Raw genomic sequence first — 124,523 nt, 5'->3', positions numbered from 1 at the left:
CGTAACTCACTCGGCTCAGTCCACTCAGCCCACCACACTGCTCTCACTACACCCTCTTCCCTCGCTCGACTCCTCTGCTCCACCCACTCCACCCACTACACTGCTCTACTACACCTCTTCCCTTGCTCGACTCACTCTTGCTCGTGTCACTCAGCCCCACTACACTGCTCACCACACCCTCTTCCCTCGGCTCGACTCACTCCGCTCCACCCACTCCACCCACTCACACTACTCTCACTCACACCCTCTTCCCTTGCTCAGACTCACTCCGCTCCAGTCACTCCACCCACTACACTACTCTCATTACACCCTCTTCCCTTGCTCGACTCACTCCGCTCCACCCACTCCACCCACTACGCTACTCTCACTACACCCTCTTCCCTCGCTCGACTCACTCTGCTCGTGTCACTCAACCCACTACACTACTCTCACCACACCCTCTTCCCTCGATCGACTCACTCCGCTCCACCCACTCCGCCCACTACACTACTCTCACTACACCCTCTTCCCTTGCTCGACTCACTCCGCTCCAGTCACTCCACCCACTACACTACTCTCACTACACCCTCTTCCCTCACTCGACTCACTCCGCTCTAGTCACTACCCAACTATGCTACTCTCACTAGACACTCTTCCTTCACACCACCCACTCCTCTCAAGTCAACTCCACTCCACTTCTCTCACTCACTCACTCATTCCCCAACCCATCCACGCCCTCTCTCATTTCACTTGCACCGCCAACTCCTCTCCACTCACGCTCTTGTTCAATCCATTCAGTTGGCAACTGCCATTCCAAGGATTATTCAAAGTACTTTCCATGGTCTTAAATTATGTTGGTGGCCATTTTCTTGAATGTTTTTGATGTAGTTAGTTAATGCAAACATGGTACATTGATTATGTCTTTCTGTTTTCTTCACGGTACAACACCACACCACACTTTGTACGAAGCAGTGAAAGAAGCATGTCATTTTCTGATTGAGAAATTCAAGAACTTGAATTACAATCATCTCAACAATGAAAGTTCAGAAATGGAGTCCATCCCAAGTGTTTGTGACTGTATTGAGTTTTGATACAGATGGGCAGAAGGGCAGGAAGGCTTATGTTAATATCTAACTTTGTAACTGGAAAAGTGTAAATGGAGGAATGACTGAAAAAATGACTTTTAAAGCTTTGCAGATGCCATATCTTCATTATATTTCAAAGTTACCATGTGCAGATTTACATGTAAGAAATGGAAATACACTAAGCTGAAATTCTTAATTTTTAACTATTATTATTAATCACATGCATTTGACCAGAAATGGGATAATGCCTTTAAAACCTACAGTTTATGGAATTTCAAGTAAACTATTAATGTACTGGGTCTATAATACAAATGTTTAGAGATTTTTAACTATTATTATTAATCCCGTGCCTTTGACCAGAAGTGGGATAATGCCTGAAAAAACCTACAGTTTATGGAATTTCCTGAAGCTGTCTGGGCTGATGATATAGATTAGCATTACAAACCTCTGAACAAATTATGAATGTACTACGTCAATAATTCTATTTTACAGAGATTTTTAACTATTATTATTAATCCCGTGCCTTTGACCAGAAGTGGGATAATGCCTTTAAAACCTACAGTTTATGGAATTTCAATAAGTTATCTTGGCTGATGATAGGAAATAGCATTCCAAACCTACAAGTAAATTATTAATGTACTGGGTCATTAATTCAAATTTTCAGAGATTTTTAACTATTATTAGTTATTATATGCATTTGACCAGAAGTGGGATAATGCCTTTAAAACCTACAGTTTATGGAATTTCCAGAAGCTGTCTTGGCTGATGATAGGAAATAGCATTCCGAACCTACAAGTAAATTATTTATGTACTGGGTCATTAATTCAAATTTTCAGAGATTTTTAACTATTATTAGTTATTATATGCATTTGACCAGAAGTGGGATAATGCCTTAAAAACCTACAGTTTATGGAATTTCAAAAAGTTGTTATGGCTGATGATAGGAAATAGCATTCCAAACCTACAAGTACATTATTAATGTACTAGGTCTATAATTCAAATTTTCAGAGATTTTTAACTATTATTTGTTATCACATGCCTTTGACCAGAAGTGGGATAATGCCTTTAAAACCTACAGTTTATGGAATTTCCAGAAGCTGTCTGGGCTGATGATATAGATAAGCATTTCAAACCTCTAAACAAATTATGAATGTACCAGGTCTATAATTCTATTTTACAGAGATTTTTAACTATTATTATTAATCACGTGCCTTTGACCAGAAGTGGGATAATGCCTTTAAAACCTACAGTTTATGGAATTTCAACAAGTTATTATCTTGGCCGATGATAGTAAATTGCATTTCAAACCTACAAGTAAGTTATGAATGAACTGGGTCAATAATTCAAATTTTCAGAGATTTTTAACTATCATTAGTTATCATATGCATTTGACCAGAAGTAGGATAATGCCTTTAAAACCTACAGTTTATAGAATTTTAAGAAGTTTTCTTGGCTGATGATAGGAAATAGCATTCCAAACCTACAAGTAAATTATTAATGTACTAGGTCAATAATTCAAATTTTCAGAGATTTTTAACTATTATTAGTTATCATATGCATTTGACCAGAAGTGGGATAAAACCTTTAAAACCTACAGTTTATGGAATTTCTAGAAGCTGTCTTGGCTGATGATAGGAAATAGCATTTCAAACATCCAAATAAACTATTAATGTACTGGGTCAATAATTCAAATTTTCAGAGATTTTTAACTATTATTAGTTATCATATGCATTTGACCAGAAGTGGGATAAAACCTTTAAAACCTACAGTTTATGGAATTTCCAGAAACTGTCAGGGCTGATGATATAGATAAGCATTTCAAACCTCTGAGCAAAATATGAATGTACTAGGTCTATAATTCTATTTTACAGAGATTTTTAACTATTATTATTAATCACGTGCCTTTGACCAGAAGTGGGATAATGCCTTTAAAACCTACAGTTTATGGAATTTCAACAAGTTATTATCTTGGCCGATGATAGTAAATTGCATTTCAAACCTACAAGTAAGTTATGAATGAACTGGGTCAATAATTCAAATTTTCAGAGATTTTTAACTATCATTAGTTATCATATGCATTTGACCAGAAGTAGGATAATGCCTTTAAAACCTACAGTTTATGGAATTTTAAGAAGTTTTCTTGGCTGATGATAGGAAATAGCATTCCAAACCTACAATTAATTATTAATGTACTAGGTCTATAATTCAAATTTTCAGAGATTTTTAACTATTATTTGTTATCACATGCCTTTGACCAGAAGTGGGATAATGCCTTAAAAACCTACAGTTTATGGAATTTCAAAAAGTTGTTATGGCTGATGATAGGAAATAGCATTCCAAACCTACAAGTACATTATTAATGTACTAGGTCTATAATTCAAATTTTCAGAGATTTTTAACTATTATTAGTTATCATATGCATTTGACCAGAAGTGGGATAATGCCTTTAAAACCTACAGTTTATGGAATTTCCAGAAGCTGTCTGGGCTGATGATATAGATAAGCATTTCAAACCTCTGAACAAATTATGAATGTACCAGGTCTATAATTCTATTTTACAGAGATTTTTAACTATTATTATTAATCACGTGCCTTTGACCAGAAGTGGGATAATGCCTTTAAAACCTACAGTTTATGGAATTTCAACAAGTTATTATCTTGGCCGATGATAGTAAATTGCATTTCAAACCTACAAGTAAGTTATGAATGAACTGGGTCAATAATTCAAATTTTCAGAGATTTTTAACTATCATTAGTTATCATATGCATTTGACCAGAAGTAGGATAATGCCTTTAAAACCTACAGTTTATGGAATTTCTAGAAGCTGTCTTGGCTGATGATAGGAAATAGCATTTCAAACCTCCAAATAAACTATTAATGTACTGGGTCAATAATTCAAATTTTCAGAGATTTTTAACTATTATTAGTTATCATATGCATTTGACCAGAAGTGGGATAAAACCTTTAAAACCTACAGTTTATGGAATTTCCAGGAACTGTCTTGGCTGATGATATAGATAAGCATTTCAAACCTCTGAGCAAAATATGAATGTACTAGGTCTATAATTCTATTTTACAGAGATTTTTAACTATTATTAGTTATCACGTGCCTTTGACCAGAAGTGGGATAATGCCTTTAAAACCTACAGTTTATGGAATTTCAACAAGTAAACTATTAATGTACTGGGTCAATTATACAAATTTTCAGAGATTTTTAACTATTATTAGTTATCATATGCATTTGACCAGAAGTGGGATAATGCCTTTAAAACCTACAGTTTATGGAATTTCCAGAAGCTGTCTTGGCTGATGATATAGATAAGCATTTCAAACCTCTGAGCAAATTATTAATGTACTAGGTCTATAATTCAAATTTTCAGAGATTTTTAACTCTTATTATTAATCAAGTGCCTTTGAGCAGAAGTGGGATAATGTCTTTTAAACCTACAGTTTATACAATTTCAAAATGGTATCTGGGCTGATGATATTGAATAACATTTCAAACCTGTGAGCAAATTATGAATGTACTGGGTCAATAGTTCTTATTTTCAGAGACTTTTAACTGTTATCATGAATGACATGCCCTTTGCCCGAAGTGGGATAAAGCCTTTAAAACTTACAGTTTATGTAATTTCAAGATTTCCTCTGAGCTTATAGTGGTAAATAACAATTCCAACTTGTCAGCAAATTCTGAATGAAATAATAGTATAGCATTAATAATGAAATAGATATAATGATACTCACATGTCCTTAACCAAGTGTGGGAATATGCCTTAAAAATCTACAGTTGGATGTATTGTATGAGAAGGGTTGATTGTTAGCACACTATTAATGTATTAGTGATTTGCATGTAGTAACCTTTAGTATTTTGAGGGAAACAGTGATTGTGCAATGTTTGATTTGTGTCTAAACTGTGTGCTGTCCGTGATGCCCTTGAAGGGTGATAATTATTTGACTCAAGCTGAATGGGTGTGAGTGTGTAAACTGTTAGGTTCATGTTATATCTATCTGGTAAAGTTATTATGGCGTTCTTATTACTTGTTGTGACAATATCTGCTTGAGTAAAGTTGAAAATTACAGTTATCGAATCTAAAGATTCCTCATGGCTGTTGATAGTATTTAGTCATAAGTGAAACTTGTGAAACAGAGTCTACATGCAACAGGTCAATATTGCCAATGTTTAGAGATTTTTATAACTATTTTATACTATTCATATGCCCTTAATTAGATAAAGGAAAACAACTTTAAAATCTGACGATAGTAGATCATATTTCAGACATGTAGAAAGCAGACTATGAAAGCAAATAGGCCATTAATTAGTACAACTTTAAGAAAGTTAACTTGATTTACTCCTGGTATGCGTTTGACCAGGAGAGGGATAATGTCTCCTAAGTCTAATACTAACAGAATAATCTGACATTTAAAAATTGTGGGCTGAATCTTGAACAGGACAATATCTCTTATTTTCAGAGAATCTGTACAATATTAGTATAATACATACAGATTCAACCAGAAGAGGGATAACACCATAAAATTACAATCAATGGAATCTTCTGATTTCATTTTGGCTGCTCATAGCAAATCACACTTCATATTTATGAGCACACTGGGCTGATCTACAGTACTTATTTTAAGAGATTTGTTTAATAGTATTACTTGTATTCCCTCAACCAAATGTGTTTGAAGTGGAACAAGTTTAAAATCTATATTTTAATGGAATTTATTATTTTCTTTTGGGTTCTTATACTTCATACTTATGGGCAAAATCTAAAAGCAGTGGGGCAATATTGCATGTTTTAATTTCCTTGACTACATTTATCACACAAATTCCCTAATCCAAAGCTGGCATAAATTGTTTTTGCTTGTTTGTTGTTTGTTGCTACACAATATTCTAGCTACATGATATCTGTAAATAACTGAGTTTGTACCAGACAATCCAGTTATTGAGATCATAAGCAGCCACACATGCAATCATATAGACTTGATTCTAAACAATGACTAAGTCATTGAGCCTGACAACCATATCCACATCAGCTAGCATTGGTTTCTGGGGAAAATTACACACAAGAAAGTAAATATGAAGGCATCATCTACCTTGACAGTTTTATCTCAGTAACAATATGTCATCAAAGAAGCTTCAGCTGCTTGGCCTTCTAACACAATGAGCAGATGACCCTTTCAAGCAAATTGTGAAGGGGGGACAACTCTAACCGCTAATTAGTTCAGCAAATATAATGTTATTGATGACAATGCATGGAATAACAAGTTCAAGCTGCTATGAAGGGCTCAGTGAATTTCCCATTTATATCAAGCTGACCAGGAAGGGGATTTTCAAAGGAACATTAAAGAAACATTTTTGGATAATTTCTACACCATCATTTTTCTTCAAAGTTATAACTATAGCCTTCTGAGATGGGGCACAAATTCTCCCACCTTTTTCATTCTGAAGTAATTATGCCTTGTATGTCTGGTGTCTGTTACAAACAGTTTCCATGTACACAATAATGATGAAAGCTATAAATGATCATTACTGGCAAATCTTATATGCTAATAGCAGTAATATTAACATAACATTACTTGGAGGCTAAACATGTTATAAAAATAGGGAGCCACTAACTGCTTAGGGGGCCATGTGAACATTTGGGGATGAGAACTTTAACTGGACCATTCACTCAGCATTATCAGCATAGTATTATGTGTGATGGCGTGTTACTGAATACACCCTACCATTATAAATAATAGATCACCACTCTTTTTACAGTGTCATGAATGTGTACATGAACCTGTATATTTTTCGAGTATTTCATAAGAAATATTCTCTGAAAAGTATGACCAAGCAACATACCAATCTCTTATATACTCTCACAAATGGCATAACACAAATAACTTAAATCCCCAAAACAAACTTGAATTGTTATACATACATACCCATCAAGAATGGATGTAACATCATTAAAAAATAATTATGACATAATTTAATTTTCTTTTATTCCCCGTTCTTTTTTAAAAGAAACTATTTACTGTATTATTACATAAAACACTGTGCAAAAATGGCCAGGCTTGCCGATATTTAGATACAACTTACTATATTTTTACACATATTAGCATAATTATTAAACTATAAAATCAAAATCCAATACCATTCACATCATATATTTTCTGGTTCTATTTGTGGGCATAAACATATATTGTTAAAAGGAATAATTAGCTATATTTTAAAATATCATTAGATATTGCAAGAAAGTCATATTTCAAGTTGAGCAGTAACCATTTCTGGGAATGAATGAATCATTATGAATAAAAAATGAATGAAAAACACCTGACACCTAAATTCAGCATCCACAACCAGGAACATTAATTGGTCGCTCACTTATTTTTGAGCTAGTAGAGTAATTACAGTAAAGCGCATGAAAATGAATTCTATTTCGTTTCAGTTTCACGTTTCTACATTTTCTGCGCTGCTATATTTAGCTATTATGGCGGACATCGACTATGGAGCGCTGCCATTGGCATTTTTGGCAATCGGTAGTTAAAATAAAGGACACGAGTTGTGCAGCTGATTTTGATCTTAATAATTGTTTGTCGGTTAAATACATAGTTGACAGTAAGACGTATAATTCTCCATCTTAGTTTTCCCAGTTCTGGTCGTATCCCAGTTCTAGTCGCAACACACCGCCAGATGTTAACGGTGAACGCGCTGCGAATGTTGTGAAGCATGTGCACGTGAGTGTGTGGGATGCACGAGCAGTGTATCCGTGCTCTACATCCTATGTAACGGTTCTGTCTACTACAGACAGACAACACGTACTTATAATAGATCGTCCATACAAGTAAACTGTGAGCTTCCTCCGATGATAACGAGTCCCAGTGTACCAACTTGATTTTTATGCATACTATGATTTTGCTTGCTTGGTTCTTCATTTCATTAAAATGCACATACGAATACACATTTGTTTGCATCTCTGACTCAGGTGTAATCTTGAATACGAGTGGACGTTGCTTAGCACAGCATTGACTACATACATAATACGTTGTGTAGTATATGTGCAACATATACAGTATTGCAGTATGCATATTACAGTAAGGGTTGGACAGAAGGGCAAATAATATCGGTCTGTGACTGTGATACAGACTGGGACAAGGTATCGAAAACCAACAATTTGGACAACACACCATTGTTTGGGTCTTTTAATTGTAAATATGATTCAAATAGCTTAACTAGATTTCGATATCCTCTAATGTACATTTGGTTGAAACTGGAAAATATACATACGCTCAATCACAAGTGTCTCCAGGTCACGGCGAATCATTGGTGTAGGGGCTCGTATTGCAATTCTCGTGCTTTGCATGTGTTGTTGACGCGGCATGGACGCCTTGTAACATCACTATTTGATTATGATTCACAAACACATGCTCTTGATATGGTCGGAATCCTGCCACGGATTAGCAGATATTTATCATGAAAACAGGTTTTTATGTAGGTGGCTTGAAACTTGCTTTTACAAAGGCCAATAGATTCGATCACAATACTTTTCGTTTTACAACTTCTTTTCTCTTAACATGCTGACCTCAAAACTGATTTAAATTATTCTAATCGCTGATTAAAGAGTAAGACAATAAATAGTATGCCAAATTATCGTTACCATGACAACCCTGTGATATTTCACCTTATGTAAGAGAGTAATAAATACGATGCTAGGTATGGCAGTACTACTGCAGCTGATAGTGTCTGTCGTAAATTTTAATAAGTTGCTTCAACGCTATCACTAATCACTGGGTATGTATACAATTATATGTGTGATGGAGGAGATCTTGCGTCGCTAGTTTTCTCAATAATCTGAATACATGTATGTAGCGTGAAACCGGCAGATACCTATAGAAGAAAGTGTTTGCCCTACCTGTAACAACGATGTCCCTTGTATATAGAAGGGATATAATATGGGGATGAATGGCATGTACTTTTATCTTGGCCCGTTTATGAAGATAAATACTGCGATCTTTCACAATAATCTCTCTGGCTATCAGATTGAGGGTACTTTTTAAACATAACTGGTATTTCAATTATTGTATTTATACAGTAACATTCTTCAAACGTTCTCCACATACGTCCGTCAGATACATCGCGCACTACCCCTTTCTCTTTTGATCTCTCAAGCGACTGTTACAAGTTCGGAGAATCCTGGTCAAAGTTGAAACGTCTTAAGACTATTCCCTACTATTCTGTAACATGCACATTGTACCTAAAATGGGTAGAGCTTCCGTTCGGGGGAATATCAGAAGGACAGCGATACACTTGTCTCCAATGTTGTAGAAGACACTCCACTTACTTAGGAAAACAATAACCCAATGAGATATTGCATTCATGTCGGATTCAATTTATTAGGCCCCTATCAGATGTGAACTTGAACATGCAAGGTCTGCGTCTATGTTAGACTAAAGGTCTACGAGTTGTTTAGCAGCACTGGGGCGTAATAGTCATATAGGCCTGCTCCAAACAACGGAATATATATCTTTTGAGAAGGACTTCTCCGACGGGTAAAGGTACAGCAATGCAACATTACGAAAAATCGTTTGTTTCACTATTTTTCATTTCATGTCTCACAGAATATATAATTTGATGGGCGAGAGTTTTTAATATCGTTCTAACTTAGTCGAATTAAGTCAAAATGAGCTGAAATTTGTGTCATGATGCTTATAAACATACACTCATTCATTTACAACCTCCAAAACATGAATTCTGAGCGAAATTAAACATTCTCGCCCCATGGACCAACATATTTTTCGCCCATGGGCGAGATTTTTTAATATCGCTCTAAGTTAGTCGAATTAAGTTAAAATGAGTTGAATTTTGCGTCATGATGCTTATAAACATACGCTCATTCATTTACAACTCCAAAACATGAATTCTCAGCAAGCTTAAACATTCTCGCCCGTGGGCCGGCCCATGGGCGAGCGAGTTTAAATCTAAAGTTTTCGCAAATTTTTTTTTTCATTTTTTCATCCTTGGCATATATTCATAACAACTGCATGTTTAATTTGGTCAAATCACTTGTCAAAAAGTACCCACAGTGCGGAGAGTTTCTGGACTTTTGTGAGTCCAGAAATAAATTGTGACGTGTTAATGACATTTGTAATACTGTTAACACAGCGATGGCTAACAGGTGGCAAAGTCTTGCCGCCATCAGTAACATTTGAAACAAATACAAAATATTCATTTAATGTTTGAGCTTTATCCAAATCTGTAAAAACTGAAGGTATCCCAGAATCATCAGTGACAAGAAGGGGAGTGGGCCCCGATGAAGTACTAACCACCTGATTGAGTAGACTGAGGTGATAAATAGTTATCAAAATTAGAATAAAAGTTTCCCTTAGCTATTCTTTTCAGATTATTTACTTTATTCCTTTGCTTTTTGTATTTAAATAGCTCAGAAGTATTCAGAGATCGAAATGCTTTTTTAGACGTTCTCATTTCTTTTAAGTATGTTACGAGGGGTGTTGAAAAAGTAGTCAAACTAACTATATTCTCGATGTCCAATGTTTGAAAAGAAGCTTCCATTTTATTTTGAAGGAATCATTAGCAAAGTCATATCCAAAATTTCATGTGGGTAATGTGGTTAACGAGATATTAGACATCACAACATTGGGGTATTATGTTTCTTGCAAATTTGCAGAAAATGGAAAACGATCTCCCATTTGGTATCTAGTAATAGTAATAGTCCGCTTATATGGCGCTCACATCCAGGCACATTGCCTGCTCACGGCGCTACGTACATTACTATCCCCGATCATAGGACACTATCGTAGTTTCCGATACTTTTTCAACTCCCTGGGGACTGTACAGCCATGCTGCATATTAGGCGCAATGAACTAAACACTCACATTGCCAGCACATACTCACGGGTACCCATTTTACAGCTGGGTGAACTGAGACAGTGTAGATCTAAGTATCTTGTCCAAGGATACTACGCAAATGTGCCCATCTCGGGAACCGAACCTCGGTGCCTCCTCGAAACAGGGCCTTCAGCGTGATAGGCAGACGCCTTACAACTGCACTATTGCTCTATCTCTTGGATAATGGTATACCCTCAGATAGTATCATATAAAATATGTTCAGCATAGTATTGGATGACTTCCCGTCATCATCAACATTCAAAGATTTGGATTGCTTGATTTACATTTAGACGGGGACTGTTTTTTTTAGGACACCCTCACGTTAAATTTTCAAAAACATTGTGTCCAAATATACAACATATTGAGAGCTGACACTTGTGTGACCATTCAGTATTTAGTTTGAACCCTTGACACTATGTATGAATAAGTGAAAACTTTAGGATGAGTTATATCCTTATGATGACGTCAACTGAAAGGGGGTGGGTACTGTCTCCAAAACAAGCCCTTTCAGTAAACATGAAGGGGGAGTCACTTGAACAAGCGATTATAGTTTAAAATTGCTTTTTTGTGCAGTTTAATATCTATGTTTGACTTTTACCAACATACAACATGTTTTTTGCATATTGTGTTTCAATTGGTGTAGGGGGATTCCTGCCAATACACCTTGATATAAAATTGGATCAAAATCTATTAATTCTTTCCTAAGTTCGCGGCTACCAAGCTTGGCATGTGCAAAACTGTTACACCTTCGCTGTGACCTTTAAAATGACCTCAAGGTCACTAAATTCAAGTGGTGTCGGTAAATCTTATCAATAATCTTGGTACCAAATTTGAACAAAATCCATCATTTCTTTCTCGAGTTCTTTCAGTAAACCGAACGGGGAATCATTTGACCAAGCGATTGTAGTTTCAAATTGCCTTTTTGTGCAGTTTAATATCTAAGTTTGATTCTAGCCGACCTCTACCAATCTCAAACATACAAAAATGTTTCTTGCATATTTTGTTTCTTGAAGTTTAATTTGTGATGCATTTCATTGCTAGTCAGCTAGGCTATTCCATTTGTCCGAACCACAACATACGGAGAGAGATCATTTAGCGGACCGGGTGCTGTACTCTGGAATTGATTACCTGAAAATGTCAGAAAACGGAAAATATCAACAGTTTCCGATCTTGTCGCAAAACCATCCTCTTCAAACGAGCATTCGACTAAGCGCACATGAGCAGGATATGCAGCGCTATACAAATGTCTAATTTGATTTGATATACCCGTTAGAAACCCACCCCCACCCCACCCCACTTTATATTTATACATATCAAAACCTTAAAAGATATTTGCGAAAAGACATGATACAGAGGACAGAAAGAGATTTTATATCGATTATATATCAGGACGAATATCATTTTCGTCATTTGGCTCAGATTTGACAGTTCTTTCTTGGGTTATCGCGCTAACAATCTTTATATTGGCAAAACCCTCAGATTTTTGCTGTGACCTTGAAAATTATCTCAAGGTCACTCCATTTCACTTGTGTCGGTGAATCTCGCAATATACCTTGGTACCAAATTTGAACAAAATCCATCATTTCTTTCTTGAGTTATCGCCCTAACAAGTTTATTTGATGAATGAAATGCAACGAAAAACAAACACCCGCGTATTTACGAGTGATTAAAACTGTTATTACAATTTACGTAAATATTTATTACATTTTACCGCAACGAAAATTATTACAATTTACGTCAATTTTTATTACAATTTGCGTATTACAATTTACGTCAATTTCTTATTACAATTTACGTTTTTATTACAATTTACGTAGTAACAGGCTTTCATTTTTGCATCCAAAATTCGGCGAACAGCAGCAAATTCAAAATCACTAAAAATGTTTATGTCTTTGTCGTTTTGTCTTAGGAATTTACTAAATTGAGCTAAGAATTTTATTGATGGTGTTCCCATGATATTCCTCCCCTTTCTGATTCTTGACTTCCGTTATAAAGGAAACTAGATGTCGACAGAAATCATCATCACTGAGATTCAGGAGACACCGTCCCAGACCACCACTGACACCTTTCCTTTCCTGATACCATGCATTAAAAACCCGTACAGCCCAGTGTCTTTTCTTTTCCGTATGTTTATTTTTAGCCAACCTTTCCAAATTGGTGATTTCCTCAACAGTTAGAGGTGTGCCGAATCGGGACTCAGATTCTTTATTTAAGATCTTTTCAGGAAGGTGTTCTTGCGCTTTTTCAAAGTTTTGTGTTGCACGTAATACTTCTTCATCCGAAGAATTATTTTGCTCAAAGTCATCTTCCACTCACACAACAAAGTCTATATTAGAAATTTCACTTTCAAGAAGATGTTCAAAGTCTGAGTTAATGTCACTTTCCGTAAATGCATTTTGCAAAAACCTGCTCTGCGTCAAAAATAAGTTATCATCACTATCATCAGTCATTGCTACCTTCGTACCTTTCACCGTGCAGTCACTCGTGCGTATGGATGAAAAGTATGGTTTGTGAGTTTTATATAGCGTCAATAGGAATTTACACGTCAACATTTCGAAGCGTGAAGCAATATGCACGTGCTTTTACGGCGCTTATTATACTGAAACCAGTTGCGATATTCCGAATGGCGAAACCGGTTAAGAATTTAGGTTTAAGTAGAATAGACTCCTCAGACGCGTCAATAGTTGACCACGAAGTTAATACATAGTCTTACTGGCAGCGAGTGTATGTACCCCTACATCGAGTTAACGCTCGAGCCGTGTGTGTCTAGTATGGAGTATCATTCACAGATAGTCTTACTGGCAGCGAGTGTATGTACCCCTACATCAAGTTAACGCTCGAGCCGTGTATGTCTAGTACATGGAGTATCATTCACAGACAGTCTTACTGGCAGCGAGTGCATGTACCCCTACATCGAGTTAACGCTCGAGCCGTATATGTCTAGTACATGGAGTATCATTCATATACAGTCTTACTGGCAGCGAGTGCATGTACCCCTACATCGAGTTAACGCTCGAGCCGTGTATGTCTAGTACATGTAGTATCATTCATATACAGTCTTACTTGCAGCGAGTGTATGTACCCCTACATCGAGTTAACGCTCGAGCCGTGTATGTCTAGTGCATGAAGTATCATTCACAGGCAGTCTTACTGGCAGCGAGTGTATGTACCCCTACATCGAGTTAACGCTCGAGCCGTGTATGCCTAGTACATGGAGTATCATTCATATAAAGTCTTACTGGCAGCGAGTGTATGTACCCCTACATCGAGTTAAAGCTCGAGCTCTGTATGTCTGTCTAGTACATAGAGTAACGAAAAACCAATTAAATTTTATCTTATAATATATAATACACAAACACAGGATGAGGCTGTACCCAGTCGTAGAAGAAGTAGCAAAAACAATGGAAACCGTAGACGGGTTTCGTTTGAGACAGTTATGCGACATAAAACGTCAACAAGAACAAGATCGAGACATACGGACAGCATTATGTATGAAATACCATAAAGCTTTCAATTTCGTGGATGGGACTGATACCACCCTTATGGCAACCAGCATGGGATTAGGAGCAGTAGGTGTCGGTTTGTTGACCACCATCGTAGCCGCACCCATAGTGCTGGGCATTTAATAACAGCTGGGGTGTCAGGGCTGGTGGGGTTGGTGTTTAAGTTTGCATCCCGTAGATTACAAAGCATTAAGCATTGAAACACGACGAAATTAGAATTCTAGCCGAAGCAAAGTTAAACACCATAGACGACCGTATTTCCACCGCACTCACTGACAGTAAAATCTCAGAGGAAGAATTTCGTTTGGTCCTCTCTGAACTCGCAAAATATCACAGAATGAAACAAGAGATTCGGTCCAAGTCTCGTAAAAGCACTGCCATCAGTGAAGACGAGAAAAAAAAGTACATAGAACAAGGGATACAACAAGCCCAACAAGCTTTCTTTACGAAAACCAAAGAAATCATAGGATATTCACATTAAATTGTTTCGCTGAGATCAACATAATATAGTTTATTGATGTGAAAATTCATTGCTAGGACAAACAACACTTACCTCCATGTTGAGTGATCACAATAGTGCACGTGACCAGGAACTGTTGGCTTGAGCCATAGGCCACGCGACCAGGAAAGTGCCGATTCGCGGTCATAGTGACCTGGAAGTTGGCTGGGGATTCAAAAGTGGTGTGCACTCTAGCGGAGAGAGATAAGGGCCTGACAAGGGTTTATTCATGAAATAAAGCTTTACAGAGTCTTTTGTCAGAAGTGATCTCATACACTCGCTGCAAGTAAGACTGTATATGAATGATAATCCATGTACTAGACAAACACGGCTCGAGCGTTAACTCGATGTAGGGGTACATACACTCGCTGCAAGTAAGAGTGCCTGTGAATGATACTCCATGTACTAGACATACACGGCTCGAGCGTTAACACGATGTAGGGGTACATACACTCGCTGACAGTAAGACTGTATATGAATGATACTCCATGTACTAGACATACACGGCTCGAGCGTTAACACGATGTAGGGGTGCATATACTCGCTGCAAGTAAGAGTGCCTGTGAATGATACTCCATGTACTAGACAAACACGGCTCGAGCGTTAACTCGATGTAGGGGTACATACACTCGCTGCCAGTAAGACTATCTGTGAATGATACTCCATGTACAAGACACACATGGCTCGAGCGTAAACTCGATGTAGGGGTACATACACTCGCTGCCAGTAAGAGTGCCTGTGAATGATACTCCATGTACTAGACATACACGGCTCGAGCGTTAACACGATGTAGGGGTGCATATACTCTCTGCCAGTAAGACTGTATAAGAATAATACTCCATGTACTAGGCAAATACACAGCTCGTCCGTAAACACGATGTAGGGGTACATACACTCGCTGCCAGAAAGAGAGTATCTTAAGGATACTCCATGGGCAAGAGATACACGGCTTGAGCGTTAACTAAATGGAGGGTTACATACGCTCGCTTCCAATAAGACTGCCTGTGAATGATACTCCAAGTACTAGACAGACATACACGGCTCGAGCGTTAACTCGATGTAGGGGTACATACACTTGCTGCCAGTAAGACTATCTGAGAATGATACTCCATGTACTAGACAGACGTACACGGCTCGAGCATTAACTCGATATAGGGAAACATACACTCGCTGGCAGTAAGACTATCTGAGAATGATACTCCATATACTAGACAGACATACACAGCTCGAGCGTTAAGTCGATGTAGGGGTACATACACTCGATGCCGTTAAAACTGTATATGAATGATACTCAATATACGAGACATACACGGCTCGAGCGTTAACTCGATGTAGGGGTACATACACTCGCTGCCAGTAAGACTGCCTGTGAATGATACTCCATGTACTAGACACACATGGCTCGAGTGTTAAGTTGATGTAGGGGTACATACACTCGCTGCCAGTAAGACTATCTGTGAATGTTACTCCATGTACTAGACATACACGGCTCGAGCGTTAACTCGATGTAGGGGTACATACACTCGCTGCCAGTAAGACTGTATAAGAATGATACTCCATGTACTAGACAAACACGGCTCGAGCGTTAACTCGATGTAGGGGTACATACACTCGCTGCCAGTAAGACTGTATAAGAATGATACTCCATGTACTAAACATACACGTCTGTTTGTTCGTTAGCCACTAGTTTGTTTTGATCTAACTTCCTTACACATTTTTGAATAAACAAGTATGGAAACGTAATACTCTTTTAGTTGTGACTTTAATGGATTTAAATTGGGAAAACCTGTCAGGAATCATTAACACAGAACCTGCAGACAACAAATACTATCCATGCAAAGAGACCAATTATAAAACACAACGCAAAGCATATTACTTCAGTAGCCAGCTGACACTTGTCACACATCTGCATCGTTCTGCTGTCACTGGGCGTCTCTTTCACATCTTTCAAGCGCTAAGCGCCTATTACAAAGGGATTTAATGTGTGCCAGAAACGTTAAATGTGAGTAAAAGATTAGACCCAAGAACTTGACCTCCTTAACAACTTTGATGGGAGAGCCATTTAAAGATAGTTCTGGGTCTTTATGCGGTTTATATTTACGGCAGAAATGAATACAATTAGTTTTCTATTTAGAAAATAATTCAAAGCCGTTTTCAAGACACCATTTTTTTTTTTTTTAAACACAACTGCAATTGCCGTTCAATAGTATGCAGTTTTTTACCGCGACAAGAAATATTAAAATCATCCACAAAAAGAGTCATTTAGAACCTTTGATAAACTGTTGATCTTGATACTATTGCTACAGCTTGGAGATTAGTTTTGAGTGTAACAGGGCTGTGTATAAGATCCTGCCCCACAAGGATAGAAGATCCTCACGAGGTCCGTTCACCCGGAGGAGAAAAAACAATATTGGGCTTTAAACTGACGTAAGGTAAAATTGCGTGTCTATATATGTTTCCTGCAGACAAAATGCCGATGGAGTTAATCTGGACTAATGGCTGTATTTCATCGAAATTAGTCTGTAGTCCTTTACAGTTCCACTGCACGATGTTTTTGGAAAAAGCTATCTTTTCGGTGGGTAAATAGGGGATCTACCCCTCACTGTTTTCGAGGGCAAAAAGCAATGTGCCCTGGGATGCAAGTGGCATGTTGTGTTTTACTGTTTTGTTACAGTGGTATGCTGTGTTTTACTGTTTTGTTACAGTGGTATGTTGTGAATGTTGTGTTTTACTGTTTTGTTACGGTGGTATGTTGTGAATGTTGTGTTTTACTGTTTTGTTACAGTGGTATGTTGTGAATGTTGTGTTTTACTGTTTTGTTACTGTGGTATGTTTTGAATGTTATGTTTTACTGTTTTGTTACAGTGGTATGTTGTGAATGTTGTGTTTTACTGTTTTGCTACAGTGGTATGTTGTGAATGTTGTGTTTTACTGTTTTGTGATATTTGTATGTTGTGAATGTTATGTTTTAATGCTCTATTCATAGTATCAATAAGTCGCCGTGAACCATATGAAATGAACTTATCCAAACCCTAATTACACGTACTATCTGTATATACTGACTCTCAAGGAATAAATAATTGAATGGTGAAATTAAATTTAATTAAACGAAAAACCGTAGTATTTTAAGAGAAGCAAACATGACGAAAAATTGATTTATTTTTATTGATGATAACTATGGTTGCTTGACGTTATCGATCATAAGTGTTGCAATAACTCTCTCCACGTGTATATATCCGAAACACGAACGTACGGAACAACGAAAGGGGTATTACTAAGATACCCATTGTTTATCTCAAGTTCGTGAGTAGAAGGTAAACCACCATAACAGGAAATGATAATGATTCCACTTCTTACATATAAAGCTGTGGATGTCTGATATATCTTGTTCTGGCATTGTTGGTATGGTCATGCATCTCTGCATGTACCTTTCACTTAATCAACTGTATACTGTCCTTATGTTTGTAATATGTAATTTCAGCTTCTCATACCAACACTGTCGCCCGTGTCACAAAGCGTCAACATGTCCTGGAGTATCAACCAGTCCTTTACGGATTTTAATATATATTCTACAACATACCATAAGGAGAAACTCAAGCCAACTGACTCCACTGTCCAGTTCATTGTGAGGGGAAATGAACTTCTGTCTACAAGTATCAACACACATACAGAGAACGGGACGAGGATTCAGCTAAGTCTCAATACATCCCTGGAAGGAAGGACGCTGGTCAGTTGACGTGCAGGATGCCGGTGTATACACCCCAGGCACGCATTACAGTGACGAGTCTCTTGAGATGCGGACTCAGCTTCTTATTGTACTCAGTAAGTGTACAGGAAATCTGAGCACGATTAGTTTCCCAGTAGCCTAGTGGTTAAAGCGTTCGCTCGTCAGGGCAAAGGTTCGATTCCCCACATGGGTACAATGTGTGGAGCCCATTTCTGGTGTCCCCCGCCGTGATATTGCTGGAATATTGCTAAAAGCGGCGTAGAACCCAACTCACTCACTCACTTTTACACGGATGTCGTTGCGGGGACTGATTACGATAGCGATGAGCGCTACCATAAAGTTTTATCCTCATTTATCATGTTATAGAATCCAGATGTAAAACACTTGTTGGCTGGGGAAGGGCAAAGAGTGCCACTAATCCATTAATCTATCTTCATTTAAAGTTTGGCTAAATATTTCCTACAATCGCCAGCTGCTGACGGAATGCTGTAAATCCAGCTAGGGTCTATGCAGGTAGCAAAGGCACTATAAGGCACTATAAGTCCCTACTATGGTGTCCTACCTTCATTTGTTGGCGATCTATTGCCCGTTTTTATGTTGTATTGTCATCTATAGTTAAACTGTTTTAGATTTAATTACTAGTTTTAAATTCGTCTCTGTGATAATCGAGTTATTTTACTTTCCTTCGTAGACTGGTTTTTATAATTTACTATTACTTACTATGTATACCAATTAATTGTTCTCGTCACGATATGGCTGAAATATTGCCGAGGTGACGTTAAATAATAACTCACTCAGTCACTCACTCTGATACGAGTTAAATGTTTTGTGACATGGAGAACTTGGTCCACACTTTTAAGAATAATGGTTGGTGTCAGCGAAGTGAAAATGTTGTGTTGAACAAGTAACCTAAGAGAAGGTGTAGAATGTTGGATCCTTTAAATGATATCTTACTCTAGCTTGCCATCCTATTTCAATGAAATATGTCACTATCATGCGGGAAATAATGACAAATAGAAATTTAGCAAATGTTGATATGTAAACAGTTTGTCCGTAGGGTGGTGTGCAGACATTTATATACCACTCCACGCTTTCCATCAAGACAACGGATGAGAAACTGCAATATTCTGAAACGTTCACGATAAAACAGTTATCAGAGTTGTTAATTCCATTAGTAATATATAATACTATTAATATATAAAATAGGAGATATGACACAACCTTGTAGAGAACCAAAAAGACGAAAGGGTACACTGTGATATTTTATGGTCTGTTTACAAAGAAATGAACCATTGGTATAATATGGTTACGAACCAAATCAGAAGACTTGACCATCTAACAACACGGTCCATCAAGTCGTCCCGCATGACCAGCAAGGTTGCTCGGGGCGAGTATTCTAACCTTTGGAAGACGACAACATCACAGTTACTAGATATCGTATAGCTAAACAATGACAAGGTATACTTTATGACAGAAAAATACATCACATTCTTTGTCCTTTTCAGATGGACCAGACACGTTGCTGTTTAGCGGTAACCAAGATGCATCAGAAGGTGACCCACTAAAAGTGAGATGTTCTGCTGACTGTAACCCTGCCTGCACTGTAACCTGGTGGAACACATCCAGACAGACGGTGATTACAGGACAGGGGGAGGCTGTGTTGTCTATACCAGCTGTAGACGTATCTGTGTCTGGACTGTACACGTGTCACGTCAACAACACACATGGGAGTGCATCACGACACCTGACTCAACGTCAACGTAAGTGAGTGGGTGAGTTTAGTTTCACGCCGCACTCAGCAATATTCCAGCTATATGGCGGCGGTCTGTAAATAATCGAGTCTGGACCAGACAATCCAGTGATCAACAGCATGAGCATCGCTGTGCGCAATTGGGATACGATGACATGTGTCAACCAAGTCAGCGAGCCTGACCGCCTGATCCCGTTAGTCGCCTTTTACGACAAGCATGGGTTACTGAAGATCAATTCTAGCCCGCATCTTCACGGGTCGGATATTCAACGTAAGATTGTATTGTAATTATGCTACATAACCTGGAAACATCAAACTACACACAATGCATCAGTCTAGGTGCCCTGGCAATACAGGCAACTTTAGAAGTATCATGGTTTCTGATTGAGAGTTCGTAAAAAGCTTTCTTGAGGATGTCAACTATTCCTTTAATAACGGATTTGCAATGTATAAAAGATGTTTTTATAATGCATGACCATGAATGGAATAGTATTCTATTTCTTTACTGGTATCGTTGGTAGCAACCCATACCTATCCATTCAAAGTCCTCATACATATCCTGACGACATAAGGCAACAAAAAGACTAAATTAGATGCCAGGGATGCCATACATTTTCCAATTTCCTAAAACTAAACTTACCCACGAAGACACCTGCTGAAAAAAAACTGAGCGAAAGCTTTAACCATTAGCCTACCGCTCCGTTAAACCAACTCTTTGGGATGTGGCAGTGGGAGCCGCACTAAACCATAGCTCATTGCAATCCAAAAGCCAGCTTGCCAATGTTCCTTTTGAGTTCATCTGCATCATTTTTCTAGATGGTTTCGAACCTAGACCCCCCACCGTCGGCGTCGCTGTCCCTGTAGCCGTTGTCTCCTCTGTCCTGATCATCATCATCACTGCTGTCGGTGTGATATGTGTTTGTAAAAGAGTGAAGAAAGGTATTATAAAAATGAATAATAAATATGTTATAATGTATACTGTAGTTCATTTCAGTTTATTTCTTTTCAAAATTGATGGTAATATTTTATGACTAATATTATTGCTTCGATGTTGATGCTGTCGAAGATTTACATTTGCTGCATAATTGGGTTTCGTTTACCTTTCAGGAGATCGTCAGCACAGGTACGTACACTGTTGGTATATGAAGCTTGTGTAAAGCCCATTGCTGTTTTACCATTGCTGCGTTCGATCCCCGACCGCGTCACACCAAAAGACGTTAAAATATGGTACTTGTTGGTCCCTGCCTGGCGCTCGGCATTAATGGGTACATCAAGGACTGGTCGGCCCTGAGTCACTAAAATGAGTGGGGTATTCATGCTTCACTGCGACATGGTATCTCAGTGGGCTAGCACTATAAAACCAGCTGTAGTCTGGGCTAGTAAAGGCAGCCGCACATACACATACACACGCATGCACGTCGTCATATGAGCAAAATATTCTCAAGTACGACGTTACATCCAATTTCACCTCACCTTTACTATAGCTGGAATATTGCTGAAAGCGACCTAAAACCATACTGACTGTTCCTACTATGGTCTGTAGTATGGCATCTGTATCTGCAGTAGGTAAAGCGATGATTCATGAATTAAGTGACTTAGATATTACAGTTAAAATATATTAATCTGGGCCCACTTGCACAAAGCGATCTTAGCGCTACGACTATCTTAAGCCTATTTTGGAGAATAGGAGTTACAATCATTGTAGCGCTAAGATCGCTTTGTGCAAGTGGGCCCAGGACTCAGTCAGCTGTTATTGAACGTTATCTACGTTTCAGATCTGGTGTACGAAGTATGGAGGACAATGAAAGTCATATTCAGCTTCAACCCCGTCGTAAGTGTATGAGGCAACTGGAAATCCATGAAAACTAAAACGTTTCAGTTTCAGTATACGAGATTGGTACAGTATCACTGTCATTTGATATCACGAAAATACCATGCATGTAATGTGAGGAATTAGAAAGGAGCCATGTGAACTGCATGGGTACAGGTCCATACACCTCTCACTTGAGTGGGCCTGTGAAGATCCGGGTTAGAATTGATCTTCAACAACCCATGCTTGTCGTAAGAGGCGACTAACGGGATCGGGTTCTCAGGATCGCTTGCATGGTTGACACTTGTTATCGGTTTCCAGTTGCGCAGATCGATGTTCATGCTGTTGATCACTGCATTATGTGGTCCAGACTCGATTATTTACAGACCGCCGTCATATAGCTGGAATATTGCTGGAGTCCGGCGTTAAACAGCCAACAAAACAATCCACACTCGAATGATTTACTTCCCGAACAGAATATATGGAGTTTTCTCTGCCCTTTCTGCAAACATGACTGATGGTCTTCGTATTTCATGCTGTAAATACGACAACTCACGAAATAGGAAGCAGGATGAAACATTCATAGTCTGTTCAGTTTCAACACTTACTCGTTATTCTCATACGTTTCTTTGTCTGTGTTTTCTTGTCTATTCTATTTCAGAAAGACATTCTGCTGGGTAATTATCGTTTCATATCATTGGCATGTAATATATTTATTGCGAATAATTGTAGTTCGATTTAGAATTCGTACCAATGATAACTGTAACGTTTCACTGTCAGTGCATTTCCTCATCAGTGGAAGATCAGGATGAAATTCGGGAATGTTTTCATGTACATTTTAAGAAATAGCAAGTACAACATAACCTTCTTAAGTGTATTATAGTTTATTACCCACGTGGTCAGCGTATGGGTAGTTGCATACTAATCTCGTACGTCACACGAGTGTCGTATCGCGTTGACCTGTGTCGTAACGACTTGACCTGAGATTCTAACGATTCGATTGGATAACCGATGACCTCTCAATTAGGTCATATTCTGACGTAACTATTTTTTCATTCATAACAAACACGTGAATTCATTCATTCTACAACTTCAATGCATTGTGGGAATGTAAACATTGCGAACGTTGCCGTGTCGGTGTTTAATTGTGAGTCGAACTGAGACATTATATCCGTCGAAAAACATAAACGCAATGTTTCCACCAGTGATGTTAGCCGAATGAAGCAACTGGAAACCAAGAAACGAGGTGCTACGGAGTAGTTTACTGTAGAAGGCTGTACGAAGCGATGACAACTGACATGCATCGTGCCGTCGGTTACCAAGGCAGTGACGTCATTACGGGGTGACGTCATGCAAATATTATACTACAGTACAAACTCTTCCGCAACCTCTTTATGAAACCGGTTTCGGTTTGAAACCAAAAACATAACAAAAATACGCTATTTTGTCAATTTAATGCATGCAAGACGTGGGTAATAAATAAAATACCACACTATGTCTCATTACATACGAATTATACGAAACTCGTGACCTTCCTGTGTTATCTGACCTCGCTTTCGCTCGGTCAGATACCATAGTAAGGACACTCGTTTCGTATAATTCGTATGTAATGAGACCTCGTGTAGTATTCTCTATATACCTTATTGTTAAGCATTGATACTCCATTCGTAACTACTCGTTCCTTTCTGTCACCTGAAAGAAGACTCGTACCCCTCTCGTAGCCATTTTACTGAACTTGACTCTGTCCGAGCGCAACAGCGCAGAGAGAAAGAAATAGTCAAGGTTGTGTTTAACATGCTTAAATACTTTATAATGTTAAAATATCCTGGCTATTAAAATTCAGGAAACGTAGGAGGACTATGCAATAATTAAAATATACTTGAAGTGTCTGGGGAAAAAGTATGCAAACCAAAATGAAAATGATTTCAGCTAACTAGTTTGACCCAATTTCTTCTCTACATACGCGTATCCTGATTGGCAGAGGGAATATTTCTCCCGGACATGGCTACGAGAGGTTACGGAAAGGGACGAGTTATTACGAATGGCAGATACTCCAGATATAGTCATAGTTTAACATCCATTACGTACATCACGATCCAGGAAATGTTTCCACACCAATAACCTGAACTAAAATTAATTCTAAAGTCTGAATTTCAGCGTGGTGGTTAATATCCGTGAGGTGGAAACAGATGGGAGCTATGAGGAAATAGACGGTGAGTTGTCATGTGGCAATAAGGACTGACTGACTGAGTTTGGTGTTACGCCGCTTTTAGCAATATTCCAGCTACCTCACGGCGGGGGGACACCAGAAATGGGCTTCACAAATTGTACCCATGTGGGGATTCGAACCCGGGTCTTCGGCGTGACGAGCCAACGCTTTAACCACTGGGCTACCCCACCGCCCCTGGCAATAAGGAAATGATAACCAAACAATACATAATTGTAATATAGTCTTTGCGTATAAATAATAAATTAACTTTCGAGCTGGTCAAAAAACGTCTTTAAATCTGTATTGACTGCAAACCTACGACACTGAAGCTCGTCTTTCACCCTTCAAGAACTCATAAACTAAATGTTCTCACAATAGCAAAACGTACTTGTACATGTACAGATGCAGTTCTCATTGTTAATAACCCACATAAGATCCGGATGAAAAGTGGTCTTCAGTAACCCATGCTTGTCGTAAGAGGCAATTAAAGGTTTCGGTGGTGAGGCTTGCTGACTTGGTTGACACATGTCATTGTATCTCAATTGAATAGATCGATGCTCATGATGTTGATCACCGGATTGCCTGGTCCAGACTCGATTATTTACAGACCACCAATTACATATAGCTGGGATATTGCTGAGTGCGGCGTTAAACAGCAACCAACTAATCATCTTCATAAACAGAGTATATTTGTCTCCAGTACCACTTGGCAACGTAGACGACATCGTCCCTGTTGTTGCAGCTTACTCCATCATCCTCACTGCTGTCTCAGTTGTAGTTGCAGCAGTTGCCGTCCTTGTCTGCAAGGATGCACGACGTATGTACTGATATCTCCCTTATTGAAGTTGTACTTATAAAACCTGACTGTGTGGCATGTGATGTTCCATATGTAGTCAGATGAACAACGGAAAACATAATGAACATGCACTCACAAACATGAACAAGGAAGTTGGCGGTTAAGTGTAACCGTCAGACTGGTCCTGCCGTGATATTGCTGGAATATTGCTAAAAGCGGTGTAAAACTAAACTCAGTCAGTCAGACTGGTCTAGTGATGATGATTTTGAAATTTTACGTGCGGTTCCCGTCATGATGCGTATTTCACGCACGTGAGTGAACAAAATAACTTAGGGTGAGTGAGTGTAGTTTTACGCCGCTTTTAGGAATATTCCAGCTTCAGCAGAAATGGACTTCGACGTGACGAGTGAACGCTTTAACCACTAGCTAACCCCACCGCCTACAAATAACTTAGACCATTTAAATAGTTGACGAGATTCACCAAACAGTTACTCTATCAGGAGTGGTATGCTACACATATCGGCGAAATCAAACTGCATTGGTGTTGTGAAAATCATTGCTTGTAACACGACATGTAGCGTTACCATTACCTTAAACAATTATACAATGACAAATTATAGTTTTGTTTTAGAAATATCACATTTATATATATTTTGATATATCTTTTGAGTTGATAGTTTGCTAATTGATAATGTTTAATTACAGATGGTCATACCGTGAGGTATGTATATAATCGTTATAATGAAAACCATTTCAATAAGTTTCTTTAAAACATAATTTATTCAAAGGACGTAATTGTTTCATGATATGTCACAGTGCATCGAAATCCAATCTCTTTTACACGTTTCCAGCATCCAGCAAACGGTGATTTCCCATTTTTGGCAGTCTGTTGTGCACTGGACCATGCAGGTGTTGTATCTCACTGCCAAAATTGGGACAACTGGTGAGACCAATTAAGATCAATTAGGCCTCGTAATGAGAAGGCGTTTCAAAGTCATTTAGCAGGTATGGCAGCGATATATGACTGTGTGGGACGCTTCCTTTACCTTTCATGCTACAAAACATTGATATCCTGCTGTCTGTAGCGTAGTGTTTGATTGTCGCGCGACAAACATCCCACGAAGAAGGCCGGACCACTGATCCTTGCCGTCATCGCCGCGGTGTTGTTTACATTAATTAATGCGCGTTCCCTTTGGCGCAACACAAAAGAGCTTTAAATGATGTTTGTAACATTCTTGTTCTTCCAAACACGGAATATCAATGATAAATATCGGACTTTATTCTGTATGTGTTTTTGATTTGTTTAAGTTTGAACGAGGAACTACTTTGTGCTGCTGATAACTGTAGTGATAGAGAATACGAATCAGCTGACGACTTTTGTAAAGGAGGCAATTGTGACATGAAAATATAATAAATATAATATAAATATGATAAATAGACTACTTCATGCTGTTAATGTGATAAAGAGACGATTTCAGGATGTTTGTCAAACCTGAAGTGAAGATATGGCTTTCTGACTTCAGTCGATGAGGTATCCATCGTATTTGAAAAAATGCATGAAACACATTGTAGTCACTATTTGTCATCCTGAGCAACATTGTGATGCATATGGAATTCGGTAAATGTGTTTTTATGTAACCATTTGTATCATGCTTGTTTTCTCAGCAAATGCGGTACATACCTAACTGTGGTAGGAGATAGACTATCAAGTGACGCAAATGATCATGAGTCTCCTTATGCGGCCATCAACAACGAAGATATGTTTTCCCTACACGATTATGAGAGGCTTCTAAGGGAACAGTTCCAAATCTACACGTCTCTCCACCCTTCAGCCTCCTCTACACAGCACCCTAGCACCAGATGCAGCCTTATGTGAGTGAACAGTTCCACATCTACACGTCACTCCATCTTTAGACCCTCGACCGCCTCCGTGGTGTAGTGGTTAGAGCGTCCGCCCGGAGAGCGGAAGGTCGCGGGTTCGATCCCCGACCGCGTCATACCAAAAGATGTTAAAATATGGTACTTGTTGGTCCGTGCCAGGCGCTCGGCATTAATGGGTACAACAAGGACTGGTCGGCTCGGAGTCAGTATAATGTGTCTGAGTGGGGTATTCATGCTTCACTGCGGCATGGTATCTCAGTGGGCTAGCACTATAAAACCAGCTTCAGTCTGGGCTAGTACAAGCAGCCGCACATACACATACACACGCATGCACGTCGTCATATGAGCGAAATATTCTCAAGCACGACGTTAAACCCAATTTCACCTCACGTGAGTCACCTTTAGCCCCTCCTTTAGAGAACCACAGTACAAATCCCACCTTTATGTGAGAGAACATATCTAAACGTCCCTCCATCCTCCATCTTCATACACAGACAAACACAATACTGTGTGAAAGGACAACCAAAGTGAAACGTTTACCCCGGTGTGCGACTGTACACCGCACCTAGTACAGTGGTTTTAATCTACATCACGTGATTAAAATAAAGTGATATGTGATTACATATGCAGTGTTGTTGTTTTTCATTCAAAACAAGAAAGGAAACATAAGAATATTATTAGCTCTTACGTCAGCCAAAAAGACAAAATGCGACAACACCCTACCCCCACCATACCCCATCCCCCTCACACACCCACAGACACACAAGCGCGGGCGCGCACGCACACACACACGCAGCACAAACACTCACATACAAAGCGAACAGGAATTTCAATTTTAACATAGAACACTTGTAAACAAAGTCGTCTTTATTTCAAATTAATTTCTACAAGCTGTTACAAAGCATTGGTGGAGGCAAACACCTTAATACATTAAATCTGAGTTAAATTATCCTTGAATAACAAACGAAAAGGGAGCTGAAAAGAAAACGTAAAGCAAACACTGAATTAGTTACAATTATATTGTATCTTTATCGTTATTTTGTCAGGAATCATTCCGTGTCATTTCATTCCTTCTAAACAGAATAATCTCAATCCAATCTCAAATTCCGAATGTCCCATGTGTCATGTCTGTTTGGAGTTTAAAAAATGTTGGCTTCGAAACTGAATACCTAATGCAGATGCATTTGATAAATCCTGGCCATAAAATGATAGATGAAATCTCACAGTTGTTATTTGGAAAACGAAAGAAAAGTAAGAATAACCACTTTAAAACGAGCCTAACATCTATTCTACTAAGCCATTGTAAACACATGGTAAACATTCAGATAAATTAAACAATGCAAAGAGTGGAAATATCTAAAACTTTTGAAAACACAATTTTCACGTTGCTCTTAATATTAATGCTTTTTTTTAATGTATGGTGTATGGCAAACAATGTAAACTGTATGTTAATAATCATTATGTCATCAAATGTAACGTCACAATACAGGTAGATTTCTTTTGATAAACATGCAAATGAAAATCACACAAGGAATGTTAACTGTCTCTATTCAAGTTTCCCATTAAATCATTTCTTAATTAAATTGCGTTTTCATAGTGTTCCAGATTATATATAATGCAAACAGACAACACACACTGTAACACCACAGGAAAGCATTTACATCAATATACTAAAAAACAAACAAAATTTGTATTTGATTGGACTTATAATAAATGCCAAATATCGTGGGCAGTCGTCAAGAGCATCTTGTAACTAATACTTTTGTTGGTTTTGTATATATGTTACAACAGACAACAACAAACCATTATGGACTAGACAGACAGACATTTTACATCAATAATGCAGGCCATTGGCCCATAATACAAACAAAATGCAAATATAAATGTAGTGTTTGACCTGATCAATCGCATTCCGTTTTGGGTTATATGGTTTTGCGTCAACCCAATTTGCATACAACTGGACATGCGCAGTCTGTACGCGGAAACTGTTTTGAAAATAAAAAGGTCTACACGTGATCCGGAGAAGCAGCAAGCAACCCGCCTCGTGTTTTGAGTGTTTCATTGGTGCTATTGGGAGTCAGCTTAAATGCGAACTGGAGACAGACAATTGCACACAGTACAATAAATAATACATACATGCTGAATACAGGGTGAAGAATGAAATTCAAGATTAATTGTTTCATAATGGTGGGTTTACTTCTTAATTTTAACACAGTGGAGAGGAATGTACTTAATGTTTTCATATATTTAATGTTAATACAAGTAATTTAATGCACAAAGGTTTCAATTGTTGGAGGATGAGTCTGATGGCATGTGAAACACTTCTTTCTTATTTCAGAATATTTAGTAGGACATGGAACTCGTCTTCAGCATAGTTTAGACCAACTATGGTTAAGACCAGTGGCAGTAGAGGCAGAGACGTTGATCATAAGGTGTATTTGTGTGGCGCCCGGTTTCCACTGCAAGTCTAAAGAAGTTACAGCGGAACATGGTTTTGACATTCCGTAGATATGGTAGGAGGTCACAGGACAAGTAGTGTTCCACATTAAGTAAAGATTTAAATTGTGAATAATATTTACATTTTGATGAAGAGTCAAGTGAGGAGCGCCAGTATTGAAGGAAGCAGTCATAAAATCTCAGTTTGAAGGTATATATTGTAACACCCTTGGGGTGCACGTGGGAAAACAAATAACACAAGGAGACGATGAAGTAGAGAGCAAATTTTGCCGTGATATATGCGAACTTTGTTTTAATTTTGTTTCAATGGCAAGAATGTAGATGGGATTTTGTTAGCGATGCAATAAAATAAATGATGCCAATAAATATCACACACTGCTCGGCCTATATATTTATATATCTAATGACGAGGCTCAGTCTCCAAGGAAATAACTTCTTTCAGTGGCATTTTAGAAGTTGGGAAGTACAATATAGAACAAACTTTATGGATAACAACTTCTTTTTATTCGTGAGTGCGACGTTTCGATACAGATTCTTGTACCGTTGTCAAGCATAATGGGACATGAAGAAGGGGGAAGTGTATATATACTGGATGTAACAATGTAACAAAGAAAACAACATAATTAACATAATTGGCTAGGCAGAAGGCCTGGAAGATAAAGCACTGGATACTGCACCCTTCAAACCCACGTGTTGGTATCGCAAAGTGGATGATACCTTCGTCATCCTCCAACCTCAGCAAGATCCGAATAAAAAGAAGTTGTTATCCATAAAGTTTGTTCTATATCCAAGGAAATAGTTATTTTGTTATTTCAACTCAAATATCTTGCAGAAATGTTACTGAGTATGTAATATAGTTATTAAATTGATTGTAATTTGTCTTAAAATATATACCTAGAAGCAGTTATGATGATAAATCTAAGTCAGTAGAGGTGCCAGGTAAAAACTAGAGCAGGAGCCTTTAATCAGACCGAAAGTCTTATTGTATCTAAATCGAGTGACCCGAGTGAATCGAATCCGAATGCGAATCCAAATCGAGTGTCAGGCCTTGACCAGTGATCGTATTTATAGGCATCATCAGGAGGTCATGTGACCTTTCTCAACCAATCAGAACACAGGTTTGATGGCTTGCATACAAGAAACACTGCATAGGCAGTGTCATTTCTAACACAAGTAAGTGACTACTAATTGTCCTTATGTTAAATAAAGTGTCCGAAAAGATCAACCATGATGGACAAGTGAGATTTGTGTAAACATGTGATATAACAAGAATAAGGACAACGATCATATTCAGGCCAAGTGGCGGGACGACAACTTTGGCCCAGTGTAGCATCAATATGCCCTGTATCCAGGAATTGATGTTGTCCTATGTGTCCTTTAACAATTCGGACACGAACAAGTTTGCTAAAATATTTGGTAAATGCAAACAGAGAAAACGGACAGCAGACTGTCAATTAGTGCCTAGAATGATTGTCGGCAACAAATGTCAAAACACGAAACAACTGTCATATTGCAGGTACATATGTAGGAAATACAGGTGGTTATACATTGTCCTCTATATCGTAAAGCAATGCATTTCTACCAAAGAATGCAGGAAAATACCAGATAATGAACATATATAGTGTATAACGCATCTGTTGCTGCTAAAAAAGGGGTATCACTGTAATTGGGGGTAAATTGTTCAACACACCCTCCACCAGTACTAGTACGGTGGGATAGTGACATTGATTCATAATCTCAACCGCTACTCGGTGGGATAGTGACATTGATTCATAATCTCAACTGCTACTCGGTGGGATAGTGACATTTATCCATAATCTCAACCGCTACTCGGTGGGATAGTGACATTGATTCATAATCTCAACCGCTACTCGGTGGGATAGTGACATTGATTCATAATCTCAACTGCTATTCGGTGGGATAGTGACATTGATTCATAATCTCAACCGCTACTCGGTGGGATAGTGAGATTTATCCATAATCTCAATCGCTACTCGGTGGGATAGTGACATTTATCCATAAGCCCAACCGCTACTCGGTGGGATAGGGACATTGATTCCCAATCTCAACCACTACTCTGTGGGATAGGACATTTGCCTATCATTCTGACCGCTCCTCGGAAGGGATTTGGGCTCTGCTATCACCGATCTCTACAAGAGGGGACAATAGCGACACGTATCTGAGATACTACACAGTGAGGGGACCGTTCTGTGCGTTGACTTTTCATCATGGCTGCTAAAGTAGTACACGTGAACTTTGTGAACCCCACAGAGTTAAAACATATTGGGCTCTCCAGAGACCAGGTAGATAGGCTCATGTCAATCAGGAGCCAGGGATATAACATCACCAGGGAAGAGGTGGAGAATATGGAGGAGTTGCGTATGGACGAGGATGCCATGTCATTACTCTCATTTACACTCAATGGGGCATTGAAGGGAGTGGCCCCACCGCCGAACGATCATGGGGAAAGCCACGAGGTGGCCAGTGCGCTCAATATCGAGGGATCGACTCAGGGTTGCGACTCCGGAAGCGACAATGACACCCCGAGGAAGGCCAGACAGGGGCTGACGGTCCCGGACGGGGCACGGGAGTACCAATGGATGAGCTCAGGCAGTGGATGAGCCAGATGATGCTCACCCTGGAGGGAATAAGCCAAAAGAGTGCTGCTAGAAATGAGGAGAGTGCGCAAAAAATGATACGGGCCCTAGAAGGAGTGGGCCAAAAGAGTGCTGCTAGAAATGAGGAGAGTGCGCAGAAAATGATACGGGCCCTAGAGGGAGTGAACCAGAAGAGTGCGGCTAGAAGTGAGAGGAGTGCACAAGGAATGATCCAGTCTCTGGAAGAAGTACACCAGAGGAGTGCCGCTCGAAACGAGGATAATGCCTTAAAAATATTGTGGACAGTGGCCGAGATGGACAAAAAATCCGAAGACATGTTGGATAGGGTGTTAGGTCGAATGGACAGCTTCGGGATGCCGGTCATGACACCGGAAGGACACCTTAGGGGTTGGCCATATGACACGGCCTCACATAGTGCTCCCATGGAGGTGAGAGAGGACATGTTTATGAGAGATAATATGCCATTTGGGGGACACCGAGAGTTGAAGCTGGAGCCAATAACACCCATTCGAGTGGAGGATGGTCACTGGGGAGTGACAACCACTCCAGATCGAGATAAAGCAACACCACTTGATGTCCGCCCGAAGAGTGGTGCGGGACATACTAATGTGCAGCGCTATGAGATGGGCAACGTTAGCGAGATGGTGGATGAGAAGAATGCCAAGAGGTCAGCTGCTTCTACACCTCCGGCAGGGACACCGGAGCCAGAGGCGGGTCTGCCCCACCGGGAGATGAAACAGGAGCAGACGCCCCGGAAAGGGGAGCACGGGGAAATGACAGGTTCCGCGCAAAACCCCAGACGGCAGGAGCCCCAGCCTGTAAGGGGACGAGAACCACAGGAGGAGAGAGATCAAGGTCCACCTAGGGGTAGACGGAACCAAGGCCCAAGGGCCAACGACCATACAGGACCTCGCGTTGTCACATCCCTGGTTAGCTACGATGGGAAGGAGGCGTGGGCGCCATTCAAGCTCAAGTTCAAGAAGCTGGCAGACAGAGAGGGATGGACGGATGAGGACAAACTCTTCCAGTTATGTTTTTGCATGCGTGGGGAAGCGAGTTCCTTCTTTACCACGTGTCAAATGAGGGACCTGTTCATGTCATATGAGCAAATGATGAAGAAATTCCAAAAGAGGTTTGGCATCGTGGAACCTGCGCAGGCGGCAAGAATGCGTTTTCCGTCCTTGAAACAGGAGCCAGGGGAGACACTAGAGGCCTGGGCTAAACGTTTGGTGGCAACCTCGTCACGAGCATATCCAGGTCTGCCAGAGGACTTCGTGGAGCAGGAGACCATAACAAGGTTTTGCATGGGCTGTGAGAACCGGGACGCCGGGAACCTAGTTTACAATCTGAAACCCGCTTCCCTGGAAAGGGCCATGGATGCAGTGAGGCACTACCAGCACAACTCGCACTTGCAATATAGTAGGCCACGGCGGGAGTTGCGGGCAGTGACGGTGATGGATACCGAGGAGCAACCGAGGGAAGTGCGAGCCTCCTCGAAGACAGAGGCGAACCCAATAAGCAATTCACCCGCAGTCACCGATCTGGCGAGAAGGGTGACCCTGATCGAGACTGACCTAGGAACAGTACAGAAAGAGGTCAAAGGTATCAGGTCGGAGATGACACAACTAGTACGTTCAGTGCAAGAACTCACCGAAACGGTAAAGAAGTTGGGAAACATGAGGTCGAGGTCCCGCTCACCCAGCCCAGGGAGGTTGTCGGGCTGTTTTCATTGTGGAGACCTCAACCATGTCAAGGCAGCCTGCCCGAAACTGGCAGGCAATGCACCTACAGCTAAGAGTGTCTCCTTTGCGATGGGATCCACAGAGAAGCCTTTAAACAGCCAAGGGACGGGTTTGTAGACCCGCATGCTCGTCCCCTGTTTGCTAAAGAGACTATCGAGGGTCTACCGCCATGGCCGCCAGATAACCCAAATGATATAGACTGTCGGGAGAGTACAGTGTCAGCGACTGTGCCTCACAATAACTCTGGGTTAGATATTCAGGGTTCGCCGCATTTGCTGCCAGATAACAGCATAGACTGTCGGGTGGGCGCAGTGTTGGAGACTGCGCCTCACAACAACTCTGGACTAGATAACCAGGGTTTGCCGCCATGGCCACCAGACGGCAGAGACCAGAGTAGCACTAACGAGAGTGCTACATGGCCAGGTGGTGGGGAAGACGGAGAGATGGATAGAGAGACGGGATTGCCCATTGTAACCATTAATGCTCTGGATGAAGGAACCTCATACTTGATACCGGTGACCTTCCAAGGAACAGAGACCCAGGCGGTAGTGGATACAGCGGCTCAGAACACTATTGTGTCTGATATCTTCTTTGAGCAACTGTGTGATAAGTTGCCCCTATCCAGACCGGTGATAGTGAACAATGCAGGTCGAGATATGAGAATGAAGGGGTGGATAACAGCGTGGCCCGTATTCGAATTAATGGAGTGACATACCGACAAGAAGTGTTGGTAGCCCCGATAAATGACCAACTTATCCTGGGCCTGGACTTTATAGACAGACATTGTACCAATATCAATGTGCAGCAAAGAACCATCACCATCGGCGGATGTGAGGTTCCCATGACATTGAAGCTCAAGAAGTCTGGGGTATGCAAGGTGACAGTAGCTCAAACACTGTCGCTAGCACCTCACACTGCCACCCGAGTATCCTGCTGTATCGGATGGAACTTAAACCAATACTTAGTAGAGCCAGTGCAGGGAGTGCAGCGATATGCTCTTATGTCGAGGACTTTACACAAGGGACAAGAGTCCCCAGTGGTGTGTCTGGTGAACACGGCCGACCACACAGTGAAGTTGCACAAGGGACAACACATCGGCAATGCGTCCGAGGTAGAAGTAGTAGACCCCGTCCGAGGGAGGAGCGAGGCCGCTGGGAACCCTGAATGCAGGGCGTCTTCCACTGAGGGGGTGGGAGAAGACGATCTGGAGACTCAAGTTCCTGACCACCTGAAGGGACTATTCACCAGGTCGAAACGTGAACTAGGACCAGCAGACCAAAATGAACTGGCTAAGTTATTAGTCGAATTTCAGGATGTCTTCGCATCTGTTAAATGTCGCTTTTTTGTTGTTGTGTTATGTGTATTTCTATACTAAATGTGTTTATGATGACAATGATATAAAACATTAGGAAATAGATAATGTAGTCCACAGAATTTTTACTTACCACTTGTTGTATCACTTGATTGAGCCAGCATATTGCACATAGATCAAAATTGTTGTAAAAAACTGACTTCTTTTACTGGTGATTCTGAGAGGCGTCTCTCGTACGCGTAACGGATCTATGAGGAAGGTTTGTTTGTCTGTGACGAGCAGTGGGAGGAAAGCAGACATGTTTCAACGCGATGGCACACCTATGTGCGTTCGTGTACATGAAAAGGTATATACACGAGGCAAATCTCCATTGAATGAGCTTTCAGAATATATTAAAATCATATTTCTGTGAAATTGGCACATAGGTCAAACTTGTCGTCAAAAACTGACTACTTTTGCTCGTGATTCTGAGAGGCGTCTCTCGTACGCGTAACGGATCGATGAGGAAGGTTTGTTTGTCTGTGACGAGCAGTGGGAGGAAAGTAGACATGTTTCAACACGATGGCACACCTATGTGCGTTCGTGTACATGAAAAGGTATATACACGAGGCAAATCTCCATTGAATGAGCTTTCAGAATATATTAAAATCATATTTTTGTGAAATTGGCACATAGGTCAAACTTGTCGTCAAAAACTGACTACTTTTGCTCGTGATTCTGAGAGGCGTCTCTCGTACGCGTAATGGATCGATGAGGAAGGTTTGTTTGTCTATGACGAGCAGTGGGAGGAAAGTAGACATGTTTCAACGCGATGGCACACCTATGTGCGTTCGTGTACATGAAAAGGTATTTACACGAGGCAAATCTCCATTGGATGAGCTTTCAGAATATATTAAAATCATATTTCTGTGAAATTGGCACATAGGTCAAACTTGTCGTCAAAAACTGACTACTTTTGCTCGTGATTCTGAGAGGCGTCTCTCGTACGCGTAACGGATCGATGAGGAAGGTTTGTTTGTCTATGACGAGCAGTGGGAGGAAAGTAGACATGTTTCAACGCGATGGCACACCTATGTGCGATCGTGTACATGAAAAACTATTTACACGAGATAAATCTCCATTGAACGAGCTTTCAGAAAATATTAAAATCACGTTTCTGTGAAATTGGCACATGGGTGAAAATTGTCAAGAACCGACCAATATAACAGCAAACTAAAAACTTACGCCTCCCAAGGAATTCAATCTCTCGTTGTAGCTCTACTCTACTGCTTATACTCGCGGGTCTCAGCTGGGAGATTGCTCTCGCATTCTTGGATGATGCCGTGGTAACTGGCCTGGCTGTTCCGGACCATTTCCAGAACCTACGTGCAGTTCTGCAGCGGTTCCGGAAATACAATTTGAAGCTGAAGCCCAGAAAATGTGAGCTGTTTCAACGGGAGATTGAATTCCTTGGGAGGGTAGTCAGCGGCGAGGGGATCCGCGTGAACCCAACTAGCCTGGGACCGGTAGAGAACTGGCCCAGACCAACCACTACACGCGAGGTGGAAAGGTTCCTGGGTTTTGCCAACTACCACCGGGGTTTTATCAAAGTCTACGCCAAGACGGCAGCACCCTTGTACGCTATTACGGGGAAAAAAACATATGAGTGGGTAGAGGAGCTGGAGCAAGGTTTCCTGGACTTGAAGCAGGCGTTGTTGACAACACCGGTGTTAGGCATGCCGAACAAGGAGGACTTGTTCGTCTTGGACACAGATGCCTCAGACGTGGCCATCGGGGCCGAACTCCTGCAGATACAAAAAGGTCGGGAGCGAGTGATCAGCTACGGCAGCTTCGCCTTGACTCCAGAACAACGGCGGTACTGCACAACCCGCAAGGAGCTATTGGCAGTGGTACGTTTCACAAGGCAGTACCGTCACTATCTTCTAGGGAAACATTTCCGGGTACGAACGGACCATAACAGCTTAAGATGGCTAATGAATTTCAGGGCACCTGAAGGGCAGCTTGCTCGCTGGTTAGAGGAACTGAGCCAATACGACTTAAGGGTGGAGCACCGTCCAGGAGCCAAACACCAGAATGCGGACGGCTTGTCCCGGTTGGCCGATGAAGTGGAGTGTGACAACTACCGGCGATTCGTGGAGCTCCAGGAACTCCCATGTGGGGGGTGCCGATACTGCCAGAAGGCACACCAACAGTGGGGACAGTTCCATGAAGAGGTAGACTATGTGATCCCATTGGCGGGCCGACCTAGGATGGTCAGGGCTTTGACAGTGGTGGAAGAGAGCAACCACCGGACAGAGGTCCCCACCGGGGAGGATGCCGGTGGAGAGGGCGGGAGTCGGACAGAGAATCAGGCGCATACCCTTGAAGTGTGTAGGTCTGAGACAACCTTCTCAGTAAGGACTCTCACAGTACCAGAGTGCCCACAGAAGGGGGACAGGGACTCTTGGGACGGCTCCCTGACTGCACTGAAGGTCGCTCAAGAGGAGGATAGCGATCTCAGACACCTGCGTAGATGGGTGGACGGGGGTGAAGTACCATCAGACTCAGAACTATATTTGTCTAGCCTCGCCGCCAAGTCCTATTGGGTGGATAGGGAACTATTCGAACGAAACGAGGATGGGGTACTGGTGAGGAAGGGAATTCCAGCAGTGAATGACACTGAAAAACTGCTGATACCCAAGACTCTACAGCAAATGGTGCTATATCAAATGCATGATATCCCATCAAGCGGACACCTGGGAGTGACTAAGACTAAGGAGAGAATAAAGGAGAGGTACCATTGGTACCGATGCGGGCAAGACACCAGGGACTACGTGTCAGAATGCTCCGCTTGCAACCAGAATAAGAAACCATCACGGAAGGCCCGGTCAAGGATGACCCCATTCCATGCGGGAGCCCCAATGGAGAGGGTGCACCTGGACTTTATTGGCCCACTGCCCACAAGCAGACCAGTTCACCAAATCGGTGGAGTGTGTGCCTCTCCCGAGCCAAAAGGCAGAAGTGACAGCAAGGGCAGCGGTGAATGAATTCTTTGCACGGTTTGGGTTTCCACTTCAAATCCATACGGACCAAGACAGGAATTTCGAGATTGTTCCATGAAATCTGCCAGCTGTTGCAGATAACAAAGACGAGGACGACCCCCTACCGTCCCTCTTCGAATGGACAGGTAGAGAGATTCAACCGGACACTGATGCAGATGATCCGCTGTTATATATCCAAGTCTCAAACCATGTGGGATGAATACTTGCCCCAGCTGGCGGGAGCCATGAGGTCCGCAGTGAACCGCCATACTGGCTACACGGCCAACCGCCTGATGCTCGGCCGGGAAGTAAATGTTCCAGCTGACTTGATGTTCGGGGGGCCGGAAACTTCCCCGCAAGAGGGTGACACCAGTGAGTACGTGGCTGGGCTTCGAGCAGCAATGGAGAGTGCTCATGCAGCAGCTCGGAATAATCTGCAAACGTCAGTAGAAAGGATGAAGAGGGATTACGATCTGCGTGCTCGGTCTCAGAGTTTGGACCAAGGACAACCTGTGTATGTGTTAGACTTAGGGGCTACACCCGGGCGGTGCAAAAAGCTGTGCCCCGTGTGGAAGGGACCTTACCTTATTGAGAAAAAGCTCTCTTCTACCCTGTTTGTGGTGGCGGGGCAGCGGAGAAAGTTCACGGCCCATCATGACCGGATGAAGTTGTGCCGGGATCGGGTTGTGCCTCGCTGGATGGAGAGAAGGAAGAAACGGGAGGAGGTCCCCGCTCTAGAGGGGGAGTGGGATCTCACGACACAGGCGGAGGACGGGGAGGAAACCGGGCCCGCCTACTGCCACTGTCGCCAGCTGGATGACGGAGGTTTCATGATTGCCTGTGATGACTGCGATGAGTGGTTCCATGGAGCTTGTGTAGGAGTGACAGAGACCATGGCGGAGGCCATGGACGAATACCACTGTCCCATCTGCGGATCAGGAGCAGTGGGACCCTTGGGTGGTGCAGAGGCGTTTTGATCTTTCGGGGTGGTTAGAGGTGAGAGGTGGGGATTGACAATCGTATCAGAGGTTGGTTTTTGGTTTACAGGAATCCGCATCAGACTCAACCAACATGGATCGTGAAAGGCCAGAGAGGAAGGTTTTGGAGTGGCGGGAGAGGCCTACTCCTGGTGCAGACATTAGGGAATGCTTGTCGGGCGGAACCAACGAACCGCGCCGAGGACGGGAGGAGAGAGGTAGAGAGAGAGGTGGAGAGCAGAGAGGTGGAGAGAAGAGAGGTGGAGAGGAGAGAGGTGGAGGTGAGACAGGAGCGCCCTACGCGAAGTAGACAACGGAGTTATGGGGAGCGGGTGGTGGTCCGGCCCACTGTGGAGGGGATGCCGGTGCAGGTCGTCATCAGACCCCGGAGGAGATCGCCACCATGCCGGAGGAGAGAGGTACCACCACCGAAGAGGCCGAGTTCAACAGTGACCAGACCAGGCCTTCCTCAGGGAGGACCCTGGGGGCCTAAAAGGACAAAGAAGGAGGAGGAGAGATACCCCGTGGTGTGGGACTACTTGGGGCGACCAGGGGCCGGAAGGGGACGGTTCCTGGAGCAGACCAGAGACAGGAGGGGCCCCCATCCAGGACCAAGGGGGGTCTTGGAGTCGACACCCGCGGTGGTGTCGAGGGGTGAGCCCAGGAGGTGGAGGGGTCGAGGATCCCGTTGTTCCGTAGAGGGGTGTGGGACAGTGACCCATAAACTGCAGGACCATGCCTTTTTTGCATACCTACCTCGCTATTTCCGGGCTGGGTACCCCCAGGATAACCCTCCCGAACGAGATGTGCTGGACAAATTAGTGACGGCCCTACGGCAGCTGGCGTCCTGGATTCTGGGTCCGGGCGCAACCCTGGAGGGGTTACACGAGTTTTGTAATCGGAACATTCAATTGTCCCCGGACTGCTCTCTCCAAGAGAACTCAATAGCTGGACTGAGGCATTTGTGTACGGCCCAGGGATGGCGCATCCCAACCAAATTCAGCCTGTGGCCCCTGAATTCCCCGGCGTGCCTGAAGCAATGGAGGGTGCTGCTTCATCTCCTGAATTTTGTGCCTCAGGACAAGAGGAGGGAGTTTCGCTTGTTCCTGGTTGCAGCGCCCCAACATACCCGCTGGACTGCGCGGGTCAAGGCTCCCCAGGAATGGGACCGGGAACTGATGGATGTGGGACAAGCGGAGGCTATGTGGTTGCCGGAGGACGAGGAGGTCCGAGTAGGGGAAGAAGATGAGTCCGCGGACATGGGGGCCGCTGGAGGAAGCCAGGAAGTGGAGACATTATGGGAGGAGGAGCTTGCCGCTGAGGGGTTGGTAGAAGAAGGCACGCTCCAGGGTCCAGGGGGTCTCGATCATCTGTTCGACGCCCACTTCCACCTGGACCGGACATGGGCGGGCACGTTTGGGAGAGCGCCCCAGGGGACCACTCCCGAACTATTGGCATCCGCACCAGAGGTGAGTCACCCATTTGGAGAGCTGCCCGTCTGGGGGGTTGAAGTATACTGCGACCCCCCTACGTATCCTCAGCGAATCAACAATGACCCAAGATACATCACCGCGGTCGGAATCCACACAAAGAAGGCTGCAAGCTTAACGGACAAAGTGTTCCGTCAGATTCTTGGTTTTTGGAAAGACGCCCGATGCCTAGTGGGGGAGGTCGGGTTGGATCACTCATTCGCGGCGTGGGAGTGGAGAGCCCAGGAATCCGCCCTGAAGGAGCTACTACCCCATGTCCCAGCCGGGCGGGTGGTAATATTGCACGTGAGGGGACCCACGGGAGATGAGGAGGCGGGGGCAACCCACGCCCAGGCAATACAAATCTTGAAGGGGATCTTACCTTCACAACAGCCGGTGCACGTGCACTGTTTCGCGGGTGGAGAGGAAACAGTGCAAGAATGGTTGAAGGCATTCCCCCGGGCCTACTTTGGCTTCACTGGCCGGGTGCAAGGGTTCAAGTCAGACCAAGTGGCTGGTCTGAGAGCAGTGCCGGGTGACCGGCTGCTGTTGGAAACGGACTCCCCATACATGCCACCGAAGGGGTATCGAGTCAACTCCCCGGCACTGCTGTGCCTGATTGGGGACATGGTGGCTGGGAAGAGGGGGATGAGTACTGAGGAGCTGCTTGTGGCTACAACCGCGAACGCAGCTCCGTTGTTTGCCATGTAGAGGGGCAGAGAGCCCACCCCACGGGGGAGTGGGGTAGGTAGGAGAATGATGAGGTGAGAGGTTTCACCCTAAGGAGGGGATGAAGGGGGAAATCAAGTGTGAAGAACTATGGGTTCCTCCCCAATGGGAAGGTAGGACAGGGGGCATGTGAAGAGCTGTGTGCCATATTCCATAGGAGGTGGAGCCCGGGTATATTGTGCAAGGGACAGTTGGTCCCACCCTAACGCAGGGGTGGGTTGGGGATAAGGATGTGATGAACTGTTGGTTCCACCCAAAAGGGCGGGTTCGATTCCGAGGAGGGAGCTGGGGATCACCCGCTCATGTGAACAATATGATAAAGGCACGGACCCTTGAACCTGGGGAAACAGGAAGTGGTTTCTCCGGGTGGACATTCATAAGGAGACCCCCCCAAGGGGAAAAGTTAACACGGGGGGGTGTGATGGCGTTGTTCCGCGGGAAGGAGCCTATAAAACAGGGAGGGATGTGGTGATCGGAGCTGTCAACCGGAAGTTGGAGGACCCGACGGAAACTGCCGGAGACAGCCGATCGCCACAGCGAGTTCGTGGAAGCCATCTTGTAAGTATGCATTGCCTGTTTCAGGGGTCTACCTAAAACCGTAGATTTGGGCGTTAATACTTGCAGGGTGCGAGCTACGGCTTACTCCACGGTGATCTAATAACGTAGTGTACACGGTGATCACTACAGTATATTCCACATTTCATTCTACAGTAACATGTCATTGAAAAGCATTAAATGAAATAGTTCCTCACTTATTGGGCACAGACAAAACATGATTAATGCACACACTGAACCTTAAACCAGTAAACACAAAACACAGCTCCCATTATACACCCAAGGAATATATAGATTCCTCTGTTACACTGTTGCAAACATATTGCATCATAATCCTGAAAGCTGCATGCACAGAAAACATCAACAAGACTAAATCTAAGACTAGTTGTACGTGCGTGTGCAGAGAAGACGCAATGCTATATTGTGGGATCATGTGGGAAGATCTGTGACTTCCATTTACCTCTGCAGGAAGATGACTACAAAATGAATGACTTTGATGATTTGAGTATGCGAGGTATCATAATGTTTGTATATTGAGGTTGACACCCGTACTGATGATTGTTATATACAGACTAGATAGGAGATGAGGAGCCTTGTGGTTTAGGCGTGAGATCGTAGATTCCTAATGCTGGTATAATATGTCAAGGGTATTGCTTGAAAACACACGCACGCACGCACGCACGCACGCACACACACACACACACACTGTATAATTTAGCCATACAAGTTGAAATACAAAGACCATTAGCCACATTTGCTGCTTGTCAAACTGTAGGTTGGTCTAATTAAGAAAAAAATAAGCAAACTCAGAAGTGGCAGTCAACACCAACACGAAAGTCCGCAGGTTCTCAAAAGTGAAGTTAAACTTGACCCTTGAAGATCTGGTGTAGAACTGGTACTTCAGCAACCCATGCTGGTTGTATGAGGCGACCGACGGGATCGGGCATCCGTCTTTGAAAGGCATTTAGAAGTTATACACATAAAAGACGCCGTCGTGTTGACATCCCTCAATTTTCACCTTTGTGTGAGATGGATGATGACAAGATGCTTGGTCAGTCGTGTCAGGGTCAAACACAGACATTATTAACCGGCGAATCCATGGAGTTTCCATGTTCATCACTGATGATCGAACACAATAAGGAAATGTCAGCGTAAGCGATGAAAGTCCAGAAGGTCAAACATGATGCCAGTGTTTCTGAAAACATGCTTCGTGCAACCTCTCATCTCTACTAATGAGGAAAAACCTATAGACATTGCGAAACTCTTATTGAAATCAACATACTTGATAACGCATATATTGGACCAATGCACCCTGTTACTCAGGGTGATAAACATTAGATTTGAACTGTTGAACTCCCAATTCACTAATGATCTGGGGAAATTTTAGACTGAACTACTTTGTATAAGCCAACTTTGGTGATGACTTTGATCTAATCAAAGCGACAAAACTCTGTCCTTATTAACAAGGGTCGACTGTACGACTATAGCATGAGCGCATGTGTGTATGAATCACTAGTAACATATAGAGATGACACCGGGTGTGTCCTGACCCCCGGTGACACCGGTCACAAACACATGCAAAGGCATATATCATTTGTTCACCTGAAAAAAGAAACCCATTGGAACGTAAATTAAACTAGGAATAGGGAATAACATAGGACATTCTTAGGTTTTTAGGATTCTTGTCAGTGATATGTTGACGCTCTTCGAAAAATCGCAGAATGAGCATGCTCGGAGCTGTAAGAAAATTGGTCAACAAAACTGGGAAAGTGTTCTATTTGGAAAGTTGAAGTTAGCCCTCTTGTCACACAGTCTTGTGGAAATTGCACTCTGAATCTTTATGGATAGGGTTAAACATGAAACAGATGAGGCGGTCTCACTGGATTCCTGTACTTCTTCTTCAGGTGGATCAGCAGAAGGGAATATCTGATGACTTTTGAAGGAAAGCATAGATCATAGATATACCTGAAGCTCAATCTAAACTTCTCAGATACCTTCTTTTGACTTTGCCAGCCGAGCAGAGCTTCTTGTATATGTGCATAAAGGAAAGGGTCTTCACAAAGTGGAGCAAGTTGGTGTCCATAACGTTGCATGCAATTGCCGAAGCGCACATAATTGTTTTCAAAATCTGGTCACCAGAGGTTGTTTTAGGCAGGTTACAACCTCAATCAACAGTGACACGACTGAAGGTCTCCATAAATAGCTAGCTTGTATCGCCGTCAAAGACGTGATTGTTTAGTTCCCCATACTGCCTGACACGTTTCAATTTGAAACATCCGGACGAAAACCAGGACAAAAGAAATTGTGTAAAATCGTATTACCAGTTTTGTTACACACATGGCACAGAAAGGTAAAAAAAATAATAGACCAAATGGATAACAAAACATTTCCTTCAACATTACGGCTGTCTATCAGCTTCCAATGTGGTCTAGTTGTTAGGATTCCCGGATTTCATCCAACACAAAAAAATCCATTTTCTTAAGACATCTTTGCAGAAAGCAGACTGATTCCAGGTACATCATGAGCATGCGTTCATGAATCACTATAAAATAGTGATGATACCAGGTGTTCGCCAAAAGATAAGCATATGCTGCCCCACAGGTGGCACCAGTCACAAACACATGCAAAGGCAAGTTATGTGCTAGAAGCACATGGAAACATACAGTAAATGTCAAATTAGGGCATCATTGATGTGTCAAGCTACAAATATAACACCTGGGTTTTCAGAGAGCATTACCCAAAAAGGTAGGACGCCCCCTTACAGTAAAGACTGGTGTGCCCATGTGTCTATCAGAACAGTAATTGTAATTTCTTGTCACAGCAAAGTGACTAGGAATTTCTTTAGGGGAACTATTTCTGCTTTTCATTTATAATTCAATATAAACTATATTATAACTCCGGGCGGATGCTCAAACCACTACACCACGGAGACGGTCCCCAGCACGTCGTCCCGGACAAATAGGACTGATAGGGTGGTAAGACTCGGTAAGTTGTCGTCATTTTTACCGAATAATGCTTTACTCCGAGCCAGGGTTTAGTGTGTTACAGTCGTGTAAACATGATATAAAAGAGACGAGCCTCTATAGAAGCAAGAAACAAACCTTGTAGATACACAGAATCCTCACTGATAAAAGGACCTTTCACTCAGAAATTGAAAATTGGTTTATAAACTGAGCCCATAAGAGCAGAAGAAGACTAAACAGAACGTCAATGGGTAACACAATGTACTTTTGAAGAACGGGTCGGCAAGACGAGAGGCAGTGGTATTATTGGGAAATACTAAAATAACTAATGTGACCCATGTACTCTGATACATTAACCTGGAAATACTGACGTAATTAGAAAGTCATGCACTCATCAGAAATACACATTACAGAGGCATTACATTATTGGACATGATAAACCATGCAATTCCACATGCTAATCGCATCAGGGAAACATCTACAGGAACCATCCTTTCAAAAATTTATAATGCAGACAAATTCAAATATCTATTTAGCCTCCTTTCTTCAGATTCAGCTTCTCATACCTTTGTCAGGTATTGCCTGATGTCATTGGTATGCCTGCTTCAGTGGGAACTCCTCCTTCTGGTGACCTGATGACAAGCAAACAAATAACCATTGTAGTTCATTATTTCATGTTTGTTATTTTCAGAATAATCTTACCAGGGTAATCGTAGCTGTATAGGCTTGACTTGCAAGTATTGTCTAAAGAAAACAGTTTGTCTCGTCAAAGAGGTTCTGTATCCTGTTTTATAGGGAATGTTTTTCAAACAAAGTTGCGTATTTCTTCAGAAAATTGTGTCAAAAGCAATGTCAGTTTACACGGGGATAACCCTCACGAACCTACACTGAATTACGCGGAAGACAGTTATTAGTGGATTACCTATTTATGAGTTTCCTTTTTCTCCATAATCCAAACACTCCAAGTAGTCCAATAGCTACTACGCAAGGTATAAGAACTCCCAACACAATAGCTAAGGTATTATCATCCTCTGCAATAAATGAAAAACAAAACAGTTACCTAAAATCAGGTCACATTTAAGATTTTTAGAAGACAAAATCCCCTTTATCCTTGGTTATACAATCACCAAATATCGTACATGTATGTATACAGGTAAAACGTCTATAGTCACAAAGCGTGTGGGCAAACTTCTTTGATGGGCATTTTAGAAGTTGAGTTGATGAAGCATGATCACAATTTTTATGGATAGACACTTTCTTTTATTCTGTGGAGGCGACGTTTCGACATAGGTTCTAATGTCATTGTCAAGCAAAATTGCCATCATTCTCCGTGTCGGTAGAATTGATATTATAGGAGAATCAGCTGTCCAGTGCAATATTATATGCTTTGTCTGGTTTTGTCCAATGTTGTATGTAGTTTGGTCATGTGAACAAGCAAAATTTAAACATATTTCCATGGAAGAGAACAGTTCATGTAAATGTCTTTGGTGGGTGGTGTTTGATAGTCACGATGTGTCTGAGACAAATTATAACTGTACACAAAGTCATAGAGCATACATAGATGTGGAGGGAAGCTTACCTGCCGGTGTGGGCTTGGGTGTTGTCGTTCCTTCACCTGAAACATAAAGGGAAAATCAGTAAGAGTCAGTATATCACATTATGCAAAATACATTATCATTTGTTAGAATTTACCAGACAAACCACGGCAGAAACAATATGGAGAAAAGATGAATGACATTTTGGATCGTAACCATGTTCAATCTGAGATACAAACACCACAATCTTTGGATATTTCCATGACTAAATAGCAGAATTGTGCATGGTTAGTTACTGAGCCTTAAACAATTCAACCACCGTTCAAAACAAATTTGATATCAAACTGATAGTTCAGTATAGTTATGTGACCGTTTATGAAACATCGTTCAATTACTTACAATTTATAGATGTCACGTACCTGGTCTGGAGGTCGAGGTGCTATGTGTGTTACAATCTGAAAAATGAATATGAAAAACATGACATTTCTCAAAATATGACTCAATTTGAGAGTCGAAATGACGTATACATGAAAGACTACTTGTGAATAAACTGTGAGCAGCCATTACGTTTTGACATTTACGCATCAAACATATAACTCAACGATTCACTTTCTGTTGCAGTACCGTAAGTGAGACAATATCACGTGCAAAATACTAAAATCTAAAAGCAAAATATCCAGGAGCATATCTCACCTTATGTCATGCTGTCGTATCTGGCAAATATCTTTCATCAGCAATCATGCATATTTTATGACATAGCTTGTGGCTAAATGTAACAGAAATGACTTTGAAGGTATTCATCTTAATTAAGTATTCATTCACATGCTTGCGGGGGCCATTATTGGGAAACGCATGTCTCACTTCCTGGGACATGCACGATACGGTTAGACGTAAATGTCCACGCACATTTTACCATTTCCGTTATGGTACTTGACAAGGTTTAGTCACAGTCGTGTGGCCACGGACTAGGTGATTTAGATTATGGTGCTTGACAAGGTTTAGTTACAATCGTGTTGCAACGAAATGGGGGATTTCGATTATTGTTCTTGACAAGGCTTACAAGCGTTTGGTACGAATTTTGGGATTTTGAATATGGTGCTTGACAAGGTTTAGTTTGGGGTATTTGGGGTATTGTTTAAAAATAGATATGCACACACGTATGACGAATGGAAATAGAAATGCAACTCATCACACAAAAGATGACATTTCTTTGTTACTTCCTGGAACGTTAGTAATGTTTTGTTCCAAGCATTCCCAGACAAAATGCAGATTAGTGAAATGAATAACAGAATTAGCCTTGTTATCTGCACATAAGACAGGCAGAGTTCAGTCTATCAAACACAGGGTCATCTTACATTTTTAGGGTTGTTTTGGGGATTTTAGAGAAACAATAAACAAAAAAATGAAGTTATTAAGAGGGAAAAGCGGATCTATTGACGTATTGATCTATTAATTGATGTATTTTTTCCTTCTGTTCATTTATTAATGACTTTCTTGTCTACTTATCTCATGCTATTAGTTTACGTGACTTAGAATACAGTTATCTAGTTTTCACGCTGCCCATTTGCCCATCCACCTATTCAAATATTTATATATACATTCACCAAGTTGATGTACATGCATATCCCTCTACTTAACTACCCAACTATTACGACCCGAAACATCACTTTTGCTAAATAACAGTATATTTCAACCATATAGCTAAAGATCTAAATACTTACACATGTATCTAGTTTTATTTTTTGTTGAATTACAAGTCTTCTGCTACTAATGAAATCCTACATTTCCAACATTTCATTTCCTTTACTTTTCACCGCAATGTGAATAAAATATGATGAAAATGTTGGGGGTGGGGGTTCTATATGTTTCCTTTTTAAACCTTTAAGAAAACCTTCGTTGGTGGGAAAATGGATGATGATACACAGAGCATATTCCATGTGTCAAATGAAATAAGGTGTATCTGTCATCGGGTGATGTGAAAATATGACGTTCTTCTGTCACGAGAAATTCACAAAACAATGAAACATTCTATTTTTATACTTTTACAACTTTGCTTAATTAGATTATTACGCTGAGATAGTTATCTACGTTATCCCTACTGTAAACTAAAACTATTCACTTCTTTGTTCATCCACACAGATAAAACACGGTTCGGTATTCGAAAATGAAATATAAATCGTGACAACACATATCGGTATCAGTTTCTATCTAATTCGTATTGCAATTAATACTTATGACTGACTGACTGAGTTTGGTTTTACGCCGCTTTTAGGAATATTCCAGCAACATCACGGCGGGGGACACCAGAAATGGGCTTCACACATTGTGCCCATGTGGGGATTCGAACCCGGGTCTTCGGCGTCACGAGCAAACGCTTTAACCACTAGGCTACCCCACCGCCCCTAATACTTATGATGATAAACATCAAACAATCATTACACTGAAGCATTGCTGATCATCAAACTTTGGACACATAACTTGTGACGAAATGTCTATGTTTTGCTACTCAGAATGTGTCTGATTTCATGTTAGGATCTAAAATCTACTAGGGAACCTCACTGTTCAAATTTTTTCAGGATATTCAAGTCAAAGCATTAACACAAACTACATGATCTATGTCAATACATTCAGGAGTGGTGCAGGTTCGTTCATACGAGGAGCTCCAGACTATCACAATACGTATATGTTTTCCTAAAGTCCTAAATGATAAAACTATGAAAAAGAAACAACACATAGAGCCAACATAACTACTTTACTTTTCCAAAATGATTTAAGTTTGGCATGGTTTGATCGAAAAATCGGTGATCTCTAGGTATCTTCAAACGGATAAAAACGGTGTTTACGAACCTTGACGTATATCGCTTGAACCTTCACCTAAATAGTAGTATCTAGTAGTAAAGTGTGCACTTCCCATGTTCACAGGTGCATAAGGATTGTACAGGCATATTTGTCAATTGTTTAACAACATCCGTTACTTAAATATCGCTTAATGTTGAAATCATCTAGAAGTTCCAAGATAATGATAGGGCTTTCCTTACAGGAAGAGTGTATACTAAACGCCAAAAGAAACGTTGCCCTCCTTCCTAAGGTACCTATCTTCAGCTGGCGTTGTGACGTATGGACGTCCACTGCTTGGTTTGTCTACGGTGACCCCAGTCTCTCTGTAGCGCTGAATCAGTCTTATAACCCTGATACAATGGCGTTGGCAACAGCATTGTATGTCGACCCCATCTGCACCATCCCAATGGCTCTTTCCCTCTCTTCAGCTGTTGGCATATCGTGGCATATTTCTTGTACTTGTGTATCATACCATGTATTCTAGGCTCTCTTCATACCCTATAGAATCATTCTACATGTGAAATGGAGGCAAATACTGCTTCAATATTGGTGCGTTTTGGCGATTGATATTGCTATGTGTAAACAGAAAATGGAAAAATGTTACTTTGCAAACAAAAAATTTAACAAAGATAATTTTAGATGTTCCCAAACATTTTTTCACAATATCAAAAACACGTTTTACTTGTTTTTATTAATGCAAATCAGTAGAAAATGTTTTAAAAGACTGAAATCACAGGAATGATTATTTTACAATTTTTCACACTCTACAACAGTTGTTTCTTATTTTAATAGTTGAAAAATGGCGACTTTAAATGGTTTATCATTGTCCCAAAGCAGAATTTTATGTCAACCTTTCTCACTGTTATTGTTTTTTTTCGGCATGATAATATAGGTCAATTGAACTCTTCTGAAAAAGATGCATTTCACCTAAATATGAAACATTTGAGAATTTTTTTTCGTGATTTGCATAAAGCTGTTTTATTAAGCTTCCTTGTAAACCAATACCTTATAAGATATCTTTGATAGTTTTTCAGTAATTCATAAAGGTAGGAGGGTAACGTTTCTTTTGGCGTTTAGTGTATTTGTGTTACAGATCGGATGCTTTCAGTACTGAATAAACTATGTTGACGTATGATTGCCTTTTCGAAGCTGTTCGCAAGTAGCATTATGTTCATTTCAAGTGTTATGGCAGTCTGCCGAGTATATCTACAGGTAGAAGTGACAAAACCCTTTCCACATCCATAAGAAACAGTGTTACAGCTACACGATATGGTTTGTAAACAATCGAGTCTGGACCAGAAGTTCTAGTGGTTGAACCATACGATAGGATGACTGAGCACGTGTTAATGAATCAGTATGTCAGGTTTTCATGAACAGATGAGCGTATCCTGCCCAAAATGGGGCATATGTAAAGCCCTACATCCATCACTGTTTAGACGACAGCACCATACTATCTGTATTGCCAACTTGTATATTTGTATTTCATATCAGCATCATCTACACTCCAAGCACCCACTACTTAATCGATCGACAGATCTACTCAACCATTCTTCCCTAACAAGGTTAATATGATTCAAGCTATTTGATTCACCACTTTTGTAATCTGTCATATTATATCCGTTAAGTAATATCAATATCAATGAAAGATGTGAGATTCACAAAATTATCTGCGTTCCCAAAATTGTACCGAAGAAGCTAAAATACCATCAGTTACACAAGCACTGTTTAAACCTATAAAGGTAAAAACCTTTCTTTTTTTTTTGTATTTTCAATTCAGAATATGTATGCTTAGAAATGAGGATGTATATAAAACCTAGAGTTTTTTTAGGTTCCTTTTTTCAACTTCAGGTTCTGCAAGTGCCAGTGTGAGTATGGTTTTATGCCACTTTTAGCAATATTCCAGCAATATCACGACAGGGATCACCAGAAATGGGCTTCACACATTCTGCCCATCTGGGGAATCGAACCCAGCTCTTCGTCGTGACGAGCGAACGCTTTAACCTCTAGGCTACCTCACAGCCCCGCAAGGGCCAGAGGAATAGTACCGAAGATTAAGTAATGAAAAGGGAAATAATATCATACACAACGAAATCAGAATATATTCCAGTAGTATAGAGGATAGCGGTTTCAGCTCAGTCCTCCTAAAGCAATATTGTCATGAATTGAAGGCCCTACAAAGTATGAAAATATTGTAGAATGATGAGAACCATCAATCGATGTTCATAGTTTAAAAGTGTATAATTTTTTTTCCCTTTTAGAGAAAACATATTGTAAGAAGTATAACGAAAATGAATCAGGAAGAAAAATTGATGTATCAGGACATACCAAGACAGTGGCTTCAAGATATTGATGAAGCAATGCATGATTTACCAGCATCGTTTATTCAGAAAATATCAGGGAGAGTAGGAGAATCAATAGGAATATTTGGTTGGAGTAAGCGAGAAGGTAAAAGCGGAGGGGTTATTTGGGCAAATAACAGTCTGGAGAGAGCGTTAGGAGAGAATTCTCACTACGCTGTAACACTACCATTTGCAAAACAGACAATTAAGTGTGTAGTAAGAGACGAAGGCGATTCAAATGCTGGTTTTGAAATTCATGTGGGACCAGCTACGACATTCCGGAATAACAAATGCAGACTAATAGCTTACTGTCCAACCACATTGACGGTCTTGCCTAACATCATAAGACCATCAGATTACGATTTTGAGTGAGGTACGACTTGTAATTCCTCTCACACGAGTCCTCGGCCTGGCCCGTCTTTGAGATAATACAGATTGGGTTCCTTGTCATTGATATTAACTCAGTCGATGTTGTACGTTTTCATCAACCATATTGGATCCATAGCACGTTTTCTACTATCTCCCTCGTGTTCACCCGTCTGGTACAAATACCTAACAATGACAGAGTCTGGTAATTTTTCTCTTTTGTGCCTGGCGCAGATGATCCGACAGTGATAGATTTCATTTTGATGGTTTCGACGTTTTTCTTGCATACGAGTCAAGTGACTTCGTTGTTGATGGCCGACACAACTCGAGGCAAATGTACAACCCGTTCTGTAAATCGTTTCTCGGGGGTGATCATATCCTGTGCATAATGATAGCTGAACAGTCGCTTGGCTAAGGTGCGGTTGAATCTCTCGACTAAAGGCTTGACTGCAATGAGCTCCCGCCATGGCTCGTTTAACCCGTACTTTGTGCTTAGCCAGTAGCTGCGACACAGCTCCCATAAACTCTCATCTGGGATCGACCTGCAGCTCGGCAGGCAAGGTTATGTGACTGCACTGGTATATGCGTTTGGGTGCTTTGGTGACTTAGGTCGAATCTTTCTTTGTCAACGCTTTGGCTTCTTCATAGAAACTGGCAACATCCACGACTGTCAGTGCATACTTGTACGTTTTACGTCGTGCTTGATATGTTTTTTCACCAAGTATTTTTTCACGCCTTTCACCTTTCTGATTTTGTCATTGTTTGCTTTCTTGATCGAATACATTTTAGGCCTCAACTCAACGTATTCAGCGATCGTCATGCCAGCATGCGGTAGATGTGTTTCTCCATGTCCTCATACACGTCCTCGGTATGAATTTCCATCAGCAGCGAATCCGTGTCCGTGTACAGCACCTTGCATTGATCGCCGTACTGCGTTTTGACTTCGTTGTAATAAAAGTCGTACATCAAGTGTTTGGATAAGTCCAGGATGCTCATCCCCACGTAAACAGGCCGGTTGAATTTGATGTGGCTTTTGTTCATGTGCAGTGCCACCAAGTCGCCAGAGAATATCTTGTTTCAGTTGAATGCCGGGGTGGCTATCAGTTTCCTGAGGTTTTCTTCCTCGTGAACTCAGACTTACTTCAGGTCGAGTCGTTTAGCAAATTTTCCATAGTCTTGCCAAACACCAAGTTGTTCATGAGTTTGTAGAGATTTTTTTCGAAATTGCTGCTGGCTAGTTTTCGTAAATCCGTGTTCATTCGGATGTACGGCTCCATCCACGGACTTTGATTGAATTGTAGCGCTCGGTGAATTTTTTTCAGCTTCATTCCCCACGACATGTACAGCTGCAGGTTTCTGTAGTGCACGATGTACTTTTTCTTATCCATCAAGTTGCGCACGAGTTTCTTTATCTTGGCCAGTTTACTTTTGTCTAGCAAGTCTCGTTGGTAGTCGGACATCCAGTCTTGATTCATCGCAACCTCTCGGGAGCCAGTGTCCAGCTGTTGTGTGGCCAATGTAACTCTGCAAGATAGTCCCAGTCCACTTCGCGTATGTAGCCAACGTTCGAATCCGGAGCGATGCTCGGTCAAAAAGTTTCAATTGCACGCTGGTCTTTTTCAACAAGGCATCCCAGGAGAGACCGGGACTGGTGTAATACCAGACAGGATCCAAGTCGTATTGTTTCAAGCTGTTTTTTCTGAATATTTCGAAGACGTCAGCGAGCAGCAGCAGTTTTCAAGTAGAGATCGTGGTAATCGCCTAAAGTCATGCAGACCAGTTTTTCCCACACGTAGAGTGCATGCGAGTTATCGCCCTCCCCGATACCCGAGTCGGTCAAGTGGGTGTAAAAGCCGTCCATGGGAGGTAATCGCATTTGGTCAAATCTGGACCAGTCGTCCATGTACACGTACGGATGAACGACTTTCCTCAGTAACAGAGGCCGAGTCGACACGTCAGTGTATCAATTGTTTATATGGAAGGCGTCGGGGTCATTCGCTTTCACTAGATTGTCTAGCGACCACAGCAAAAACCAAAAACTATCTATGAATTTTCTCCATATTGTTCGGAATGGAATTTATGTTGCCTTCCATTTTTTAGATGGCTTGCATAATGAGGTGAGAATCGTATTCGCCAAGGTTGTGCAACACAGGCCTGACCTCATTTTGCTTTCACCTTATCAAAACAAATTTAGGGTTGACTGCACATCACATAAATTCTGTTATACTTTTAGAAAAGTAGACTCTTCCACTGAGATTCAGGGCATTCAGAGCAACTTGACGCCTCAAAGCTTGGGCATAGTGAGAAAAAAAAAAGCCTCGAACTGAGCTGCCAGGGAAGATCTCACTCACAGCACTGATGACAGCCGATTCGAAGTCTGTCTGGTTCACATCTGGGGAGAGTTCTACACTAGTTCTTGCACTAACAGTGTCCTTCAGCAATCTAAATAACCTAACATAAGTCTGCTTGGTCTTGTTTGGGAGCAGTGAAAATGCCACAGGGTACATCCTGCCATCCACCAGACAATGAACGATGTGATCTTCATTCTCAACAGGAGGATGTGTGTGCAGACTAATGGAGGTGACGTGGTCGCCGATGGTGCTACATCTTCCATTGCTGCCAGGAATGACACACTTCCAGTGAACTGCAAGTTGACGCTTGACGTTCAGTTTGTGTCGGTATCCAGCACGGAGTACTTGTTTACCGCCTCTCTGTGAAGTAACAAACTCAGTTCTCTTAAGATTTGCCATTTTGACGCTGAGTGTGAAACTTGCAGAGGTTTATATACGACATTGCAAAAACAGAATAAGATGAGATGAGCATCTTATGTTAATACAATCAAAACATGTATGGTTTATCAAAGAAAGAACAATAAGCAGATAAGCAATGTAAGTAGATGAGTAAGTCGGTAGACAATGTACAAGATCTATTTGTTTAATGTTAACAGCCAGTTGGGTAATACCTATTATTATGATAGGGGTGGTAGAACTGGCCATTATAATCACTGTAGGCGAAATGAGGTGTAGGCAATATGAGGGCAAGCCGCAACACCACGGGGATGAGTATGATTTTGGGATTGATTCTCAGTTTCAAGTTGCGCGCATTGCGTGGGGCACTCTTTAACGGCTGTTGACGGACAGTGTTCTCTCACTGAATCGCTGTTAAGCTGTTGTTTGCACACCTGGCAATGAGTAGCCTTCTTATGAGCTCTCAAGTCGTGTCATGTCATGTCATGCGCATGGGGATGATTCTATATAAATTTTTCCTGATGATTCTTTCTTTGTGTTGCATGCAAATGAGAAACTTCTCGGCTGCATCTGGACCTTGGTAGATCACTGGAGGATTCGTTTTCCCGTCGTATCGGACCACCATGTAACTGTTGCGTATTCTATTGGTGTAGATAACGTAGGGCCCGGCATTTGTTTCTTGTGGTTGACGAATTTTAAGATGTTGTTGTCTTCCTTGGGCATGTCACCCTCTGCCCCACGCCTAAGCAGTCCTCTGCGTGACGGTTTTTATGCTGCCAACTGCCCACATGGATCCCATGTGCGTCAATCGTTCCAACGATTCCTGTATTTTTGGCAGCGACAAGTCAATGGTTGAATTGACCAAGGAGTCGGGTTGGAGTACGACTTCCTGCTTGCTTAAGAAATAAGGCTCGATGTGCTTGGTGCCACCGTCTGCTGCTTATCGAGCAACATTTTCACCGTCAGCTGGTACTGATCTTGCTGGCTATCAGCGGCTTAACGCCATTGATATCGATGTTCGAGTCGATGACCATCTGCCTGCCTCGCAGATACTGACCTATGCCATGCTCCGTGAGCACGAATCTCAGTTCGACCGGCTTGCTGTCTTCCAGCAATGCGATCAGCTTGGCTTTACAAAGCTTGGAGTAACCCTGCAGCCCAAGCTCACTCGCTTCGTTTTTCAATCGTTTCACAGTTAAGGGTTTGATGAATTTAATGTCGAGTAGCTCAAAGAGTTCCTCATGCGAGAATAGCCTGTCAATCCACGCTCATTGGCTATGGCTTTCAACTCTCTGACGGGAGTAGTCATGGTTGCTGTATTCACAAGTTAAAACGAATGTCTAACAGTTTGTTATGTCTTCAAGTGAAAACAAATGTCTAACAGTTCAACTTGCTGTATTCACAGTTTGCTATGTCTTCAAGTGAAATGAATGTCTAACAGTTCGTAGAACTGTTGTATGTATACATATGAAAAACCTGTTTATGAAAATTATTAAAATCTAAATATTTTAGATATTTAAATACTTACCTTACCATAGGTCTTATGCATATTACCTCAAGCACTGCTTAAAAGAGATCAGACAGTCGTTGATTCAAAAATCACTTTTACTGACCAGGTCTGAAGAACCCAGAGAGGGGAGGAGCATCCAGCGTTGGGGAGTTACCACCCTATGGTACGGTAAGTCTCTAAATATCTCAAATATTTAGATTTTAATAAATTTTTATGGATTCGACAGTAGGATGGTGGTGTCGAGCTCTACAGGACCATACCAAGTCAAAAGCAAGACCACATGTCAAGAGCAACCAGGAGAACTAACTGAATCGGCAGGCTGACGTAGGAGGCGCCTGTAACAAGAAACACATAGTAACCCAAGGACACCCAAGGTGTAAGTTATCCTTAAGACCAAAAGGGTAAGGAGAAGTAGTTACCTAATGGGCGGTAGGTCGGGTGAGTTGCTGAGCAACCACCAGAGGACCAAAGGATTGAAGACCTTCAACATCCTCGACGGCCAAATCCCGCAGGTAGTGGCTAGCGAAGACAGTAGAGGCCTTCTAGAAGCATCCCTCCATGATGGCTGGCACCGTGCAATTCCTATGGAGAGCCATGGTGGACGTCAGGGTCCTAATCTTGTGTGGGTTATTTGCTGTAGGATGAGGTAGACCCTGTGCAACATAGGTGGCCAGGATGGTCGTACGTAACCAGAACGCAATAGTATTTCTATTAACTTCACCTTTAGCCATAGAGGAAATGGGGATAAACAGTCTCTTGCGAGAGTGCGTCTTGGATGATGATTGGGCAATATACATCTTAAGAGCCCTCACAGGACAAATCAGCTCTTCCTCAGCGTCGTGGGGTCCTAGAATGAAAGACAAAGGAGGAACAGAAAACATTATGTCCGGTGGTCCTGGTAGCTGATTCTTAGCCACAAAATCCCAAAGGAGTCCCAGATGAACAGGACCATGCCGCGACTGTTCAAAATGGACCCTGGTGACATCCAATGCGTGGATCTCACTGACCCTAGCCGCCGTAGCCAGGCCCAAGAGAAAAACTGTCTTCCTGGAGAGATTCTCAAATGAGTCCAGGGGCTCGTAAGGCGGACCTCTCAGATGCCGGAGAACGATGTTAAGGTCCAAAGCAGGAGGACGAAACTTTGCCTTCTGGTCCTCCAGATTGAAAGCTTTAAGTAAGGCGATGAGTTCCGGCACCTTGGAAATCTTTTTGTCACACTTGACTGCCAACACAGAGTTAAGAGAAGACAAATGCGTTCCTATAGTGTTACCCTTGAGACGCAGGGACTTCCAAAGGAAAAGAAGGAACTCTGCTATAAACTGAGTTTAGGCCCTTGGCCTTCAGCGCCCGTTGCAGATGATCCAACCGAACAGATGAAATGGAGTCGGATCGGGATGCAGCTGTCGACTGTGCTGATGTCTGCGCAGATGAGGCCACTCTGGCAACTGTAGTTGATTTCTTCCGGCGAGACGGCGCGGATCCGGGAACCAAGTTCTGGTTGGCCACCAAGGCGCAACCAAAAGCAGACGAATCGTCACTGTCTGCTTGACCTTTGCTAACACTGCTGGCTGCAGAACTGGTGGTGGAAAGGCATATGCATCCAGACCCTCCCATGACAAGCACATGGCGTCGGCTGCCCATGTCGCAGGATCTGGAATTGGAGACACGTACAACGGCTGCTGTTTGTTGAACTTGGTTGCAAACAGGTCGATCACAGGGCGACCGTGACTGTGGCGTAGAAGGTGAATGCTTCTGGTTGTAGCATCCACTCTGTTGGCGATAGCTGGCCTGGCCTTGAGAGAGCGTCTGCTAGGACGTTCTTGCACCCTGGGATGTGCCGGGCTCTGGCTCTGATGCCATTGTTGTGCAGGAGATTGGCCAACAGAAAGGTCTGCTCTAACAACCATTTGGACCTGGTTGTTCCCTGGTTGCGAATCAACCACACCACCTTAGAATTGTCCGACGCTATCAGGAGCCTGGTGTTCCGCAGCAGAGGAATCCATTGTCGAACCGCTAGAATGACTGCTTGGAGCTCCATGTTGTTGATATGCCACCCTAGTTCGGCGTCGGACCACAGCCCCGAGGTGGTCTGGTCGCTGAGGTGTGCACCCCAACCCTGAAGAGACGCGTCTACGAAAAGTTTGTGATCGTGAACAAACTCTGTCAAGGAGACTCCTACGCAGACGTTCGACTCTACAGTCCACCAGCGGACATAAGCGTGGAGATGCAGAGGCAGGAGGAATCTCGACTGAAGATCGTCTGCCTGGATGTAAGGCAAGAGGAAGCGCTGTAACAGCCTGAGCATCAGACGACCTCTGAGCGTCAAGTCCTGGGCTGAGGTGAGGAGACCTAAGAGGGACTGCCACTCCCTGAGCGTGAGTGGCTGGGACAGACCCCGGCTGGCGAAACTGACAACTTCTCCAGCGATCCTGCGGAACCCTGACAAGGTCGCAGTGAGTCAGGAATAAGCCTCCTATGAACGTCAGTTCTTGGGACGGCTCCAGGTGCGACTTGTCCATGTTGATAATCCATCCCAGTTGCTCCAGAAGGTGCACGGCGAAAGTCATCTGTCTGCGAAGCAACTCAGGATTGAGGTGGTTCATGAGACAGTCATCTATATAAGGGTTGAAATCGATGCCCCTGAGATGGAGGAACCGGGTGATCGGCAAGGTAATCCGAGTAAAAAGCCACGGGGACGTTGAAATTCCAAACGGAAGCACTTTCCACTGGTAATGGGAACCGTTGAAAAAGAACCTCAGGTACTTCCTGTGACGATGGTAAATAGGCACATGCAAGTAAGCATCCTGGAGGTCAAGGCTGGCCAGCCAGGTCCCGGGCGCAAGCTTGTCACGAAGCTGTTCCAGGGATATGATCCGGAAATGAGGTGGCTCCCTTCTTCAGCGACCTGAGTAGGGGTGCCTCCCCCTACCACTGCCGGGCGTCGAAGGGGGCTCCCGCAGACAATCTTGTTGCCGGCGCTGAAAATCGTGGTCGGACTTGCAACGGCCACGTCGTCTGCCAGAGGCACTCTCGACCGAATCTCTTCTGGGGACGTAACGGCGCTTCCCTCTACCCCTCGTAGCCGACCTGCCACGAAAGGCTGAACTTAACGCTTCAAACGTACATAAGGACACCTCAGTATTCGTAAGCTCCGCGTGTTCCTTATAGACTTCGGGAATTCTATCATCAAGTAAGAAGCGAGACACAAAAGGGGCTGTCAGGAGTTTCCTTTTAAACTCTTCCTGCCAGGAGCAAGGCTCGAGGAAAACCTGTTCGCCGAACAACAGTCGTCATGGCCAACGCCGTCCTGAGGTGTGCCAGCAAATCATGAAGCACCTTACCCTGCCATTGGAACAGGGTGGTATGGTGTTCAATCCTCGACGCATTGTCTTCAGTAAGATCCCAAGCTGCAGCCAAAGTCGCTGAGGCCAACGCCGAAACAAGCCTTACATCTTGGAATCCTGTACACGATAAGACGACTGTGGAGAACCCGATAAATGTTTGAGAGATTCATTATGAGCCGTGCCTCCATCAGCAAATTCAAGCTATGCTATCTTATAGTCTCCTTTCCGTGACTTAGGAGCCTTTAAAGTAGTATTGAGAGACAGCTTCGCAAAATCGGCATCTAAAGAAGCCACAGCGTCGCCACCATCGGGTGAGGCGGGAGGAGTAACTCGGGAGAAGACCTAATAGCTCTCGGGTTGTCTCCTGAAGAGGGAGAAGGACACTCCAGCAGTCTATCGGCAATCCAGTCAAACAGGGAGGATAGGGGGAGGTAAGTACCCCCATCTCCTTCCTCTGGTGATGTCTCCTCATTATAGTCGGGAGAGAAATAATGCTCATCATTGTCGTCCCAAGACACGGCCGGAGCATTATACTGTTGGCCAAAGACAGCAGATGTCGGGTGCTCGGATGACACCTGAGAATCAGTAACTGCCGGAGAACATGGTCGTCGTGGCGAGCGGCAAACAGGAGGAGACCTAGAACGGGACCGATGATAGCGCCTCCCACAAGTCGGCGACCTTGAACGCCTATCCCTATCGTTGGAACGTCTGGGAGAGCGACACCTGGAATCGGATTGACGACCGCGATGACTAGAATCAGAGCTAAGACGAGGGCTGCTGGACCGACTGCGGTGACGAGCAGACCTAGAGCGAGATTGCCTAGAACGCCGGGAACGCTCAGCCTCCTGGCGTCTGGAATGCTCTTCCACTAACTGACACTGTAAATCTTCCTCTCTAGACATCGTAGAGACAGGTGCCTTCTTAGGGATATGGTAGTCTACCAGCGGTGTCGGCGTTGGTGTCGGCATCGGCACTGGCATCGGCGCTGGTTGAGGTAGCAGCCCAGCCATGTCAGAGCTAAGTGCTGCAGCCGTCGGCCCTGGGAGTGCACTAGGCGTAGGGGCAGCGCTAGGTAACAAGGGAGTAGGCGTTGGCACGGCCTGGCACGGCGCTGGCTTGGGCTTCCACTGCTGCCGGCAAGAGGAGCGTCCTCAGAAGCTTCTGTACCTCCGGATGAGATAAAGCATCTGCCCGAGACAAATCAACAAAGGCGCCAGACGGTTGTTGGGCTTCAGGCGTCAACAGACGCGGCGCAGGGGTAGGCGTCTGTTCTGTTGAAGGAGAGGAGCGTCCGGCGTCCGAGGAGGAGGAGATCGGGACCCCACCAAAGAACCAGGTGACGACATCTTCCTCTTGCCTTGCGACAACGGGTTCTTCTTGGCTGCGATATAGGCCTTGAAATCGGCAACAGACAATGGAGTACAAAAATGACAGCGCTGGGCAAGGGAACAGACAACAGTGGTGCAGTCCGGACACCAAGGGTGGGGATCCTTGGCAGATTTCTGCACCTTGCAGATGCTACAAACCTGCCGGGTCATGCACAAAGCTGTAACACACGAAAAAGTTGAAACATAACAAAACGTAAACACACAGCGAAAAAAAAACCTGCAGGTAAAATGGAAAAAAAACCAACAGCAAGAATGGGCAAGCCCAAGCAGGCGAGACAGTAGAGAAACAACCAAGATGGCTGCCCCCACTGAGCCGAGAAGCGTGTGAAACAAGCACAAAATTAGGCAATAATATCAACCCACACAACACCAAGCATGAACATTATGATGAAAGAGACATAGGAGAATACAATACATCAAACATGCCAAGTGTAGAGACACTCACAGCGTGAGAACACACCCCACACCAAAGTGAGAAACATGAGGCAGCTAGGTAGGTGAAGTTTTACTTTAATTATATTCTTCACCCTCACAGAGAAGAATAATAAGACATAAAAAACACACCACCAAAAAGCAATCAATAACTTAATATCTGAAAGAAACAGTACGTAACAAGCTAGCGAAAACAAACGTCTGACATGTAGCACGCTTAAAGAAAAGTGATTTTTGGATAGACCGCGCTTGCACGGGAGGGGAGATCACGTCACTTCCGTGCCTATACACTCGTCGATACTTGAGGCAGCCATTCTAGAGAATAGCAAACCAACGACTGTCTGATCTCTTTTAAGTGGAGCTTGAGGTAACATGCATAAGACCTATGGTAAGGTAAGTTAAAAATTTAATTAATTCTATTTTTATTTTGCGGAACTGTCGGCATTTGTGCATGTAATCTTTTTACTTGTCGTATATGAGTTTGAACCTGAAGACATCGCCGCCGTGGGCCTTGCACAAGCGATTAGGTGCACCTCTTCTACCACATGCGGCGTGGAACATTATCGATAACCCTTACGATCCTTCGCGGGGAATTTATGATTCCCATGAATAAAGACTTTCAACTTCACGGTGTGAACCACAGTCTCAGTAAACTGTACACATATTTCTATCAATCCCAAAACGTTTAAAATCGCTTATGTGGGTGGTAGGTACGTGCCCGGATACCACACGCTTATGGGCCCTACGACGAATGATCAAATTCACCTTTTGTACATCAAACTAACTGAACCTGGAGTGGCCACCGCGTGGATGAAAATTATATTGAAAACGTCAAAAGGGTTGGGGTAACATACGGTTGGGGTAACTAGGCTTTACTCGCATCGTCGACGCATACTGGCCAAATGGTAATAGTGGCACCTTCACCGGCCTGGCCGCCAACTGTTTGATCGCTCCTGGCACGTGCAGTCGTAGTCATCAAAAACCAGTTGTACATCGATCGCACGACGGCACTCGTGGTCGGCAGGATCGCTGTCAGACTGTCTCATTTGGTTAAAAATTCCTTAGTGGCAACATACAACATGCCTGCCATGGCGACGACGAACGCCCACAGGTTTCGACCAAGCCAAGTGGCCGTTTTTGACAGCAAGCCCAGCAGCCACGAGACGATGCTGCCTAGGATGCCCGTGAATACTTTGGTGGCTTTGCCGGCTTGTTTCGCGAGTGTTTCCCCAAGAGATTTCAGATGGTTTTTTTATCCAGTCTCTGATATCGTCAGTAGGGCGGCTTGGTGGTGGTGGTGGTGTGCCGCTGCCAGTCAGGGAGACGACTTAGGCCGATATAATAAAGCTGAGCGCCGTCAGAATGCTGGCGATGGTGATCCCTTGTTCAGGGCTTCATCTAGATTTTTAAGGTCCCATGGGGGAAAACTCGAAACCGGGTAAGAAATTGTCCCAGTATGTGGCCAATATCATTTTGACGTCATACGATGCTTCTTGTGCTTGTTGCGGCACGTTTTTCAAATCGTCTCAATTCAGATCGTCTCTGCCATGGCACTGAGCTTGGTGCTTCCTGTTTGCAGATCTTTGTTGACCTTCAGTGGAAGTTTGGGTCATGCGCCGGCGTAATCCGGAGGCTTACACCGTGTTTTCCGACCAAAGTCGGCAGAGTGAGTAGTTTTCTCGTGCGGGCCTTCATGAGATTGATCCCCGGATTGCATGTCCAGCCACAGCACGTTCTTGTTGTTTACGTATTCCCCAAACGAAACGTCAGCAAGAACAAGATCCTTAATGACCACATTGATTACGGCGCGCGCTTGATCGCCGGCAGTTTTCTTCCAGCATCACGGCGTTGAGTCGGCCAGTGTAAAAGTATATCCCAAGCGCCACAAAGTCAAATCACATCCGTTCGGACAAATGTCTTGACATTTCATGGTATTGTGTTTGCTTATGGTTCTCCAGAGGTCATTGTCGTTGATGCCGAGCACCTCGTTTCCGCTGATTTCAATCATGGTTTTCTTGACGATGGCTCGACCGATGTTCTTTTGTCGTTCTTGGACTCCAAGGTGATGTTTAAAGCCAGTCGAGCCTGGGGACTATGACAGGTTGGGGAATCGAACCTGCAGCGTTTGGTTTTGATAGATTGTGCTCAAATTGTTACTGATCATCATGAATTGACGAATGGCTTTGACTCCGAGCAGAGCCCTCAATCTTCAGAAAGGATCTAGTTTTTGTCTGTTTTACGATATTGTTATATACGTATAAAAATTGCATGTTAACTATAAATATATATGGGCTGAAGGCGGCGACAATATCGGATTGGACAATTTAACCACCACCACAACCACCACCCCATTGCTCGATGATGATGACAAAGCAGACACCGTTCATGTGCGACACCATAAGACACGAACTCTTAAAGCAGACCATGAACGATTATTATTATGCGTCAAATGTCAGCTGTAGGTGAAAAGCAATCATGGGGTCGATCTCATGAACGCCCACACGAGAAAACCTCTCACTCTGTCTACTCGTCATCAACTTCGTCCCCAAAGAATTAAACCTACAACATCACACCGGCGACGCACGACTTCCACTGAAGGTCACCAAAGATCTGCAAACAGCAAGTACTGAACTCGGTGCCACGGCAAGCGTGTTCAATCTAGACGACCTGAAAGATGTGCCAAAACACGTACAAGAAGCGTCGGACAAAATACAAAAAATAATGGCCATGTACTTGGAAAAAACCCTCACCCAGTTTTGAATTTCCTATCAGGGAACTTAAAGCTCTAGACGAGGCCTGGAAAACCATATGCGGAGAACTCGTGAACAACATGGCCAAAGTGAACCGCATAGCTCTCGAGAAAAGAAAACTCACTGAAACACAGGACAAATACGAGGTTGACATGATCACCAAAGATTGTGCGACCTGGAGGACCAGAAATCATGCCAACTGGAAGTGGCTTCCACCAACACTTCGATCGCAAATCAGATGAATGCTGGAAACCATTGACAGAGTCTTAGACGAAGACACCACGGTAACCAACAGAATCCGAATTCTGTTCTGAGAACAAGGGATCACCATTGCCAGCATTGCCACCAGTGGCGGCACTTGTCTTCATCATACCGACCTTAGTCATCTCCCTGACAGGCAGTGGCACGCCACCACCACTGTCAAGCTGCCCTACTGACAATGTCAGAGTCCGGATAAAATAACATCTAAATTTTTTCAGAAGCACTCACAAAATTATAGGAATAGGTGTTCAGTTTACCGAGACCGTGGTTCACACTGGGAAGGCGAAAGCCTTTATTCGTGGAAATCATAAATTCCCCGCAAATACATTCGTATGTGCAGGATCGTAAGTGTTATCGATCATACTCTACGCCGCATCTTGAAACAGTGTGACCGCCTTACTCAGTTTGTCCGTTCCATAGTCGAGTGTTACACCTGATCCAGTTGTCCCACACCATAGGGCAGGTGTTGCCTATTGTTGACGAAGAGCTTGTTGTTGGTGTCGGCTATGTTAGTCCATTAAAGAGAACGATCTGGAGTCGACCCAACATATTGTCAATCACGTGCAGCAGTTGAACAGGCTTGCCGCTCTTTTTTTTGGGGGGGGGGGGGGGAGTGTGCTTGCTCAACAACAAATCTTCAAACCTCTGGGAGCCGAACTCAAACTGAACGATTGCATCGGCACGGTCATGCTATCAAACAATGCGAAAGACAACTTCAGACTCGGCCGACGTCTGGCCAGAACGCTCGGGTTGACATCAAATGAAATACCACCACAAACCACCGTGACGGGCATGAATGTGACGGGCATGAATGTGACGGGCATCAATTAAATATTAATTTCTAACTTATATTATATAGGATGGGTTTGTATCCTGCCATGGACGAAGCAGTGAAAACACTCGAATCCATGGACGATTTTGTTTGTGACAAATAACCGACATCAAACACCAACTGGAAACATGATACACAGGGCACACCGCACAAAAAAGAACACAGAGCTGTGAATGCTGTTGATGGCGTGGACACAGCGCTCGTAGCAGCCAGCATGGGACTCCGGGCATCTGGGGTTGGCTTATTATCGACTATTATTGCCACACCCATCGCACTTGGGTTAGAAACAGCAGCTGGGGTATCGGGTTCGCGGGAGTAGCTCTTAAATTCATTTCACATCAGCTGCAACATATAGCATTGAAGCACGACGAGATTAGGGTTTTAGCTGAAGCCAAGTTGAACACAATCAAGGATCACATATCAACAGCACTCGCAGACAGCAAGATCACGGAGGAAGATTTCCGTTTGGTGTTAGCAAAACTCGCCAAATACCAAAGAATGAAACAAGAATTCGAACCAAGTCCCCAAGACGAGTGACATTGGCGAACAGGAGAAAAAAAGCTCATAGAGCAGGGCAGACAAAAAGCCTGTCAAGCATTCTATTCCAAAGCCAAAGAGATCATAGGAGAATAACGCTGAACTGTTTCCTCGATGTCAATTTGGATTCTGCGTGATATGAACATTGAATGATGGTACAATATTTTCATACTTTGTAGGACCTTCAATTCCTGAAAATATTTCTTGAGGACGACTCAGCTGAAACCGCTATCCTCTATACTACTATTCCAGTTCGATGATTAAAATGCATAAGTATATAGAACACCTCAGAGTATTTGCCCTGAAATGGAGTATCTTTATGTACAGTGTGGAGGTTATTATACCAGTAATACCGTTTGTTTTCTGTTGATAGATATACAGGCATATAAGTTGAAATCATGTCCAAAGATTATTTTGTTTATTATATTATAACGCAAAAACATTACATTGTTTCAGACTATCACAAAGTTTCAATCAGTTGTATTATCCAGCGTTGTGTTTCCCTTACAAATATGTTCTCTGCCTTTTCATTAATACGTTCATATTCTGAGAAAAAAGTGTAAGTGTTTTATTCATGTTTCCGTTATACCAGCTATATCAAAAGATCAAAAACAATTAAGGCACTTAACCCCAGTCAATTTGGGTGACATCACAGAATTGTTCTGAAACATAAATTTCCCATATCTGTCACAATGCGCATTTGTGTAATCCTCTTTATCAGGGCATTCATCATATGATGATGCGTCGTATAATCACCATACAACATCGACCTCAGTTGTCATTCTGATCTCAGTCACTTGCCAGTGTCAGCACACCTTGTCCTGTCGTCTTTCCTCACACATTGTCTTCCCTTTAATCTTGTACAAGTGGGTAGTAAAATCTGCTATTGGTTTTAGTACGTGGTGTATACTCATCTGGTCTCTCGTGATTGTCAGATCATTGTCTATCCCAACTCAGTGCTGTTTAAGTATACCACTCAGACATTTGAGTGAGTGAGTGAGTGAATATGGTTTTATGCCTCTTTTAGAAATATACCAGCAATATCACGGTGGTAACACAAAAAATGGGCTTCACATATTGTACCCATGTGGGAAATCGAACCTTCGGCATGACGAGCGAACGCTTTATTCACTAAGCTACCCCACCGCCCCTCAGACATTTGAGGATCAGGTTCCGATCATATCACAAATTTGTGAAATAATTTAATACTAAATTATTCCGGTTGACCATGAATGGGTAGCCCTAATAGGACCTCAGTTCAGGATGAATGGACAGACGCATGTAACCATGAGCACGCTATGCACAAAGCGCTTTAAAACCTATGTGTGGATGTGTCGTGATGGAATCCTTGCACATCACTATAACAGCACATCAACATTGTCTACTGCAATGGACGTATGCCCCTTCAACGTTAAAGGGGCGGTGGGGTAGCCTAGTGGTTAAAGCGTTGGCTCGTCACGCCGAAGACCCGGGTTCGAATCCCCACATGGGTACAATGAGTGAAGCCCATTTCTGGTGTCCCCCGCCGTGATATTGCTGGAATATTGCTAAAAGCGGCGTAAAACCAAACTCAGTCAGTCAGTCAGTCAACGTTAAAGATAATACTTTTTAGGGATCATTTCTATAGTATGCATTGCCACGACTTCAGATAAAACTGACAGTCGACAAACCACAAGGACGACCAAATTATGAAGATGCATAGGCATGTTTGAAACTTGGTCAACATCTTTAGTGTCAAAGTGTGATCAGCAGGTAGAGCATGGAATCCATACCTGGCGTTTGGATCAGCATCCCATTGACACACAGGTAGTCACTAGCTTTCCAGTACACCATAGAATGACAGTGATTTGTCATGACTGCAGATACACGACACTTCTCCTTGACTGCCCCTTCAGTCAGATATGACTATGGAACGCCAATGGCGTTCACCTTTCTCCTCAGACAGTACATTGTCTCTATGAGGCTGGTCAACAGTCCACTGAATCTCAATGAACCAGTGTCACAGGCAGGAACGTTTGGATTGAGCTGAAGATCACGTCATTTGGAGAGACCAGGAATGGGTCCCAGTACCTTTCACTAGTGAATCGCAATATTGTCTGGATTTCACAGATCTTGAGCGGGTGTGGCAAAGACGAGTATAAGATCAGAATTTCAGCTTAGACACCTATGGTTTGGACGCACACTCGTGAGGGACCATTAGGGCTGGAAGAAGCGATCTCTGTTTGGGGCATGGCGGTGTGCTACAGGGATGACCCTCTGGATGTATACGTGAGACAATATTTTGGTGCAATCCAATTTGACCTCCTCCCCAAACAATGACGCACAGTTTCAGTGTCTCAGGGTAGGTGATGCCTACTAAGAACAGGAGACAAGTGTCCGTACATGGAGTGCATCGTACCGAACACATGGGGATCGCCCATTGCTGATCGCCGGCTCACGATGCATTGTCTATCAACAAACTCTATAGGAAATCACCAATGCTAAGGAATTTGTTTTTGCCATGTTTTACCATTTCAATTGTTTCATACCCTTTCATTTTGACGGGTGCTGTGGCTCATTATTTCTAACATGTTGGCATTGTATGGCGTATAACAACAGACATGTTCATTAAATTGTCTTTGGCTATTTCACTAACTGTTCACGCTTTGTGCTCGTCACTGGGGCAAATGTCCCTTGATATGCCATTGTCTCTCCCAGTGTCACTTTCGTTAACTCGCCACTTTTAATTAGAAGTTCTACAACAGATTCTCTGCGCTCTTTCAATATCTCCTGTCACAAGTTTAGCATTTGGTTGACAATCAGAGAAACCAGACAAGCGACATCTTGGCCATCACTCTATCACTTCACACAAAATGGGATAGAATGACATGCATTGAGGGTCGGTGGGGAAGCCTAGTGGTTAAAGCGTTGGATTGTCACGCCGAAGACCCGGGTTCGATTCCCCACATGGGCACAATGTGTGAAGCCCATTTCTGGTGTCGCCCGCCGTGATATTGCTGGAATATTGCTAAAGCGGCGTAAAACTATAAATATAAATACAATTATATTCAAACACATGCATAAACTAAACTGAAAGTTTGATAGTGACGGTTACCTTAATATTTGACAAGAACTTAACAAGAAAATATAGTTTTCTTACAATTTTAACTTTACATCCTGATTTTAAGTGAGCAAAGATAATTGTCAGCAATGTATTTTGCACTGACATTTTGACAAAAGTAATAACGATAGGTTATTGTTGCATTTGCGTGCTGCAGAAAATCTTCTCCTTATATGTAAGACAAAATAATTTCAAGAATTATGTGATTTGATACAATCAAAACCAACACAAAGTAATGAAACAAAGACAATGAATCTCAAGAGCACACACTGGTCGTATCAGGGCAGTCTTTATCGAGTGAAATGTATGGTTCATGTAGTCCGGTTCGGTGACTTCATACTCTGTTAATTCAATCAATCAGTTCAACATAAATTTGTGATTATTTAATTTACCTTTAACGTTTAACGTCCCTTTCTTCTCCACGCGGACATTGGTGCTTCGCAAGTTCACAATACACTTGTAATCCCCGTTGTCTTCACTATTCACATTTGTTAGACTGAATCCAATTTTGTCTTCCTCTAACAGCACAAAACGGGATTTGTAACTGCCGTTGATACTGAGGGAGTCCTATAGAGAGAAGAAAGTTATCTCACCAGGTGAAGACACCAGAATTAGTCACACTAGGAAATACTTGGTCTGACTTAGCAACAGTCAGTCAGTCAGATGATGATAATTAACATTTACAGGTGCCAACTTTGTATCGATTGTTATCGAATTAAGAGGTCTTGACAATGCAGTATAAACAGTGTGGGGTTCACGCATAAATGATAATGCAACTCGGAAGGTATATGCTTATGAGAAAACGAAACTTACACTGTAAGAAGATGAATTCAGTAGACGCGTATTGCAGAGCCGTAATTTTTCCGTAAAGGAATAGCCACTGGAAATCTTGTGGAAGCACATATGACAAGCATATACAAACTGTCTGACTCAGTTTTAGGCAAAGGCCTACACAGCCAATAACGACAGTGTGAATGGGTTTTAGTGGTTCAGCTGGTATTTTCTGGTTTGGTTTGCCAACCACTTGGCTTACATGACAGGGTTTGCCAAATTCAGCCACATCATGACGCAAATTAGGGACAAAATGTTGTCACAAGTTCTGTTCAGGCCCAAATTTCCTGCCAAAGGAGTTTCATGTGACAAACTCAAAAATGTTGTGGAAGAACAGTCTGATGAACAACCCTCCATTCATTATCAGCAGGCACACCTGTCACCCTCCATTTCCCCATCAAAACACTATCCTTGAAATAATAGCAAACTGGAACCTTGTCAGCATCTACTAGAGAAACTGTCCTGTTAGCAAGAACTTTGATTTCCTAATCTTCTCAGTGTAACTTAACTAACTGCTATTTGTCCAGAATTGGTTCCTCAACAGCCAATTTGTCAGAATTTGGAGTAGCTAAACAACCCTGCCAAATCATTCCCAATAAGTAAGTCCACACCTTTGTTTTGGAAGAGTTTCTACAAATTGTTGTAAAACCATATAAAACCCTTCACAAAACCTCAGAATATTTTTTGTTGCTGCCCTTACGTTGATAAGATATTATGTAATCGAGTTTGAAACTGGGTGCCAGAATTATCAACCACAACCATTGTGAGGTCAGCTGCTTCTATACCACCAATAGAATAAAACATTCCAGACGTAAAATAATAATTTAGTGCCTTTGAGTATGTAATGCGTTTCGCACACTCCTGGGAATTACAAATAGATACTCTATCTACCTGCTTCAACTGCTTCACACTATTGATAACTCAATGGGTCAGCCTAGCATTACTCCCTGTGATATACAGCTGGTGCGCCAAGCATTCCTTTTAAATCCAAGAGATTCGGTACTGGATTAACCGACTTGGTATCGTACCCCTATGCTACATGTGAATGACATCAAATAATGTCATCTGCGTTCATGCCTTATTCATTCCTGGTCGGACAAAGTGAACCGCCATTGTCTATACCACTAGTAAATTCTGGGGTTAAGTCCCATCCGGGCTTTGACCCCAGACCCTAAGATGCATTATCGCCTGCATGCAAGTTCTGGAAGATACATTTGTAAATCCAGTTTCATGCAGATGTGGCATATTGTATTTAATATCAAAGTCAATAGCCTAACGCGCGTGATTGAAGATTACCCCAGATTACCCCAGTCACACATGCATCATGTACATGTCAGAGGAAAGCCGGGGGCCATGCGGGTTCCTCACGTTTGCAATCACGTGGTGATTCCACGAGTGTAGTCCTGACAAACAATGAAATTTAATCTCGCCAACCGTGATTCGGACACGAATCTTAACTTCTTGCGTGACCAAGGGACGCAACTCTGCACAGCAAATTGTGTAGTAGATTGTTCCACTTGTTTCGGTTTACTGCGGCGAACTATGGACTTGAATATACTATCGATTTTTTCTCAGCGTGTCATAGCCCAAATTTATTGAAATAGTGAGTCCATTATGAATGAGGTGAAACAAATATGCACAAATAAGCTGAATGATTACTGGTACATGTTGAGTATCTTGCAACCCAGGGTACCATGTCTGCAAATGGGATATTTCATTACCTGTGAAAGATGTTCATCAAATGCCTCTGCTATTTGTGTCTTTCCAAAATACCACTCAACTGCATAGAATGGAGGGACTTTATAATCCCACTTAAAAGAAGCAGTTTCACCGATGCATGTTTCCACCGTTACCTCTGCAAATACAAATTGCATGGATATATTATGTCTGTTTCATTCGAGTAACCTTATCTTAGATCAGTTTGTGGTTTTGAATATGCCGTGAGCGGCGGGCGACTGAAATGAGTCTGAATTAATCTGTCTACAAATGTGAGTGAAGGAGTGATTGTTGTTTATAAATGTCAGAGCAATGCACTTGGTCTAATGGGAATAACAACACTTTTCCCATATTAAATAAATAACCTGCTGTGCGTGATATAAAAAGGGTTATTAAAGATGAGCTGTGGCATGTCATTAATTTGCCATAGGATAATTAAAATAAACAAGTACATGGCACTACTGATATACGAAGCAGGCCAGCTATTTTCGAAACGTTCGTAGCCCTACGAACTTCTTAAGCCCATTCTTAACACATTGGCTACGATCAAAGTTAAGAATTCTTAGGGCTACGAACGTTTCGAGAATATGGGCCCAGGATGTATACAATTTAACACAACTGACTGACGATACACTCGTGTAACTAATCTTGTACAATCAGGCAGTATTTTGCAACATCAAGGCGATTTTCTGCTGTATCTTTGGTTCCATCATTACCCTTATGTTGAAATATGTTATATATTTCAACGATATATAATATGTTTCAACAGCACAAACCTATGATCCTTTTTAATGACAACCCATGCAAAAATATGGACTAGTATACGTTACAACATACCGTTATGTGTACATGGTGTAAACAGAGACAGCAACAGTAGTATCCAGCCTGCAACACAACAATCCAAGCAAGGATATAATCACAAGACATTTTGTTAAGTTGTTAATGCAAATAATTGCACAGACATATTTTATAGCATACAGAACCCTGGGAAATAAAACTTTAAAAGCTTTATGATTATAAGCAGTTTATCATTGCTCGTAAAAGGCTAATTTCACATTAGACTTCGAACTTCGATGGCACAAATGATTGATGTCGATGCGGATACTGAACTAGGAAAATAAAGGTCCCGAATACATCAAAATAATTATGTAATATGGTATTGGGATAATTTGATAAAACGTGCCTTGAACGCCTTTCTGTTCTGTGTTTTCGTTTCACATCTAGTGTTGAAAATAATATCACCAGGAGATGGAAAATTATGCTCAAGTGAAATTTAGTGCCAATTATGCAGTGCAATAACATATTTGTGAAGAATGACGGTCACCGCAGAATGTTGTTGGTGGTTTTAAAATTTTAGCATGTATACCATATTTACCCAGGATATCCTCTTTCACAATACATACAATTATGACTGAACACGGGTTTTTTTCCAGTATGCATATGGTTGTTCCTGTTTTTATTTTTTGGGCAGGTAACTGAAGTGCTAAGCTTCAGTGGAAATATCTACAATGTAAAAGAAAGAGTCGAAGACTATTACAGTTCACAAGGGGGCTTCTAAAGTAAAAGTAAATGAAAATGTGAGAAATGTTGTTCTGTTTGCCACCATCAGTACATCAAATACCAGAACCTTTCAAAAGTATTACTTATTACCATTGTGTTATATTTGGAATTCTGTGGGAAGGTTGAAATGAAAGGCTGAATTTCTTGGTGTACCTACTTGACAAATGTCGCATTCTCTTCCTATAGGCCTGGTAGTTCTCTCAAACTTGATTGGTGTCAGCATAATCCACGGTATCCATTGCCGATCATTCTGGCGAATATCTAAACCAGCAAGCATATGTTATTTTAAGAAATCTTTATTCTGATTGAGTTTTGTAATTTAAACAAAAAAGAATGGCTCCACCAGGCTTACTGTAACATAATAGTTCGGTTCATAATTACTGAGAATTGTTCATGTCAGTTTGAACTCCAAGGTTTATTCATGAGCTCAACTGATGGTGAAAGTCTGCTATCAGTCCAAGGGAGGCAACTCTTCTTACCTTTCTAGACATATCAGATTAGAGTTACCTCTCCTGATATTTCTGTAGTCGACATGTTCCAAAACAATGTCCAGAAAGGCCGCTGAAGAGAAAAGAAGGTTGATTTGAGAGTTGTACAATGGAGGTATCACTGATGTCCATACACTGTCAGAAAGAGAAGACACTCCTGTATCAACTGTGTACAGGGTTAAGAAGAATATTGAGAGTGGATCTGGAATTGAGCACAAGAAAGGAGCAGGAAGGCCTAGAAAATTGGAATTTGTAGATCGAGTCAGATTTGGTATTTTGGCTTCAACTAAGAAAAGAGCAAGTATATCCAACATTAGGTATGAGATGCTAAATAGAGGGTCACCTTGTGTTTCCACTATCAGACGAAATTTAATTGATTTCGGAAGGGAGAAAAAGAGAGGAACGCCGACTCCAGACATGAAAGACAAGCGTAAGGAAAGCCGTGTTTTGTGGTGTCAGCACCCTGAAAACTTTGATTGGAGCAACATAATTTTCACTGATGAAAGTTCAGTCTGGGTGTATCCTAATAATGTTAAGATGTGGACAAATCTGATCCAGCACCGGTGTACCACAGGCCGAAATACAGTCCCAAGTTTCATGTGTGGGGTGGAGTGTCGTTACTGGGAACGCCTCCTTTGTGCGGGTGATGGAAATTTGACTAGTGAACGGTACACAGATATTCTTGAGAACTTTCTTCTTCCAAATGCAGTAGTCTTTTATGGGAATGACTCGATTTTGCACACGGCAAAGCACTCAAAACAGTGGTTCCAAGAGAAACATGTCACGCTGCTCCCATTTCCCAGTTACAGCTCGGATCTGAATCCCATTGAGAACATTTTGGGAATGAAGAAGGAGAGTGTTAAGCAAAAGGGACTAACCAAACTTGAAGACATGAAGAGAGAGGTAGTGAGATATTGAGTTGGGACAGTATCCCTCATGAAATTTTAACCTCTCTGATGGGGAGTATGCCTACCCGCTTGAGACTGTGCATGGACCTTATAAAAAATTAATTTCTTACCTGCAGAAATCCACAGGGTATGTACACGTATTGAATACTGTGTAATTTCTGATTTCACTCATTATTTGCTTTTTAGTAAAGTTCATGAGATTCCCAATAATTATGAACAGAACTGGTAAATGAATATGTTCTCAGTGTAAATACAAATAAAACAAAAGCTGTTGTCTTAAAGAATGGCGGCATTGTACAAATCAGAAAAGTGGTTGTATAACGGAGAATAGTTAGATGTTGTCAAAGGATATAAATGTCGAAGTGTCCAGTTTGCCGATACGTTATCATGGCATCACCATGCAAATAGTACTTATTTACAAGGGCAATAGGTTTTCATGGGCATTGACAGGAATTTAAGAAACGTGGACCCAATGATGGTCTTCTGTGTTTTGAAGAGAGATATCCCCAAACTATATCAGTCCGAGATATATGAGGTATAAGTCATTCATAGACAAACAGCAAGTGGATGCACTCAAACTGTGTATGTCTAGTACACTGACTATCATTCACAGACAGTCTTACTGGCAGCGTGTGTATGTACCCCTACATCGTGTTAATGCTCAAGCCGTGTATGTCTAGTACATGGAGTATCATTCATATACAGTCTTACTGGCAGCGAGTGTATGTACCCTTGCCTCGACTTGACGCTCAAGCCATGTATGTCTAGTACATGGAGTATCATTCACAGACAGTCTTACTGGCAGTGAGTGTATGTACCCTTGCCTCGACTTGACGCTCAAGCCATGTATGTCTAGTACATGGAGTATCATTCACAGACAGTCTTACTGGCAGCGAGTGTATGTACCCTTGCCTCGACTTGACGCTCAAGCCGTGTATGTCTAATACATGGAGTATCATTCATATACAGTCTTACTGGCAGCGTGTGTATGTACCCTTGCCTCGAGTTAACGCTCAAGCCGTGTATGTCTAGTACATGGAGTATCATTCACAGAGAGTCTTAATGGCAGCGAGTGTATGTACCCCTACATGGTGTTAACGCAGAAGCCGTGTATGTCTAGTACATGGAGTATCTTTCACATACAGTCTTAATGGTAGAGTGTGTATTTACCCCTACATCGAGTTAACGCTCGAGCATGTATGTCTAGTACATGGAGTATCATTCATATACAGTCTTACTGGCAGCAAGTGTATGTACCCCTACATCGAATTAACGCTCGAGCCGTGCATGCCTAGATCATGGAGTATCATTCACAGACAGTCTTACTGGCAGCGAGTGTATGTACCCTTGCCTCGACTTGACGCTCAAGCCAAGTATGTCTTGTAAATGGAGTATCATTCACAGGCAGTCTTACTGGCAGCGAGTGTATGTATCCGTACATCAAGTTAACGCTCGAGCAGTGTATGTCTAGTACATGGAGTATCATTCATATACAGTCTTACTGGCAGCGAGTGTATGTACCCTGTGCCTCGAGTTAACGCTCGAGCGTGTATGTCTAGTACATGGAGTATCATTCATATACAGTCTTACTGGCAGCAAGTGTATGTACCCTTGCCTCGAGTTAACGCTCGAGCGTGTATGTCTACTACATGGAGTATCATTCATATACAGTCTTACTGGCAGCGAGTGTATGTACCCTTGCCTCGAGTTAACGCTCGAGCGTGTATGTCTAGTACATGGAGTATCATTCACAGGCAGTCTTACCTGCAGCGAGTGTATGTACACCTACATCGTGTTAACGCACAAGTTGTGTATGTCTAGTACATGGAGTATCATTCATAGACAGTCTTACTGGCAGCGAGTGTATGTACCCTTGCCTCGAGTTAACGCTCGAGCGTGTATGTCTAGTACATGGAGTATCATTCACAGGCAGTCTTACCTGCAGCGAGTGTATGTACACCTACATCGCGTTAACGCACAAGTTGTGTATGTCTAGTACATGGAGTATCATTCATAGACAGTCTTACTGGCAGCGAGTGTATGTACCCTTGCCTCGAGTTAACGCTCGAGCGTGTATGTCTAGTACATGGAGTATCATTCATATACAGTCTTACTGGCAGTGAGTGTATGTACCCTTGCCTCGAATTGACTCTCAAGCCGTGTATGTCTAGTACATGGAGTAGGTATTTTGGGTTGAAATCTGAAAAAAAAATGAAAAATACCCCAGATATATATTTGTGTAGATCGTGGTTTAATTAGAATCAAAACCTTTTGTGTGTCGAGGGTTATACAGTCAATTTTGTTTTATATGCTTCAAAAGTGTTTACCGTTATCTGTGTTGATGGTTTTGAAGGACCGCCCGCGACCCGACACGTTCCACCTCGTTGCTAGGCTGACCTCACTCTGCATATTGAAAAGAGCGTGGTTAGCATGTCAGAGCTACCCACCCTTGGCTCACAGGGAGCAGTCATTATATATACGATAAATATGTATGAAGCTTATAACGAGCGTTTTGCTGAAGAATTCGTTAATGAAATATGTATAAATAGTTACCACATTCACATTATTATGATACATTACTCTTTGAACGTTTTATAGTGATTTTCGTGGCTGATGTAAGTAAAATTAAAAAATCAAAAGACTTGAAGCGCTCTTAAAATCCTTGGTGATTTGGGGAACAGAATAAATATATCCTTGAAACACACGACGTTTACTGAACATTTCATGATATCTTACTGTGATACTGCTATAGATGAATAATCTCTAAGTCCCCGGCTGTGTAATCGTCTAAAAGTTCAAAGGTATAGATTGTAGTGTCGCTGTCATATGTTACGTTGAACCACGATGGATAGCCAGTAACTTGCCCTAGTACCATTCCCACATAATACTTCTGTTCCCCATTTTCTAAATTAAATAAATGATTTACTTTTTGCCCCACCAGAAATTGACACCTCATTTGGCACCGGTGTTTCAAGTGCAAGATTAAGTTGTATGAGGTGTTTCAAATTACTAGATAATTGGTTAATAGTAAGAGGTTTAGAGGATTTAGAAAATGTTAACAGTTCAGGAGGTGCATCTTGTTTTAACACTAACTTGCGGAATTTTATCTGTTTTTTTATTATGTTCATCTTCTGTGTTTTGGATGTTTTTGAATATACATGATTAAGTTGGTTGTCTACCTCGGCCACGCTTTGCCAAAGACGTTCAAAGGATATGTCTTGGATAAGTTGTGCATGTTCTCTTAATTTCTTTTGTTTTTTCTTTTCCATTTGTTCTTGTTTTTGTCTGAGTTTTTCATGTTTGGCTTGCTTAATGTCATTTTTGCGTGTAATAAAAGTTGCATATGTAGTTTTGTACAATTTCGATGTGTGACCGAGGACGGTGGTCCATTCCTGGTCGGACATAGCACTGATCCAGCTGCTTACTTTATTAAAATTAAACATGATATGGGCCTCTTGGGAGAAAATAGAGGAAGAGGGTTTGGTATGCTGTAAATAATCTAATTGGGCAAAAACAGTTTCGGGGAGCTTATTATGCTTGATTACAGATTTACCTTCGGGATGGGTGAGGTTTGTTTTTGCAGAGTGCTCGCCGCCAGGGAGTTGGTCTGTCAGAAGTCGTTGCAGTAGGGTCGTCAAATTTGGAATTTAAATTTCCAGAATGTGTTCAGTGTCGGCGTCACTGTCCCCACTTTCTGTCAGTTCAGTCAGTACCACGTCATCTGTCTGTTTGGGAACAGCAGTATCATCAGGACCACCGTCGTCATTGTCAGCCGTTTGTCTTTTGTTACCTGAATCAGAGTCTCTGTCATTGTTTGCCATGAATAAATTGCATTGCCCTAAAATAAACTGTGTGTAGTTGAGAGTTTGCATGTTGTGTATTAGTGTTGTGTAGATGCTACTCATGTCCAGCACGCTATGATCACGCCCCTCCAAAATATTCCACAGAGGGGTAGTGATAAATTTGGAAATCAGGCCTAAAGCTCGACACCCTGCTAAATTTAAACTATTGTGTAGTGATTGTTTGATGGAAGCCAAAAGGAGATTAGAGCCTGCATTTACAGTATCAAAGAAAGATACAAAATGCTTATGTAAATAATATACCACCGTGGCATTGTGGAAAAGGATATTGAAACTGTTGCTACGGAAATTTGTTAATTTATTGTTTACCCCCCCCTTGATTCTAAGAATAGTGTCATAAGTTCGTAGCAACCGCTTTTTTCGTCCCCTCCATGTGAAAACGCCTTGCAGCACATCCTAATCAAACTTACAACTTCACTTTCCGACCGGGATGCTTTAGCAATCTTAGCCTCGTACTGGCTGCGAGTGGACGCACTTTGGTCGGCAAGGTTGACCAAAAGGTGAAGACCACAATAAAATTTTATACAAACCTGTAGAGGTTATGAATTCTTTGAAGAAAGTCCTCTTTGGGGTACATATAACCATTTAAATGTCCATTTAAAATCCTACGACAGTTGTAACTATATTTTTAATAAAATATTTACAAAACAAAAAACTCGTTTTGTCTTGTGAGACCACCCCTACAGGGCCCCACCGGACCCCCTACAGACAAGAGCAGGTAACTCTCGCCGTCTACCTCGTACCTCACTTTTCATGCTGAACTTGTCAGAATGAGGGGAGGCGGGTTGCCGTACCCCAAGGAGGACTTTCTTCAAAGAATTCATAACCTCTACAGGTTTGTATAATTCTTTTTTAGAAGAAGTCCTCCTTGGGGTACATATAAGCATATGACAGACTCCCAAAGATATTTGAGACGGGAGTGGCATTCTGTCTGGCAACAACTAAACCCGTGGTTGAGTGAAATCTACAACCGATACGGAAATAGAAAAAAAACACACTTACCGAGCCACCTGACAGCTGATGTCAATCAGGCGGGGGCGTGGCTAGGGCGGGAACTAGAGAGCCCAAGCTTATACGTCAATTGGCTCAAATCAATTATTACATAAAACCCCACCCCCCAACCATTACAATGGAAAGGAATGTATGGGGACATGCCGAAACAACTCCCAACCCTAATATAGCCCCAGCCAGAGAAGCGTGGCGAGAGGTATAAGGGTAGGGAAAGCGTAAAAATTTAACCGCTAAAAAGCCAATAACCCAGGAGTCGAGCAAAGTACTGCAAACTAATGCTCGGATGCACCCCTCCTGTTTGGAAGAGGGCTTGCCGGGACCTCGATAAAACCCAGAGAAATTATTAGCCTTGCTAAAAACTTTCTGAGGAAATCGAACGAGTACAAACGCCATGCATTGTACGAGTGAAAAACAGGATAAAACACCCCCACCAAACACTCTCGGCGTGCGGAGGGTAAGTGTAGACCACCATCCCACAAAGCTGATTAACACAGACAAACACCGAAGTCTCAGGAAGAGGGAAAAAACTGTAAGCGTACAAAGTCCATCCCACAAAGCTGATTAACACAGACAAACACCGAAGTCTCAGGAAGAGGGAAAAAACTGTAAGCGTACAAAAATCCCCTGAATAGTCAAAAGCGTAGCCGAACATGTGTTGGCTCACCATTACACTAACCTGGTCACGTGACATGCGGCTCGAAGAGAGGCATACCAAACAGTGCCCCGTGGGGGGTTCGTACCCAATTCCGTCGCAAGACAGGTTAATAGCATATGACTGGTTAAAGCGTTCAAAACGGACCCCGCCCTCTTGAAGAGGACGTAAGGGACGTATGTACACCAAAACCCGACCCAACCCGAAAGGGTGGTAATGCTAATACGATGCAGTGATATGAAATATATCGACATTGAACAAAGAACCGATACCAATGACCAGTTACTAACCTGGTCAGGGTGGCAGGACACTCTCCACTGGAGAGAACCGAAAGTCCGAACAGAGAACGATCCTTAGAATGCGTGTCAAGTCGGTAATGGCGAATGAAGGTGTTCTGTCAGCTCCAAAGAGCGACAGAACCGATCTTTTCATTGAGCAGTGCCGCTGTGTATTGCCAACAAAGCGGCATCTGCCCTACCCAGTCTGCCTTCAACCCCTCGAGGGAAGGTAAACCTTAGCATTGTAACCGAACAATTACGGAAACAAGCCAACGAGATAAAGTTCGCATCGAACACCAACCTAACTGCTGTCAATTCAAGCACATTGATGTGCAGGTTGTGACTTCGTCGTCAAGAGACTGCAGGTCGCCCAGAACATCGCCCTAACCCGGTAGGGATGTATCTGGCTTGGAGAGACGCCTGACGTCTGTCCATCTGACTGTGTGAGGTTGACAATTCCGCCCAGTTTCATAAGAGTGACCAACACTGATCGTGAGGTCCCCAGACTCAACAGTTATTCTAAAACCGAGATGAGCCAGTCGCCTAGGTATGGGTGACAACACCGGCACTGCGATCTGGCTATCTGAGCTGTAATAAACCTGGTGAACACCCTTGGCGCCGTAATGTAGCATAAGGGGAGCACACAAAACTGGTAGCACGTCCCGTCAAACAAGAACCGAAGGTAAATCTTGAAATCAGGGTGCAATGGAACAAGCAGGTACGCGACCTCGAGGCCAATCCCCCCTGTCTCGAAAAATGAGATCACCGAGCGCGGCGTCTCCATCTTGAAGGACAGTACCTCTATTAACTTGTTCAGCTCTCAGATGAGAATCTGTCTGAACATTCCTTTCTTAATGGCAACGTCATTTTCCTGACCATTGGAAACCATCACGCTGTTGCCTTGCCCAGCAGAGACTGGATCCCGGCACGGAGTATTTTCGCCGTCTCCCGGGAAGCTGACACTGGGGTGTGTCGCTCCGACCGGGGTTTGCGGCAGAATACAGTAAACCCCAGCAGTCGGCAACTTAACGTTTGCCGGTGCCTGGGCACCTGAGGAACTAACAAGAAGCTTGACAGACTTCCGTATTCCTCAAAACAGTCCCGGGCGCCATAACCGCACTCATCATTTGGCTGGCAAAGCTACAATGCAGTCCCTAGCCAGATGAGAGTTGACCTCCCGTCAGATGCCGCTCAGAGTCGCCGACGAAAAAACCACCGGTGCTCTCTCCCCTTTCCACCAGCTCCCCCCAGCAGAGCTGAGAGATGCGCCAAGAGCATACAGCATTGAGCTGTTAAGGGGAAAGAACGGCAGACTGACGGTAGAGTGTGAGGCCATGTCCCGGATGCCTTGCTGGAAGCAGGCTTCCCTCTGGGAGGCGAACTCCAACGGTTCAGGTATTCGACGTGGACAACACCTGAGGCAACACAGCCGCAATTCTATCTCGCACTTGCCTCAGGGACGAACCTACTCAGTCAGTATTCCCGGTGGTTTTGAAAATTACCGGCGGCTTATGTCGACGGGGTCCGAAAATTCCGGCTGAACTAGTTTTTATCCGGAGAGACAAAGTAATCAGTATTCTTAACGATATACTGTTAATAAATGTGTTGAAAAGTCTGCCGTACGTGTTGCTTGTTTTTCGAGAATGTTCATTAGACCTACATTACAACTGACACGATCAGAAAATGAATGCGATCCAACTAAATTCGATAAATGTGTTCAGAATGTCATTCGCTATCTGAATGCCTGTGAAATGTGCAAATAATTAATGTTTATATACCTGTGGTGAACTTCAATCTGCATTTCACGAGTTACTTAGCAACCTTTGTTAGACAATATGAAGGTTCGTGTCGTGAGCGCAGCTGACATGTAACCTTGGCTCTGATTGGATGAAAAGGGAACTCCATGTGAAACACAACTCTTGATTGGTCAGCCTGTCAGTGGTACAACTAAGCGAAGGCATGTGACAAGTCGGGACCTGCATTAAATAATATAATCGACGGTGCTTTATGATGTTGAAAAATCTATACTTACGAAGTAAGGAATTGATGTTAATCCATTCAACTCCGGAGGCCGATTAAGCGGCCAGGCAGTAGTCACGTCAAAATGAGACATAATTTTAGGAACCTACCTGACTTATGATTCATATATTAGATCTATCATATTTCACAATGTCTGAAAACACTTATTAAATTTCAATTTATCATATAATCAGCAGAATTAAAATTATAAACTATTTTTCGCAATGTTATTGAAAACAACGATTCTCGGACACATCCTTCGGCAGCGCGTCCACAATAACATTGTCAAAGAGCAAAGTAACGATGTTTCGAGGAATTCATTAAATAAATTGGATAAACTAATGAATAAAATCAACAACAACATTCATAAAAGTTGTCAAACGTACATATAAAATTACTATTTCCATCTTTTTGTGCGATCATGTAATGTATGTCAAGTCACTGGCAAGTGACATCTCGGCTCTCGCCGCCTCAATCTTCACGCTCAGACACGATGTTTAATGCGAAAATATATACATGAAGCATTTTTGTCACAGGTCATAACCTAACACCATTCGTCAAATAAGTTCCATAATTTACGTATAGGTAGCGATTTGTTGCTTGCTTAGTATGCTCAGAATAGCATTATTTTACCCAAAACTTTTGTCTAAATCTAAAAGTTTTCGTTTATCTATTGCCGAAATATGATTGGCTGCTTTAGGTCACGTGTCTGATTTTGACCAATTACGACCCTTATAGCAGACTGTGGCAAAAAAGCGTCATTAGAAATCAATCTTTATCCAATAAAATCGCTTCTTACAACTGTGAAAAAACTCTTGGCAAGGGTACAGTGATATTGTTGATGTTCAGAGCTTTCGAACGATGCCCGACATCAAACGATTCGCCTCGCATGTCAGGGAAAATGGATTTCCCAACCTTAAAGATAGGAGACAGCACAATATCACCAAGTGATCAAGCTCGAAACCTCGGAGTTATCTTTGACTCCTCCCTGAGTATGGATCGGCATGCAGACACTGTCTGTAAATCCGCCTTTTTCCATCTGAGAAACATCAGCCAAATCAAGCACTTCATTGACAGATCAGCAATCCAGTCATTAGTCCAAGCACTGGTTATCTCACGATTGGACTATTGCAACTCCCTGATGTTTGGCGTATCGGAGCAAACTCACCAGAGTACAAAATGCAGCAGCAAGACTCATCACTGGTGCAGGCAAATATGAACACATAACGCCAACATTACGTACACTGCATTGGCTGCCAATCAGACAAAGAATTGTCTTCAAGGTGTTAGTGTTTGTGCACAAGGCCCTTCACAACCAAGCTCCAGAATACCTGACTGAACTAGTGTCATGGTATCAGCCATCACGAACCCTGAGATCAGCCTCTTTAAAACAAGCAGTAGTGCCCTCTACCCGCAGAGCGAGTTATGGCGATAGAGCTTTCGCCAAAGCAGGTCCTCTGTTATGGAACCAACTACCTGAAAACTTGAAAAACTTGTCAGACATAATTCCATTCAAAAAAGAACTAAAAACAGTTCTTTTCCACAGAGCATTCGACCAAGTGCCTGAGAGCAAACCTTGGATTCAGGCGCTATACAAATTTTAACATTATATATGTTATTCATACGAAGCTTCGAAAACGGAGGTATTTTCCGTTGTTATGTCATGTTTCCGAGCAGAAAGCCACAGACATCGGAAAATAGGTGACCATACATATTATTTAAGAAATCGTTTTATAATAATTTTCTGATGAGGTAAAAATGAAAATATAAAAGAAAAGGGCACGGGCATGTTATGACATGTCACAAATGGAAAAAAACAGCCATAGTTTTTGCTGCTTTCGTGGTTTATCTGGACGTTATAAATGTAAGCTTGCATTTTCATTCAAAAATACATTTATTTAAGTTGTATTTGTATTATTTGAATAATATTATAAAAATAAACTTCATATTTATCAACAGTATGATTAGATCTTTTAAATGGTGTATGGGATGTAGTAGCAATAATGTTTTACAAGCGTATAATTTCCTTCATAAACATAGGCTTCATCTATGACCTCAGAGTCTCTGGGAACTCGGTGTCATGGCAGGAAATGCCTCTGGTTGACTGGTGTTGAAAGAGTTTATATACGTAATTTACTTATAAAATGAATTTGAAAAATGGTAAATTTAAATACTCCTAACCTCGAATGACGATGATGCAATCATATGGTATCGCATCTGTCAAAACGCTTTAAACGGTAAAAACGCTTTAAACGGTAGTTTACCGGTTTGTATTATGTGTATTTATAGACAGATATCACTGCTTGGGTCAAAGAATCATGAAAATACAAAATCTTGTGTAGCCTAGATATGTATATATGAAGACAAGTAATGGCAGCTGCAGGTGGATTCTGTATAGTAAAACGTAAGGAAAGTATTTCAGATAGACGTTATTAGTTTGCATGATTAAAATGTCACCGCGAATGTTTGTATCGAACTTGTTCATACTGATGCAAGGAAAAACAAACAAAATACAATTCTGGTAAATATTGAAACTCTTAAACTTTATTAAAATTCAAACTGGAAAGTTGCAAAAGAACTTATATCAGGAATTATTATCGTAAAGCCTGTACTCAAAAGTGCGCCAGTAAGTGTCATACTGTCAGTACTATTAGTATTTTAAATGTAAAACTAATTGTTACATGATATCGATCTCTTGGAGTCCAGATTTAAAAGTCTCTTTGTCTGTTGTGTTTCACATGTAACTATGAGAGTTAAATAATACAAAACTATCAACGATAAACAGGAATCATAATGCTGATCGCGCTGCATATGAATACCGACGATCATGTCATGCCAGTCACATTCAACCTACACTTTTCTTTTTTTCTGACGGAAAATCTGAACAGCTCGCGGAACAACATTGTCATCGGCATGCATATTCAGCAACATCAGGTTGTCCAAACGTTCCCGGGAGAGACGATTCCTCGACGCAGTGTGGATGCGATTTTGGAGACTGAATCCTCTCTCCGCAGGGACGCTGCTTACTGGTATTGTCAAAGCAATCGTTGCCATAACAGCAAAATCAGGAAAGAGCGCCTGATAGTCATTAACCAATTACCTGCATGTGTTTGTGAGTGTTTTGGTCCCCAAGTTCGCCAGCGTTCGCTTGAACTGAGAGATATCACGTCTGGCGCGGTCAGTGTCAATTCCAATCAGGTTGTTGACGGTGACGTCATCAGACGTGAAATAAGCGAGAACAACCTCAAGCGAGTCGCTACCGTATTGACCGATGTCGTTGCGAGAAGAGGGGTATTTCGACGGGTTAAAGATTTTGTCCAAAGACACAATGACTGATATACTGTCTTCCGGAAATCTTTTTCTGAGTGCATCACAGAGGTCTGTGATGAAACCTGACCGAGTGTTCTGGAAGGCAGTTCGCGACCGTGGGTCATCATGCGTGAGCTTAATGGATCTGAAAACTCCATCACTGATGTTGTCAAGGAAATATTGTTCACTAGGACCTGGTGAAGTGAGGAGCTCGCTCAACGATTCAATAGAACCATTCACAACGGGATGAATGCAACCAAGGTTGAGTTCATCCCGTCGGAAGACTGTGATCAGCTTGTCCATGATGTGAAGAACATCCGTTAGCATGTACCAAAGGGCAACAAAGGAAAAAGTTTTCATTTTTTTTTTAAGGCCTGTTGCTACAGCATTTTGTCGTGCTGTTGCCTCTTCTTCAATTTCCATACATAATGCTGGTAGGTTGTTTTTTGGTAGACTTAACAGCCCGCCCCAAAGACAACCAACGAACACTACATGGCTGTTTTAAGCTAGAGAATTCTGTGTCGCTGAGAACTTGGGACAAATCTCGCAGACGCTCATAACAAACAGCTGAATACTGATAGAGTTTGTATATTTCATTCACCGTTTTAGTGAAGTCAGTGACAACCTTTGACATCTTGGCGGCATCGTGGGACGCGAGGGAGACTCTGTGTGCGATACAGTGCACATGCACTAAGAACTGACACTCGTCTGTCAACCTCACCCCCACGCCTGACTTATGACCGGTCATCACGCTAGCACCATCGGAGCCAAGACCAACGACTTTGTTGATAGGAATGTTCCATTCTCGAAACACTTCCTTGATCTTGTCTGTGATGGTGCTAGCGGTGCCGTCATGCACAGTGTGATTGCCGAGAAAAACAGTATCTGCCTTTCCATAGTTAACAATTCTTAGAAACATGATGAGTTTTTTTTCAACTGTGATGTTAACTGTTTCATCAATTATCAAACCCACAAATTTACTGTTGGCAATGCGACCCTTTAAGTGCTCAATTGTGCTCGGAGCTAATGATTGTTCAATATCTTGCACTGAGTCATCATGGCTATACACAAGACCACTTAGGGCCAAACATTTGGGTTTTTTTTGCAAAGTTCTTAAGGCGTTAAACTTGTTTGCAGCAATGTTCTCTTGTGCCATCGTAAGCACTGTGTTGCACATCGCAGTGAGACTGTCATCATTCTTCTCACTCTGGGCTTTCTGGCATGCTGCCATAGCTTGTCTATGCGTAGTGCTAGCACAGCCTTGTGATGTGATTGACTTTCCCGATGGTCATTTAGTGCAGATTTTTTTCTATTTACACTTCCTTTAACAAAGCCAATTGCCTGCTGGGCTTCTTCGCAAATTCGGCAAAACATTATCTCATCACCTTCATTTCCTTCTACACGCAGCCATTTGTAATCATTTTGCCAGTCTTGATTGAACTTCGATTGCATAACAACCGTCTTACCGCTACAGTTACTCTTTGATTTTTTTCTCTGAGTCCCATCCTTAGACCTATCATGATCTTCTGTAGCCTTAACCACTGGATTAGATGTTTGACTTTCACTTTGCTTCTTATTTTCCCCCGAAAAGAACCCTGTCAGTGTACGCTGTTTTTTACTACTGGAGCCATGTTTTTTTACTACGCGCGTAAAGATTACCACGTGGTACGGCTATAAATAGATCATGGGAGTGACACTGTCAATGGCAATGTGCGAATGTCCGTATCAGCCAATCACATGGCATGGCTTGATCTGCATATGCGCAGTCTGCTAGAGTCTATATTTAGATGTGGGGTTGCCACCCTAGTTTTCAATATGTTTGCATAATGATCTGAAGAGATCAAAGAATACACAAAGACGTTAACTGCAAGTATATTAAATCTGCCGATAAAAGACAACTTTAAGCAATACAAAATGTACCGACGGCAGTTGAAAATACCGGATCTCCACAATTTTTATCGGTAAAAATCCGGTAATTACCAGAGAACGGGAACACTGTCAGTGGTAAGTTCAAAGTAGCAAAATGAGCCGAAGCTGAAATCGATTTGTCCACAGTACGAGCCTGAACCCCGGTTCCGAGGCACATGTGAGGAGCCTGACAAATCAAGGTTTCCCAAGCACTCAGACAGACCTCGGAGCGTCTAGGTGACCGACACACTCGATAGCATCTTGGTCAAGACGTCGATAGACATCAGGCCGATCTGAACTACCAGCGCCGGGAATATGCGCCCTACCAGTGCCGAAGCCTGGGTCGGTGTTACTCACGGGGTTCAGAGTATCCGCGGAGCCGAAGCTCGGCGGTTCTAGACTGAACCCCGATCCCAAGACACGTAGGAGTAGCCTGATAAATCAGGGTTCCCCAAGTACTCTCAAAAAAGCGCACTGAGCATATAGTCAAACATAGCCTATAGCGCTATATAAATACCCATACATACATATATATATGTAAGTGCTCAGGTCGGCAGTTCGAGTTCGAAGCCCGATCCCGAAACACCTGGGAGTAGCCTGGCAATGCAGGGTTCCCCTGGTGTACACGGGTAGGCCTCGGTGCGTCGAAGTGATCAGTAGCTCCGTCACACTCAATGGCCTCTTGGCCAGGGCATCGATAGACATCAGGCCGAGACCTGAGCTAACAGCGGCGGGGATCTGCTCCGTACCGGGGCCGAAGCCCAGGTCGGTGCTAGTCCGATCCCCGGTCCCGAGACACATGGGAGTAGCCGGGCAATGCAGGGTTCCCCTGGTGTACACGGGTAGACCTAGGAGCTCCGAGGTGATCGGCAGCTCAGTGGAACCCAGACCGGGGCGCAGAGAGGAACCTGCCACTACAGGTTTCCCGGGCAACCCCGACTGACCACTAGGCGCTGAGGTGTCCTCGAGCTGGTCGGCGCCGAGGTGTCCCCGAGCTGGTCGGCGCTGAGGCGACCACCAGTCGAGGGCACCAGTCGAGGGCACCAGGCGAAAACAGGGTGAAACCTGCATCGCCGGCGCCAGGCGCCTGTGACAAACCTGAGCCTGAAGCTAGGTCGCCACAAGGCGCCGAAGGCACACCATCACCTGAGCCGGAGCAAGGATCAAGCTGCCTGGGAGGAGGCGCGTTCCCCGCAAGGGCGTTTATTATGAACATCCTTCATCGTCGTGAGCGTCCTCGGCTAAACACTGGAGGCACACTTTATGACCATCCTGTGGTCTTGTCCTCTCTTTGCTTGTCATATCAAATGGCTGTTGCAGAAACTGCGTCAATTTAATTTTTTGTGCAAGTGTCTTGCTCTTCAGAAAGGTCCCTCTCTTGGTGTCTAGTTGCTTTATTTTTGTATTTAATTTCCTGCTTGTCCACACAGGTTCTTTGAATTTGAACAGTTTAGTTAGCCAAGTAGGTTTCAATTTAAATAGTTGGAGGACTAACCCCACAGTAATTAATCCCACATCGATAGGTGGAATAAGATTGGGGTCATGTGTCTCTGCAAATGTTTGCAGACCAGCTTCTTTGAGAAAGTCTTTCTCCATAATTGCTATAAGACAAACGATAGTAAACCTTTATAAATATATGTATTGTTATATTCATGGTGGACATGTCATAGCGTAATTTATTTTTTTTATATTTAAAACTTACAAAATAATGATGAATAGGGACGCTATATAGAAAAAACCCGCTAAAATCATTCACCACTTTTAACATATTACTAAGGTAGAAAGATATATCAATGCACATTCTGTACCAATTCATGTTGGAAATTGTGAATGAATCACTTGAGTACTGTGATGACACCAGGTGTTTGCCAAAAGAATGAACCTGTCCTGCCCTAGCGGTAGCACCCGTCGTTCACATCTCATAGAGTAACATTGATCAATCAACTATTGTTTATACTTAAACGTACAACCACATAACATAACGTTCAATCTGTGTATAATTTATAATATTTGCGTAAGTGTTTCTGCAGTGATGTGTATAAAATCATTTGTCTACGTCAGTTTTTCATTACAACCTGTTAGTCAGACTTTCAGACATTTACAATCAACAAACAACGTTCTAATAACAATGAAGAAAACGGAGCACCTTTAGAATACAGCACCACAACTTCTCATGGACGATCTCTGCCGTAGGTCACGTGTCATTAAGACAAGCAACCAGTTTGTGAGAACCCGTCGGACGCGAACCCGCGACCTTCGGATTGTTAGCTCGACAGCTAACCGACTGAGCTACGTCCACACTGTTGCACAATGTGCAAATTTATCAAGTCATTCCTGTGACGTCACGGAAATGAACTGAAAGAGTCGAACAGGTCACAGACAATTACGAATGCTACGGGTAGACTTGGTGTCTCGTGATTTTATTCTACGGACAATTGCCGAATGGATCCGATGCCATTTGGCACACTCGTCCCATTCCGTAATCTACAAATTAACGTGTGGCGTGGAATGAGCCAATATGCCTCAAACTGAAAAGGGTTGTTGACGTCAGGCGTCAGACGTAGATTTCACGGTGCATGCATGAATGACGCGCTTTTATATAAATCGGCGATTTTGTGACAGAAAAGTGATGTAGGGAAAACTGTAAGGATAATGTGGATCGCACTAAGGAATGAGGGAGACATGAGCATGTGTAGTGACGGCACGAGGGTGAGTTAGCCTTCGAATCATTACTTTACAAAATTTATGTAGCGTGTGAAAGAGGCAATTTCCATTAGCCCAAAATTTCTACATTAACCCATTTCATAATGTACTTTCGACGTTTTTGGTTTCCCGTTTTTGTGTGAAAAAAAGTATTAAAATGCAAAAAGGAAAAACCAACAAATGGTACTCATGTATTACACCGGACATGTACCTACTATATTGGATTTAGTCCCTAACCCTAACCCTAAACCCTAAACTCTCAGCCCTAACCCTAACCCTTTGAAATAATCCTAATAAATAGAATGTATTGACCGAACCACCGGACATGTACCTACTATATTGCATTAGGTCCCCAACCCAACCCTAAACCCTAACCCTAACGCTAGTCCTAACCCTAACCCCTTGAATTAATCCTAATAAATAGAATGCATTGAGCGAACCGGCACAAACACGACTGACGTGTCTAGCGTAATGCATTATTACCGCTTTGAAAAATAAAATACTAATAAAACACTTTTCTATGTAATGGTGCAAATTACTGAATGACAAAACAATATATGTAAATTTGAAAAATTACAAAATACAAAATACTCAGAACATAACACCTCAGCAGCCCGTAATACAAATAAATATGAGCGTATTAGTGAAAAAAGAAAAATATTTCAAACTGGTGCTTGCAAAATATTGCGCATCCGCCGGTATACAGCTACTGGAAACTCTCAACATCGTTGGGCTTATGCAATGACATAGCTCGTAGAGATGAAACACCAGTGAGCGGAGCTTATACGCACCCGCTGAGCCAGACAACCGTGTTGCCATGCAGGCGTCATATGGCATTGTTTCGAGAACGTGCTTTCGAACAAAATCACATTACATAACGTAAGAGGGTATTATGACGTATTTTTAAAGTTTGTGGTGCTGTATTCTAAATGTAGGCCTAAGCTGGTTCCCAGCTCCCTTTGCGCGCGCTAACGTTCGACAAAGCTAGGAGCCGGTATAGGCTGCCATTTAAAACGCTCTGTTCGTGTATTTGACGTCATATCCGGATTAGTCGAACTGGATTCCGTCGCAATGAAAGATATGGGAATCATAAGACTTGAAAAGTCTTCATTGTGCGAGAATTGCGCTGACGTGGTCCTGGATCTGCATATGGCTATAAAATTACATAGAAATGTAGAATATTAAATTTCCTGTCCGTTGGTATTAAATATAAGTGCACCTACCTCGGCGGTTTGAGAAATAGACACTGTTAAATGTTGTCCAAATCTTTGTTATGCGTTAAAAAGCAGTAAATATCTCCGCTTTTGATTGTGTATTGATGAAAGCACTGTGCTACGAATTTTTTAATTTGGCATTGTTACGGAAAGTGTGAGCGAAAAAAATACAGCCTGATATCTGAACGACATAAGTATATATAGAATGGGTGTGTGTGCTTATGCATAACATTATACGCTCAATCTTAAAAATGACTCGCAATAAATGTCGAAAAAGGATTTTGTTCTATGACGTCAAACGACGACAGAGAGGCCATACGCGTATAAAGATAAGGGGTCATAACTCCCACATGCTTAACACTAGGTCAATGTAACTCAGAAAACTTGGAGAATTTGTTGTGGATATGGACGCTATATTTTCGTTATGGTTTATTCACCATGAACCAAACTATACTAGTACAAAGTTCCACAATGTGAGCGGATATATTTTGATAGTTGCACAATTCATAAGAAAAGATGACAAAGTACTACATGAGAAAGCACGTAATAGCGATTTGGATGGCCCTATCTGATATATAATTTAGTTCTTAGATTCCCATATTCTCCTGTTAGTGTAGATGTATTTTGACTAATTTTGCATCATTATTAATAGAGTACTAGCCATATCGTCAAATGTAATGAAATTACTGAAAATAATACCACTGGATGCGGAAGTATTTTGTGACGCAGTTTCATAGGATCTGAAAAGTGAACGTTGCATTGGATCTACGGTCCTCCGACTATAACATTATGTTCAGATGTAGAATACGAGGTTTTGTATACAACACTAACATTGTCAATTTCCTATTAAAAGTATGTTCAAACCAACTAATGATCAAACGTTCATAAATCTATAAACTACACAGTATAAGATCTGAATTGTGATGATTTGTTTACATTTTAAACAAGTAGAGTTTGCTCCGCCTTCGTTTTCACACCTTATCTATATTGCTCTGTTTCATATAACCACTTTGTATTGATGACAAGACCACACTGCTTAAAAAGCCTTCCCATGTTGATTTAATATTTGGTGAAACTTGATGAACAAAGAGTTTGCCGCGGTGTTGATGCATCGCATCAAAAGTTTTCTTGTTGCTGTACTAAAGTATCTTCAGGACACATTGAGCATTTTCCAAGTGAATAATTCAATACTTATTATCTCCACAACATATTATAAATTCATTTTCCGCCTTACTACTGATTTTGTGCCAGTGTTGGCACACCTACCCACTCTAAGACACACATACCTTTCTAACGTCATCCGCGAGGAAAGTTTAGAATATTTGCAATACAAGATTTAATTTGTATGCGTGGCTCGACCGATGTCCACATGTATAAACTAATAAATATTTGTGTCGTTCATACATCAGAGATGATTTTATTCGCTCACAGTTTTCTGACAAGCTTATAATAAAAATCTTTGTCGCATAGGGAAATTAGTGTGTGCATTTAAAAAACAACGATCTTTTCACGCAAATAAAACGAATATTTACGTTTACTATTATTTTCCGTGAATATTGATATCAAATATGTACAATAACAGAAAGTAAGAATTTTGAAAAAGAAGTTTCCAGAAAATAAGACCAGTATATATTTTCAAAGGTCTTTCAAGCGCCGATTTTTGAAAACGATACATAATGTGTTTTGGACGTCTTCCGATGAAGGACAGCGCGGCCGTCTAAAAATAGCAACCAATGGAAAATGACATAACATTGTCAATAATGAAAAATGAAAGAAATATTGGCATTTATCACATTGGATGTCTTATTGCATCCATGTATAATATAATAGGACGCGAAAATCCTGGTTCGATCAGATTTACTGTACAAAATATATGATAACATAAGGTAACTTAATCAAAACGTTCATGTCGCTTGGCAATAGTCATTAGATCAACATGAAATATCATAAAATATTATTCACACATGAAAGTCATAGTCTTCTTGAATTGACAAGAAAATAGTGAAAGTTTGTTACAAGTATATTTTAAGAATATGTTCCTGTTTATAAAACACAGCCTTAAAGTTTAATTGAGTCGCTGAAATGTGAGTATTTTACGTTATGTTTTAAACATAAGACAAAAGTAGATAAACATATGTCAGACTTCTGTATTTTATTACCTAAATGTCAATGTAATGAAATATACAATTAATAAAAATGCGACAAACAGTACAAGTTTGCCAACTAGCATCGGAATAAGCTGGTAAATCAGAGTCTTAGGACCGATTGGATAAGGGTGTATGATACGTTACGGTGTTTTCATGTATATGGTGAGGATGAAGTGTCATATAAGGATCATATCTCATTAGTATATTGCCCTGAGTTGATGGGAGTACAAATATAAATCTGTCTTCACTTTTTTCTAAGATATTTGTCGAAGGTTTGGCTTAAAGTATTATACGTAACGTAACTTACGTTACAGTATTTTACGTAACAAAGATGTAAGTGAGGGACTGGAACACAAACCAGGACTTAGACATCACAAACGTTGATGACGTAAAACGCAGAAACTATGACGTCATCTGTGAGGTTCATCTTCCGTTGAAAGCACGTTGTGCATGGTTGGACTTCTGTTTGTTCACTAAGGTAAGTTTATTGAACGCACAGAAACAATACCTTTATAGATTCGTAGCCAATTTCTTGATTTCTCAGAAGACTAATTATACAACTTCATATTTTAATCTGAATGTTAATTACACGACATTAATTTGTACTCAGAAATCACGTGTTTATACATAACGTAAAATACAGTGATTGTAACGTAAAATACATTATATCATACAAGGGCTAAAGGATATATAATTGGAAGTTAATACCCTATGAATAGACAAATCAAACACAATTTAATGTTCATCAAAACATATTTCAAAACACATATAATTTGTATAAAGTTAAACATGTAAATTTATAGACAGAAAAGTGTTTGTATAAATGTGTGGGTTAAGTTTAAAAGTAAACTTGATGTAAAAATACATTAAACATTTTAATCAAAAATATACAACACATACGTCTTGCATTTATAAATATTGGTAAATATGCACATTTTAATGCGGTAATAATAAAAATCGAATTCACTATTATACCATTTGTTTTTGCAGCATCTCAGATATGGCTAAAACTGCAGCTGAAAGGCAGAGACAATATCGAGAATGCAAAAAACAAAAAGAAGGTGCCGCATATTTGCAAAGGGAAACTAACAGAGTGAGGCAGTACTACAAGAAAACTGAAGATATGAGCAGAAACGACAAAGATAAGCGTCGTAGAAAGGTTCGGGAACAAGTCAGGGAACACAGGAGAGCAGTGAAGTTGAGAAGACTTGGTGAAAGAGAAGCTGTACCTGCAAGAAGCACTGAGTCAGTTCCAGGAGACACAGAGAACATGGTATCCAGCACAACTGAATAGCCAACTAGTTCTACTGCACCGATGTTGGTTCAACTTCCGTGTATGACATCATCGGGCAAGAAAAGCAGGAAAAGGATAAGCCATGCAGTTTCCAGAGCTAACAGAACAATTGCTCGTCTGAAACATGAGAACCTGACACTGCAGAGAGGTATGAAACGAGTCAGCAAACGTTATGAACGTTTATTCCGTAAACACAAACAACAAACATCAAAATCATCTGAATCTAGCCAGCAATCCACTTCCAATGAGACAACGACAGAAGACTCTGACACTATGACTCCAAAGCGGAAAACTGAAAAAGAATTACAGAACTTTAAATTTACAACACCAAGATCTAGAAAGGCAGTTAAAAGACGTTTACTTTTGGCTAATTGTTTGGAACACGAACTATCTGAGGCTAAGAAGCATAACACAAAGAAACATGTAAGAAGCCTGGTCAACATTGTTTCTGGAAAGGTTGTCAAGAAGTACAGAGGAGTCCGCTACATTGCATCTAGAACTGGAATAAACAGGAGAACATTACTCACGGCATCATCTAAAAATATCATGCATGTGCGAGAGATAAAGTGGAAGACTAGACTGGCTCTTCAGCAAGATGTAGTTGCGTTCTATGAGAGAGATGACAACTGTCGTTGTATGCCCGGGAAAAATGACTTGGTCGGAAAATCACAGCTTCAAAAAAGAGTCTTAAATGATTATCTGGCCAATCTATTCCTAAAGTTTGGGGCTGAGTTCCTGAATGTGAAGCTGTCGCTGTCGTCATTTTGCAAACTGAGACCTGCTCACGTTTTGCCAGTGTCATTTACAGCAAGGAACACCTGTCTTTGCAGTAAACATCAGAATATGGCCTTAAAGTTGAAATCTCTCAAGAGCTTTAATGTTGTTTCCACATCAAGCCCAGATGCTTTCATAAAGGCTCATACTCAGTCAGAGATTGAGAGGCAGCTGTCCCAGATTCAACTTGATAAGGTCACCTATAAGACCTGGAAGAAGGTGACAGACAGCAGGGGCAAGTCGAAGATGAAGCTTGTGGATGAAGAAGTGGCCAAAGATGATTTTATCAGCAACTTTTTGAGTCAGTGTACACAGTTCCGTGAACATGTGGCTCGTGTCCAAACACAATACGCTCAGCTCAGGTTCTTGAAGGGCAATTTGCCGGACTCTCATGTCATCATCCAAATGGATTTCGCCGAGAATTATCTCTGTCAATGTCTTGACGAGATCCAGTCTGCTTACTGGAATGCCACTATGGTAACACTTCATCCAGCTGTTGTATACTTCAAGAACAATGGAGTCCTCTATCACAAAGCTTCATCTTCGTCTCTGATACTATGAACCATAGTTTTGGCACCGTATACACCATTCTGCAGTCATTGCTTCCAGAAGTTAAAGAACTGGTTCCATATCTGTCGTATGTTCATTACTGGACGGACTCGCCATCAAGCCAATATAGAAACAAGACAGCTTTCAACTATGTCCTACAGCATCCTGAGGTGTTTGGTGTTCGGGCTTCGTGGCATTATATTGAATGTGGTCACGGTAAAGGGCCCTGCGACGGCCTTGGAGGTACCGCAAAAAGAATGGCCGATTCAGCCGTGAAACAAGGGAAGTTCAACATACAGAGTGCCCACGACTTCTATGTATGGGCAACTGGGCAACCAAGTTCTGTCGTGTACATCTTCAGCAGCAAAGAAGACTGCGATTCCAATCAAAAGAGACTTGAACAGTGGGGTGTGAAGCCAGTTAAAGGAACTATGACAATTCACGCAGTTTATGAAGCAGAGGGTTGTCTCATGGTAAAGGAAACATCCTGTTTCTGTGATGGATGTTTTGCCTCTGATGGGTTCTTGTCTGTCCCGTCATGTCCATGGCAGAGAAAGGTTCTTGTGACAAACCCGGCTCCAGATGACAATGAGGAGAACGCTCCACAGCCAGAGAATGTTCAGGTTGATGAAGAAGTTCTGCCTACCCAGTCAGAAGCAAACGTTGTCCAAGATCCAACCTGTGAGATATCAATCAATGTTGATGCTGCCATTGTTGCTGCCATTTATGAATTTGACAACAAAGTATATTTTGGCAAAGTTCTGGATATTGACGAACAGAGGACTGTCAAATCTGTTTTATTGAGGCCTCTGGAAAAACCTGTAACTACAAATGGCCACGAAGTTCGGACAGTGAAACCATTTGGGTGAATAAGCGATTTGTACTGGAAAAAGTATCAGACCCGAAGCCAACAGGGAAATCTAAAAGGATGTTCATTTTCCCTCCCGAAGATCGCAAGAGAATCAACACTTTGTACCAGAAATACCTCGAAAATTGATACCATGGTATTTGGTGATGTTCCAAGAACTGTTTCCAGTTGCGTTTCATTACAATCTTAACTACTGTTATTTATTCCTGCCAGAGAACCGTGTGGTATCTTACGTTATGACATTGGTATTTTATGTTAGAGCATTGTGAATTCATGTTTTCAAATAGTTCAACTACAGGTCATTGGAACATAATGTTGCTATGAATATTTTGTCATGACTTCAGACCAAAGAAGGACACTTTGTGACACAATACACAGTTGTATGTTACGTTATTAAAATTAGTATAATACATTATGTATTCTGGTTGTTGTATTTTGGGGCTATGCTCTTTGAATGATTGAAATACAGCTAAAATAAAAGACTCTTTTTATTTTCATAGTTCCGACCGATCGCCCGTCAACCAATCAGATCGCGTCTTTCCGACATCGCGGGATAGCTTGTTGCTAAGGCGCCATTAGGTCCCCAAGCTTTCGGTTGTCAGGACATTTGACCCCTGCAAAGTAGCTTCCGACCGATCGCCGTTTTTAGTGATAATTGCTAGGGAAACGATGTTGCATGGGGACTTGCAAAGTAGCTTCTGATGAGAATGATATCCTGAGGGACTTGCTTGGGAATGCAATTTTCATTCCTTTTCCAAAACCCAAGTTCCGTTTGGAAACGTGTTTGCGATGGATTAGGGCTTGTGGAAGACCCCATCATCAGCTGAATAACAACATCAACAAACACAAATATGTGTGTTCAAAGGTACATTTAATTATTGATTCATTAACCTGTGAAATAATTGTCAAAAGGGGAAGATTTCAGTGAGGTTACCTGTCCACTGGAATTATATTACGTATACTGGAATTATCTATTATGATACGTGCATACAATAGATCTAGTACCGGTACATAGCTAAGCTGACTGCGTAGTGTAAATATTTATTATTTTCTTTATATTAGATTTTTTATATTTTTTTTATCATAATCATAACCTGTAGTGAAGTAATACTGAACTCAGTAGTACACTTCACAATGACTTCATATAATCAATAAGAAAAATGCCCAAATTGTCAGATTGTGGTACTGCCAGTAGATATTGTGATTTCATATTATCAAAATCAATTTTGACTTTGCTCACTTTAAATATATGTGATTAGTGTTAGAATTTCTGAGGAATTTGATAATCAATGTACTGTTTTGACAGCATTTCAAGACCAACAGCAGAGTTCCCATACCCTATTGCTATTGGGGAAATGTGACACCAACCCGGCCACCACCAAGAAAGAGGATCTGGATCTGTGATACCTCCAAGGTATATTCATCTCTAAGGTATATTTCTCAAAAGAAAGAAGTGTATGTAACAGTTTAACATTTCAAGAATACAATGCCTATTAAGAGTTGTTTTGATGTTTTTTGTGCTCATACTACAAACTTTACTATAATTATTTTAAAAAGATTTAATGTTAATGTGACAAACATCAGTATGTAAGAAACAACACAACAAAAGAATAGTACATCATCTATTTTTATTTTGTCCTCACTTGTCAGTGTATGATGACTTTTTTTAATCCCAAAATTTGGACAATGAAGAAAAATTATCAACTTATTTCATGCATCCCCAAAACGTATAACCATGTTTTTATAAAACAAGAGCGATAACAACATATAAATATGAAGCATAAAAATAACAACACAAAACTTAATTATAAGTACACCTGAAATGGTTGACCTCAAAGTTGTGTAATTATGATAAATTATTAAATAATTTGATGCATGTAAAAAACGATTGATCTGTAACAAATTATACAGAAACAAGTGCGATAACAAAATATACCTGTAAATAAAACTAACAAATCTAAAATAACAAAACAAGAAGATTAAACCATTGTGTAAGATGAATAATCTGTCAAAAATAAATGAGATCTATACATGGAGATGAATATATAGAAAATATATCAATATAAAGAATATATAAGAAAATTATATCAAAGTAAAGTGACAACAGGCTATAAGGGTAAATTACTTACTCATAAATTTACCTAATTTAGATTTACAAAAAATATGATATTACAATATTGCCACATATTTACTACAAATAACTATTTTTCTAAAAAATATGTTATTTCAGACAACTGTTTGAAACAAACAGAGAAATATCCCCCAGAAAGTGTCTGTTGAAGAGAATCAAGGTACACAGTCTGGTGAATCATGTAAGTATAACATGGAAAAGCTCAGTTGGGGACAGTCAATTATGGCACTTAAGGCAAAATCTTAATTGGATATTTTTCAGTTGAAGCTGATAGTATTAGCAAATCAAAACCATTAGGCCATTATAATCAATTTAAAACATTTTGAAGTTATATAGCTAATTTCAAAATCTTTCATAACAAGATGGAGACATTGTTTTTCCTGGAATAGGATAGTGAACAACGAATATCCAAAAGCACTTGTTAGTTAACACCATCAATTATTGTACAATTTACATGTCAAGAAATGGCTTTGCATGTTCTTTAAAGAATACTTTTCTAGCATACATGTCATGTATTCAATGTCTGGGAAAATACGCTCAATGTACGCTCTCTTTTTGGGGGTAAACCACATATTCATAGAATTCAGCCCCGGTTATCATTAACTGTGCCTGAAATTGGGCATAATGAGCATGTCTTTTGGATAGTTTGAGAATGGCAATTTCCTCCTGCAAAAATAAATTTGTTATCTTTTCCTATGCTTCTTCAAGTGTAAAGTGTCGAGCTGAGTTCGGGCATTTAATTTCAATAATTCTGTTCTCCTTTTCACAACATATCTTGCCATCAGGAGTGGCTCCAAGGAAACTGAAATTATTGTTGATTACTAGTCCACTCTCATGTAGATGGTTTGAGATTTTGTGTTCTAAATATCTTTTCTTGGCCTGTACTTCAATGTTCTTCCCATAGGAAAGAGATACTGAATGCATAGAAGTCTTGGGAAATAGACTGTTGAGAAAAGATAGTGTAGGTTTCTTCTTTCTGTTCATAACCTTTCCAAAGTTGGAAGCTGTAAGACGATTAGATCTTAGATCTTTTCCAGGATCTGTAAGTTGATACTGGGCATTAAGATCTTCATACCCAGGAGCGAGTTGTACAGGTGACACTTTCGGAAACTTGATGAACGTAGTTGATACTGCACGTGATTTTCAGTCTGAAAATAAGAAATTAAATCATTGGAAATAATAACTTTAAGCCCGGACACATTATTTTATATATTTCATTCGAAATTACAAATTAGCCTGTTATTTTTCAGTCATCGCTCCACTTGAGCAACACCAGACAGTCCAAATTCAGAATCTGAGATCCTAGGTAGAAGATCAAGGACAACAGATCAAGGATATGAAGAAAATTTTAAAGGAAAAAGACAAGGAAATTGTAAAGTTGAGGGAGGAACTTAAGAAATGTCAAAGATTTAATGTGACCAGTGTCTTAGTGAGATCAGGGAAACTAAACGGCCTGTTTAAATACTACACAGGCATTACTTATGTCAGGTTTCTTGCCATATTCAGTTATTGGCCTTCCTTCTGCCAGGTGATCAGGCATCATGTTTGAATTATGAAAAAGGTCATCGTGACATTAGAAAGTTATCTACTAAAGATTGCTTGTTCCTGACTATGTTGACTGTGCCACAGTTTTGGATAAAAAGACCTCAGTATGCGTTTTGGACTGTCATTGCAATCAGGTGGTGTAATATTCAATACCTGGATTGAACACGTGAACTTGAAAATGGGCCAGTAAAGTATATGGCCACATAAAAGTATAATCCTTCAAATTATGCCTGCAAAATTTAGAAAGGAATATCCTTCATCCATGATGATTATTGATGGGACAGAACTGAAGACTCAAGTACCCTGTGCTTTAGGGTTACAGTCTCAGCTATACAGTGACTATAAGTCAAGTACTACCTTAAAGTGTCGTGTATGTTGTGCCCCTTGTGGTTCATTGACATTTGTTTCTGAATTGTTTACAGGTTCAATTTCAGATAAAGCTTTAACTGATCAATCAGGATTTTATGATGCTGTACGAGGCAGGTACAAGAATAGATCGATGTTGTTGCATCCTGTGATATGAATGTGATACTAGTCTCTATGAAATAAATATAATTTCAGTTACATGAAATGTTAGTCTTGTTACTTAAAAAATGATGTACTGAGTGTTATGTTTTGACTGTTTTGAAGAACAGGATCCATGTCCCAATAGATTAAAACATTACCTGATATGACAAGACTGATCCCAAGCTAGACGTCTCCGAGCAGAGTGTTTAGTCACCGGGGTGCATCTGTCTGTAGCACATACTGCAGTGGGGTAATATGTGGAAGTCTGCAACAATATTCATCTACATTATATTCATTTGACACACAGTTTCTGAAAATTAAAAAAAACATATCCTTAGTTCAATGCGTATATACTCTTTATAGACCATTAGGACCAACTTTAAACCTGCACCTGTTTTAGTGATTATGTGCAAAACAGTTTTCACCAATTACAATGCAAAAGTGACAAAAGTATCCATACCTGGTGTCATTGAACTTGACAAATGATTGGCTTCCTATTTCTAGACTGGCCAAGAGGTTGAGCCACAATCACTTGGTTGATAGGCACTGGGATGATCTTGTTGCCCCTGTGAATCTGCGTGGAGGCTGGTGCAACTCTGTTTTTCATGAATGTGCGTGAAATTGTGAGGCTTGATCCCTGAAGTGTCTTCACAAGGCCAATGATGTGGGAACATCTTTCACCAAGTCTAAACAAAAATGAATTCATGTGAAGGAAATCTAAAGATTTTTTTTATAAAAATGAAATACCATTGCATCAAGAAAAACATCTAACCCAAAATCATGTTACTTATTCTTAAGTGTATCAAAATGAACATATAATGATATAAGTGAAATCACAAATAATCTAAATTCGATTTTCAGTAGATTCTAACTTTTAATTTTATTAAAGTCTTTACTTATAATTAATAGTACATTATGTGCTAGGCATGGTGTTTCATTAATAAGTTTATATTTGAAACTGTATATTACTAGCCCTGCGTAACATTTGGAGGCTGATCGAAAACTAAACAATTGAATTTTACGGTTCATTTTTAGCCAAATTACTGAATGGATAAATTTCCTTTTTGCCGATAGTATATGTAAACCCGATGTACAATAAATAAAGAAGTGTAAACATCGTCATGTTTTGCTGCCAAACTTCGATAGGACTAGAAATCAATCAACACACCAGTCATAACCCGACGAGAACAAATGAACGGTCACTGTGCCATTGAAATGAAAATCTCTTAATCTATCAGGCACTGATTTTAAGTGATTTATATGAGGATTTACTGACTTCTTATCAATGACGTACTTACCCAGCTTCACAAGAACAATAGCTGTGAACGATCTTCTCGGCGCTTGTGTCAATCCTCAAATGGAGGGTATGCGGGCTCCGATTCTTCGACATTGACCGCCAGCACATGGCATCAATGTCAGAGGTGTTGTCACGGTTATAAACTCGTATCTCATGGATATAACCCTGTGAAGAAATAGTGTAAGCCTGTCTGTTGCGATTTCTGCGTCAAAGTAGGATGATCTGGCAAGAATGCAACAGATATTGTGTCGGGAACAGGCAAACGGTGCCTGACCGTGTATCCGCCATTTTGACAGCTCGGCATCCCAAAGCTTGGGGGGACGTAGCAACAATAACCAAGGTGGGCGGAGCTTGGGTCGGTAGTCGGAACTATGCATGCCATAAGGCTTTGCTTTCATCTCTAAAATATACAGTGTTATCGCTTCGCTATGCAGATTCCATTCATTGGTATAACACAAATATGATCTAAGAAACAATCATAAACTTTGAAAGATGTAAAATTTACCCGTACCCTCGATTCGATGACTGATGTTGAGCACTCGCTTCGCAAATTCTAGACAGGATGCTTGGCTGTCACAGCTGGTGACCTAGCCGAGAGCCGCGATGGGTCATGTCTTAATTGACTGTATAGGACCGCATCCTCTCGGCTAAGCTGAGGCGTGTTCAGCAAGCCGAGTACACGCGAATATTAGCGAGACCTCGCTTCCGAACACCCGCGCTGAAACGAGTTCACGCGTGTACGCGCGATTTGCCTCAGGAGGTACTAAATCGATTATTTGTACAGGTATTCGTCAGCCGGCAAAATTCTCATAGACTTGCATTGTTAGTTTAGTGTAGCTATAATAATTTTGCAGGTTGTTAGGAAATCATCTTGGTCACAGATACATAATTTCCATGTAATGTTCCGCATTGTAGTTACATGAGCAACATATATAAAACATTGTGCATTCTTTCCCCATAGACCGCCATGTTAAACATTCTCATAACCATGACATGCATCAATCAAAGTGCAGTCATTCTTGAAATACTGAATGGAAAATAAAACGGAAATTATGTCTTTGGAGCTGAGATGATTCATGAGACATGTGCAAAATATGAACAAGATCAAACGACAAATAAATTCAAGGTAACTTTTCTAGCTTCACAAAATTTACATGTAAGTCTATGGAAATTATGCACAGTGACGAATATTCATGTCCAATGACTGCATATTGTTGCAATATTGGCGGGAGTATCTGAACGAGTGAACAAATATTTTCCTGTTTCTTGTGCACACTTGTTTATTCGTGTAAATGTATTTGTATAAATGTATTTGTTTAACGTCTTTCACATGTACAACGCATAGAGCCATGGTTGATGCTGAATGATTATTTTTTTCACCTTCTTGAGGTTTCTATACCATAAGTGTTACCTAATATATTTTATTTATTTCACAAAATGCAAATACTTTTCGTTTACATTAAAGTCATAATGTCGATTTTCTTCATCAGTTATTTTGAAGTTCCCCCATTTTACTAACGTCTATGAATCCACCGCTCAATCCGCCTACGAATCCACCGGATTTCCACGTCTACGAACCAGTCTAGTCTACGAATTCACCTACAGCCATCTGAACTAGACAGTAGATTTTTAGATTCCACTTGTTTCATGAGCCAAACTTTTCATAAATCTTTGGGGCATATTAGTTACTTTTTAGTGTTTTATTTGTGAGTTTTGTTGAGTCGTAAATGATTTTGTATATGTTTTTATCTGCAGACACACAGTTGGCAACTAAGATGTTTATACGAATGGAGGAGAAGTACAAAGTGGACTCTTCAGGCCACAGAAATCTTAGTAAGTGAGAGAGTACACCACAGTACATAACATCTTAATGTATCAGTTACATGGAAACCTGAGTCTGGATTCACTAAACTTCTAAGAATTTTCTTAGTTTTTATACTTAAGTTTCCTTAGAATTCTTAGCTGAGAATTTATCTTAAGTATCAATCCACCATGCGACTAAGCAGAAATCTTAGCTGAGAATTTTAAAAATTCTAAGTGAGAAACGCATGGCAAAGCACAAACGCCGCTCACGTTCAGCATGCGCGAATCATGAGTGGAACCGGGCCATTTCGCAACAACATCAATGATATGTCAGCTGTGGTCAAAGACAACCTGAGTATTGATGCTGTGGTACTGCTTCCTGTTCACATAAATAGGTTCGTGCTGGGATGGTGCCATAATCTGAATGTGGGTGCCATCTATAACCCCAACCACTCCGGAAAAATTAGCGATGCCATAGAAACCAAGTTGGTTTCGTCGGATTTCAGTCGGACTGGTTGGAAACGAAACGAACTGTCGAACAATGGCGGGGGCAGACAGTGCAGTTTTGGTTTGGTTAATGGCCCTACTCACTGAAGACTGTGAAACACCAATGTGGTCCGCATTACATAGCTGCATTTTGCCTGTGGCAAAGTAATGCAGCATGATTAGAACTTTGTCAGTAGCTGATCAAGGATTACTTCTTCGAGTCACAGGTGAAATTTCATTTGAAATGAGACTTAATAAAAATTGTATACCACTTTTGGATAATCTAAATCTTCGTGTCAACTCGGTTTCTGTTGTTTTTTTCTAAAATGTTGGTTCTGTCGATGAATGCATTGGCGGCCATCTTTGTTTACTTTAAGAAAATTCTTAGTGCTTAAGTAACCTATGGAGGATTCTTAAGTTAAGACAAAATCTGAAGCATTAAGAGGTTTGATGAATATTGCTTAAGCAAAAATCTTAGTTTTAGATAGGTTGCTATGGAAACTAAGAATTAGTAGACTTAAGAATTCTTATGGCTTAAGAATATTTACTTAAAATTAATATGGGCAGTCTTTTCAATTAAAATATTTAAGAAATGAGTAATTATATATATATCTTTCACAGGAATGTTTTAACTGTTCACTTTTGAATATGTTTCTTTACTAATAAACATGTGGTTTTTTTCATCTAGGAGCCACTGGTAATATTATCTTTTCTGTTTCCAGCATGTTCACAATAGCTACAGCAAATCCCTTTGCAAAGAATTAATCTTGCTTTAATCTTGCTTAATCATGTCTGTATTACATGCTGTTGTGGGTAGTAGTATTAGTTTCTTAATTATCCCCCTAGGGGGATATAGTCAACGCCCTGTCCGTCTGTCCGTAATGATTTTCTGAAGACTCTTGTTGCTTTTACTATCCTATGTTTCCTATCATTGTCTTATGTGTTCCCCTTAGCACAGTCCTCTTAATACATTTGTCACAATTCATCACCTTCTTATCATGTTAAATGAATTGCACACGCTTATGGCTTATCCATTGGAGGGCTTACTGGTACAATAATGTGAGGTGCACATTCTTGAAGTCTTTCTACTGGTGTGGTTTTCTTTGCCTCTTAATATTTACTATCTTCTCTACTCATCTTTTATAAAGTATACACATGTATGTATAAACCTATGTATATAGTGTTTGGATACAGCTATTTTCAAGATATATATATATAATAAAGTAATTAGTCACTTTCATTTTAATGTAATGAATGAAGTAATATATCTCATAATGGTACTTGTCAAACTTGCTGTAATAGTTATAGATTTGACTGTACATGCTGTATGACATATTAAATTTGTTTACTTTTTGTTGGGTGCAGGTTTGGGAGGAAAGTTATTACCGGTAATCCTTATTTCCTTTTACTTTCAGTTTTAAAGGTAAAGGTATTTTTGTGAAATAACAAAAAGTGGAGATGATTTTACATGAGTAACAATTTAAATATGTTCATTGACTTATTGCTGGAAAAATTATTCTTATTGTAAATGTTCCATAATATTTGCCTTATTTTCATTATCCCATTTTCAAATATTATAGTCATTATATTTGAAGAATAAATATTGTATAGAGCTTTTATTTTTTCATTAAAGGTATTGCTGAATCCTTTGAATTGGCTTCGGAATTTGGATTGTTGAATACTGTCTCCGCTGCTTGTAAAAACAGTGGGGTCAGTATCAGCATGAATATAACAAGACCGACTCACTTTGATGATGTGTCTGCATCTGCATATGTGAAAGATGTGCCGGATGAAATGTTATGTCGCCTTGGGCGGTTAGCACCAAAAGATCTCACGGCACAAGAAAGAGTTAGGTTCCTGGAACAATTGGTAGCATCAGTACCAGATGGTAAGCATTAAATATTACATTTATATGTTTGAATAAACAAGGTCTGTCAGCCATAACTGTCAATCCCAACAATTTTTTTCATTCTGAGTTACCTTTGAGTATCATTTTAATTTGGATGTGGCAAAAACTATAATACCACTAAAGACGGCTTTCATTATTTGCATCTGCTCAAAACCTTTAGAAGCCCTGTATTATATATATGGTCACACTCTTGAATTTGACCCAGTTTATGTATTGCAGATCATAATAGTGAATTCAGTGTTGAACCCAAAGCCAGTACAAGTAGCGCTGGTGCCAGTGACAGAAATAGATGTGACACACTTGGAGATGACATGGAGCTGGACACACAAGATGACATAGGCACGTACCAAGCATTTTCTTCTGCTAAAAATATTTATTCATGGTCTTCTTTCATTTTATTCATTTGGGAGTAAATTATGATTAAAGGAACTAATTCAGAGCAGTTTGCATAAAGCCTAAATGTTAAAAAGCATTTTCCTTTGTGAACTGTTCAACCTAAAATTGTAAGTTTATATGTGTATTATACTTGGGAATCTTAAGTCTGAATGCCTAGCTGTAACAGAATATTATAGAACTAATTTCTTTACAGATTCAGTATTTTCAATGACCACTCACTCCAGTTGGTCAAGCCAGAGTCATCAGTCACAAGGTAATTTAATGCAAATGTTTACTTAATAAATGGTTTATAGAGCTAAATATTAGGTAAAGTTCAGGTAATTCTCACTGAGTCTGGTATTTATCTATTGTTGTCCTCCGCCACAACGCGGAACGTGGGACTAAGTATTCAGCAGCGTATGTCCGTACGTACTTCCCGTTTCTTGTTAACACGATATCTCATGATCTGTTACACGAAAGCAAATAATCAATACGCGAAGGGCTACGACCCGAGCAAGCCAACCAATCATATTCTCTACCTCGACGTTACACCCAATGTCTTCAATTTTTGTGACAGCCTACATTAGGGGAATATGCAGACACAAAATATAAAAAGTAGTAAACATGTTATAAATATTTTGTTCTTCTTTAGCGGTGGGGGACAATGCCACAATAGTGGCAAACACTTGTTATCATTTCTTTTAACTTTGAAATATTCATTTTTGTTGGAAATTTACATGTATCATTTCCAAATGGGTATCTTTACTTTTTTTAGTGAGAATAAACTGGACTGAATGTCAAGTCCGCCTGCTCATTACTCTGCGGCAGCAGTATGAGCATTTGTTTACTAGCAGCATCGTCACCCAGAAGCAGGCTTGGAAGAAAGTAGCCGACGAAATGACTGAGAAAGGTTACTGCTACTCTGGGGATGAATGCCAGAGGAAATTCGGTTCCTTGAGGCTAAGATATTATGATTTCACTGGTACTCAGTTCAAACAAGAAATGGTGTTCTGTTCCTATTTTCACAACTATTCATTCGTTCATTCCTGTTTTCATCCCCATGGCATATAATGTGGGGGGTATAGTTAACACCAGTTTCCAGAGTATAACACGCAACAGCTATGTTGCTGTTGTTCTGATTTCCATGGAAACGATTTGTACTTCATCACAAAAGAGAGAAACAGTACTTTGTCTAAGTTTAATGCACGTTGCTGTACCCGCAACTAGGTGTTTGCACGTTTTCATGTGGCCACCATGTGTAAAGTGCACAGGGTTGTGTGCTGTACACTAGGGGTTGCGACAACACTGAAAGAGTCTTCACACAAAAATGACTCTAAGGTTTATATACTGAGTGGCAGGTGGGCTCGATTCCGGCACCTTGAGCTGGCTGGATCACTAGCCTGACGCGATAGACAGCTCACCCACCGCGCCCCCATTGTGTCTGCAGTTATCAGGAAACTTGATTTTAAAAGGTGGTTTTGACTGATTATTGCAGTCAGGGTTCCTTTCTCTTTGCAGATACAAGACAATAAAGGACCGTAATAACAAGACTGGCAGGGGCAGGTCAACATGGAAATTCTTCAGTCTCATGGATGAGATGTATGCTGGGGATCCAGCAGTTGAACCTGCTGAAGTCAGTAGCCTTCAGAATCCGAAAAATCTAACCAGGGCCCCAAATAGTCCAGAGAGGGAAAGAAGCGACTGTGTAATGCGTTATGATTCTCCTAATACATCCAACAGCAAGAAGGCCCCTGCCAAGACAACACCTAAAACTCCTGTATCTAGGAGAGGCACAGCCTCACTGGCGGATCTATCGGAAATGAGAGAACAACAGAAGAAACAGCATGAAGAGAGAATGGAGGTGGAGAAGAAAAAGATTAGCAATTGAGGAAAAAAGACTGGAAACTCTTCAGAAATTAGTAGATGCTATAGTAAATTCCAAGAAGTAAATTATATATTTATATACTTATCCTATCTCACGACTTGCACCTCTCTCTCTTCATTCGACCATGAGTGGAAACGAATAAAACTTTGCTCCAGGCCGACCTTGTCCCTGTACCCGCGCTGTGCATGCCTTCCTGCCTTAGCTGTGCAGTGTCTTTTTGTCAGAGTGATTTTGTGGTCGGTCTCCTTCACCTCAGGTGAATCAGGATATCCCGTCTAGTCAGTCTAGAGCTAGTGAGCACAATATTGGGACAATATTCAACACGACAGGTCATGATGTTTGTGCCCCAGGAGAGGTGGGACAAGATTCAGTGCAGTGCACTACTCTTTTGTCCTTTTATGGCTCCAAGATCGAGAATGAGTATGTAAGGTGATCATGTGGGTGAGGACTGCGCATGCAACGTGCTGCCACGGCCTAGTGAGCATGGCGAAGGCAGGAAGGCATGCACAGCACGGGGACAGGGAAAAGGTCGGCCTGGAGCAAAGTTTAATTCATTTCCACTCATGGTCGAATGAAGAGAGAGGTGCAAGTCGTGAGATAGGATAAGTATATAAATATACAAGTTATAGTTAAAATTTCCAAATTTGTTTCCATAAGATCCATTTGAATTATTCCTATTTTGTACCGCTGTTTTAGGTCTTCAAAACTGAGATGTCCTTTTTCATCACAAATATCTCTGACATAATGTATACAGACTAAAGTTATAGCAACAATTTTAGGCAATTACCTTGTTCGAGGAATGTATCCGCTTTGGAACATAAAGGAATGATATGCCATTCAGCAGCTGACAAAAAATCTTGTTCCATGTGGTGTCTAATACAGAGTGTATTTAGTATAGATTAGTAAATCTGCATACATATAAACACTACCTTCTCACAGATCCAGTGTGCAAGATAAAAGTAATTCATCAATCAGCGTTATTGGTTAATCCTTTGATCGATGTTTGTTTTAAAAATTTGTAACTCATTTGTTAATACCTCTTGCTGCACTTCCAAGCGCATATAACATAACATGTTATATATTTGCCACATCAGACCTTATTTTATACTGTTGAGTATTTACTCCATACACAAGAAATGCCAAATGGGAACCCTTGTCAGGTAATCTTTAGTGGTGTTACTACTACTATTATTATACCTGTCATAAATTCATGAACTGACCGTCAAGTGAATTATGACAAATAACGTGTAGGTTTATACCTTTACAGCAAATTAGTAGTAATCGCTGTACTGCATGCAATTTCAACTGCCTGAAAAAAATTATGGCCCAACATTGTTTCAAGGATGCAAACTGCTTTGCTGCATAAGAAATACATATAAGCTTTTGTTGTGTACGGAAATATAAAACTGTATATTTACCTAAATAATGTTTATGATTTTTCCAGCCAAGGCAAAGTGGGGTTGTTTAGTTTACGGAAATCAATGTGCGTGTTTAATATCATAGGTAATGGACATGAAATTGTTACATGACATGATTAAATATCGAGAACTCAGTGTTCCCGTTCTCCGGTAATTACCGGATTTTTACCGATAAAAATTGTGAAGATCCGGTATGTTCAACTGCCGTCGGTAGCTGCCGCCGGTAAATTTTGTATTGCTTAAAGTTGCCTTTTATCGGCAGATTTAATAAACTTGCAGTTAACAACGTCTTTGTTTATTCTTTGTTCTCTTCAGATCATTATGCAAACGTATTGAAAACTAGGGTGGCAATCCCATGTCTAAATATAGACTCTAGAGTTTTTTCACAGTTGTAAGAAGCGATTTTATTGGATAAAGATTGGTTTCTAATGACGCTTTTTCGCCACAGTCTGCAATAAGGGTCGTAATTGGTCAAAATCAGACCTAAAGCAGCCAATCATATTATGGCAATGGATACTGTCCTCATAAACGAAAACTTTTAGATTTAGACAAAAGTTTTGGGTAAAATAATGCTATTCTGAACATATTAAGCAAGAAATCGCTACCTATACGTAAATTATGGAACTTATTGGACGTATCGTGCTAGGTTTTGACCTGTGACAAAAATGCTTCATGTATATATTTTCGCATTAAACATCATGTCCGAGCGTGAAGATTGAGGCGGCAAGAGCCGAGATGTCACTTGTCAGTGACTTGACTTACATTACATGATCGCACAAAAAGATGGAAATAGTAATTTTATAAGTACGTTTGACAACTTTTATGAATGTTGTTGTTGATTTTATTCATTAGTTTATTCAATTTATTTAATGAATTCCTCGAAACATCGTTACTTTGCTCTTTGACAATGTTATTGTGGACCCGCTGCCGAAGCATGTGTCCGAGAATCGTTTTCAACTCGTGAAATGCAGATTGAAGTTCACCACAGGTATATAAACATTAATTATTTGCACATTTCACAGGCATTTAGATAGCGAATGACATTCTGAACACATTTATCGAATTTAGTTGGATCGCTTTCATTTTCTGATTGTGTCAATTGTAATTTAGGTCTAATGAACATTCTCGAAAAACAAGCAACACGTACGGCAGACTTTTCAACACATTTATTAACAGTATATCGTTACGAATACTGATTACTTTGTCTCTCCGGATAAAAACTAGTTCAGCCGGAATTTTCAGACCCCGTTGGCATAAGCCGCCGGTAATTTTCAAAACCACCAGGAACACTGGAACTAAGAACCGCATGCATTAAATACATGCTTCAAATATAATGATGGTAATTTGATTGTCTGTGGATTTTGTGAAGAAATAAGTTTGTTGAAGTTACATTTGTTTGGCATGACAGTGTTTAACCATGGTAAATATTTCATTCAGAGAGTAGAATATTGTAGACAGGAAAATATTATGTGCACTTCATCTTAGGTGTCGAGATCCATGCAATGTTCACAGCAGATGTTATAGTCGTACTGTTGTTTCTCCTTCCTGCATGCATTTACCTTCAGATTGTTCAATGCTATTCTGAATTTACAGAATGTGGGTACCAAAGACTTGTCTTGGGAGACAGGTAATATATGTTTCTGTATTAAAATCATTTTTAAATCCAGAGTATAATGACTGATAACTTGAGGTTGAAATTTTCAAATGCTGATCCTGACACCAACATGTTGTGATAACCGAGCCCATGTTTGTAACATATATTACATATATGTACTTTCCACTTTCATGTATGTCATGCATTTTCATTCATTATTAGCATATCCAATCCTGACTATGCAGACTCTATGGGATGCTTGTAACATATCATGTTACCTATATTTACTTTCCTCTTTCAAAGTTGTGCCCAATGTATGTCTATTAAACTTAATGTGTACATATTAAAAAAGACTGTTTTATCCATGTGTTTTGTTTGCATTACAACATAGACGTGTGTGCACGAGTCACGTGATAGCGATTAGATCATATCATCAAGAAGCCATTTTATGTAAATATTTGATTGGATGGAAACAATTGATTTCAGAATAAGAACTTTATTTGTTGGCATGGAACATGGCTGGTAGTAACAAGAGAAGATTGATTTATTTACGTGTCATGCATTTGTACATGTAAGAACATTTATCATATTATTGGAATGTACAAAAAATATGTCCATTTTGGCCTATGAGACACTAAAATACAGTTATGGTTACAATATTAACACATACATCACTCTCACTCAGTCACATATATACATTACATAAGACATTGATTATATTTCCTAATTATTTCCTGAAAAACTTTGACCATGTGAAAGAAACCTATATATCTTTACACCAAGAGATGTGCAATTTCCATTCTCTTTTCAGATACAGATTTAAGTTCTTGAGGATCCCTTTCTGATTGTGCTTCAGTTTCTACTGCTTCAATGTCTTCAGTATCAATGTCACTTTCGTCAAAGGATTCTCGGGTCAAAAATAAAATTGTGCAAAACGCAGCATGTGATAATTACTTCAGGCATTTCCCGAACATTTTTCATGTCCAAGTATTTGAGTTTTCTGAACTTCCCTTTCAAAAAGTCCAAAGCATCTTTCAATGTCCACACGCGTTGAACTGTGTGCATTGTTGAATGTTTTCTCGATTGCTGTCAGATGTCCATTGTCTCTGAATGGGACAAGCAGGGACTTGGACAGAGCATAAGCAGAATCACCAAGTAGGTGGTACATTTCCGGTAACGGATTATCTTCTAAGTAATGACACAGCGGGCTGTTCCGGTAGACCCTTGAATCGTGTGCTGATCCAGGATATGCGCAATAGACATCGATGAACTTCAAGCTGCTGTCACACACACCCTGCAGGTGCATTGCTGGGAAACCTTACCTGCATATGTAGGAATCTCTGAAGAAGCTGGGTCCTGGAATTGGTATGTAAGATCCATCCAGCATGCCAATTACGCCTGGAAACCCAGCTTGTACAGATGCTGCATCAGCAATTTTTCTATAATCTGTGTCCTTGGGCCATTTTATTAATTGTGTCATAATTTGTGTACTTGTCATGGTTCTACAAAAATTGCCAAGAAAATAATGCAAAGAACCTTTGCTCATCCCAAATCTATCCACCACACTTCGAAAAGTTTCCTGGTTACTAAGGTACCACAAACAGGCTAATGTGCGGGTCTCCAGGCTTGTTGTTCGGTAGTCTGTGTTAGGACCAATCATCTCCAACAGGGACTGAAAAGTAAAGTAATTAAAACAAGTTGTATGTGGATAGCAGAGACTAATTGAAGATAAGATTATGGGCTTACCTAAACATGACAGACCCCTTTCCTTTTGTATATATTTCTGTATAAATGATCTGACAATGGGCCAATACTTTTTCAAATGAACTATCACTAAACGCAAACTAGTTTTATTTTGCCTGGTCATGCGAGGAATTAGAACTACTGACTATTTACGTTGCTATGTGATCACCCCGTTTGGGAAAACCAAATAGCAATAATATTACAAGTTTGGTAAAGGTTCCTTCATTTTTAATCATTTATGCACCATTCAGCAAAAACTCCAAAATACCATACCTGCAATGAAGTCCTAGTCATTCGGAAATGTGCCCTGAATAAAGGGTCACTGTAACGTGGCACAACTTCTTCCACGTACTTCTCGATTCGGACAGTCCCCAGTGGTTCAGTGCGTTGCATGCATATTTTTTCATATGCAGTAATCAACATATTCTCATCATCCAGGTAGGAAAAGTCAGCATGAGGCACTATCCTTGTTAGTTCGCTCAACGCAAGATGTACAATATTCGCATTGTCCATATTCGCCGCCATTTTGAAAACAGTGCTGCCACGCAGGCGAGTACACGCTTCCGTTCAGGAACGGCAATCGCGTACGCGCACTGGCGGTGAACGAGAACTCGCCTTGCTGAACACGCGGCAGGTCCCACCGTAACATGAATTCGGCGTTCTCCTGTTTTCGGCGATCATACTTCTCGCGTGATTTCGCCCGAACGCGCGCGAGGTCAGGGGTCAGTATGCAAATTTCCTGAAAGGAGGTCACGTCAACTCGCTCAGTGAAAAAAGTTTTCAATAATGGAAATCAGGAAGGTAAGAATAACAAAAAAATAGCAGTACCTAAATAATAACATGAATTTTCTTAATACTTTATTTTACCTCATTATAAACACAGCAAAAATAACTCGGTTTCCGCAATGCGGAAACCTGGTAGAAAGTGGACTGAAACTTAAGTTTCCACCTAGAATCCAGTGAGTTTCCGTTCTTTTACATTGAGTTTCCGCAATAACGGAAACTTACAATTACCCACTTTCCAAGGGTTTCCGCAAGGTTTCCGTTACCCACACTCCAACAGGTTTCCGCAAGGTATCCGTTACCCACACTCCAAGAAGTTTCCGTTGAGTTTCAGTTAACTTTGAATCCATCAGGTTTCCGCAAGGTTTCAGTTATTAAGACTCCAACAGGTTTCCGCATAGTTTCAGTTACCAACAATCCGACATAGTTTCCGCATAGTTTCAGTTCCCAGCAATCCGACATAGTTTCCGCATAGTTTCAGTTCCCAGCAATCCGACATAGTTTCCACATAGTTTCAGTTACCGGTTTCAATTTCAGGTTCACGGGTTTTCATATGCGTTTCAAAGAGCTAAATGTAAACATTCTTCTTTATTTATATCATAAACTCTTGTTCAAAATATAAGCAATTTGTTATTATCATGACATTTACTAAAAGAAAAACAGAATATATAATAAGATTCATTGTTTTATTTTCTCAACATGGTATGGATTAGCATTTAAGGCAAATAAAGATCATACATATAACTAGTAATATAGCACTAAAGAACAGGGCAAAACATGTTGGCATAACTCAATCCAGTTTTAGAAATCATATATCATTTATAACAAAGTTGTAATTTTTCATCAGTTAAACTTTCATTCACTTATTATCTTGAAATAGCATGTTAGATACGAAATTTATTTCTAAAATCAGGCTAATGATGAAAAATAACAATAACATACAACTTAACACAGTGATAAAACATAGTTGCATCGGACATTTATTTGCACGCCTTGGCATTCAGCCACACACTCTATGTCACAACTATCGCCAAACATCCCCTATGATATACAATAACAACATACAGCTTACAATACAAAAATAAAATAAAAATTACATTATGAAATTGAAAATAAATTCAATTAAATTGCAAGAGCTGGTCAGTGGGCCCTGTAAGGGGCATCCCTGGGCGGAGATCCCTCTGTTACTTTGGTTGGATGTCTCATCCTCGTCCTCCTGTTGGCCTTGACGAGAGCAGTGGAGGTGTAGATTCTTTCCAAGTCCAGTGTCGTCGTGTATGCCATAAGCTTGCTGGGCTCACAGACAAAGGGGACGGAATGCAACTAATTGACGTCATCTTCGTCACTCACGACTTGTGATGTCATGTCTATGGTGAGTGTTGTCGCTACCTTTTTCTATCGTCTATCTGGCCAATCAATAGATGCAAGTCTGTTTGGGCGTTGTGCAAGTTTCTGAAAATGGCAGGTTATAACGAATTACTAGGTTATTTTGATGAATTACACAAACATCAATCAACAAGAAACTGACAATGCCAAGGATGATTTAAAATGAGTAATCCACAAGTAAGTTTGAATAAAAGAGAACTAAATTGAACAATCACACTTTGCACTAGTTTTCTCAAAACTCAAATTATGCAATTCATCACACTTCATTGACCGAATGTAATATCTTATTTTCTAAAGAGGACACACAATCTATACAAACTTTGCTCTGGAGTTACATGCTTCCCAGACCAGAGGTAGTAATATGTTATATATAATATCTGAACATTTATTGCATTTTCTATGTAGTAATAATGGTACTAGTAATAGATTTTCATCAACGTTGTGGTGTCCACCTCCGTGATGTTGCTGGAATATTGCTAAAAGCGGCGTAAAACCAAACTCAGTCAGGCAGTTGTATTGTTGAAGGCACAAGTATATTCACCCAGTAGTGACTGTATGTTTACACCATTACGTCTTTGAGGTGTATTTAGAAGTGAATAATACAAGACGCGAATGTTTCCGGATGTCAAGGTCTTTATTATGTGAAAACACAATGTTTCGGAGTGAATGCTTACACCTGACGAAGGGGTAAGCATTCACTCTAGCTATGTTTTCACATAATAAAGGAGTTGACATCCATAAACCTTTGTCTCTACTCTATGAATGGGAAATAATTTACTACTTATAATGAAAGTCACTACAGATAGGTCAAAATTACCTTCACACATGTTTCAGCTGACCACCCTTGGTCATTCGTTATACAGTCTGCAGACTCATCATCAGCTGAAAAAATAAACAATAACACGTTACTTTTCTTTGCATTTCTCCATTCATTCATTTGAGGTTTAACAAACCCCAAAACAATTGCAGCGACATTTATACCAACAAACGCAAACTACAGATTTATCACTTTAAGGTTATGCAATGAGTAAGTGAACGGCCTGACATAAACATCCTGATGAATGAAGTTCAGTTATCTCATGTGACATAACCTTGGAGTAATTACGGTATTGTAAAATCAAGGGGTCAGTTTTACTGCCATTTCACACAGGTGTGAAGTTTATTTGGTCCAATTTGAAATCATGATTAACTTACCGGTTATTCAAATCCATTTGCAAATGTAACTTGAGTATGGTTCATTTTGTGAAAATGTATCTAGGGAAGCATAATAATAAAATATTCAAAGTGAAATTACGTCTATGTTTCATAGTACCATAAACACATACCTTCAGTTAGAGAGGGTGATCTTTTCTTCCAGAAGTGGTCGTGACACGTTTCCTCTCAACAGCCTAAATGGATAAAACAAATCAATTAATATACAATCTATTTGCTATATTTTTCAAAATTGTAGTATATTTTTCGATAGACACTTATTTTACTTCACCAACCTTTGAAAATAGTTCGTGCAAAACTGTTTATACAGTCAGGGGACTTAAATATACGTCAGTCGGCAAAATTATCATAGACTTGCATGCTATTTTAGTGTAGCTATGTAATTTTCATTAATTCAGTTTTCCATATTTGGTTGTCAAATTATGCAGGCTGTTAGGAAATAATCTTGGTCACAGATACATAATTTTCCGCATTGTAGTTACATGAGCAACATATATACAACATTGCGTATTCTTTCCCCATAGACCGCCATGTTAAAAATTGCCATAACCATGACACGCATTGAATTGAAAATAAAACGGAAATTATGTCTTTGAAGCTGAGATGATTCAGAACCCATGTGCAAAATATGAACAATATCAAACGGATATCAAATAAATTCAAGACATATTTCTAGCTGCACCAAATTAACATGTAAGTCGAATAATGCATAGTGGCGAATACCTATGGCCACTGGCTGTAATTCGATAGATTAGCTTGTTTACCAATCCGGATTATCTGTACGTAAAGTAAATAATTCATAAAACGTTATTTGACAACGAAACAAATTGGTCTTACCTGACAGGGTCGTGGTACTGCGAGTTTTTCGCAGCCATTTCCATCTTTCTTTTCCAGGTAGCGAATTCTCTCTTTCAGTGCTTTGAGGAAAACTGAGGCGGCTTTGAAAATCGCGACTCGCAAAAGGCTCACGGGAAAAACTTTGTTGTTGTTGTTTTCAATCTAAATCTAACATTACAGTTTGACAATATCTTTCCGCGTTATACAACAAAAATAAACATACACTATACACATAAAATGTCAGCTGTGTGTTTTTATAATGATTTAGGTAGTCTCGCGTGGACGTGATCCGGTCGCCATTGTTTTATTTGTTTACATTGCCGACATCAAAGGGGACCGTGAAAGGTGGAAATGAGCAGATTGAATGTGAGTACCCAACAGTGGGCTTGTATGGGCTTAAGGGTCTTCTCATCGCATTATGGGCACTAATTGCTCCTCCTCAGTGTCAAGCATCAACATGTAGGCCTAGAGAAGTGAATAAATCTGAAAACATATTCACGTTACTTTAAAAGTCCTCATCGAGCTCCATGAGTCCTACTCATGAGAGATTGTGTTAGTGGCAAAATAGGTGATTTTCAAAACCCTGTCAGGAGTAGGCAATATACGTTCTGCTGGACGTAAAACTTCACCAGGTAAGTAATTTACCTATTGAGCTCAAAACATGCACATGTATTAGACATGCTTATATCATGTTCATTCTTTTCAGTTCTACACGTAGATCTACGTACATTCCTGTATTATAACTTTACTTATCTAATTATATGTGATGTCAGCTCAATATATCTACGTGAGCGAGTTTAGTATTACGCCGCACTCGGCAATATTCCAGCTATATGGCGGTATTTATCCAATTATACCAGTACATCTTTTTTATCATTTTATTACCATTAAAACAATTATAACATATACTTTACACTCATAGCTTTGTGTAATAATTTAGGTAATCAATTATTGAACCTCTTAGCCTTACAATGCATTGACACAAGTCACGTATAACATTTCTAAAAGAATCTTTGTTTCAATTATTTGATTTACAGATACGTATTGTTGGATCCACTGACTTGTTGGAGATTGACAAGAGGAAGCGGCTTGGTAATCATTTATAGTTACACCATACCATGCTCCTAATTTCATTAAAGGAAATCTTAAAACAATATTTTTTATTCAGCAGCATTTAGTCAAAAACAAGTAAACACTAAATAGATACATAGAATAAATTTCTTTATCTTTGTGAAAAATATAATCACTCAAAATGTAACAGTGCGTGGATTCCAGTGTAACCATAAGTTTAACATATGTTATATATGGGATTACACTTTCATAAGTTAAGATATGTTGATATGTTTTTCAGTTCCAAGAAAAAGACCCAGTTTTCTGTCCGCACTGCCAGTCGTTTGTTTCAAGGAAACAAGGAATCGTCTGGAATGGACGGCAGTTTCTCATCAGGTTAGTCCAAAATACTTCACTTCATAGGTTTCATTTAACGACTTCAGTTTGATCTATCCCATTGCTATCCATCATATATCAATAATGAATATCTTTAATTATTGTAATTTGTTTGATTGGCATTTAGAAGTTGGTGACAAATAAGAAAGTAAGAGAGTTTATGGATAACAACTTCTTTATTATATATGTTGCGACGTTTCGGTATGGATTCTTATACCGTTGTCGAGCAAGAGTGTAATTATTGTATACCAGATATGTAACTGTAACTGAAAGTGAATAAGTTGTGTTACACATTTTACAGTTTTAAATTAAATTAAAGGTCACATAAAAATAATATTTTATGTTACTATATTGCTAGGAATGTTTCCTTAGAGAGTTGATAAAACTAAGAAATACCCACGATTTTTCATTCATGGGAAATGTTAGGTTTGTATGCTTTTCTCAGTTGAGTTGGTCATTTCAATTTGAATAAGATCACATATATAATTATGTGTTACATTTAGTGTTTAAACATAATTCGTATCTATTTAAAATATGTATGTACCGTTTTACATATGCTTCGATTTCAATTGGCGATTTGGTAGTAGATGTTACCTTGAATATGAGTACAGTAACAGTAATAAATATTACAACAATTTGCTTCAGAATACTGGGTTGGCTGCTATTTTCTGGTACCAATCAATAAAATAAGTGACATGTCAAATGGAAGATACAATATACATGTATACTACATATCTTTCCTTTGTGATTGTGAAAAAATATTTTGGTTACATATACAAATTAGTCGTTCTAATTATATAATTTCATTGTGATCAGATGTACCACTGTGCATGTTTATGAATATGTATAAATGTGTTACTTTGGATGTTTTTGCAGTTTTACTAAGCATTGTATGTATTGTATTTGCAGGATGATGAAGAGTCTGTGTGGGATGATAAGGATGGCAACGATGTGCCAGACATCAACCAGGACTCTTCATATTCACCCACAAATCTTAAGTAGAGCATACACCATCTGTTTGCGGTTGTGGACTGGTTCAAGCCTTGTTGTAATCAACTTGGTTATATTTCCCCTTTCTTTGTGTGGCAAAACTCAGGCTCAACTCAAGGCTCTGCGTCATATGTACCACATCAGAGGATTGTTGGCTGCTCAGTGTGAGTGCAACAGAAGCTTCATGGTTGTAAGCAAGTTGCCAAGTCTTTACTATGTGAGATTGTTAGTGTGTATATGTTAAGATACATTGAGACAGCTTCAAATGTACACTTCATGTATATGTATATGGGCCCATGACCTTTCATACAATAAACATTTGAATTTGAATTTGAAATCTGTTTTATAAATACCACAGCAAATATGTTATGCCTGCACTAGTAGACCTCATTTCATCATATGCATAAAATGTTGTAGGGTTTTGACATATTTGTATTTGCATATTCATACAGAATTTGTTTTCTCCAATGCTGAAAATTCCCCTTTTGATATGGGCATGCATGCATGCATGCATGCATGCATGCATGCATACATACATACATACAGACAGACAGACAGACAGACAGACAGACAGACACACAGACACACAGACACACACAGAGACAGACACACACAGACACACACACACACATTGTTGAGTACTGTTGAAATGTGAGCTATTCACAATAATGAAACAGATGAATCATAACAGTGCATGTGTCACTGTGTTTGTTGTTTTTCGGGTACAATGTAATAAATTGTACATTCACAAGTTATGCAGAATGGTAGTGAGTGAGTTGCATAGTCACATCGGTAGCCATATCGTGACTATGAAAGTCGTAACTCTAAATTTGTAAATGTGTACATGAAATAAAAACAAACTTATATACTTACCTGTCTTCGAAGGACAGTAAAATAACTAATCTATCACAAATGTACACTAAAAACTGGCATGTAACCATAAACACTTTACCGGTACAGCATAAAAATGAGCTATAGATTGCCAACACCTGAAGGTTGATCAACATACTAGGGACTACGGCACGAACAGTACTTTTGCTTCCTGCATTGACCCTAACTGGATTCTGTAAACAGAAATTATCTTGCAAATGTAACAATAAGTAAATATAGTCCCCCAATGGAACAGCACAAAGCTAATTATAAGTTTGCCATTTCATCTAAGCTGAAACCAACAGAAACCTAGCGGAAACCTACATTACCCAGTATCCAATAGGTTTCCGCAATAGCGGAAACAAAGTCATTTCTCTTTGAATGTTTCAGCGAACTGAAACTAAATGGAAACGCATAATGATAGTTTCAGTTGTAGAAACTTGACGGAAACCTAGATTTGTTAGTTTCAGTTTTGTAAACTATGCGGAAACTCGCATTGTCTGTTTCCGGATACTGAAACCTAGCGGAAACCTACATTACCCAGTATCCGTTAGGTTTCCGCAAAAACGGAAACTAAGTTATTTTTGCTGTGAAAGCTGTGTAAATAAGGTAAATGAGCCGACTATCAATCTTCGTTTGCATCGTCTGCTAGCCGATGATGTTTGTCAACATTATATCACGTGACTTGTGACGTAAGATGCCGCTTGATTAAAAAAACTACGGAAACATTTTCGGGCCATCCTTATCCAATTTCTCCGTAACGTTAAACAATTTCTCATAGGTTTTTCTTGTATCCTTTCAGACAAATACGACTGTGCGCGGTCCGTATAGGTCCAATTACACCAGAGATGATCTAGATAATGCTTACAGACTAGTGGTAGAAGAAAATGTGTCCGCACAGAGAGAAGCAGCCAGGTGGGGGGTTCCGGTTTCTACCCTTAAGGATCGTTTGTTGGGCAATATCAGCGTAGATACTGTCAAGTCGGGTCCCATGGCTCTGTTCTCCTCACAAGAAGAATCCTTTTTAGCAAGCCATATCAGAGTTATGGGGGAGATTGGCTATGGTTATACGCGTCAGGAGACCATTAATCTTGCAAGCGATTACGCTGTCAATCAAGGACACAGAGACAGAGATCATCCTTTAAGTCTCCGATGGCTGTACAGTTTCTTAGATAGATGGCCGGAACTTAAAGTACAGAAACTGAGGAAACTTGAAGCAGCGAGGGCGAGATCAGCCACCAAAGAAAACATCAGTCGGTATTTCACAGAACTCTCCAACATCATGCAAAAGTACAACTTTCAAAGTTCACCCCAGGCAATTTTTAATATCGATGAAAAGGGACTATCAACTGATGTAACACCACCCAAAATCGTCGCCGGGATACATTGCAAACCACAGACCGTGACATCTGGGAAATCACAAACCGTAACAATGATTGCCGCTGTTAACGCAGCTGGTGGCAGCGTTCCCCCTTACTTTGTATTTCCTGGACATTGTTTGAGAGATGAGCTGTTATCAGGAGCTACACCCGGTACTGGAGGCACAGTTTCAGAGACAGGGTGGTCTAATACGGATGTATTCAGCACGTATATGAAAACGCACCTGGTCCGACACTTGCCATCACGCAGCGCCGACTCTCCCGTTTTCATCCTCTATGACGGACACAAGAGTCACGTTTCCCTTGGATTGTTAGAATGGGCACGGGAAAATCACATCGTCCTATTTGTTCTTGCCCCTCATACAAGCCACCTCCTACAGCCACTGGACATCGGATGTTACGGGCCTTTTGAGACGACATGGATACGATCATGTCATTCATTCTTAAGAGTGAACTCTGGAAAAGCTATCGGAAAGCATGATATATGCAGCATAGCATGTCGTGTTTTCAACTCAACGTTAACTCCTGTTAACATTTTGTCATCTTTCACAAAATCAGGGATCTTCCCCCTCAACCCCGAAATGATTGATGACTTGGCTGTATTGCCGGCCCGATCTTTCTCTAGACCGACACCCGCGGTTTCAAGTTCAACAGGTACGCTCGTACAGGACACCGACGACAGACTGGATACTGCAAGGACATTCTTGGAATGTCGAGGTGGAGAAGTTTTGAGAAATGTTCAAACATACAAGCCAAGGAACACCATCAGTAAAATCGTTGGCGGGAAAGTCATCACAGATCAGGCAGTTGTTGACAGGATAGCCGAGCACAAGAAACAGCATCCAGAGAAACGGAAGGCTGATAAGGAAGTCGGCAAGGGGAAGAAGAAGTCAAGCGGCACTACATCGTTGTCCACATCGTCCCTGTTGTCTAAAGGGAATTCTGCCCAGAATAAGTCAAAAGGGAAAGGACCTGCACGCAAGAAACGCAACGCTCCGCCCCCATCAACAACCTTCTCAGACAGTTTTTCCGACAGTGCAACTGATGACGACGAAGTTTGCTGTGTGTGCGGAAAATTTACACCCGATGCATTGCATCGTTGTGACTCAATCACGTTTGTGAAATGGGCACAGTGTGACAAATGTGGTCACTGGGTTCACCTTGTCTTTTGTACAAGTGTCACCGTTTTACGTACACATGCGGCATTTTTCTGTCCCCACTGTGATCACAGCCCAGTGGAAGAGTGAACTGCATTCATAAACAGTCATCAACAGTGTATATAACCTGTTTGGATTTCATCGTTATCTGTGCTTGAAATTGTTGAACTGACATTTTATTTTAACTCTTAAAGATTGACAAGTGACTAGAAGACACGAATTTGCCTTGATAAATTATATCCACACTGGAACACCATAGATATTCTGTGTATAACGTTATCGCCGAAAACTAGTGACGTAATGCTCAAGTTGCCAAATGTAGAACGTTACGGTCATGGCGGCCTTGCTCAACCGACGAAGCCGAGAGAATCATAAAAAAGTAAGAGGAAACAACTTGGCTAACGTACTTTGCACTTTACGGGTCCCCGGAAGTTTAGCTACAGACATGCGCAGAAGCCATATTTACATCGAAGCGAGCACTAACGCTGACGCCATTTTTTGTTGGCTCCAGCGAATAACAACATCGCTGTTTTGGTCCATTCAATTACCCTTGGATACTAATCGATACACTAAACAAAACAGGTAAGTTAACATGATGTAGCACAGCGTGATAACAAATATCGAAATGCTTCACTTACCATATATTACAAGAACAAATCTGCGCCTCAATTGAATAGACCGATCCAGTCCCGGCCGATAAGCCCCGCCCACTTCGTTTTTGACGTTAGG

General features: G+C 41.1%; 6 protein-coding genes, 5 long non-coding RNA genes and 1 pseudogene across 15 annotated transcripts; 10 read left to right on the top strand and 2 right to left on the bottom strand.

Moving 5' to 3' along the window:
• The first annotated feature begins 11,517 nt into the window (after positions 1 to 11,517).
• LOC124254813 lies at positions 11,518 to 28,088 on the top strand. The gene is made up of 3 exons (XR_006892559.1): positions 11,518 to 11,528; positions 20,200 to 20,203; positions 27,993 to 28,088. It is a non-coding gene; the product is annotated as an uncharacterized LOC124254813 (long non-coding RNA).
• LOC124254811 lies at positions 24,030 to 27,233 on the top strand. Its single transcript, XR_006892557.1, has 4 exons — positions 24,030 to 24,458; positions 25,155 to 25,271; positions 25,956 to 25,971; positions 26,916 to 27,233. It is a non-coding gene; the product is annotated as an uncharacterized LOC124254811 (long non-coding RNA).
• Positions 28,089 to 32,177: 4,089 nt separating the features above from the next.
• On the top strand, positions 32,178 to 34,068 carry LOC124254797. The gene has a single exon (XM_046688647.1). It carries the CDS (start codon positions 32,185 to 32,187, stop codon positions 34,063 to 34,065), a length of 1,881 nt encoding a protein of 626 aa, XP_046544603.1. The 5' UTR covers positions 32,178 to 32,184; the 3' UTR covers positions 34,066 to 34,068.
• A 5,536-nt stretch (positions 34,069 to 39,604) lies between these two features.
• On the top strand, positions 39,605 to 42,274 carry LOC124254798. Its single transcript, XM_046688648.1, has one exon. It carries the CDS (start codon positions 39,617 to 39,619, stop codon positions 41,435 to 41,437), a length of 1,821 nt encoding a protein of 606 aa, XP_046544604.1. The 5' UTR covers positions 39,605 to 39,616; the 3' UTR covers positions 41,438 to 42,274.
• A 2,731-nt stretch (positions 42,275 to 45,005) lies between these two features.
• LOC124254804 lies at positions 45,006 to 76,858 on the bottom strand. Of its 4 annotated transcripts, none has more exons than XM_046688660.1 (9): positions 73,539 to 73,620; positions 73,217 to 73,320; positions 72,337 to 72,384; positions 71,505 to 71,638; positions 69,345 to 69,519; positions 46,928 to 46,963; positions 46,553 to 46,588; positions 45,896 to 46,004; positions 45,006 to 45,605 (listed from the first exon to the last, which is right to left on the bottom strand). In XM_046688660.1, the coding sequence occupies exons 2-9, from the start codon at positions 73,230 to 73,232 to the stop codon at positions 45,545 to 45,547; spliced, it is 615 nt and encodes a 204-aa protein (XP_046544616.1). In that variant the 5' UTR covers positions 73,233 to 73,320; positions 73,539 to 73,620; the 3' UTR covers positions 45,006 to 45,544. The 4 variants fall into 4 exon arrangements, with proteins under 4 accessions (XP_046544616.1, XP_046544617.1, XP_046544615.1 ...); XM_046688661.1 differs by having other exon boundaries at positions 45,896 to 46,001; XM_046688659.1 differs by lacking the exons at positions 45,006 to 45,605; positions 45,896 to 46,004; positions 46,553 to 46,588; positions 46,928 to 46,963; positions 73,539 to 73,620 and adding exons at positions 60,763 to 61,198; positions 76,783 to 76,858.
• On the top strand, positions 67,448 to 67,572 carry LOC124254819 (annotated as a pseudogene).
• Positions 76,859 to 81,697: 4,839 nt separating the features above from the next.
• LOC124254814 lies at positions 81,698 to 87,740 on the top strand. Its single transcript, XR_006892560.1, has 3 exons — positions 81,698 to 81,728; positions 83,559 to 83,564; positions 87,646 to 87,740. It is a non-coding gene; the product is annotated as an uncharacterized LOC124254814 (long non-coding RNA).
• A 7,383-nt stretch (positions 87,741 to 95,123) lies between these two features.
• LOC124254795 lies at positions 95,124 to 97,042 on the top strand. The gene is made up of 2 exons (XM_046688645.1): positions 95,124 to 96,151; positions 96,193 to 97,042. The coding sequence occupies exons 1-2, from the start codon at positions 95,124 to 95,126 to the stop codon at positions 97,040 to 97,042; spliced, it is 1,878 nt and encodes a 625-aa protein (XP_046544601.1).
• A 1,617-nt stretch (positions 97,043 to 98,659) lies between these two features.
• Positions 98,660 to 102,800, bottom strand: LOC124254810. 2 transcript variants are annotated; one of them, XR_006892556.1, is made up of 4 exons: positions 102,519 to 102,800; positions 101,685 to 101,910; positions 101,383 to 101,489; positions 98,660 to 100,320 (listed from the first exon to the last, which is right to left on the bottom strand). It is a non-coding gene; the product is annotated as an uncharacterized LOC124254810 (long non-coding RNA). The 2 variants fall into 2 exon arrangements; XR_006892555.1 differs by having other exon boundaries at positions 102,523 to 102,800.
• Positions 99,271 to 101,281, top strand: LOC124254812. The gene is made up of 2 exons (XR_006892558.1): positions 99,271 to 99,353; positions 100,423 to 101,281. It is a non-coding gene; the product is annotated as an uncharacterized LOC124254812 (long non-coding RNA).
• A 1,394-nt stretch (positions 102,801 to 104,194) lies between the features above and the next one.
• Positions 104,195 to 108,982, top strand: LOC124254794. The gene is made up of 8 exons (XM_046688644.1): positions 104,195 to 104,354; positions 105,499 to 105,507; positions 106,176 to 106,198; positions 106,444 to 106,698; positions 106,939 to 107,058; positions 107,309 to 107,368; positions 107,870 to 108,101; positions 108,613 to 108,982. The coding sequence occupies exons 4-8, from the start codon at positions 106,533 to 106,535 to the stop codon at positions 108,980 to 108,982; spliced, it is 948 nt and encodes a 315-aa protein (XP_046544600.1). The 5' UTR covers positions 104,195 to 104,354; positions 105,499 to 105,507; positions 106,176 to 106,198; positions 106,444 to 106,532.
• Positions 108,983 to 114,375: 5,393 nt separating this feature from the next.
• LOC124254793 lies at positions 114,376 to 124,017 on the top strand. Its single transcript, XM_046688643.1, has 3 exons — positions 114,376 to 114,535; positions 122,061 to 123,858; positions 123,902 to 124,017. The coding sequence occupies exons 1-3, from the start codon at positions 114,521 to 114,523 to the stop codon at positions 123,964 to 123,966; spliced, it is 1,878 nt and encodes a 625-aa protein (XP_046544599.1). The 5' UTR covers positions 114,376 to 114,520; the 3' UTR covers positions 123,967 to 124,017.
• Positions 124,018 to 124,523: the final 506 nt, after the last annotated feature.

The sequence above is a fragment of the Haliotis rubra genome, unplaced genomic scaffold (assembly GCF_003918875.1).
Source record: "Haliotis rubra isolate DU_JTF1 unplaced genomic scaffold, ASM391887v1 Scf583, whole genome shotgun sequence".
NCBI classification, from domain to species: Eukaryota; Metazoa; Mollusca; class Gastropoda; order Lepetellida; family Haliotidae; genus Haliotis; species Haliotis rubra.
The sequence above is the reverse complement of the archived record's forward strand: the minus strand, read 5'-3'. Positions and strand labels throughout refer to the sequence as shown.

Coding starts and splice junctions, on each gene's coding strand:
- LOC124254797 (XM_046688647.1), top strand. CDS start 32,185: ATGGATGAGCTCAGGCAGTGGATGAGCCAGATGATGCTCACCCTGGAG.
- LOC124254798 (XM_046688648.1), top strand. CDS start 39,617: ATGCCGGTGCAGGTCGTCATCAGACCCCGGAGGAGATCGCCACCATGC.
- LOC124254804 (XM_046688659.1), bottom strand. Junction 69,520..71,504: donor TTGATGAACATCTTTCACAG/GTAATGAAATAT, acceptor TTCTCTCTATAG/GACTCCCTCAGTATCAACGG. Junction 61,199..69,344: donor AGGGACGTTAAACGTTAAAG/GTAAATTAAATA, acceptor CGTGTGTTACAG/CTTTGTGCATGACCCGGCAG.
- LOC124254795 (XM_046688645.1), top strand. CDS start 95,124: ATGACTCCAAAGCGGAAAACTGAAAAAGAATTACAGAACTTTAAATTT. Junction 96,152..96,192: donor AAGAACAATGGAGTCCTCTA/TCACAAAGCTTC, acceptor TATGAACCATAG/TTTTGGCACCGTATACACCA.
- LOC124254794 (XM_046688644.1), top strand. CDS start 106,533: ATGAATATAACAAGACCGACTCACTTTGATGATGTGTCTGCATCTGCA. Junction 107,369..107,869: donor CCAGAGTCATCAGTCACAAG/GTAATTTAATGC, acceptor TACTTTTTTTAG/TGAGAATAAACTGGACTGAA. Junction 108,102..108,612: donor CAGTTCAAACAAGAAATGGT/GTTCTGTTCCTA, acceptor TTCTCTTTGCAG/ATACAAGACAATAAAGGACC.
- LOC124254793 (XM_046688643.1), top strand. Junction 123,859..123,901: donor GGCATTTTTCTGTCCCCACT/GTGATCACAGCC, acceptor ATTCATAAACAG/TCATCAACAGTGTATATAAC.